Below are 114,128 nucleotides of genomic sequence, written 5' to 3' on the forward strand. Positions count from 1 at the left end.
TAGGTTGCTGTCAATTTGTATGGGCCATTCAATTATACAGAAGTGATGAGGGCTCTGTTTAGGACCCCACTCTAAGCAAAAGCACCTTAGCTCTGAAATACTGGGGTAATACTTCTGAATCCAGCCAACAGCAATGGCTGGAATGTGGATTTTCCTCCAGCATTTGAAATAACTGAATAATAATTAATCTTCTATTAAGACCCACAGGGAGCAAATCCGACATCTGCAAACGCTATGCACAGTAAGCATATACTGTTGTTGTGTAAGAAGGAGAAATTAAGAAATAAAAGAGAACATAAAAAGTGACATGATAAATTATAAATAGTAACAAGCGCACCCGAGCTGCAAAGCTACGGAATTTGGTGGGTTTGGCACCCAAAACCCCCAAAGCCAAACAGGGGGAAAAGTACCAAACTGATTGATTGCAAGTCCTCTGTTGGCATGGCTGCTATTGACCAGGCAGGAGAGGTTGCTGCAGTTCATAGGGTCAGTCAGATAAGCAGGGATTTAAGTACCAATGATTGCCCTTTTCAGGGTACTTTTTTTAAAAAGAAAGTGTCGCTGGACACACGCTTACCTGCACCCAGCAATGAATCGTGAACTCCGGCGGACCTCGGCTGACTTCAGCGCAGCGGCGACACCTGGTGGATGTCGGAGGAATTACCTTAGTGAATCGCCGGAAGACCCGAATCCACCGCAGAGAACGCGCCGCTGGATCGCGAATGGACCGAGTAAGTAAATCTGCACCAATGTGTTTTGATTAAATAACTGGTGGTGCCGGCCCAACACTGACTGGGTGTGGAGGTAGGAGAAGAGGAAGCAGAGGAGGAGGAGGCAGCTGGAGGAAGGGAGTTATGTTCTGCAATAGTTGCTGGTGGAAGTATATGCGCAATAGCGATTTCTGCCTTGGATCCTCCATCAACTACATTAACCCATGCTTGTCCACTTATCAGTTGTTATATGCACCTTGCGAGTAATGGCATCCCACAATGTACACCGTATTTTCTCCACAACCTTTTGATGCTCTGCGGGGATGGCCTACCCAGAAAATGGCATTGTCACTTGAGAGGCTGTTGTAGAGGTTTAGACAGCCGAAGCAGCAGGTAGCCTCTAGTGTTTCTTTGTTGTTTTTGATGTGACCACCACCTCTTCTCCTGAAATATCATTGTCTTTAAACCATTTTGGGTCCAGGACATCGTCATTCCCCCTCAGATCTTCTTTGACAAAGCCCTTACTGCTCCCTTTCAATCTATACATTGCAGAAAGCCACAGCAGTTGTTACTTGGGTTTCATCCCCATCATGGTAAATGTCCTGTAGTAGTCTGCTCATCCTGTATCCTAAATTGTTGTGCATCTGGAAACTCTATGGCCCAAATTTAGAAAAAACAGTGTAAACTGTACTAGGTGCAGTTTGCCCGTGGAGTGTGTAGGGTGCACCAGATTCATGAATTGTGGCGCATGTTCTACATAATTATGGCACCCCTGCACTGTAGTGCACAAACTTTTTTTTGGTAAATATGGTGCACAGTCACTCAGAATCATTGAATCACAAATAGAAGAGTTTTCATAGAGTATTAGTGACCGCTCCTTGACCTGTGGCTAAGAAATCCTTATTTTGAACAGGAGTGAGCTGGAATGCATAAAAAAGGCATCAACCCTCTACCCCCATTTTACAGCCATTTATGGGTGTTAAGAATCTGGTCCTAATTGATTTCAATGCAGGTCTGTGTTCAGGCTTATGTTCATATAATTCCCGGTAATTGGACAAACCCATCAAACACGAATTTCACCCAACCCGCTCATCATTAACAATAAGCCATAGTTGAAATCCACACCCCAAACTTCATAGTGTCACCAGGTAAGTATAGAGCACCATGAAGCCAATAACTTTTTCATACTTTGGTGTAAGGAGCTGTGTAAAGTGTATACTCTTTTAGGATGAGCTGCTGTTTTCATAGTTACGGTATAATAATCATGACTATACACCCTTTTAATCACTTTTTAGAGACATTTGCATGTGTTGCAAGTTGGGTATTTTGTGGTATGGGTTGCCTAACCTGCTTATTGGGTTTATTTTTTCATCCATATTTTGTTCTAAGCAAAGGGGAGAGGGATGATTTGAACTTTTAAATTTTTTTCTACTTGAACTCTAGGGGGTCTTATTACTAATACAATATAATGCAATACGCTGGCATATGGGAATTTGATAAATCCTGCCATATATTTCCATACTACAGTACAGCAATATTTGGTGTATTTGCTAATGATCTCTTACAATGTTCCACCAACACTTTGTACCAGATCTTCAGAAATGACAATGACTGGAGTTTCGTAGAATGAATGATGTCACTGTGAGCTTTGATCACAGGTAAGATGGCGTCACCCGTTTTCTGGCGGCATGCAAAGGGTTAACACCTGTGATTGGTGCCAGGACTGATCACAGGTGTAAAATTGGGTGTTTGTTGCAATATGGAGAAAACACCCAGTCTGTATTAGCTACTACAGTAACGGTGTGGCTTTTCTGCTAGTAGAGGGAACATCCCTGATTATATTTCTATATATTCCAGGGACTCCTGTTCACTACTCAGCGTGCCGCCTGTGGAACTGTGCCACCATAAGGACCGTTTACCCAGGGGTTCGTGTCAGGGAGCCCTTAGGGCTGGCTTGTACTACCTGTTAGCAGCAATGCTGTGTGATATCAATAGTAAGACCGAGCAAGTGGGCACAAAAATCTGCCATATTTACTTCATCACACCATAAAGCAGTAAAAAGCAATCCTAAGTTCTGAACCAACAGTGATGTAAATGTTCTGTGCAAATACATGTATGAAAATTAACTGTCTTGCTTCAAGTTATGTACCAAACATTAGATTTCTGTTTATTACATGCAGCAAGCAGTGAGCTAGAAAAAAATCAAAAGCCAAAAAAAAAAACAAGAGCCCTCTGCGTCTGGAATCCACAGTTTAAGAAATACAGGCAGTCCCCGGGTTACGTACAAGATAGGTTACATAAGGTTGGTTATTAAGTTGAATTGTATGCAAGTCGAAACTGTATATTTTATAATTGTAGAACCAGAATTTTTTTTTTTTTTTTTTTTGCCCAAGTGACAATTGGAGTTTCACATTTTTTTGCTATGATTGGACCAATGATTATCAATAACGCTTCATTACAGACACTTTACAGCTGATCATTGCAGTCAGAAAGCTTCACCAGAGGTCACAGTGGACAGAGGGATCCATCTTTAACTAGGGGTCGTCTGTAAGTCGGGTGTTCTTAAGTAGGGGACTGCCTGTATTGTATATTAAATATAACTTGTCTCTACAGTACACTAAACCTCAGCAGGGAAAGATGTCATTAGTGTTTTCAGATGCTCAAAGCTATTAATGTAACAAGTAACAATTTCCCCATATCTCTGGCTCTAATAACCTATGGTCATGTATAGCCTTCTGCACACATATGTCCCCTTCCTAATTCCATACAGCTGTGCGGCAAACCCTGAAGAAAAGCTGCTCCTACTGCGCCATCTAGAGACCACTGATGTAACAGCAGTCAGATTGAGCCACACCAGGATCTTCTTAGGTTTAGTTTATGTCTCAATTATTTTGAGCTAAAACCAGATGTGTAAAACAACAACCCTGGATGGTCAAGTAAATCCCCACAAATTTGTAGGGCCCACACCATGAAAAACTTGATAACCAAAAAAAAAGTAAGATTGGTGTGTAAAAGATGGCCTCACTGGCATGGCTAGGGTCGTAAAAGATCCAGGGCATAGGTTGATTATAACCCGCATTCTAATAATGCCCACTCAAAGGAGACCACTGCCTAGATAATGTCCCTAAAGTCATGTTCCCACAGCCCACAGTAATGTCCATTCAGCCCCCACAGTAACATACCTCTTTCCTCATACCGACTTTCATAGCAAAGCATTTTTTGCTCCACCCCCACACAGTATAATTTTCCTCGTAGTGCCCTCCACATTCCCAGCTCCCTGTCACATTGTACCCCTCTTATACAGTGCCCCCATCTTTGCCTCTTACTACCCCTGTTATTTTGCTCCTCCTATTTTTCCCTCCCAGAAGCTCCCCCTCTTATTCCTCATATTGTGGGTCCACAGTAAAATAATAAAAGATATTTCCCTTTCCCCATTCCCCTGGCGGCAGCTTCACTCTCCTCCTCTCCTGCTGTATGTAGCAGTGAATCTGGCCTATATCACATACAGCAGAAGCAGAGGCACAGAAATGCAGAGAACTAATCAGCTCTGATGGCGTCCAGAGGATGCAGACAGGGCTCATGTCCCGGCACATACTTCCCACTAGACGGGATGGAGCATGAAAACCAGGACCGTCCTCCTGAATCCATGAACACCACTACTCACCTCCAGATTCTTCTATTCTTTGCAAGATGGGGCTGTACTGAGCTGCATGAAGCAGGAGACTTGATGCAGTCACGTCACTGCATCTCCAGCGCTCTGTAATGGTGCACGGATCTGACGGCACTGTGTGCTCATCTATATCTACATCAGAGGAGACATAGCTCCCAACCATCCCGGATTTGGAGGGACACTCCTGGTTTTTAGACGCTGTCCAAAGCATTTGAGAATGTCCCATAGTATCCCGCACTGTCCCATCTCTTGGTCCCACTATAGCAGCTGAGAAGGCAAGGCATCGGGACCAGTCATGATCAGCTTCTGCTGCCTCCCGAGACTGATTCTGCTCTTTAGCTGACACTTGTAGCGGTAGTTCATCTCCTGGTTGGCCTGCTCTCTCCTCCAAGTCAACCATCAGAGCACCGGGAAAAGAGGAAGTAGGACTGCTCCGGTGGAAGGATGGAAAGGTAAGTAAAGTTTTTTTTAACACCCATCAACAGGGGGAAGACAGGGGGCCGTAATATGAGGGATGATGGAGGACAGGAGGCCACAATATGAGGGAGGATGGTGGACAGAGGCCACAATTTGAGGGCGGACAAGGGCAATGGGCATCAATATTATGGGTTTAGGGGAAAAGCGGAGGGACTTTTTGTCTAATCTAATCCAAAAGTTGGGATGTATGGAAAAAGGTGCACATAGGTGCAGCAATTAGGGAAAACTACACAGTCGTCCCCCCGACCTAGAGCTGGGGACATCCAGGGTTATTCCAAAAGCTCTGTGGTCGTGCCTGGATGGCCCCAGTAAGAAATGAGATAAAATCACATCATACATAAAGATTTTATTGGGCACGCCTCAAAAACTAGTTTAAACATATCAGAAGCAATGTAGAGCAACTAGATTACAGTTTCAATAAACCAAAAAATCTGAGATTATATAAAATAGAAAGTTTAGGATTATTTTCTTTTCATGTTGTGAACCTTAAATTGCAGAGTTGCTCCCTATTCCAGGTTTTGCTGGTTTTGTGTGGCTCTACCCATTAGGACGGGTGCAATAGCAATTCTCTGCCCCCAATTGAAGCTTCCTTTCATGTACTTTCTACAATCTAGTTGGTTGTCAATGGATAATAAAAGCTTCACATCAGTTTGAGATCTGTAGTTTGAAGACCACTGCTCTATATTTATTCCATGAAAAGAATTTCCAGGATCCGGCACATAATAAAAATCCAGCTTTTAATACTTCACATTAAAAAAGGAACATAGTATTCAGTATTCCTCCATAACAAGCAACATGTTTCGAGTGTGTCTACTCTTCATCAAAGCTCTGCTTGTTATGGGGGAAGACTGAACACTCTGTACCCTTTTTAATATGAAAAAATAAAGGCCTGATTTTTATTATGTGCAAAATTGTAGAAACAGTTTTTATGGAATAGTTTGCCTGCTACCAGAAGGTGATCCTGTGCACTGAAAGGAATAGAGAACCCACTTCACTGGGTGTAACACGGATACTAAGGGGCAATTTATCACTGCTTCTACGTAAGCCAGTTTTGTAGCTTAGAAGCAGAGATATCATCGCAAATTCTTGCGCACTGCAAGATTTTGCAATTATTATGCGACTAAGCCACCTCCATGCCATGTGGGTAAATAAGGGTACAAACACCGGTGGAGTGGGTTGGCAGGAGGCGCTCCTGCCCTGTGCCTGAGTACTTTTTGAAAGCACAAAACTACACCAGGTCAGACCTGGCATAGTCTTGGCTGCCGACCACGAATGCTTTAAGAGGACTGAGCCTCTCCATGTATCCGGGGGTGACACGGGTGGTCTGGCCTTTATCTGCCGCCATATTACAAATTCCCCCATGAATGCATTTGCCCCATACTTATGCTTCTGCTTAAAAGTGTCATAACTGTGTCCCTTCCATAGAAGTACGGACAAGACATCCCATCCTTCCACTTACCTGTAACATCAGATCAGGGAGCATTTATTTTTGAAAATGGGATCTTGAAAATCCGCACTATGGGGCGCATTCACTAACAACAGCGCAAACTGCACTAAATAAATCAGACTTTGGTAAATCTGGTGCATGGTTCGACTTAGCACCGGAACGCCTGATAATATGTGTTGCATGATGCCTAGTGCTGCTGCGCCACAAAAGGGTCGCGTGCAACACAAATGTAGCGCAGGCATTTCTTAAATACCTGTGCAACCAGTTTGCACTAAAAATAAAAAAATAAAAAAGTTCGACAGAAAACTGGCGCACGGCCCTTAGTAAATGTGCCCCAGTATGTCCAGACAAGTAGATTTTTGCAGCTACTAAAACAATTTTGTTCTTTCTTTCTTTTTCCCTTCTACATGGGGATGTGCCTTCATAGTGTGGAGCATTGTTTTTGATGCTGGAGAGGAGTCAGGGATTGAGCTTTCTCCACACAGGGCAGGTGTGTGCTGTATTATAAAGAAGACACTTGCAGGTGACAGTCATGAGAAAATGGCACAACTGTATGAGTTGCATTAGTTTGGATTTTTTTACAGATTTCTAGTAGATATTAAATGTAGCTTCTAGCACATACAATTGGTCCTGCAGATAACAAGACCTCATACATCTCTGTAAATGGAAAAATCTAAATGGGACAAGTAAAAAATTGTTGGAGAAAGTAGTCTGTAACTATTAGGGAAAGATTGTACACTTAGCAGCAGGTGGTTTATCAGGAATGTCAGTTTAAGGTTTTTAGGCTAAAAATTCTTTGGGATCAATTTGTTTTTTCAATGAAAAATCTGAATTCTTTATACATGTTTAAAAAGACACAGATCTTGTGGGACTGATGCCATCTACTTAGGAAATTCATAAAATTCTGTCGAAATTTAGGCAGTACATTATAATAACTTAGAATATTATGATGGTGATACAATCCAGGTTTCCTTCATTGCCGTAGCACATAATTACTGTATACAGCATCAAATATATGGTAGCAATACAGTAATAGAAGATTATTCCCCAATATTAGTGGAGAGCTCTACAGTGTGAGAGGCTCCTTATAACTCAGCTTATTGGGACCTGGAGATCATGTTTTAGAAAAATCTAGAAGAAAATAGGTACTTCCAGCAAGAAACTACTTAGCAGGATGGAGAACAGACATCGGGTAATTACATTTTCCTCAGACCAGATAAAAGCAGACTCCATAATCTAATCTCCTTTCCAGGTCCTTTATAAGGATGCTGTGCCCCATGTCTGCCAAACATAGTTGACATTACAACTGCGCAGATTATCCACCTATCAATTCAGAACAAGAACAATACTAATAAGGGATCTTAAAGGGGAACTCCATATTCTGCCAAGTTCCCATAAAGACATGTTGCTTAAATAGCTAGCACACGGTGCCATTTCGTTCTATGGGCTCATGCACATGGCAGTGGTTTCCACATTCCCATGGCTGAGCCGACTGCCTGGGCTGCAAATCATAGAGCAGGTCCTATTCCTGCCTGCCTGCAGCTTGGGATGTCTCTCCTCCTGTGAATGGAGTGCAATCATTCGGGCCCCTTGTTTACGTCCTGAGAGCACACAACTACAGTGTGTATAAGACCTTAGGGATGGATGACCACGGGATGGAAGAATGGTCACGTAAGTTATTGTAGGTCTGTGAGATACAAGCGCTGAAGGTGCAGTGATATCACCGAGTCCAGTTACATCAGTGCGCTGCTGTGTGGACTTCAGTTAAATCAGTATAACTTACATGGTAGAACTCACCAGTTGTGGAAATGTCCTTTATTTCATCCTTTTTAAATGCACTAGGGACAACTCATTTCATGGTAATACAGTACATCTTCCTGCCTTAAGGGGCTAGTTTTCTAATCAGTGGGGGTTTCAGTGATTGGACCCCCACAGATCACGAGAACAGGGGGCCACTGAACTCACATTGCACCCCAAAAGTGTCTGGAACTGACGGAGACAGCCGAGTATGTTGTTCGGCTATCTCCGGACAACCAGCGTAGACTACAGCGGAAATGGTCAGATCTGATCTAAACATCTCCAACCTGGCGGAGATTACGCCCAGATCTGGCTTCTATATGACAGAGGGAGGGGTTTGAGGGGTCTTAATTGCTGCTCACCACATTTCTTGACAGTTTTTAGATTCTTTTGTGACTATATTTTCAGGCATATATAAATTGTCAGCGCAACCTTATACTAGACAGTCTTATACTAGCCCATATGTACCATCTTACACTGATAAATCTGGTGCACTAAGGACTGTTTGGCTGTTCTCTCTAACGTTAGATTCGGAGAAATCTGCCTCATTGTGTTTAATACTGTGCAACATCATTTGTGTGTTTTACACTTCCATTAATAGTAGTGTACTAGTCTACTATTCTTTTTAGTTACTTGAGGGGTTTGCCCAAGGTAATCTAGTCCAAGACTGGTACTGTATATGCAGCTGGGACTAGACATACACAAACCCACAAAACACATAGAAAGACAGTTATTGTCATTTCTGTCAATTTTGAGGGTGCAGATAGACCGATAGCAGACCCGTATTTATGGATAGGCACTTTGGACACCGTGCCTAGGGCGTCCAGCTTGGAGGATGGGGAGGGCAGTGGAGTAGGAAGTGTTTATTTATTATAGAGAAGAAAAAAAAGTGGTCCTGGGACCCCATCAACCAGCTCCCCTGCCCAAGGGGTGGGGTAGGTGTTGGTGGAGCAGGAACTGATCTCACATACAGATAAAGGCTGCATTCACACGACCGGTGCCCGCCGTACCGTAGCACGGCGGGCACACGGCAGCGTGCGGGGAGAGGAGGAGGGGGAGAGCGCTGCTCACCCCCGCCCCTCTCCATAGGGATATATGGCGCACGGCGCCGTATGCCCTGAAAAAATAGGACATGTCCTATTTTTTCACGGGGCACGGAGCAGTACGGTGCCGCACGTGTGCGGCACCGTACCGCTCCCGTAGGGCGCCGCACGCCCATTGCCGTCTATGGGGGACATATATCGGCCGTATATACGTCGGCCGTATATACGTCCCCCTTGCGGTTGTGTGAATGCAGCCAAAAAGAGAATAGTTCACCTGCTCTGAATCAGAGTTGTCGGATATGGACATAGATGAGCTGAGATCCACAGCACAAGGAGTGAGAGAGAGGGGAGGAGAAACATAAGAGAGTGCAGGAGGCTCTGTATGAAGACTAAATATACAGCAGAGCGTGGAAAGTCTAGCCCTAAGCAGCTCTAGAGAACTTACATAGCAGCATGCCGTACATAGAGATAAGTGACATGTTCCCCCCACACCTTAGTCAAATTATAAACTCCTAGTGATGGGCAGGGACTCGCTAAGCAGGCACATTATGATCCGTATGTGTTAGTCAGGATTTATCTAAACTTTCATTTAGCTTCTAAACATTCTACTAGTATCTGACACAGAAAAAGTGAGATGAGAGATGATGAGATTGATATAACACACAATGACACTCTGCTAGTTCAGCTACTCCACATACAATCAGCTCTTCTACATGCTCCCCCTCCCACCACCACTGTAAAGGTCTGATAATATCTGTAGCTTATAGAGCAAGTCTGTGCACATTGCTTGCTGGCAAGAAGTGTCTATGTGTGTCTGTGTATGAGCGCGTCTGTTAATAGAGGGTAGGGACAGAGAACACTGCATCCTGCAGACAGGAGAAGCAATTCATGAGAGGAATCTGTCCAGCCCGACAGAAGAATTACGGTCGAATCTCGAGGCAACCAAGATAGTATACACCAGGACTGATAAAGACAGGTTAAAATGCAGCATTTTTTTTGTTAATAACTGTGAATTAGATAATGTGTTATTTTGTTATCCTGAGTATATTTAGGAATCTTGTCTTCCTGGGAAGACAGTGTTTACACTTTACAAGATGTTTACACAATAAACATAATTTTTACCACCTTACAATTTTACTCAGTTTTTGCAGTTTTTGCTGTTTTAGCTCATATTGGTCAGTGTAAAATCCCAGAGTGTGGTGGGGACTATTTGAACAGACACTTCATGATTCCTCTGTGCTATAAGATGATGTGTGCTGACAATGTGTTTAGATTATCAGGGTACACCTCTGCAACATCCCCTACTGGGGCCTTGCCTTTTCTTAGGGCCTGGAGGCAGCCGGGCCACAGAATACCAGAGTGGCTGACAGTTGCAGCCTAGGGCAAGGTGATGTCACGGTGCATGGTATGGGGACCGGAGGGCTGTGCTACAGCCTGGCAGGTCTCCAGAAGGTGGTGTGTGCATGAAATATGGAGGGAGAGGCTGATGTACTGGTTCTCCCTGGAGCAACCCCTGAGTGTCTGTAAGATAAGTCCCTGGGTAATGGATGGGGAAGCCCATGGTGGTAGACAGAGGAAACGTTGTGCAAAATAACTCACGGTTTTTTATTGAACAACAGCAGGCAACAGGCCTAAATGGTCTCACTGCAAAACTGGTACTGGAGTGGTCATGGAGAGGGTCCTCAGGAATATTGCACCAGCCTGGTAGTAGATGCAGGCTGGGATGGAGTTGTGTCCAGTTATGGAAGCTGCAGCTCTGAGTCTCCTGACTCTGGTCCTGGGATTTGGTTCCGTGTCAGCACTGTTGGTGTACTGACACTGTATCTCTCTTCACTCTGTCTGACTGGAAGGACTATGAGGTCTGGACCCAAAAAGGATGTGCTGGGGCCTTAGAGAACTTGCTGGAAAGACTTCAGGCCCCTCCCTGTCCAGGGGTTTTATTATCCTGGTCAGGTGGTGGCTAACTCTCCAATCGCACTCCAGTGTACATGGTGAAATACAATAGGTTGGAACTCACACCCAATTAACCATTGCCTTTCCAGGCAGGATCTACAGCTGCTAATTACCTTAGACTTACTGCACTATCCCTTAGGCCGTGGTCACACGTACCGCTAGGCGTCCGTTCATAACGTGACGCTAGCGCGCAGGGGGAGGTCCTCGGCCCGAACGCACATGCGTTTCCAGAGAAACGCATGCGATCGGCTTAACAATCGCATGCGTTTCCCTGGAAACGCATGTGCGTTCGGGCCGGGGACCTCCCCCTGTGCGCTAGCATCGCGTTATGAAGGACGCCTAGCGGTACGTGTGACCGTTGCCTTAGGCAAGTTGCGCAGGCTCACCTGCTGGGGAGAGACAGATAGATGGTCCTATTCGCAACTACCCCCGTGCCTATACATTGGTAGGGTTGTTGCACCTCCTTCCCCTGATATAAAGAGCTTATCTTGTCTGTAGCTTGTACATTTAATCTCCTTAGGGTGAAGACACACATGACGTTTTTAGGCCGTTTTTAGTTTTCAGATCGTAAAAAAACGCATGCGTTTTTGACAGGTTTGACCAATTATCTTAATTCAAACTGGTCAAAAAACGCACAAGTTTTTTAACGCATGTGTTTTTTACGATCTGAAAACGCACTAACTAAAAACGGCCTAAAAACGCCACATGTGTCTTCACCCTTAGGCTGTGGCTTGCGTAAAAGTGAAAGTCTGTGTGTAAATCTCCCCTGAGTACCTCACATTGAACCCAGGACTAGTACAACCAGTCAGGTGTTTAGTCACATTTCACTGAACCGAACACTGTCCTGGGGTCGGGAGTTCACAGTTGTATGTTTGGTACAAATACTCCCTGATTCATGTAGAAGTTTGACGCTCAGACTTCAATTGAAATTGTGAGGGAAATATATTAATATTATTAAGTATTAATAATCTCCCCTCCTGCCGGTGCTCTGCAGTCCAGATCTATCAAGAGACTCCGGCTTCTTAGTAGATCCAGAAAGTGCACCGCAAGGCATCTGCACCAGGTCACACCTGGCAGAAACTATAGTAAATACTGCAGTGGGTTGTACGGGCATTTTACACCTAAATGCATGTGATCCAGAATGAACATCACAGGTTCTCATTGCTCAATGAAAGTATTTAGGTGTAAACGCATATACGAATAAGAGTGGCTCTACTTGGGGTTAGTGGGGCTACGTTTAGTCAGGTTACTGTCATTGGACACATTTAAGTTCTCGGTGCTTGAATTGCATTTAGGAACACAATTCATGCACAGTGGACAGGAGTTTATTTTGATTGCATCTAGATTTACACTGAAACACTAGCAAATGGGAACAAGGATCATGTGTTTTGCATGTAGACAATATCAAACACATGGTGCATGTTCCCAATCACCAGCTTTTTAGTGTAAATGTAGATACAATCAGGAGAAACTTCTTCCCAATGGGTTTAGAGTGCAAATGCATTGGGCAAAACACATTTCAAAACAAAATGCAAACACATTATGTGAACACAGCCTGAAGCTGGGGCCTATGGACAGAGTTGACACACTTGACAGCAATCCGAAATGCTGTCAAGTGGCTTTATATCTGTATTCTAGGCATGTAGGACCAGTCTCTGACCGTCAGGAACATGATGCCATGATGCAATTCACCAAGGGAATTGTCAAACTAAAGTCCCGAGCCAGCCCTCAATAGCGATTGGCGCTGTGTGTGTCTAGGACACAATGGAGCAGATTTACTTACCCGGTCCTGTCGCGATCCCGCGGTGCATTGTCTGAGGAAGATTCGGGTCTGCCGCGATTCACTAAGCTTTTGCGCTGAAATCCGCCGGAGATCCTTCACCATGACAGTGCTCATCGCTATCTATGTCCTGAGGATGTAGATAGCGATGAGAGTAGGGAAATTTGTCCAGACACAAATACATTCGGAGCACAGGTCAAAAGATCCGGGGCACGGGCCCCGGATCTTTTGACCTAGCGACGCCCCTGCATCCTTTATGTGACCCAGGTGTCTGGGTCATAGAGATGAGTGGACCCCGGCATCCGCCGCCGCCCTGAAGTATTATATCAGTGAGCAAGAGCCAAACGGGAGTGCAGGTAGGCGAGTATTCTTTTATCCTTTGCAGTTCGTGCCTTCCTGTCTACTGATGAGCATGTGCCAGGGTATACACAGATACTGGGGGCATGTGTCGGGGGATACCTATACTATATATGCATTGTTGATGCTTTTTGCGCTTTTATATCAACACATCCTTAGTTAGTGAATTATGTGCTGTGACTACCTATTTACTAGCGGGAGTGAGCTGTACTACATCCAATATAACAGTTCAGGGGGGTGGGATACTCGCTATAATTAATTACAGTGAACTATGTATAGGAGAAATAATTTATGAAGCACTTATACTGTTATACCACATCACATATAAGAGGGGAACTAAAGTGTGTGTGTACAAAATTACTAGTGGCGGCCCTGCTCAGAAATGTAGAGCGTATGATGGGGGTTATTCTGCTTTCAATTCCATCACATTGTAATGGGAGATAAACACCCATCTTCATAGGAATCCCATGTGGGTGGAGTAAGGGATTCCTTGCCATCAGTTATTTATATAAAAAAGGAAATGACACCAATTTTTCTACTGCTATGACACTCCAGCCCCTGCACACAGGAATGTATTTATTCTCCTGAAGATAATGCCTGTAAAGGAAGTTCAAAGATTCTCATCAGCACAAACCCAGAGGGCTGGCGAGGAATCAAGTATGGAGTAATCGGGGAGAAAAGATTAGTAACTAGACAAATTCTTTTGCTGTGATTCATCTTGCTGGATAAAACTTACACTATGGAAAGTTTTATTGAGACAATAAAAAGTTGAAGCTCTCCAGTGTCATACTGGAAAACATTCCTCATGACCGTACAGGAACTGTATGACATGACTGGGTGTAGTCAATACACATGGTTATTAATCTTACAATTACCATTCTTAAAGGGATTGTGAGACTGGAAGTCTTATTTCAGAGGATTTAAAGGAGCCACCAGTTCTAGATTCTCATCTGTTAGCAATGGCTACTAAACATCTAGTTCTCAAGGGCTCAGTACAACATAACTTCAAAGAGCAAAGTGTATTTCCCTGTGGTAGTGCTACAGGGAAATGTAACTGTACAGGTTCTCCCAAAGATGACAGATTTCAGGGCTCCCAGCTATGATGTCACGTTATTCTAGAGAAACCCTTTAAAGTTGACTATTTTCAGGCTGTACTCTTCTGGGAAGCTGCTAAAATTACATGAAAAAGTAGGTGAAAATAATTCAACAATAATCTCCAACCATATGCATTATAACTACATACCATATGTGGCTCGTTTTCACAGATTTACCACAATAGATTTTAACAATTTGGGAGAACGGCCACCCAAAGATGACTTTGCTATCCATTGGGAAGTACTGGGGTGGTTCTTTAAGGGATTTCCCTACTATGAACACGTAAGGCAGATGTCATTTTTATAGAAAGTTTGTTAATCTCAACTCAAACTATGTCTCAAATCTTACTTGAAATTAATATTGGGTGATAGGGTTGTGCCCCTTGCCTTGAACCATATGAAATATTAAACTTACTACCAATGTACAGAAAAGTCCTCAGTGCCGTTCAAATTAAAGCAAAATTCTAAAGTAAACCTAGCTCCTTGCCAGATAAGTCCTCCTCTTCCATCTTCTTCCTCACTCCTCCCTTTTAGACACATAGATGTGCTATTAAAATTTCATGCATGAGGTAATTCTCCTCACGGTTCCGTAAATGCGTGTTGACTTAAGGTGAAGACTTGTCTTATGCGTGCATGCACAACATTTTGTCAAATTATTACCATTAGATACCTAGGCAGCTTTTTTAATTACTTCTTCGAATGATCAACCCCTTGTAGCTCATCAATGATAACATTGGTGTTGTCCTGTATACTAATTCAACTATGCTTCGGGAAAGTCTTCCTACAGTTTAATCAAAGTCACATAAATAAAGAAAAAAAAAAGTACCGTATATACTCGAGTATAAGCCGAGACCCCTAATTTTACCACCAAAAACTGGGAAAAACTATTGACTCGAGTATAAGCCGAGGGTGGGAAATCCATTGGTCACAGACCCCCCCCCCCAACCAGCCCCCTATAGTATACAGCCAGCCCAGCCTGCCCTTAGTGGTATACAGCCTGCCCCCAGTGGTATACAGCTTTTCCCAGCATTAAAAAAAAAAATAAACTTATATACTCACCCTCCGGTGGCCCCGATGTGCAGCGCTGCTCCCCCATGTCCTCGCCGCTTGTCTTCAGGCTTCCGCGCCCGTATTCTTTCTTCTGCTGGGCGCCGCCATTGCTCTCTCCCGTATCTTTTACTTTTTATAGCTGGATATTGACTCGTGTATAAACCGAGGGGACGTTTTTCAGCACATTTTTTGTACTGAAAAACTCGGCTTATACACGAGTATATACGGTATTATCCGGGTTATCAAAATCCGTTCTTGTTACAATTTCATATCCAATGCAAAGTACATTTTGGTTACACAGGCTCACACTGTGATGAACTGGTAAATTCACCTGTAGGCCACAAACCTGACAATGTTTGTTGGGGACCTCTGTCATTATCAGGGTCCCCTGCCAGTAAATATAACGAATACAGCCAGAGTCCACTGTTTATGTACTATTCCTGAAGCTAACACAATCAATAGCATATGCATCTTTGTATCTTGCTGGCACAGGTAAGTACTCTGTCCAACACTGTGCTTAGGTGTTTCATGGAGCATCTGCCCTTAATTTTAGAAGCATTGCTAAGGCTAAATGCAAAGACTCAATAAAAGGAATGGATTTTGAGGTATACTTCTTAGAACGTCCACCTTATGCATCAGTCCTGATGGTCACACATACTCAGTAGCACAGTCAGACCACACGACTTCTTTTGGGCATTGGAGCAAAGGAGGTTTTAATTCCCCAATACATTGAAATAAAAAACACACACGCAACAGTGTTACAAAACCTTGTATTAATCATCTCCCTTCACTTCCAATAGAATGCTGATATGAAATATAGCAGTGATCTGTAATAACATGGGAGGAAACGAGTAATAAATACATTGTAGCAAGTTGAAATACATGGGCATTTTCACCGTTCACAACATCTGAAAACTGTACACTAGCAAAGAACAGCATTTTTTTTTTCCAAACAATTCAATTTTTTTCTTCTTATATTTTGTAAGATTAAATACATGTAACAAACGTGCTAATTTCATAAAAGACAAAACATTAAAAAATATGCATTGCATGGCAACATTTAACTAGCCAAAAATATTTTTGTGCACTAATTTTATACAAGGAGCAGAGGGGGAGGGGGTAGAGAAGAGACAAAAAAAAAATAAGAGCTTGCATGCATTTACAACAGAGGTATGCCTGGATTTAGCATGCAAAAATATATATCTTATTTTTTCTTTTTAAACTAGGAGGCTTAGAATATACATAAATACACACAATTTATATTAATACGGGAGGAAGAATTTTGCTCAATACTATTAACAATCTTATTTTTCTCATTATTCCTCCCAGAGGAATTTACACTTACATCCGTGAACCCGCAGGCTGTCCATAGAGGCCGCAAATGCGACACCGTGCAGGCCTTTCAGGCAACCAAATGGGTTACGTAAAGAAATACACAAAAATAAAACTCACTTTGCAATCTGTTATGATTTATATAAAATTAACTTTAGTGTTACTACAGCTGTGTGCAAATTTAGAATTTTTGCATGATTATACGTAGGCACAGTCAAAGAAAAAGCCATAGTTGGGTCATCCCTAGCGCACGTATCACACCAGAGAACTCTATCCTCCATGTTGGCAGAGATTGGAGATGGTTGCTGTTGTGTGGCACAATCACATAAGGCTGCAATTGGTCAGTGCTAAAAGGCCGCTGAAGGTCAGGAGGCCATAGCCTATTTTGATGCCAGCTCTGCTGGCTATATTGGCAATTTCATGCTTAAAGTGCGCCTGCTGCCATCATGCATATTATGGCACACGTTAACTGGTGACACTGAAGCCTATAATATTGTTAGGCACCAGTGCCTCACAAATATATATCAATAGGCCAGACCCAAACAACCACCACCTCTTCTAGATCCAGTCACATTCTGTAGACTTGGGCCAAAGGTAGTAAACTAGGTGCTTCCAGAGCGCCCTCTACAGGGCATTTAGGATGTGCAAAAACCATTGGTCACTAAATATGTACTCTGAATAATGGCTGGATTAGAGATTATGGTACCTTGACAGATTATGGTACTTTAGCAATGAAAGGGGTTGTCCAGTAACAACATGTTATCCCTATCCTGCTGATAGGGGATAAACTTAAGAATCGGTGGTGAAGGGACTCCTGAGAAACGGGTATCCATTGCACCCAAAAAGAATGGAACAGCAAGTTGCACATGCGCGCTGCCCTTCCGTTCTCAGTCTATGGGATGAATAGAGAAGCAGGGCACATTTACGACTGGCTGCTCAAGTCATCTTGGGTACCACGGATCACCGTTCGTGGGATTCATGCGAGTCCCTGAGACCCCCCACTGATCAGCAATTTAGTCTTTGCTTTAGATTACGGACAAACTTGCCATCACTGGAAAACCCCTTAAAGACTGCAATAACAGGGTACAGGGCCAGGAGGTATAGCCGTATTTATATTCTGTGCCCAATGGAGCCTTTATGCCAGTCCAGGCCATACAAAGACACATTTGAGGGCACGGATAATAAATTTCTCTCTAATACGGTCTATTCTGGAATGAAATATAGGTGTCAATATTATAGATGTATATATTTGGCATGAATAATGGAACTAAAGCACTTTTTGAAACCCTTCCCAGAACGAAAAATTATGAGGCATTTTAAGGCACACTAACCCCAAAAATAAAGCATCCCCACCAAAGAAAGTTTAATATATAGACTAGATGTATGAAACAAAATATAGTCAAAAGAAAACTAACTGTATTTACCCAAAAATAGAACATAAAGTTTCGGACTAACACAGGGCTATTGTCATTGACTTTACCATAACAGCTTAAGTTGCATATTCTATCCCTCATTCCCTGCTGGCCTGTATGTGGACAGGTTAAAAGGCTGGTCTATGTGGGAATGTTCCTATACTGGATAATAACACGGAGGTTTAGTGGCCCTTTAAATGAACTATTCTGATAGCAATACTAAGCTATAACTTTTATCCAGAGTGCTACATTTACATGTTAGGGGTTCTTCGGGACATACACATACATGGGCTTTCCATGTTACATCTTTGTGACTGTGTAAACATTGATAGAGATGTCATACTCATGAGTGTAGCCGACTAGTGGGCGTCAGACAGTGGCCACCCACTAAATAAAGGGTTTAATGTCCATTAGAACCGGTGTAAGGTTCCCTCAAAAATAAAACTAAATATAAATTAGAACATTTGTGGTCATAGCCCATTATAGGACACAGCAGCTTCTAAGATAGCACTGAAATGAGTAGTAAATTCCTTGGCATTCTGGTGAGGCTATAAATATATTGTTCTACAACATATTTTGAGACCTACAGAGTAAACTAGATGCGTTTTAAACAAAATAAAACACAAAACCAAACACAGTGGAAGAAAGACAATGTTGAAGCCATTGCTGTTAAGGCCACTAGGGGGCAGTTATTTTCATTTTAATATGTGTTCCCTAGCAGCAGAGGAGTCGTGTACGATTATAACAATACTGTAGGTATATAGAGCACTTGTCTAGCCAGTGTCAGAAGAAAAAAAAAACAAAAAAAACACATTTCTTTTTCCTTAAGACCTTTTACAAAGCAAGACAGCAATAGAAGCAGCGACATCAAAAACTATTTTTTTTGGTACATCTGAGAACACTGTTCTTTGTTTTATAAACCACTATGGATATAAGCACCAGAGATAAGGCATCTTTTCCTAAATAGTATGTAAAAATAGCCAGCAGAGATGAGTATATCACTATGCAAAACAGCAAAAAAACCTCACTTGATAGGGACAATAAAGAAAGGCACTGCCACTTTAAATAGAACTCTAAAACCTCCAGAACATTTATATTATAAATAATTCACCTCTTTTTGTCTTTGTAAACCTGCAGTCAATACAGGACCTCTGGGAACCAAAATATAGTCATATAATCACTTTGCTGCTAGCAAAATGAATAGATCAGAAATGACACGTGTAGTTATATAGATAGATCAGTATATAAAATGTTATATGCATTTTACTTAACACTTACTGGAAGAAGAAAAACACAAATATCTCTACAAAATCTATTCATAGATTTTAGATTATAAAAACCAACCATATGGTGAGTCAATATGAAGAAATGTTATGGTTACCAGCCATAGTAAACTAGTAGAAAACTAAAAGGGCCAGGAAAAACATGGAGACTTTGTTCCACGTCTAGCGCCACCCCAGTCCACAGGTAGTTTGTGGTAGACTCAGGCTTATTCACTGAAATACCAGACAGACAGTCCATGGACGGGTATGGTGCCGGTTCTGAAAGAAAGCAGCAATGATCCTGGATATTCTATTGTAGTTGTCTTACCCTGCATGGTCAGAAACACCAACAGTTACTATATATAACTAGGCTCCTATATGGAAGATTTTATAGGCGTTATAACAGTGTACTCCTGACACTGCCCACTGCAGTATATATTTCTTTGTTCGGCACAATATACCTAAAGCAAACGAGCCATGCTAATGACAATGTTAAGGGACAATCTACACAAGGGAGGTCTCAAAGGTCGTGCTCATTCCATTTACCCCAATTTCAGTTTGACAGGTGAGGACTTTCTTTCTTCAGGTTACCACTAACCCCATGGTATGCACAGTGCTGAATTACATCCGGCTCAGAAAATAAGAGCTGCACACTGATATCAATAGGATTTAATGATTAAATGGGATTCTTCAAAAGATATTTTTATGACTTGCCACAATAGGTTTAACTGGTTAAAGTACAACAATTGTGACTCCCACCATCCCACAAACTGTTCTGAATCAAAAGGGGTCCTGTAAAACCCATCATGGTGTACAGGATTGGAAAAACAAGGCTGCTTTCTTACAAAAAGCACACCTTATAGTACCAGTCATTGAAAACAAATGGTTAATAAACAAAAAGTGCCACATATCATGGCATCACATACAAGACTCAAAAGCAAACATATCCCAATTTACAACATCCCTCCACGGAGACTGTGCAGTATGAGCAACTTTCTCTGTGCCACAAAGTTATCACCCCCCCCCCCCCCCTACATGCAGGATACTGGAGAGGGGAATTGGTTTTATTTTTTAGATTTTTTTCCAAAAGTATTTCTCAATATAAAAACCTAACCAAAGCATTAGACTTCTAAAACTAGATACTTTGCCTTAAAACTAGATTTTTTTTAAGGCAAATTAAAAAAAATAAAAAAAATCACAATAAAATAAATACATGTAAATTTGTTGTTACAAACCATTCCTTATTTTGAACAATTAGGATAGGGTGGGCCAAATTAGGTTACATATTGCCATTTGGAATACCAGGGATATGATAAGAGACTGACAACAGCCGATATGAGCATATATCTTCTGATACTACCTATGGAGTCTCTTTTCTACTATATAAGTGCATTTAGTTATTTTCTGGGAGGCTTTTCCTATTTTTATTTAACCTAAGGTTTCAAATGAAACAAACCAAATGTCAAAATATAGATTCAAAACACAGACGGAATATAAGGCCAAACAGAAGAAAGCATGCCAGTATTGTATCATCTATACCAGGTGTCTAATATTAGTCATTAAGATGGTTCCAAAATGAAGCGTTTAGATTTTGTTTTTGTTTGTCTGAACCCCATCTCTAATGCATTTGCAGGAATTGCCACATTAAAATGGCCTCATGTAGGACAGCCATAAAACATGAATCTGCTTATAGCCTACTTTGGGCCCATACTGTACCACCATGGGCCACTAATTTGACCAACGAGCAAGTAGTGTTTTTTTTCCCTTATCAATTTCAGGAATCTATAAAAGTGCCATTACTAGCATATGAGGGGAGAACATACAGCGCCATATGGTGGCATACATGTAATGCTTACCTAAAGCAACTGTGTTGTGTGCATCTCCAAAATAAATCAGCCTTTATAATTGTGACTATTACCCTTAACATGCAGTGTAATCTATAGGCAGAAGATCATATAACTGGATGAGCAGACTCTAACATATATATTATATATAGGTAGGAACGCTCCGTGCCACCCCACTTTGCTGGCGGCCACGTACCTTCCACCACCACATGGTCGCAAGAATTATCACAATTTCTTGCATTGTGCAAGAATTTGCAATTATTTCAGCGCTTCTATGTCAGAAAAATGGCATAGAAGCACTGACAAATCTCCCCCATAGTCTATAGAGAGTGCTGCCCCAAAGCCCTGTATCCCTTCATCCTGCATAGAAACCGCACAGATGTAAAATTGATAATCAATCTGCTCAGCTGCATCTGCTCTATAACTTCCTGCCTTTAGGTTAACACTGCATTTTCATAAGGACACATTCCTAATATGTGTAAGATTTTTCTTTAGAGCACTTTTTTTTGTGTGTGCCCAAGACAACACCCAAGCAGCACTAAAATCATTTAAACTGTATATAAAGTACATAACTGCCTATGTGTGCCTCATTAATTGAAAATATAAGGACTTTGAAATGTGGGGTTTGCCTAATATGGCAGTGGACGAGAAAGCACAGTTTTTCTTTAGAAACCCCCATTTTCCATTCGTTTTCCACCTTCACTTTCCACATACGTTCCATGACTTTCCATAAACATCTTCATTACACCAAGTTTTAACCCATGATTAATGATAGGCATCACAAAGCCGCCCCATAGACATTAGAGTCCGTTCACCAAATATTTTTTTTAATAATTTTCTGGAGTTTTAATAATGAGCCTTTTTTTTTTTTGGATAAATGATCACTGCAAAAAATACAGGCCCAATTTTACCACTGGGACATCGATCTCAACAACCAAGAGCTGCAGACTATAATGTGTATGGTAGCTGAATCCAGGTCTTTCTGACAAACACAGGACCCTTGGGGACCAAGGAGTCAGAATAACAATTCCTTAAGGACACTTTCTATTCCAATAAGACCATTTTGGCTCTTACATTATGCAAACCGGCTGCTATTAAAAATAAAAAAAATCCACAACCTTAAAGATACAGAAGGCATAACCAGAGAAAATGTACCCTCAATAATGTTTATGTAAACATGAGTCATTTTTTGAGACTAAAAAGGGAAAATAAATTCCAAATACTGTAAATGTATCGAAAAAAAAAAAATTCAACATAGAGAAATAACCTTCCCCTTTCTTCTATCCTTTGGTCACATGTACAGCCCCCCGACAGGTCAGACATGTATTGTCCAGTGGCACCAGAAATGTCATGCCAATCACATTTCATGTGTTTCCCGCTCAGAACATGAAGCTTTTCATTCAGGAAACAGAACACTTGGAAAAAGTTCGAATTATCGAATTGTAAAGTAACAAAATAACCATTTTTTTCTCCTTGCAAGCTCAGCTTATGTGTCCATTTCTCCGTTTTCAATTCTTTACACAAAAAAAAAAAAAGGCAAAATTGTGTTTGGCGCATCCAGGGAAGAGAGTCAGCAAATCCCAAGACTGGACCAGCAGTTCCGTGTGCTACGCCCAGCGCTGCCACGAAGTACCGTTTCGCATTAGATAGTGGAGGTTTTGTCTACGCCATCTGCAAGAAAAACACACACAAAACATATTTTCCATTATTAGTGTTATATGCAGATGGATATGTGGGACATGTAAAAAAAAAAAAAGACTTCTAATGGAACTATAGTCATATAGCAGATAAAGATGACAGTAACGGTATGAATTGGGAGCCACTGCCTTCATCTCCATCATTGAGCAATGTCACTACTGTGCGAGGCGAGATCGGCTGGTGCAATGTCATGTCATCATTCCTGTCTGCTTCAGAAAAGAGGAGAGGAATCGGGAGAATGGGTGGGCAAAACCAGATTTCTTTTTTTCCCCTCAAACTGACTGCAAATGAGTGGGGAGAGGCATTGAGAGGGGAGGGTTATAGTAAAGGGGGGGCAACAGAAAAAAGTAGGGGGTCTACATTTATCAAAACTACAGCATTATGTGCAGTTTGCCTGTAGAGGGTGCACCATGAAACAGATTAATGAAATGTGACACAAGTTCCTCATAAATCTGGCCCCTGCGCTGCTCTGGAAGTGCGCACCTTTTTTTTTTCTGGTGCACTTTCTTCATGCTGCAGAATTGTGGTGCAGACATAACTGCGGCTCAGGTCGGACAGAATTGGTGCCCATTTTTGTCTTGTCGGACATAGTGCAGCAGTGACGAAAAAAATGGTGCAAAATAAAAGTTCTTAAACTCAGACAGAACACTGGTGAAAACACTTTAATAAATGTGGGCCAAAGTGTGTGTAGGGGTTGCTTAAGAAGCAGGCTTGAGGGACACTACAGAGAGGAGTGCAGAAGGTGGGGGACTACAGAAAGGGAGGCATGGTGATTGTACAGAATGGGGTGCAGTGACGGCATTGTGCAGGGATGGCTACTGATATTGGGGATATAATGAACAAAGAAAAATGGAGCATTATACTATGTGTGGGACCATTAAAAGATGTTTTAAACGTTTTAGTTGGTGGTCTTAGGGCACTAAATCAACTGTACGTCACGGTGACCTGAAGATTTACATACCACAACATACAGTTAGAGGCACCCCATAGCTAAAGGTTTGCTCTGGGGACTAATCAATATGAAAGAGGTGGAAACACTAAAGTCTATAGCAGATATAGACCGCTGCCATAACACATTGAAGGGAGAGGGTGGTGGGGTACCTAAGGTTAGCCAGATAATGGATGACCCTTTAGACAGATACACAGACAAATAATTATGCTGCTAGGGCTCCAAGAAGGTGGGAGAATCATATGATTGTACACATTTACCATTATGAGGGAAAATCAATGGTGAGCGAGGGATGTAAGAGTCTTTCTTCTATGCTTCTGATATCAATACCTCCATCTGCTTATTAATTGTAAAATCAAAGAACACAACAACTCTTAAAATACTTTCTCAGCAACAGCAATGAATGTGGTGTATCTCCAGCGGCACAGTCACACAGTGTACAGACGTGTCTTGCTGTTACACCAGATTCTGCTTTGCAATAACCTCACATACCTCAGCCCACCACAAAACTGACTTTGGCAGCTGCAGACTGGCATTCTATCACTGGGCTGCCCGAAGCAGAGCTTTCCTGCTACACGGCTCCAAACAGCAGACTCCTCTGTAGTCTAAGTGCTGATTTCATTGGACGCATTTACAAAGCAAAGCCAAAAAATAGACATTTTGTACAAGTATTACGTCTCGCAGACATTCCACTTCCAGGCTGTCTCCTCCTTGGGTATTTTTAGCTGTGCTATATTTGAAATGCTTACCACTCAGAGCATGCTCCGTCATACTTAGACACAGCGATTCCAGACGGTTATTGATATCGGGTTCTGTTGCTGGTACCTGAAAATCTGGGGGGGAAGATGGATGGGGCGTAGTTTAAGAAAAAAAAAAAAAAAAGAACAAGTTAAGAGAGTTTGAATTTTTAGAACCAATCAATCAATCAGATTCTTTCACATGATCGCACCTTTGCGGACAAGAAATTGGTTATTATGAGCCTGTACCAGAGACTTCTAATAATAAAACCAAACAGGTATATTATTAAATCATTAGGACAAGGGCATTAAAGGGGAGGCATACAGAATCAGCAGAGCTAGACTGGTCATTGTAAGCTATTGAAGAGATTGTTGTTAGATCGTATTTGATAACTTGATGTATAAATTATTAAAATATATTATAGATTAATCACATTATTAGTTAAAGGGGTTGAACCATTACAGCACATTAATGTTATTGTTTGTATAATAAAAGGTTATACAAATTTCCAATATACTTTGATACAATTCCTCGCAGTTTTCTAGATCTCTGCTTGCTGATTACTCTCTGTGATATATCGAGCCGTGCACATGTGTGACCATGGTCAGATTTTTATCCACTGGAAGTAAACATAGAAGCTTTCTATAGAATGACAGCAAGCAGTGATCTAGAAAACTAAGGAATTGATACAGAAAGTACATTAGAAAATTGTCTAACTTTTTATCATACTAACAATAACATTAGTTTGCTGTAAAGGGAATATCCCTTAAAGTTTTTAAAATTTCCAGTAGTGGCAGGTGTGTGTGTGGCGTGTGCGTCGGTGTGGGAGTGTGTGTGTTAGTAGCAGGACTTTGAAAATTGCATTTATTTTCCAGGATTGTAGCTGGACTTTGAATCACTGAGCACAGATGAAGGAGCTGTGCTGTGTACAGTGAACAGATCTCCAGCAGAGTGCTCAAACAGAAGCCTGCTGTAGCAGTACAGCAAAGACATCAACTACAATCCTGGAATATCAATGCATTTTTTTCACAGTGCTGCTTCTACTCACAGCACACACACAGAAGGTATGGTTACACATCTCCTGGGCTGCTTCATAAAACTGTCCTTTTCTATGCAAATGTGGCAGAAGTCTTTTTGACAACCCTACCCCGGAGCACTTCTACCATGCCTGCTGCATCATCTGGCGCTGCTCTTTCCTGATGAGGTCACCTGTTTCTTGGGCTACTCATGCATATGTGCCATGTTCTCCAATGTACTGCTGTCTGATACTTGTCTAGTGATTAGCAGACAGCAATGTAGGAGGCTGGAGGAGGCAGAAGATTTGGTAGAAGTGCTATGGGGGTAGTGATGCCGGAGCCCAAAAGGGCCTCTGGTAACACCCCTAAAGCACTTCAGCCACATTTACATAAATAAAAAATTAATTTTAAAAAAGGGAGGAGCCTACTAATGTGGTTAATAGCTGCAGGTAGGATTTTAACCTTAATTCACTGGTGATGCAATATGGGATGCAAACAACAGGCCCAGGGTCAGATGACAATGGAAAAAGATTGCCTGAGCAGTAAACAAACAGCAACAATAGTCCATACGTCATAATCTGTGGCTCGGGCAGTTTGCTCCGGGCTGTGGAAACCACGTCCATGTGTATGAGCCCGCAGAAAGATATGGGGTTTTGTGCTAGCTGTTCAGACAAAATATACTTTTGTGTGAATGTAGCTTAAGGTAGCATCTTCACATATTTTTTCAGTGTATTTTTTAATTCCAAAAGCAAACTAATGTTCATATAGATCTTCGTTCTCAACTCAGTGGGGCGCATGTATCAGTTTTCTGTCTGCCATTTTTTCAAGTTTCCTGAAGTTGGCCTACTTAATCATTGCAGTGTCTCTTTCGTTTTCCCCCTTTTTTTAAACATCTGATGAGTTGCCTATTTAGTGTCACTTTTGCGACTTTTTGTGATGTGAGACTTTTTAGTCCCAAATAGTAGTTAACCAAAAGTGAATTCTGGGTCTAGCATGCTCGGTTTTGCGACTTATAAGGGTCAAGAATGGGACAATTCCAACCCTAAAAGTCACACAAGTTGAACAAACATCTTGGCTACAAAGATAAGTACTGCACACTGCATTCAATCCCTGAGGATGCTCACTTTGATACACTGCTTGATTCTACTACTTGGTACTACTATTCTGGTACATGACTGCTTGAGTGACTTGCAAGACACTCTGTGCCATTTACAGATTGCATGCATTTCAATAGAAAGGTATCTGCGATTGGCCCGTGGCACAACCCTGTGCGCTTTGATTCTGTTCCTAAACACAGTCAAAGCGATATGTGTCACCTCACCCTTAAAGTTTTGCAAAGGTCTGTTTGGAATAGTAGAAGAAATGCTGTTCTAATTACCAATCTATCCTGACAACCGGCACCCCCATTTATCAGCTGAAGCTACTGTTGTGTTCATCACAACAATACAGTTTTTTCCCTGGTTCTGAGTATTTCAGATCAGCACCATGTGCATGAATGGAACGAGCGGCCAACAGGTGATGGAACATCACAGGCTGGTGAAGTGTAAGAGGTTCTAACTGAGTAGCTGATCAGTAAGGGTGCTTGGTGTCATGGAGTTGTGGAGTATCCAAAGTTCTATAAAAGTTAAAACTAAGGAGAATAGTAGCAGAAAACGTACCTGGCTGTTGAAACATAAGCATTGTCTGTGGAGACGTGTGGACAGGCAGTGAGCGGGTTCTCTGTACAGAGCTGTGGGATCGACTTGGCATACTGTTGCTTCCTCCAGGGTTGGCGAACCACAAATTCTAATCAAATAAACCATGAGGGAATCAATTGTACAGTAAGTGATCTAAAACATGCAGCATTGATGTGGCATGTCCTAGCCCTACGCATTTGTGGCACCTTTGAGTCAACCTATTAAAAAGACACTTTAGTCAAATACCCCTTAGTTTAATAGGGCGGATAAAAGAGAACAGCAGACTATAAAGGAGATATAATTGACAAAAGTCATAATATAGAAGAGGGGACTCATTTAAAGGAATATATTATGTGTATAGCAATGCAGAATAAGTGAGATATAGGAATTTGATGGGGAGTTCCTTATCGTTTTCAGTCCCCTTACTTTAAAGCCGCAGTTTTCCAGGCAAGACTTCTGAACCAGCGCCGATCCCAGAAATAGATTTATTATAAGGCCCCTCTTCCTACACATCTGTAGTCATAAGCAATCTTTGAATAAATAGGTCCTCTTAAAGGGCCAGCCTTCGGTTGCTGCACCATTTAGAGATCGATACTGTACTTGCCAGCTAACTATACATTTATAAGCTGGAGCTGGGAGCTACACCTGGCCTGCTCCTGGTTTAACGTCTTAACATCTCCTTGCAGCCCCTTTGGTACCCCTCTGCAGGGAACACAGGAAATGCCTGCAGTCTGTTCTCACTACTAGGTTTTTTTTATTTCTTTAAAAAGATCCAGACATGTGGAAAAAATAGAACATGGTTAAGTAATCATGTGTACTAGAGGGACAGCTCCTTCTTATTTTACTCTGTCACAGGGTTTGTAATTTAGAAACCAAAACAAAATACCAGTTGCCGAAGGCACAAGTCAGGGCCCTGCTACAGCAATCCAAATGCAAATTTATGTACGTACCAAAATATTCTGGAATAGTGTGCAAAATACGAAAAAAGTTATACACCCCCAACAAGACTATTTTATATACCCCAACAAAGCATGGGGAGAGACATAGCTTCCGTAGAGAGCTCTGACAAGAATCGGTTTCATTTTAAACTAAATTCCAATAATTCAGCAGATATAGCCTGTAGGACCAAGGGACCTTATAGTCCAATACCTCTCAAAACCAGTAGTAGAATGCAGAGCTTTAGAAGGGACATCCAGATGGTGCTTTACCTTCAGCTCCATAGTCCCTACTCCATTTTTTGTACTTATAAACATATGGAAGCAATATTACACATCAAATTTCTTGATTCATAAAACATCTAGGTCGACCAACCTGCCTGCCTTGCTTCAACATTGCGGGACTGTTGGACGTTGTTCGCTGTGTGGCCCCCAGGAGATTGCTTGGACCTAGTAAACCAAGCCGCGTGCTGGGTAGGTTCCGAGATGGGATCTGAAACTGTCGAGGGTTTCTTCTTGCTATACCTGCACCTACAGATCCAGCTGTAGGCAAAGAGTTAGACTGTCCAAATCCTCGGCTGCCAATGAAGACATCAACACTTGTCCTGTTAAATGAGACATTCAGAAATGTGATTATTAAAAAAAAAAAAAAAAAACACACACACAATGGAAATAGAAAAATCAACTGAAAATATTATACAGGCGGTCCCCGACTTACAGACGACCCATAGTTAAAGACTGACCCCTCTGCCCACTCTGAAGCTCTCCGGATGCTATTACTATAGTCCCAGACTGTAATAATCAGCTGCAAGGTGTCTGTAACGAAGCTTTATTGATAATCCTTGGTCCCCTTACAGCAAATACTTTTGAATCTCAAATTTTCACTGTGGCAAAAAAAAAAAATTGTCTAAAATATACAGTTTCGACTTGCATACAAATTCAACTTAAGAACAAACCTCCGGACCCTATCATGTACGTAACTCGGGAACTGTCTGTACAACTTTACATAAATTTTCATCTTTAGCTAGGGATACTTTGTATTGTGCCCTGTATTGTTTAGGACTTTTAGCCTTTGATACAACAGCAAGGATTTGAGATGTAGATGCTCTGAAGAGTCTGAAATTTCTTAAGATCCCTTTAAAGGGGTGTTCCAATTTTAGCACATAAAAGGTTATTGTTTGTATACTGAAAAGTTAAACATTTTTCCAATATTCTATCTGAATTAATTCCTTCCGGTTTATCCTAGATCACGGCTTGCTGTAGTTCTATGGAAAGCTTCCATGTTCCAGTGAATTGAAATCTGTCCCTGGTCATGTGATGTCACACAGGTGCACGGCTCGTTATACCATAGATCTGATGACTCTGTAATATAACGAGCCGTGCACCTGTGTGACATCACATGACCAGGGACAGATTTCTATTCACTAGACGCTTTCTATAGAACAACTGCAAGCAGAGAAAAAACCCACTTTCATTAGACATATCATATTTATTTTTCGGAAATGGGAATACTATACTATCTGATAAATAGGTGTATAGGAATCAGCACACATATCCAGAGGTTGTGTGTGGCATTACAGACAATTCCTTTCTACTCCTGTTGTTGTTAATATTATTATTATACCAAACCAAGTGACAGATGGGCTTCTGTTTAGGAAAGAAATCAGATTTTTCGAACCCAGGGTTTTTCTAACCCAGTAAAACTCCTTTTTCGGGCATACATAAAACATAATGTAATTCATTGATATTTATAATATTCGGCACAAGTGTAATTCCCCTTTAAGAGAATGAAGGAAGATTGATATTCCCAATGCCCTTGCTATGCAGCTGAAATTTCAATGGCTTGCTGCTGCAGCTAGAAGACGAGTAAAACCCACATCGCTTGCTAAAATAATACATCAATGTCATAGACAATAATTGAGGTGTTCAAGGCTAAAGTGATGGAGGTTAATCCTGTGCTAAACTTCATAATATCAGATCACTGTCAGTGTGCTAATGTATGCAGAGATTTCACCGCAAAGTAAAAACACAGCCTGCAGACAGTGATGGGTTTCCCAACAAGCTGATGAAATGCAGCTAAGGTAACTAGCACACGGGGGGATCTGAACCCAACCTACTTTCTCTGCTGCCGGTACCCAGCAACATCCAAGAGGGTTTTCCGTGGAAAAGACCTGTATAGCTTCTGTACTTGCTGTTTCCATGACAACAGTCTCTTCTTCTGTGTCTCCGTAAAGGCCTGTGCAAATACATCATTTTATAGAAGACAAGAAGTGCACCAAAATAACACACACTGTGCAAGGAATGCATCCCTGCACCTATCTACAGCCTATTTAACCTCTATTACATGTACATATATGCAATACTTGTAATTATGGCAAGTATGATTCTATACCTGTGAAAATATGTAACCAAATTACTACTATCATGCATGTATAGGATAACCTAATGCAGCAACTATATGCAGTACATGTAATAGGAAGGAGAAAACTACTGGAATTATATGATAATCAGATATAATAATACAACATTTCGTTATTAGGACTTAAAATGCAATAAATATAACCCTTACATGATCACCACACAACAGATTTCTTCCTAGAATTTATCTTACGTGAAAGAGCAACGTATGAAGAACCAAGTACCTCTTAGAATCCCCTTTACCAATCCTCTCTTTATGTAGAGGGTTCTCCCCCTGTTGGACCCATACTTCTTAACAATGCCATAGTTATACTGTAATATACTGTAATACTATAATATTATCTTCATAATATCATAAACATAATATCATATTATAGTTCATAGAGGGTCAGTGAACATTTATGTACAGTTCTCTTAACCCATTAAGGACTAGGACTGAAAATGCTTTAAAGAAAATCTATCATCAGGCATCAAAATCAACTTTTAAAATTAAGCTAATGAGCCTGAAGGGCTCTGGTGGGTGTTTGCACTCCCCAACCTCTCTCACCGTGTGCTGAAACTTCCTACAAAAAAAAAAAAAAAAACGGAGAAGCTCTGGTAGTGCCCCTAAGAGCCCTTCTGGCTCATAAGCAGAATTTTAAAAGTTGATTAAAACAAAGGATGCCATGGATAACCAAGATTACCAAAGTCATGGTGCCTGGATATATAAAGAAGTGTTCCTGTCATGATGGATTTTGATGGTAGATTTCCTTTAACGTTTTTAACTTTTAACTAGCCCTATTTTTGATGGTAGATTTTTCCATTTTTATTAAGAACCATTAATGTATATTTGTGTGAAATATCAGCACTCTAAAAGTTGTTTTAAAAAAATAAAAGTGCCTTTACAGGCGGTCCCCTACTTAAGGACACCCGACTTACAGACAACTCATAGTTACAGACGGACCCCTCTGCCCACTGTGACCTCTGGTGAAGCTCTCTGGAGGCTTTACTATAGTCCCAGACTGCAATGATCAGCTGTAAGGTGCCTGTAATGAAGCTTTATTGATAATCCTTGGTCCAATTACATAAAAAAAAATTTAACTCCAATTGTCACTTGGGCAAAAAAAAAATTGTCTGGAGCTACAATTATAAAATATACAATTCCGACTTACATACAAATTCAACTTAAGAACAAACCTACAGACCCTATCTTGTACGTAACCCGGGGACTGCCTGTATTACCATGTGTCCAGCTACATTTTTGCTCCTAGGGTCTCTGTCTGGGTGCCTTGTACCCCATTTTATATTCGCGTTGCTTGTTTCTTTTTCGCTGGTTGTAATATCCATTTCTATATATTTGTTTATACGTTATGTGTGGTCGCAAGGGTTCTAGGGTGTGTGGTCCAGAAATGATATTCATAATTACAAAGTAATAGCATAGATCACAAATAAGGGAGTTTTTCTTTAGCAAGAATAACATGAATAATACCACTGGTAAATAATGCCCAGGGCCTGGCATACTCAGCATCCAAAATTATTCCCCATCATTGATGTGTCTTCGGAATCACTTACTTCATGAATAAGGCATTTGTCAATCAGCTGCAAATATGAACTGATATTCTCTTCATCAGGTCTGGACACTAGGAGCTGGGTACAGACTGAAAGCACAGAAAAATACAATAAAATCCATCCATAATCCTACATTTTACAGAAGGCTCAGACCATCTTAGCATGGCAGCTCTGGTTATTTAGATTTAAGATGAAATCAACACCAATGCAGTGACCATGTGGACTGACCAAATGGGCATTTCCACGGTCACAGGAGGATATGCACTGCCATGGACATGGCAAAAGTGTATTATGGTGGCTTCCACGGTCATCATACCTTATAATTCTAAGCCACTGTTAGCGAATGCTTTTCAGGATCACAAAAACGTGGATGCTTTTTTACCAAAACAGCAACAAATCTGTCTATACGTTATGTTAGGTATTCAAGTTCAGTTGCATTAAAGTCCCTAATATTATGTGTTTTGGAAGACATTCCCACACAAAAACATTGGAAAGGTGTGACTACATTTTCTGAAAGTTTATTCTAACAAACCTTTCAAAATACCATTAATGATTTATCCTTCTAGGTATCAGGAAAATGTGGGCATGTCTTTAGTGTTCTAAGGGTTTTATACAACATTTCAATACAGAAAGAAGCTCACCTTTACCCATCACCCTAGTAAACTGTCCTGGAAGATCTCCTTCAGGTAAAGGAACACCCCCACTCTCGCCCTCTAGGTTGCCCATATGGTGCTGTTGCATCCCACCAGAGGCAGAGTCTTTGTTGTCTGGTGCTCGACCCTCTGTGCCTAGTAAGGAAGGCTGAGAGTCCGGCTCCCGGTTGTGGTCTTCCACAGAAGTATTTTGTGTGGAAAACGATTTAATGGGTGTTAGAATCATCTGGTGCAGCTCCTGAAGAGGACTCCGCAGGTTCCCTCCTTCGAGAATGTCCTGTCCAATGTGAAATATAAATGCCATTATATTGGATTTTTGTTTCATTCTTTATTTTGGTTTTCAAGATGTGGGTACATATAGTAAAAAGGGAAAGGGGAGATTAATTGTTTGTAATGTCATTACATTTGAACATCTCAGCTACCATCACTTGTACATAAGAATAAAGTCAGTGGTCATGTTTTAGGGAACATGGACCGGTGAGAATTCTTGACCATCATTCAGATAGGAAAACGTACCCTTTCCAATGATTTCAGGAGAATGTGCCGTTCCTTCAGCTTCTGGATACTAATTACTATTTTGTGCCGTGCACCTTTTGTGACATTCTGAAACGTATAAGAAAAGCAAATAAAAACAAACAAAATTAAAAGTAGTATGTAAAAATACAAGTCATTTGGCCATTCTACAAAAACATTAAATTACAGTCACAGCTCTGGTGGGTTGACCACTCCTGGGGAATTGGGGTGTAAGATAGAGAGAGTCCTTGTAGAGGGCCCAACTTATGCATGTACAAGGTTTACAATTGTAATTCCCAAATTTTCCTTATGCTCTTAATAGTTGTCTCAAAACATCAGGAGAGTCATCGGTTAGGACCCACTGCTTTCATTTGGTGCTAAATAATGCTGCATTTACAACAATTGATCAAGTAGATCCCACGGATGCTACCACCCTCTAAAGTCACATCATGAATAAGAGTATGCTTTATAGCAGTGATGGCGAACCTATGGCACTGGTGCCAGAGGTGGCACTCGGAGCCCTTTCTGTGGGCACTCAGGCCATCACCAGAGATGACTCCAGGTATCTTCCTGCAGTCCCAGACAGCCCAGGACTTGCTGTGCACAGAGCTATTTTAAAGTGACAGCTGTACCTGGGACTATTTTCTGCTTTATTGGTGTCCTCAGGTGCTGGTATCAATGAAAACTGGGACAGAGAAGGGAGTATAAATCACAAATAGAATTTCTGTGTTGGCACTTTGCGATAAGTAAGCGGGTCTTTGTTGTAGTTTGGGCACTCGGCCTCTAAAAGGTTCGCCATCACCGCTTTATAGAATGGGTTGTCCTAAGCAGGCTTCAGACTTGCATCATTTTAGGGTTTTGAACAGAGACCTTGCACGCTAGGAAAACTTGTTACACAGAATAAAGCAGCAGCCATACAGTGTGGTTATGACAAAGTCCAGGCCTGATATAATCAGGTTAGTATTACAGTGCTACTATCCAACGGAGCCAAGTCCTGCATCATGCCAGATATTACAACACATGACCCTATAAGAAGTCATCAGATGCGATTCTACACAGTTACAAAGCACATGTCCTCTTCCAAACGCTGAAAAACTACACCTCCCAGCATCCACCCACATTTATTAAATGATGGACATTTCCTACAAATTTCTGCTTTAATAATTGCCAATAATCAATTCTTAAAGCTAGAAGCAGCTAAATTTTGTTAAAAAAGCACCAAAATCACAATGTGAAGATAGAGCTGACGTGTAATTCTCTTATTAGTGAAACTATAAAAACATGAAATCATACCTGTGCCTCCAGCTGACTCTCATTGAGGGACATCATTTCCTCATATGTCATCTGAGAAAACAGAGCCGCATACTTGTGCAAACGAAGACTTTTGAGCCATGCCGGGACATCTGAAAGAGAGATAGGAATTTTATCACAACCACCCGACAGAGATGCTTATTCTCACAGATGTGAACTAGATACATACACACATGTACTTAATGGGGTATTCCAACAAAGACAAAATTCTTAAACTCAGGACGGCAAAATAAGACAAATCTCTTATTCAATGTAATTAATACAAACTCAGCATTTCACAGACTGAATTCTAACATGTTTCTATCAGTACTGCTGACATGCTTTTTGGTTGTCCATGGATCTGACCGTAACCTGAGTCCAGACTATGGTCAGACAGGTCTTTCTGTCTGGTCAGATTCCTCTCCTGTTCTGCAAGAAGAGGAGGAGGGAGGGAGGAGCACTTCCTCTCCAAGAGGAGGCCACATAAGCCTCTTGACCCAACAGGGGGTCACGATCTCATGACTCTGATCGGTCTCATCTAGCATTTTCTACATGTTGGATATTCATGGCATCTTCAGAAGCTAAAAGGAAAGTGTAGCTAGATGTTGTACCATGATAAACTAACCACATTGGGGGAGATATATCTGTCCGTGTACACCAGAATACTGTAGTAATTTGCACCTGATATGGAGTGTACCACACTAATTGAGAGTTTTAGACCATTTTAGGCGGTTTTCCCAACTCGTCTTAAAAGGGGCATTGTCCCTGTAAAAGGGGTGTGTGTGGCCTGGCAGGAAATTGGCCATGTGCTCGAAAATTCAACATTGTGGTACATCAAACTAGACCAACATATAGGAGATACAAGGTACGATTCACCAGTCTTATACTGCACAAGATTAAAAATCCAGCATCAGACACAGTTAATACATCTCCTCCATTATCATCACACAGCAACAGGAGACCTCTCATGCACGAGCATAGCACAGAGGAATCAGGAAGTGTCCACTCATCTTTTGCCCACCCACAGTGCAGAATCTTAGGCTACACTCAAACAACATATATACATATGTACATACGTTCCTCATAGGCCGGCAATGGATCCACAGTGCGTTAGGGTGCAGCATACCAGCGGCACTGTACACGGGGAAAAGATAGTACATGTCCCATCTTTCCCCATGTTACAGTGCCGTGCGTCACTATGGAGAGGGGAGGGGTCACCACTCCTCCTCTCCATCGCGGCGAACACATGCTAAATCAGCAGTAAAACTGAGTAAAATTGCATAGTAATTACGGTAGTTAAAAAGTGATCTTTTTCATGTAAGCATCACTAGGGGATTTAGTTGGGGTGGGGGGTTTCTTACTATCATGGGCAAACATCATCAAACACTTCACTACTACTTTAAGCACAATAAATCCAAGAGTAAGTTTCATATTTTTATGTAGGATATCCCCATTTATTGTATTATCTTGTATTAAATAGCCAAATGTATAACTTGCAGCTCATGGGTTCCAAAGCAATGGGAGAAGAGACAACTTAAGGTTAAGCTCCTGGCCATGTGTAGCCCCTTCTAGTCACACTCCTGTACATAGCCCATATTCCTTTGTTATATTTAATGTATACTTATACACAGAATGAAATGTACATCCAACATGTAAAAAGAAAGAGTCAAGTTTACAGCGTGTCTGATCGAGCAGATTCATGTCTGGAGTCTGGGGAGCGCCCGCAGGAGATGAAAACCTGTGCCTACAGGGTTCAGGCACGTACATTTTGCCTTTTAGAATTCATAGAGGTAGTTTATAGTATGTGGGAAAAGACGCATTTCAGATATAGAGACAAAATCAAGTAATTAAAAGATAAACTTATAAAAAAACGGTGCCATTAATGAAGGATAGTTTTTGCTTTTCAGTATTTATTCAGCAGATATTGTTACGTGCCTTTCCCTGCAGGTGTTAGCTCCCAGCATTGTAGTAACATTCAATAAAGTAAATGCACCACTTGCCGCTAGATGCCATTAGTGTAATTTTCAGATTATATATAATACAACGTCACCCAGCTGCCACACTCCTCCCCGCTATCTTTACCCCGTGCCTACTTCCAGCCCAGGTCATTCAGGGGACATGAAATTTTGCAGCTGTCAATAAAGAATAACTGAGCCCCAACAAGTGTGCCTCATAGATAATAAGCATGGATCAAAGATGCTATATACATCTACAAGTGGAGCTAGACAAATATTCCTGTAGGGGAGGGGAGCCTGGCATGACTTGAGTCGGGGAATGCTAATTTTATGCCATTCAAGTCTTTATGCTTTCTTTGGAAATTGCACATGGCCCTTGAGTCATTTGCCATAGAAGTAGCAAGAAGTATTTTCTGATGAAGTAAGGTCATGAAACAGTTCTGATACAGAGTAATGCAGATCAGCAACAACTTCCTATAACCATAGGCTACGTTCACACATGGAGTTTGAAATGCATTTCAAACACAACAAAGAGGCGTTTGGCCCAGTTGCACATGCGTTTCCACGCAATAACGAGCACTGGATTGGTTTTGTACTGTTTACAGTGAAAACGCATAAGCAAGCGTAAAACAGCTGTCGCTTGTGTTTGTATGCACCATGTCTCCCCGTAAGTTACTTTACTGCCCACTGAATTTAGACGAAAGCGATGGTGTGGAGTCTAAAGACGTTGCTGCAGTTTTCTACTAATCTAATCACCGGAGCAGGATCGGGTCCTGCTAGGGAGAAGGGAGATGTGGTTTATCACCCCTTCTCCGCTCCTCACAGCATCTCACTGAAGTAGCACAACGCAGAAAGGAGCAGACACGGCACTGCCGCCAGCTCCATAGACTCGGCCGTCAAGTGACTGCTGGGTCTAAAGGAGTTAACCAGAGCTGCTGGGTCTAATTAGACCCAGTCCAGCTTTGATTAACATCAGCAATCACAGGTGGTGGTTTCCACCTGTAACTGAGGCTCTGAAGGTGATGCCACACATGGAGTTTTTAGTCAGTTTTTTAAGCAAGAATTTTCAGTCCATTAAATAACGCATTTGTTTTGAAAACCCCTGTGGTTTTGACTCTTGTCAGTTTTGACTGACAAAAACGGATGCGATTTAAAAAACGGCATGGGTTTTCAAATCGCATGCGTTATTTAATGGAATGCTTAAAAACATACTAAAAACTGACTATTTTTACTACTATATGCATCACATAAGCAATTGGGCCATGTCCTTCCCCATATGGTATCTGTACATGATGAGAAATGGCTGCAGGATTTACCCAGCATCAATTTTGCAACTATTCCTCAAGTATTGTAGTGGAAACCAGTTTGTGTGGATAAATCCCATTCAGTACACCGGCACCAATTTTTGGCAAAATATAGGACAGACACTATGACCATGTGCCATATACCTCTATATGCGTGCTGTAATACGGATGCAAATTGTGTAGCTGCTTCACTGACCCTCATACAGTTGTGTGCATGGGGCCTAAGGATATTCCACTTTTAATATTCATTAATTGGGAGTGTAATTAGAGACTTTTTAAAAGTTGGTTAAAGTCTGAATACTTAAGCATTCATAAACCTGCAAATCAGAGACAAAGCATGGGGTCAGTTGTACTTCGTTTTGAACTTAAAAAGTCGTATAACAAAGAAAACCTCTGTCTTGGAAAGATACATTTAGGAACACTACAACAGAAACAACCACTGGCTTACTTCTTAAGCCCCTTGCATAGTCGCAAAAAAGCACCTAAAAAGTCCCAAAACTCAAAAAACCTAAAAAAAAAAACTTGCAAAAAGAAGAGAAAAAACCCCAGATCAAGATAAAGACAAATGTCCCCCATTGACGAGTTCCCACCAATTGCAGACCCAAGATATGCCCATCTCCCATGCTTTACACTGCCCAATTCAGCCACATGGAGCAGGAAGACGTGTTTTTAGTTTCTTTTATGCGGTCCTAAAAAGTAGAGAGTAAGGGAAAGCCCTGACACATGCACGGGACAGATTCTCTCGCTTTACGTACAAAATACATTTCAACAACTTCTACAGACAACCACTTTTAACACTGTACAAGAAGAACACGCCTTTCCCTTTAATGATTCTACAAGACTTACCTTTCATACCACTTCCTTCATCTTGGAATGTATTACGCGCAGAAGAGGGGTCTTCTAAGTGCTCACTCCCACCACTCCCTGAAGAGGCTACGCTGCTTTGTGGAGACAGGGGGGCATGATCAGATGAAACACCTTGTGATCCTCGAGCTCTCAAATCTTCATGTGACATCCACCCATGTCCCAGCGGTTGATTTGGCACATTCATGGGCGGGGTAAGGGACACAGATCTTTTCAAGGGACTATGGTGTGTCTGGCCTGAGAGAACTGAAAAATAAGGAAACTTTATGGATAAAACTCTAGTACAATGACATTCAAAGTTGTGCCAAATTGGTAAACTGTAATTATTTAGTATTCTTTATTCTCTATGCAGTTATTTAAAGCAGAGCCACAATGAAGAGTTGGATGTTGACCTTGGGCCATCACAAAAGCCTATCCTATGCTGCATCTACACATGTATAGTCAGTAGGCCAACAGATTACAATTCCTTAACTCTGGCATCAGCATCAGACTCAATGATATATTTTTCGGTTCTCTTGTGCCACCTTATACTTGGAGAAACTATAGCACAAGGCACTTCTGAGCTCCATGTTCTTAGATGGGACTACTACAGAAATTGGTACTGGACTCTGGTATTCTGTCAATGGCAGCCCCATTAATAATTGAAGCAGCAGCAGCATGTTTGTACGACCAATGCTCCATTTACAACCTTCCCATATTTTGTGAAAAGGGGAGGAGTTACATATGTGGCCAAACTCCTTTATTTGGTTTCATTCCCTTGACACTGAAGTTGCACTTTCAAATCAAAAGTAGAGGTGTAGTGACCCAGAAGGGGGTCCCAACGAAAGCTACAATCAGCTTTGTAACTATGGCCACTGTGTGAGAGAGCCATGTGGAACAACACTGCTACCTACTGATCTGTACAGGTATTTATGTTCACAGTTAACTAATTTACATATTTGAATATTAGTATCTTCTGTGCTTTACTGTTCAGAATCCCCTGGTAGTACGCAGGCCGTTTCATTGGCTGGCTTCCCAGAACTTTCTAGAGAGAGATCCTATAGTTCTGAGGGATGAGAGTTGGAGGTAGAGAGTCATTGCAGATTTGTATGTAGTAGATTGAGTGAACTACGGCAAGAACAAAGGAACTGAAGAAGATTGTTTTAGCCCCAAATTAAGTGGATAATGTGAACCTTACAGCCAGCAGCATGAGCATGCAATCCAGACCATAGCCAGAGCCAGATTTAAAGCAAATACTACTACAGCCTAGCCTGCTGGCAGTGGCAGATCCTACACTGCCATTAACCACTATTCGAAGTTTGGTTTGGACAATAAATAGACAAACAAACTGCTTAACGAGAGAGGAGAGGGAGAGGGACACCATGACCCCCCAGATACTCCTGGCACCTATACCAGTTACTCTCTGGACTGCTATTGCCAGTTCCCTAGTAGGCCCTGGGGGACACATGGGGAGGGCAAAATTTGGAGACCACTGCATGAAGGGGTTTTCCCACCAAACAAGTTAGACTCTATCCACAAGACAGGCTGGTGCCACACGTAGCGCTCAGGGCCCAACTTGCTGATCATCAATGCTGAGATTCCTACAGATCAAGAACAGGGGGGGGGGGTTCGATTGGGTCCTAGGAACCTCTGTCAGACCCCTTGCTACTTGGCAATCTCAGTCAGCTCCTTGGAGAGGAATTTAAACAGGACGGACATGCCCAGCCATCTGCTTCACTCATCTCAGGGAGCGACGAAGGGTCCGATAACGGTACCTCATACCCCATGCACCTCGTGATCTGTTGGGGGGGTGTCATCATGGAGACCCCCACCGATCAGCAAGTAATGGCCTATCCACAGGATAGGGCCTAACTTGTTTGGTGGAAAAACCCCTTCAAGGAAGTTATCTTTGGGGAGGCCAGGGAGGAATTGTATGAATGAAAGATACAGCTCTGCCTGAGTTCGGCAACTGGTTTAGAAAGTGTAATCCCTGGAATAGATCGCAGCAGCATGCTAGCGGCACAAGCCGCTTCTACACATTCACAGCTAGACACATGTTGGATTACTTGCTGAACCTCATCTTTAGCCACAGCAGAAATACAAATATGGTGCATGGTTTGATATATAAGGATTTGCATGATCTATAAGGATTTATAACACACCTGTTGCTCACTTATACTCAATAGTTCTCATTTCTGCAAACCACAAAACAGTTGTATTGTCAAATAGGGTACATTTACACGGACGTCTGGGTGGGGGATGTATGTGCAGGCGCAAATTTGAGGTCGCATACACGTCCCCATAGATGGCAATGGCGGCCCGGTGTTTTCAATGGAGGGGTCATCTCCTCTCCAGCGCACAGCGGTATGCATACGGCTGTATGAATGTACCCAAAAGAAAAAAAAAATCTGCCAAGAAGAGTGGGTTATCATGGGACATTACAATGAATTACTGGGAACATCAAGAACCAGCAGAAGATACCCTGATTTAAAGGGAATGTGTCAGAAGTGTTGACCATAAAAAGCTGCAGATAGTGTTAGGTAGCAGTCCCAGACAATGGATTCATCTCCATGGCTACTACCCAACATTGTCTGTGACATTGTAACAAACAGTGGAGGTGGCAGGTTCTCCCAGACTAGTTACATTGAAAAAAAAAAAAAAAAAAAAAAAACACCCTCAAAAGAAAAAAAAATCTGTTCCAGGAAGCAAAAAGAGGGGGATGCAGAGCCTGCACAATCTACCCAACATCTTTTGAACTGCACTGGCATCCATCATAACTGCGGATAAAGGTTTAGCTATGGTAGGGCAAGTTGGAAGGGGTTTTCTAAAACTAGCACCTGCCCCCATGCATTTCAATGGGCCCATACACACAGCAGTGGTTTCCACAGCCCCATGTGTGAGCTGAACTGCAATTATACAGCAGATTCTATTCATACGAGAGTCAATTATTTTTCCATTGTCATCATTACAACAGAGGACCTCGCACAGTGGTAACACACAGGTCCACCGTATGCAGCCTGCAACTGCACACATTGGTGTACCGGTAGCCTCAGTGATGGAGGGAAGGGGGCAACACAAATATTTTTCTATTCTTTTGCATTGGCAACGCCAGCATACTATGAAAGCCAAACAAGCAAAATTCAACCAGACGGAGGGTATAAAATCCATTGAACAATCCAATACAGTTATCAAGAGCGCAATAAACTGTTCTAGGCGTGCTAATTAAATCTACGCGTGAAATATGGAGCCACAGCGTTGTGTAATTCCAGTTACCGGGGAGGTAAGACACAGTGGAAGCTTCTCAAGAGCTTAATAGAAACCTTTATTTACGATATGTCGCTCCCCTTTATTTCCATCTGTGCACAGTTCACTGAATCTGAAAGCAGAGTTTTTAATGCCAGACCCAAACTGCATCAATCATACTCCAATAGTCACTGAAGCTGGGCTGTCCGTGCAAGCCTGCAGGAAGATTGTACTTGTGTAGTATACACAGTCCTATGTTGTTATCTTTAATTCATTCCATTAGGTCTGCATGTATTAATTGCATCAGTTGCTTTAGTATATGACAGTGGTGGCGAACCTATGGCACTGGTGCCAGAGGCAGCACTCAGAGCCCTTTCTGTGGGCACCCGGGCCATTGCCCCAGCACACCAGACAGAAAGAATCTTCCTGCAGTTCCAAGCAACTTAAAAGACGCTGCTTACAGAAAGAAGCTAACATTTTCCATCTTTCTACTGTGTTGCTGTCCTCAGGAGGCCAATATGATTGAAAGTTGTTGAAGAACAGGGAGCAATAAGTTACTGCTTTAATTTTTGGTTGGCACCTCGCAATAAATAAGGGGGGGTTTGGGTTGCTTTTTGGGCACTCGGCTGCTAAAAGGTTTGCCACCACTGGTATATGAGGCAGCATCAAACTTACTGGATCCACCTTAGTGCCCACTACAGGTTACACAAAGGTACTACACTTCATTTAATAAAATGGTTTCATGAGATTGAGTGGCAGTCTTCAATTTGTGACTTTCCACTTCGAGTTGAGCCAAGATTACATGGAACAACCAAAGTAAATGAGAAACCGTTCGCAAGTTATACAGAACATGTATATTCATAATTGTATCATAATATTTTGTAACTATCGTTTTAAGGGTCTGGTAGAGCTTGCAAATGAGGGCTGTCTTCTGCTAGAACTCATCACTAAGGCAGAGCCATGGCCCACCAGAGGATCCATTGGTGTTCCCATCAACCCAAGCTACAATCCAATCTACAGTTCCAGCATCTCCTGAAATCCATCAGGATGTCCTAGGTTTGTCCGCTTTCAGAAAATAATGATTATGTATTGAAAAGTTATTTTCAACATACTAACTGTATTGTTTTTCTAGATCTCTGCTTTCTTGATGTAACCGGGGCAAATTATGGGGAGGGCACTCAATGCCAGGAGAAGCCAGAGCCTCCACCACTGCCTGTCAGGAGAAGCTGCAGCCAAGGGGAGTCCTGTGACTACAGTTGCTCCAGCCCTACACTGCAGTGTGCAGGAGCAGGGCACCGCCGACAGACAAGCAGGGCCCACAGCCCTGGAGGAGCAGAACGATGAAAAAAGACAGAAGTAGTGGACAGAGCTTAGAAGAAGTAAAACGTAAAAAGAGACAGAACTGGACTGGTGTAGAAGAAAGAAATCAAAGCGAAGTTAGAAGATGTGAGGAGGAGGTGTGAACAGGGGTAAAGAGGTGTGAGAAGAAGGAGGAGTAAGGAGGTGTCAAATGGTGTGGAAGCACTGAGTAGGCAGAGGAGCTATAAGCTTTCAGCCAACATGAGGTATATTTTACACCCAGGTGAACATCTCTTACCGTTTAACAACTTAAGGACACATATATATCACAGTGCCGTTAAGGATGCCTGAAGAAGGCTCTCATAGAGCTCTGTACACAGAAAAGAAAATAGAAAAAAGATGGATTTTTGAAGATGGGAAGCAAAAAAATGGAAAAAGGGCATTGGCAGCAAGGGGTTAAAAATATATATCTTTAAGGGGGTCCTCCACCAACCTTAGGGCTCATTCATGCGGCTGTCGAATCAACTTATATCAGTCCGTGAATTTGCACCTGGATATACGTCCCTCATAGGCGGCTATGCTTGTTGTTCCGAGCTGGGGCCACAAAAAAGATAGAGCCTGCTCCAACCACGGTTGTGAGAACGGCCGTGCAGCATTAGGTTGTATAGAAAGGGGAGGCTCCTCCTCTCCAGGCTACGACCAGGCATACGTCCATGTGAATGAAGCCTTAGGCCCGTTCCACACTTGCGGATTAAGGCCCGCTCCACACTTGCGAGTGTGATGCGATGAACTCGCATCACACTCGCAATGCATGCTGCCGGGAATGCACGGCCCGAACGCTGCACCGCGGGAGTGAACTGAGTTCACTCCCACGGTGCATCGTTTGGGCCGTGCGTTCCCGGCAGCATGCGTTGCGAGTGTGATGCGAGTTCATCGCATCACACTCGCAAGTGTGGAGCGGGCCTTAATCCGGCCCTGGATGTTGCACAGCTCATTAGTATCTCAGCGAGTAATCAGAGCTGGTTGATGTAACGAGCCGTACACCTGGGGGACATCACATGACCAGGGAGAGTTTTCTATCCACTGGAAGTAAACAAGGAAACTTACTGTTGAAATGACAGAAAACAGAAAGTATATTGGAAATAACTTTTCATTGCACAAGTTTGCTGAAAGTGGACAACCCCCTTAACTACTAGATTTATGAGCTCATAAGAATCCTTAAATAAGTTTTAGACATGCAAAAATATTGTTATTGTTTCAACCTAAATGTAGATAAATTTAAAATATATCTTATCACATCTATCCAATGCAGATCAGTGTGTTAATTGTTTTTCGTAGGTTTTGATTTTTTTTTTTTTTTTTTATAGGTGCCTTCAAAACTTACTTGTGCTTGTGTTTGTTCCAATAGCATTGATGGTGGTAGGGACAGAGGAAGAGGGGTACAAGGGCAAGTGTCCATTCTCACAGCTCACGTTCTTGTCCTGCCAACTGGAGGAACTGACACAGATCCCAGAGTCACGAGAATTCGGCCAGCCGTTCAGTTTATCATCCGAGTTCTGTCTTTGGTGGTAATAATGCATTTGCCCATAATCCAAAGAGTCTGAGCGACACCGCCCCAGGGTACCAAAATTCCCTGATGTACGATCCTCCAAGTGATTCAGCCACATTGCCAAAGCACTCCTGTCGTCCAGTGACGTGGCCGGGTGTATCAAGGCGTATGACAACAATTGACGGCTTTCTTCTATGTGCTGGTTATGTTCTATTGAGTGAGCCAACAGTTTCGGCAGTAACTTCATGTACTCTACCTTTGCGTCCATGTTCCCAGGCTTTAGTAAAGGCAGGTGGGTTAAAAGCTGAGAGATCACTGTGTCCTTGGATTCTTGTTGCCACTGGTTAATGATTGCTAAAAGAAAACAGGAAAATTTTATTTAGACAACTTTATCGCTTTCAATATTTTAAAATATGTCAATCCGCATTTCATTTTTTTAGAGGCATGGTCAAGTCTAAAATATATTATAACATATACATTCATCAAGAATTTTAGTTCTTATAGTTATACAATAAATCTTACAAAATGTATAAAATATTTTATGCTGTAACAGATGACCCCTGGATGTTGGTAATTTACTGTACCTTAGCCCTAGTCCCATAATAACAGCTATAACAGTTATTAAACGTGTCTGCAGTTAAGCTTTATTGTTAATCCTGGTTCTTATGACAATCCAACATTTTTAAAATCCAATTGTCCAAAGAGACAGAGACAAAAAAAAAAAAATTGTCTGGAGTTACAATTGTAAAATATACAGTTCCGACTTGCATACAAATTCAACTTAAGAACAAACCTACAGAACCTATCTTGTAAGTAACCCGGGGACTGCCTGTATATAGAAGTTGTAGATACACATTATGGGGCACATTTAATAAGCGTCCGACGGACACATTTTCCCCAGGGTTCCTGAATATTTCCTATTTGCCCTGAATTGCACAGCGGTTTTTGCCGCACGTGATCGGACTTTGGCGCATTTCGCTTTCATGCGACACAAATCGGGGGTGTGGCCGTCGGACAACCCGACTGATTCGGACAAGCCGCGGAATTTAAAATTCAAAATTGTGTCGTAAGATCAACACTCACATACACCGGGAAGAAGGTGAACTCCAGCGGACCTGAGCAGGGAAGCGACACATTCAAGAAATAGAAAAACAGAGGGGGCGGGACTAGCACTCCTTGATAAGTGTAGTGAGGGTCAAAGACATACATATAAGACCAATAATAAACTCACAAGAAAAAAAGAAGTTTGCTATGTTTTTGGGTTTTTTTGTGTCGTGGTGTATTATAGTACAAATAAAATTTGTTTACATCTTATTTTGGGTCTTATAGCATACTTCTTTTTTTCTTGTGAGTTTATTAACATTCGAGAAATAGGGCGCACGCTGTAAGTGAATCGTGGAAGCTCCGAATCCTTGTAAGGACGGGTAAGTAAATGTGCTCCTATATCATTTAGCAAAGCTTCAAAAGTCTTGGATCTTTTCTGACATTAAAAGGAACTTATCGTTTTATGTAGGTCTAGATCATTAAACAAACTGTGGCTAAGTAGAAATAATTTAGGGTGGTGTTTTGGCACGGGGTTAAGGAGAATTTTTTCTTTCAGTCGAAAGTCTGACCATACCTTAACATTACTGTGCTGGCCATGGAATTTATGGTATAGTTTTAGTATCCAAGAACAGCAGTGAAGTGTTATTTTGTCATAGTGTAATTTGACTGGTATATGTTCACTATATGTAAAATGTAGGCATTGTAATGGTACGACAGACTAGGACTGCATGTGTTACATTCCTTATTTGTGTATAATGTGACCCGATTCATATTTCATATATCCGCTCATCCCTTCTATAAGGGATTAAAAACTGGCATAAGGCTCCCATCACTTCTTGCCTATTGACGTAGATCTTATACAAAGATCTACTGCAAAGTGGTAGAGCAAGGATTTTTTTGTGGTGATCCAGAGATTTACCAAAAATGTGTGGATGTGATCACAACAGACATCTTCAGGGATAAATATTGACGTATTATACAAATACAACATGTCAAGTGAACACCCACAATGTTGGCTCCAAAATAGCTGAACGGACAGATGGTAATATAATCAACAAAGACTGGCGAAAAGTACAGACAAATCTGGAACGCTAAAAAGATGCAACAACCAGGAGAAGGAGGAGGAATGCAACATTTTCAAGACCTGAGCAATCTGCCTGTAAACAGCTTGTAAGAGACAAGATTCTTTGTATGCAAACCTAACAACAGAGGAATAATGTAAAACTGCTCAGCCCCCAATGCAAAAATCTGTACCAGACCTTCTCCAATGCTAGTATACTCTCTATGGGGAAGAGATGCCTTATGGGCCCCTAAGGCTCCTTGGCCCAGGTGCAATCCACTGCATCCACTCAAGTTATGCCCCCAAACAATCGAAAGAGGGCAGCTTTACCCTAGAATACACAGGCACATCTGGCCTAAAAATATGGGTCAATAAATGCATCAATAAAACATAAATATGTGTCTTTTGCATTATCAGCGGAAGGGCACTTTATCCAAAAATACAACCTTTCACGTGTGTCCATGTGACCAGCCTATCAATGTCTCAGCCATATGACTGAGCTCTCAGTTTAGTAAGGGCCTGCTCTCCACAAACTCCAATAACCCCTTCTAAATTAGATTCGTCAATTTGACTTGGCTGCCGGGTGCCCGAGCTAAATGAAGGATTTTTTTTATAGCATAATAGTTCTCTTTTAACCTGCCAATTCAAATCTCGGCTAAAAACGCAGCTTCCAGATTTTCTCTGTTTTTCTGGTGAGCTCAGGATGGAAAAACACCCACAGACGACAACAAAAACAAGGAAAAGTAGACAAAACTGAGTGACATTCAGTGGAAAACCTCAGTGAGTCACTGGTGAACAAGGCTGGTTTTAAGACGAGTCAGCTTAATATGGTAGCCACGCAAGTACATCAGGTTTTCATAGGTTCATTGAATTCTGCGAACACATACTTATGTCACAATTATAGGCTTTCCCACAAGCACCAGGCTCCACAGTCATTTCTCCCACTATACAACTGCAGTTAAGAGAAGGGGCTCTGAATGGGTACCACTTAAAAATGTACATATTACACTCATATTTACACACACGTGTATATACCTCTATACATAAACAGTTCTTTACTCATACACACATTTCTACACTCGCACACATATAGAGCATATACACATCACATACAGTATATATACACACACACCATATTTACATATATCATATACAGCATGTATACATCACATATGTTATATGCATATATGAGTTATGAAAGAATGCAGGATATGTACCATTCTGTACATATTATCCGGTACATTATATGTCAGTCGGATAAAGGGGACCCCCAACACTGGCTGCGATGGCTGCTACCACTGTAGTTACGCCCCTGGCAAGTACAAGACCCTAAGGGTTTTCCATATTGTACTTATCCATTGTATATAACTCGCCATTAGTCCACACTCTGTACTTTCGGTGACTTCCCGTGTTCTGCTGGCTTCCGATGGATGGAGGGAGGGGAGGGTGTGCCGTCTGTGTGCATACCCTATCCATGATAACCACTCCCATATCCATGGTTCGGAGGGCTTGTAGGGGGTCTTTGGTATGCCCTTCCAACCACTGATATGAGAGAGGTCATTGTAGAGTGGATGTGCATATAGTAATGACAGCATGGCATCCATCTGAAGCCAGCAGGACATGAGACGTCCCAGGTACTACTGATGGCCAGTCTTGTGACCCTCCCAGTGACTACAGGCAAAGTGCAATATGAGAGATACTTGAGTATTGTACTTCCTTGGGTAATGTTCTTTATTATCAGTGGACCACCACTTTAAAGTGGATTGATTTATTTATTGTACTTATTGTATTAGTATCTATTGTTCTTGTTATTCTGAGATCAGTGACAGAGGCCACATGCACACAGTGCACTTGGGTTGGGTTTTGAAACGGAATATATGCATTGGATGAAACTCCTGCCCAAACAGAGATTTATTTTGACAGCAAAGAGTAACAGGTTTTTTTTAAACACCTTCAAGATCCCATGGTCCATCATTGGATTTGCCTTGGAGTTTGCAGGAGAATCCTTTGCAGAACCAGGACATGGTATAACAGGGTCATCATAACCAGGATAAATCTTCATCACTGCATAAATTACCAACATATCTGCATGCTTCAGTGTATTACGGCATATATGTTTACATTCAGACATTTAAAGGCGATGTCCGCTTAGAGGAAGCTAACAGAATGTATAAGAGCATGATGCAGCAGGACACCGGACATTACAATAAGTCCCAAGTCCCGCATAGGTCACATGACCTGCAGATGACCAGAAAATGGGAAACTTTATCACGGTAACTATAATATGGTTGTTATACTTCCCCTGTTAAAATGTCCTATAAGTGCCCACCTCCTTTAAATAAAACACTTATTAGAAGAGGGCAGAGGACCAAATTCAGTGGCCTAGTTCAACTCTTACCTCATCCGTCTTACAATATAGAACTTTAATATCCCACTGGCTAAAGGCCTACATTTACACCAATAAGAAGTCAAACTTACAGGACATTTCTAGATCTCAACTTCCCTATGACTCCCTCAAGGAAGGGAAAGAGTTTGTACAGAGTTGTAAGTGTGCCTTGTTGTAACACTGAGCCGCCTCCAAGCTTTCTACATGTCAGACATAGTGAGGATCCGCACATTCCTCTCCTTCAAATCTTTGGACCTGATCCTACTGAGAAGATATTTTTGGTACACCAATCATGCGCCTGCTAAATCAAGAGGAACAGCCATGCTTCCCTCATCCAATAAGAGGGATATGCTTTCCTGTGTAAAATGTAGTTCAATAAAAAGAGATTTGCATCGGGATGGAGCAGTCAGATATTTGGCAATTTAAAAACAAAAAAGAAGGAAAAGAAGAAACTTTCCCACAGCAGACAACAGTAGTCAGGGGTCAGTACTTACTCCTCTGCCCAGCTGTCTCCCTGTACAGGGAGAAAAAAATAGGATATATATTTCAATGGTCCAGGATTTTTTTTACATTTTCCAAAAATGTTAAACATGGACACAACAATCTCCTACCCATCACATTCTGTATTGAATCTAGTATAAAGCTAAGAGAAGGAGAAAGTAAGGGCTCTGCTTTAGTCCCAAGCCTGACAAAACAACTGCTAAAAATGGCTGCCATCTTCAGGAGCAAGAATTGTAGATCAGTAGAAGATACAGGCTGCGAAAAAATACATACATACCATGATAAAGGGTGATAATACCATCTGAAACGCATAGACCTAGGATGTTTTTACTGGATATGCAAGTTTGAAAAAGCAGTTTTTCTCAGCCTTTCCATTTGGTTTGGCCAGTAAGGCCTGAGCCACATATGATAAAGATTACTGTAGGTTAGCGCTTGCAGGTTTGCAGCATTTTATACTTGCAGTAAAGTTGATGAACACACATACTTCTACCAGAGACTTGAGCTACAGGTTGTTAACTTGAAGCATATCCATTTATGCTGCCAATTTTCCTAATCGATTTCAACCTTGACAATGAATTTTGCAGTTTAGAAAATGCGGGATGTTTACAAAATAAACCCCTTTTTAACCCCTTACTTTACAAATGTACTCAGTTTTATTGCTATTTTAGCTCAGTGATGGTCAGTGTAAAATTCCGGAGTGTGGGCAGAGAATCTTTAAGCAGACACTGGGTAATTCCTCTAGTGCTGTTTGCTGACAATGTGCCAAGATTATCATGGTTCAGGGTTTACCTACACTTTTTAGCTTTTCAACATTCTACTAGTATCTGACACAGAAAAAGAAATGAGAGAGCAGAGAAAGTGATCCAGGAGATGGATATAAAACACAATGATTCTCTCAGCTCTGCTAACTCACCTATAACACACAGTCAGGTCTGCTACATGCCGGGTAAAGACCTTATTTCTCCTGTACCTAGTACAGCAAGTCTCTGCACGCTGCTGGCAGGAAGTCCCTGTTTCTGGGCTGGTCTTATAAAGCAGGGGGAGGAGCAGGAGGCAGAGGGCACTGCAGTGTGCATTCAAGATAAGTTATTTATGAGAATTATCTGACCATAGTCAGGGGATTTACGGTAGGATCCAGGGGCAACGAAAATTGTACACACCAGGACTGAGAGGGACAGGTTGGAATTATAATCTATGAAATGCTATATTTTTGTCAATAACAGAGAACATGTTATTTTGCTATACCGATTCAATTTATAAATCTTGTCTTCATGGGAATACCCTTCTTAATTTTCTAAATTGACAATGCAAGCATAGAATACACTACACAATTTACCTGCAAACATTTTGTAAAGTTTTGCTGTAGGTGGCCCTGGCCTTAAGATCGAGCTTGACCACTTGAAGGATACATTACCACTTGAAGGATACATACATTACGTGTTACACAGGAACAAACTTTAGTTAAAGGAAATATTGAGCTTGGTAAAAACAGAAAAAACGAATCAAAATACAAAACAAAAAACAATAAGGCCTAGTTATCCTGATGCAGCTTGCAGTTACTACACTGATTATTGGGCCTGAGCAACACAGGAAGAGAAGTCACCAGGAAAACAGAAAGTGACCCATGGTCCGAAAAGGTGACTTATTTGCTGAAGGTTATGGAATTACAGGCACAGGTCTGAAAAGCAGAAGTACCAGAGCAACGTGAAAACCGGGAACTAAAGCGTTTTTTTTTTTAACGAAACGAGTCTGCAAACACCTGAAACACTTCAGCAGATTCCATTTATGTGTTGGATATTTCATTTTAAACTTATATTGAATAAAACTAGAGAATTTTAACCTCAGTACCAATAAATCCTTTTTAATGTTCGTGATTTTTTTTTCCTTTCCCATCCAAGGTCCCCTGGGAGTTTTTCATTTTTCTTTAAAACCCCTTTATGTCCTAAAATAATAGATGTAAAATGAAACCAAAATTTTTTTACATGTTAAATGTAATCTAAAATTAAGCATTACGAACCAGCGACTAATATCAAGTTTAAAAATATGAGCCTAAAATGCTATGAGGGGGTATTACCAGAGCCCCTCTGTGCTCTAGCTTCACAGGCTTTTACACCCTCCTCCCTCTCCCTTCGTTTGCTGTAATCTCAGACAGTGGTAGGTGCTCCTGCACACTAAAAGCCTGCAAAGCTACATCAGGATGGGGCTCTGGTAATACCCCCAAAGCACTTTAAGCTCATGAGCATAAATTTTAAAAGTTGAAGGAGGGAGGCCATGGATACCATATGTAAGAAGAAGATATTATTATTATAAATAATAATAATATATTATAGGGTCTGGATCTATCAGTAAGTGCCCCTGGTTTATCATGCCCAATTTTGATGGTAGATTTGCTTTAACGAATAATTTCTGTTAAAAAAAAAAAAAAAAAAGACATAAAAGTAAATGTTGGCTGCTAGTTTGTTACAACTTCTTAATAAAAAATTTCAAAAATTATTATTTTTTTTAAACCTTGCCTATTTTAGTTGTGTACAGGGTACAGGTCCCGAGTCTTAAGGGACAAGTAATAAGCTTCATGCCCACTAGGCTTCAAGCCATTTTTAGTATGAAAATACTAGAAATATTATTTTAACATAATTTTGGGGCCTATTTACACCTCTTATTTACAATGAAATACTGTATGTCCTTCTGTCCTCCCAGCACTTTCAACTTGTAGATTCCTTCCCCCACTAGGCAAAGCTATGATTATCTTCAATTTTAGAGAATGATCAACATTTGGAAAACCTCAATTGTTACTTGTTTTTCACATCCATTCTTTCCTCAGAACAAATAAATGTTTGAAGCAACATTTTCCACGGAAAAGGCGGTATGAAAGTTGAAATGGTAATTTATTTTCAGCCTCTATTCTCTAGTGTATTACATCCAAATCACCGCCTCTAGTATCTCACAGCGTAAGAATGTGCTGGCACACCACACACGCAGGACTTAAGAATGCAGAGTTTCCGTACAGCCTCGCAGGATCCCAAATGACGCTGGTCAGCCACATTCTTTTAATTTTAGATCACAATTCCACTTATAATTGAGATACAACGGAAATGGATTAGTAAGGTCAGCATTCTGGGAGAGGCTGTGTCAAGTGCAGGCAACATTAGTTGATTTTACACATTTTTAGACAGTGCGGTCTTGTAATCGAAATAAGAATTTGTAAAGTATAATCTGGCAGAAATAATATCCATAATGTAAAAACAGTTGTTCAAGTTTAATATCAATTTCTGACTCCATAATCATTTAAGTAGGGCTCAGCGCCATATTCTTGTACATGACCGATTCTGTAACTAAGAGATGATCGTGTACTTTGATGGCTTGATCTGGAAATATTGCTAAGCAACATCCTATAGCAACGCTTAATAGGGAAAGCTGCGTTGTTATAGCAACCAAATGCTACTTCTTCTGCAGGAGAGTCCACTGGTCCCTCGTCAGACAGCGACCCACAAACAGAAAATGACACGTCCCGATCGCTTGCAACGGAATGCATAAAAGCAAAAAAAAAAAAAAAGACGCAATAAAAAAAGAAAGTGGGAAAAAAATACACACACACAAAATGCAATGACATTCCGGTCTTTGGATACAGACATAGTGGATAATCTAATGATTCACTAATGAATTGCAACCCAAAAAACAAGAGCTATGTGTTGCAGATGACTGTACCTCCTAAAGCTCCCCAAAGGGACGGCAGAAGTGCTCACGGGCTCCCCAAAGGGGCGGCAACATGGCACAAATGCTCAAAATAAGATAAATGGTATGAAAACTTTACACCGAACCCCAGAAGCTTTATTTAGCATGCTCCTAAAACAAAAATAGAGGTTTCTGTAGTGCCTTTGTATGGCCAACATTTTTCCAAACCATGATGTAAGAAGGAAGGAAAAGTATAGAACTAGGAAGAAATTCTTCACAAGAGCAATTCCATTTTTATCCATAAAGCAGGGATGGGTTGCAGCTGTTAATGAAATATATTTCCCATGATTCATAAGAACATTTGTAGTCCTGCAATGTCAGCGGCAGCCTGGACTGGAAGAAGTCTATTGGGAGATTCTTTTAAAATAGACCCATACAAAAACAGGAGCGTAGCTATAGAGGATTCAGTGCCAGAAGTTACACCCTCATAAGAGGGTACCAGGATTATGACTGGCACGTGGTAGGTGAGGGCACATTGTTGAAGAATGGCAAGAATATTTAAGTTAACCATCAACAGATATCTGGAAATACTATACAAATACTAATTAACCCTATAGTGCTGTTACATCCTATCCAGAGTTCCAGAATCACATTGCAAGATGCTAAGGAAAGACAATATTCCCTGCCAATGCCAAGATTTGAACCATAGTGTCATTCATATAAAGCCATATTTTCAAAGTGTAATTTCATACATTGTTAAGAAACTGTGGTCACATGTGGAAAAACTAGGGCCCCATCATCATCTCCATCTCTGAAGTCCTTCAGAGATAGGGCTGGTAAGATCCCTATTTGCTTAAATTCCTTCATAAAAACAGACAGTTAACCAATGTCACTGATGAGGGTTGTGCACAAGTCAAAATACATGATGTGCATCATGTGACAGTGCCGCTCCTAACCATGGGCTGGATTTGGTATTGCAGCAGGCTTAATTAATTAGCTGCCTTACTACACCCGAGACAAGCGTGACCATTTGCTAATCCTGTACAACCTTTTTGACACATTCATGTACACGAGGCCCAAGACCCAGCAAACTTTTTCTACTAAGGCACATTTTCCTTGCTACCAACTGAGACACTTCATACCTAGTTTTAAAAATAAACTGAGTTGACTAGCTTAAGTACATAGCAACTATTTATAGTACATTCATTCAGGTTACGGATTGCCTACCAACGCATTTCTACACAGCTGTGGAAATTAGATTTAGGATCAACCTAAAGATGGATTTCGAGTCAATTTCACCATTGGGTATATAAAAAAGATTATATGCACTCAGTAACATTTGCCTTTTGAGGTTAAGCAGACCATAATGTGTGCACAGCCCCCTTCATCCCAAGAATCCAACGGGACATCACAGGAAGTCCAGAGTCTTGCTGTTATGCAGTCACATGACCCATGAAAGTTCATCAGGGCAAGTATTATATGGGTGACCCTTAAAGTTCCAATAAGTGGCTACCCCTTTAAAAGTAGGGTAGCGGTATAGGAGTGCTTAAAAGGGAACCTGTAATCAGGAGACATTTTTAGCACTCCCCCAGTCCTCACAGAGCATAGTACATACACTGCCAAAGTGTTTTTGTTTAAAAAAAAAAGGTTTTACAGAAAAAAAAGATATGTTATATTGTACCTTTCATTAGCATCTGCTGTGTGATTAGGCAGTTGCCAATTGGGAGTGGCTGGAAAGGAGCAGTCCCCCCCCCCCCACCCTTGGGATTCTGCTTCTCCATGTGTCCTTTACAAATACATGAAAACATCCATCACTTGGCTTAGCGACGCCCCCAGCTCCTCTACAGCCAATCCCGAGTGAGGGGAGTTATTCATATATTTGAAAAGGTCACATGTTTCCCAAGGGTGGGCGGGAACTGCTCCTTTCCAGCCCCTCCCAATTGGCAACTGCCTAGTCACACAGCAGATGCTAATGAAAGGTACAATATAACATCTTTTTTTCTGTAAAACCTATTTTTTTATACAAAAACACTTTGGCAGTGTATGTACTATGCTCTGTGGGGACTGGGGGAGTGCTAAAAATGGGTCTCCTGGTGACAGGTTCCCTTTAAAGAATGATCCAGGTACAGACAGCATACAAAGAAATCAACAACTCATTCTTATAGAGCTTACCATAATACAGGCGGTCCCCTACTTAAGAACACCTGACTTGCATAAGACCCCTAGTTACAAACGGACCTCTGGATGTTGGTAATTTACTGTACTTTAGTCCTAGGCTACAATATACAGCTGTAACAGTTATCACAGGTGTCTGAAATTAAGCTTTATTGTTAATCCTGGTTCTTATGACAAGGGGTTACAATGATAAAATATACATTGTAATCCCCGCCTGAACTTTTTTGGTCTCTGTGACAATTGGATTTTAAAAATGTTGGACTGCCATAAGAATCAGGATTAACAATAAATCTTAATTACAGACACCTCGTAACTGTTACAGGTGATTATTGTAGCCTAGGACTAAAGTACAATAAATTAGCAATATCCAGTGGTCCGTTTGTAACTAGGGGTCGTATGTAAGTCGAGTGTTCTTAAGTAGGGGACTGCCTGTATTATAAACAGACAATTAACCTGTAGACCAATTAGTACCAAAACACTTGTAGAGGCTCAGAAAAACAACCAGGTCCTGGCCCTAAATTTGGACACCTAGGACAAGGCACAGTGGCTTGTTGATGCTACACTTTATTTATGTGCATCACTAGGCATGGAGAAGTTGGTATCACACAAGACCAATGCTAATCTACAAGATAGGAGGCTGGCAATACCATAAGGGGTCATGGAAGTTGTATGTATGTATTGTGCAAATCTTCTTCGGTCATACCAAATTAGCATCAAAGCTGTGAAACGAATTCATTTGGGTTAAGCTGATATGTACCCCGCTTTCTGCATATATTTTTGAAAACCCAAAGTGTTGCACAACAGTCATATTTGGACCATGGAATACTACTTTCTCACTAGTAGCAGGAGCATGGACCAAGTTCAAGTTTTACAAACTATTGTTTCAACCAGGCAGAGAGTAATAAATAAGACAGTCATAAATTATGATTTCCTGATAGGTTTTCCTTGTTCTCCAAGAGGAGTTTACACTCCTGTTCCTGGATATCCAATTCTAAAGTAGCCTTCCTGTTCCAGCCAGTTTGCTCTCAGTTTAGACTTTCACATATCATGAAGGTTATGTCTAGTAATAGTAGAATATCTTATAGCAGATCTTTCAAACAAATTTTCACTTGAACCCACAGGGGTCTTGTAGTTCCCGAATTTATTAGTATTACTTTATGAACGTATACACTTCTTTACAGTTAATCGAGCTGGCTAATAGTTACATTTTACAATATTACTATTATAATCAGCCTTTGGAGGGTAACCACAAAGAATGTATTGTCCAATAAGGTAAGACACCAGCATGGCCAATATGTGAATCCACAGCAGCCAACAGTCACAGTGCATGCCCCCACGCAGTAGCCTCACAGTCTTTTCTGAAGCCCACTCATTATTAGGGGCTATTTTACAGTGGATTACTGAAAAAAAGGCATGAGCCCTCTCACTTACAATGGCCCCTGTCTGTGGTCGCCATCTTTAAGCAGAATGGAAAAGAAAAACAAACTTATGGCCTATTCAGACAGGTGTGCTCATTGAGTTGATGCAAAAAAATGTGGACATGAGATATCTGTATGTAGACCATATTGTGTCTGCATCAGTGTTTCTTTTTTTTCATCTATTTTCTTCCCTGCCCAGTTGGTTGCCTAGCACTATCTGAGAAAAAGTGAACCACATACTGAGGTGGATGGCACACAAATTACTTTTATGCAGATAGCATACTGATAAAAAATAAAAAAAATAATAAAAAAGGGGCCCTCTGAATGAGCCTTTACTTACCTTTCCGTGCTCCCTTGAAGCTTGAGCAGCAGTCTTCTTCTCCTCTCTGCAGTGTCTGCATGCAACTCGGATGTCATCACGTAGCATCTGCTGTCTTAAGAACCGCATACAGAACCCGCATAGAAGAGAAGAGGACTACTGCAGAAGCTTTGGTGGAGCAGGGAAAGGCACGTATCAGAGGAGGATAGGCCAGATAACACAAGGTTACAGTACAATAAGGAATGAAAAGTACAATGGTTACAATAAGTAAATTACAACAAGTGACTGGTAACACCAAGACATCAGAGAAGTACCTATGTGCAACAGTATGACATAGTAAAAGATTTAGCATCGGATTCATGTTCAAATGACAGGGGAAATATATCTCAAAGGAAAGGTAATTCAATGTTCCGATTAGGGCCTTTCCAAAAACTACACCATGGAACCCACAGCTTTGGAAATTGGGCGCAGCACCTTTTCTGCCCAGCTCTAGACTTGCTAGACATCATTTGGAGGATTTCCACGTTGCATTTGGCTAACAGTTTGACACCTGTAACCGATAGGAAACAAGTTCACTGTAAAACCCACTCTACCAATTGTACAATTGCCCGACTATGGCAAACTGCTTCAATGCAGCAAAAAGTTTGATAATTAATACAAGATTGATGGGGTTCTGACATCCATGCTTCCCGCCTATAAGCCAGTTCCAGTCTCTGGCTGGAGAGCAGTTCATCAGTTAGGAGTAGGATATCCAGTTTATAGACACCTGAGATGAAAATGTCCTTTTACACCAAGGAAGCCCCACTCTCAACACCCAGTCTTAACCAACTCTACTGCTGATTGATAGATTTCAGTTTGGGGTCCTGGTGAATCATTGTACCAGTGTACAACACATAGTCATGGATATCTACAGGAGTTGTGGCTCAGCTCTCACAGAAATATTTGTTGTGACCCTTATGATAGTAATAGCTCCTTCTTCCTGCACTTTATATGTGCCATGTCTTTTTTTTCTCAGAGTAACAGCAAAACAGGAGCTGATGTGATATATCGTACACTTTTCTAATATACATGATTTTAAAAGATTTGGCACTCACGTCTTTATGACATCAGTGTAGCAGTGAGTCTCCATAGGGTAAGTTGTTTTATGCTTAGTATGTAGCGGTCTATTGTGTAGTCATCTCTACCAATATAACAAAAGGTATGCGTGTAGATTTCTAGATTCCATTCTATAAACACAATTTTTTTTAAAAATCAACCAAAAAACAGCTACGTCCTGATTGTCTCATAGGCAGAAGACAATAATTGACAAAATGGCCCGATAACCCCAGCTCTCTCTTATCCTTACCCATTCCCATGTATTCATTTTCCCCTTGGCATTATAATAAACAGTTCTACGGTCTATAAGTACAGATGATACACTAGGACTCAGAGTATAAACACCAATGTTGTAAGGAGTCCTGCAAAAGTAATCACTCCCTAATAGCATCATAGCAAATTAGGTTAGAAAAAGACATCAGTCCATCAAGCCCAATCTATTAAAGGATACAGTGTTAATCGAGAGGTAGTCAAAAAAAAAAAAATCCTTCCTGATTGCAATATGGCAGACTGAATAACTCCCTTGACCAAAAGAAATTACTTACAAAAAGTTCACTTCCCATAAGATGTGATTTTGCAATCCAGAAAGGCATCTGGCACCCATGTTTAAATTATCAGCCTTTACAATATCTTGTGGCAGAGAGTTCCACAGTCTCACTGCTATCACCGTAAAGAATCAGTCTTTCCCTTTACGAACTGTATATCTTCTTTAGATTATGTATTCCTCTACGCCTCATATCCCTACATCAAGTAGAACATTTTTTAGTAGCTACTATTTTAGCTTTATATGTATCACTGCTTTCATTTGAACAGATATCAGAGTAAATTTTGGAAGGAAATGAGGAATTCCTGCACTTAGAGGTACCTTTGGACTTGGTACAACATCCACAGAGCATACCCATGTACCAGTAAAAGTCATAAGAACAGTCAGTGTCTGCCTGCTACCTGGAACAGTCACCTATGAAGTGATGAACTTGTTTTTCCAGAGAGGAAGGGGAGATGGATTTCCGCTGTTTTTCATCCTCAAAAGGAGCACAGTTTTCCTGATTCCTCAAATGGAAAAACAACTTTTACCAGCAGTGGAACCAGCTCCTTACACTTTCCACCAGCAAAATGTAATACTGTAAACCACTGTATGGTATTGCAACATTCCTGATTCATATAGCTATTTAAAAGGGGTATTCCCACAAAGACTAGTTTCTTATATATACTCAAGATAACAAAATAACACATAATTCACTGTTATTAGCAAAGAATACAGCATATCACAGCTAAAAGGCAAACCTGTCTCTAGCAGTGCTGGTGTACACAACTTCAGTTGCCCCTAGACATGAACCTGTAACTTGTCTTTAGGGTTGGGGACCCTATCTTGGATTCCTGTGCGACTCCGTGCTGCTGAGATTACGGTCTCTCTGCTCGGTGCCTTTAGCCACACCCCCTGCAGTCTAGCCTGGAGCTCACACGGACACTCACGGATTCACTTCCTGCCAGCACATTGTGAGGAAAGAGAAGCTGCAAGCTACAAACTCCAGGCAGATAAGAGTTTGGCTCCCCCCGGATAACTTACCTGTGAGAACATATATAGCAGTGCTGACAGTGTAAAAGTCTCCCTCTGTCATGCCTTTGTGTAACAGGTATCTTATCTCTGATCTTTCCCATCTCTTTCTATGTGTCAGTGTCAATGTCAGAAGCCAGATGGGATTTTACACTGACCATCCTAGGAAGTGATAGGAGCTAAACAGCAATAAAGTAACATTGTAAAGTAAGGGGTTAAAATTATCTGTGTGTTAGCATCACTAGGGGGTCGAGATGTGAAAATTTTCTTTCGTGAGAAAATCCCTTTACTTAGAACTTAAAGGGTGGGCATTTCCTTACAAAATAGTTTTTACAACTCCAATGACTACAAAATGAAAAAATTAAGAAACATCATAAAAAGTCTTAATTAAAAATCCAGGCAAGCCCAAATATCCCCATGTTAACAGACAACAACCAACCATGTTTTGTGTCATCCTGACATCAAAAATACTCCCTATACTAATCTCACAAATTGGCGGAAAAACAGGATTGAGTCACACTAACAAATGAAAACCACATGCCTAGTCTGCAGTCAAACACCCAAGACCTGATAACTAAAGTATTTGTCTGGGTCTATTAACTTATGATCCATTGTTGGCTTTCAATACAGTCTCTTCATTCTGTTGATCAATGGTGGTCCCAAGTGGTAAAGGTTTAAATGGATCCCGCAAAGATGAGATACTATTGACTCTTGTCCAACAACTTATCAAAGATCAACTTAAAGGACATCTACCAGCAGGTTCACTGATTGTAGATGTCCAAACTTATCTGTCGTTCTTTATTCTAGGGGATGACAACATCTTTATTCTTTTCAGGGACATGCGGATTGAGGTAGAAAAACATGTAGATGAGCCGCAGGTGATCCAGCTATGTCACCGGACCATAACCCCCCACTCTGTACTTTGCAGCCTGATCTTGGCAGTCACTCAAGCCAAAGTCACGATCACCAGGCGGCACCCGGCGGTGATTTATATGCTACATATTGTTATGGTTCAATCAAGGCTTATTAGATAAAAGATAAAATATACAAACATTTATAGAAACACACACATCTAATAGTACAATTAAAGAAAACAATTAGAATAAGGACACTAAGGTCAAACAAGCATTTGCCTACAAAATTTTGCTAAGGGCCAAGTAACCAAGTAAGCATATGAAAGCTGTTACCTCAAAAGGCCTATTCATGCAAGAATGAGACATGGCAAAAACGAGAAGTAAATGGCTGGGGAAAGATAAACGTGGAATAGTACATTTTCAACCCCAATCTGGATGTTCCTGAAGATAATTAAGACATTTCCATCCCCTTAGAATAAAGAATAAGCAGAAGAGTTAGGATATCTATCATCAGTAAAGCGGATGGCAGATTTCTTTTTAAAAAGAAAAAGCTACTGTAGTTAAAAAACACAGAGATAAAAAGTTACATGGATGAACATGTCCACCTGTTATCAACGCACTTTATAAAAGAAACCAGGACAAAAGTCCAGGTTCAAGGAAGAGGTCAAGGGAGACATCTATGGCTGGTCTATTTTTAATGATATTACAAATGTGTCGCCAGTCATGTGCATTGGCCACACAGTTCTACTTTCCTATCAAGTTCAACAACAAAAATGTCCATGTAGCAAGGACACGTGAATGTCTCTCCATGACATAGCCAAAAATACCGCTGGGGATCTAATTATGAATGACAGAATAAAACCTTTGTTTATACAGCTCAGCCTTGCTAGTTTTTTAGAATAGCTTTCACAAAGTACATTTTTCCCTTAGAAGAAAAGTTCACTTTCAAAGAATTTTTTATTTTACTATTCAACCCAATTTTACTTTAAAAGTTACACCCGTTCTAAACATGAAGTCTGCATATGTGCATTCTGAATCTATATAATAATGGGATCATTTTACTGTAGAAGGTCCCAGGTGTAGGTTGGTGGAGCATAACATGCTTCAGAAGAGACGTGCGCAAGTTCAGAAAGTTCTGGAGGGGGATATGCCCTGGGTACAATAAGGACATGGGATCATGGGTTCCCAACAACAGGCAACAAGAGGAGCAGCCATGTTACCATGCAAACAGCTGCTGCCTGATACACAGAGCACCTCTGTCAGAAGCAATCAGCCACCTTATTCATCTGGTAGGGGTTCTCCGAATGTTGGGCGAGGGTGATCGCTTTCTGTGCTTGGCAGCTGCCCAACACAAGTCCTGACATACACAGCACTATTGTCAGATAAATAGTCCTGATAGAGGATCAATATCAGATTGGCAGCGGTTTAAAAAGAAATGTGCTGCGCTCTCTTCCCTGCTTACCAAGCACTGGCCCATACAATGCACAGTAGATTCAGTCATTTATTTGGAGGAGACCAAAAGTCATGTGATGAATGACTTACATCAGTGGCATCGGCAATTTAAAGGAAAAAAACCTGTAAATAAAAACATTAATATAACTGGATGAAAATAGCTGCTCCATTCTAGAAGAGCGAATGTGTGACTGCAAAGGTTGCTATGAAATCCCTTTAACTATGACACTTCTTCACATCAAATTACACTGTATTTAAAAAGGGGATATACAGAATCAGAAAAACATGGCTTCCTTAATTCCGTTATTTATATAGCGCCAACATTTTAAGAAACACTACACAGAGCTTGCCAAATCGGCCTTGTTACTCTGGGGTTGTTTCATACTTGTGCTGCATCTGACCACACCATCAGCTTTAGAGAAGCAATTCCAACATCAATTCTAGAAAGTCGCTTCAAACCGGAACCGGATCAAATACATGAGCGCACACACATACGAAAGTCCCTGCAGACTGCCGCATCACCCGCATGGTTGCTCTGGATTTTAACTTGTGCAGTTCCCTCATAGAGGAAGGGTGTGCTTGTTTTTGTATTTTCTTTGCTGAGTAAAGCGTTCCTTCAGAACTCGCCAGACACTGGATACAAAGCTGTCCTGTTCTCTTCATGCACCTTGCTACATGAATATTCCTTTTCACCAGTTCTGGTGAGCACCGGAATAACTACAGTAGACAAGATAAAATCCTTGCTGAAGAAACGGCACATTAAAGATTTCCAAATCACAGATACATTAGTACACAGCTATTTTCCCCATCTTCCCACCAGTAATGGCATGGAAGAATAGGATATTTTGCTTTAGTTTATTTAGGCCATTCAGTAAGGCCTAACAAATAAGGATAAAAAGAGAAAGGGTATAACGGAAAGCTCAGCATCTCTTCTGTGTTTTTCACCAACTCTTGGTTTCCTCTTACAAATACTGATACAAAATACTGACCGTGTGAAGGATGGGATAGAGCTCTCTATACTAACAATGCTATTCTTGATATCCCTCAGGGCTAAAGTGTGTGTGGCTCCTTGTGGTTGCTTTTCCCTCTCTCATCTTCATGTATAAGAGGGACATGTGCAGGGGTCGGGCTAGTAACATGGGTGGTACAAGTGGTGAGCACATGCTTTAATACCGTGCACAGCAGTGACTCAACCTCTTCATCGGTTTTCCCTCCCTCCCTCCATTTTTTTTTTTTTTTAACCTTTTATTAGTTTACTTTTGGTACAGCGGGCGGTTTTTAAGGGGTAACACTGCTTCACATGCCCTTAGATAAGGCAGGCACAACAGGGTGTTATCAGATGGTATTTAATGTGGAATGGTTAAAACTGTGTGCATATTCAAATAAAGAAATTATTTATGGTTTCGATAAAGCTGTGTCCGACCTAGAGTTAACCCACAATTTAAAATGGTTAAGCAATGGTTTTCTGTGTGGTTATTTATATTCAAACTATGCCTTATTAAAGGGGCTAATCCTGCTCTGTGTTAAAGAGCATTTATTATTTGAGGAGTCATAGAAAACTAAGGGTGATGCAAAATAAGGCCCCACTTTTTATAAAGTGATGGCATATCTTATCAAAGTAACAGCATTTTAGAAGGTGGGAAGCCTTTGGATCCCTCTATAAAGGGATGCTAGAATAAATGGCAACAATTTGGGTTTGAATAGAGTTTTCAAAAGAAAAGGTTAAAATTGGCGCCATTTAGAGATAGGTTTCCGTCACCACAAAAGTAAGACATGCACCAATATCCCATTGGGTTAAAAAGCCACTTGCCTAAAAATTTTGAAAAACGCAAAATGCTTGAGACAAAAGGAAAATTTACTATAATGCATCCAAACCAACTGTGTGTGGCCCTAGTGACACCATTATGGAATGCTAGTCAAGTAGGCAGCTGCTAAAATAATAGCCGGTTTAGGGGAGGGGACCAGGGGAGAGTTGGCCAACATCCTCTGTCCACCCTTTGATGAGATTCCTACCATTGATATCGTTTCGAGAAGAATAGAGAGCAGGTTCAGTCAATGCTATACTATTGTTGGATACCCAAAATACCAAATCCATCCCTGGCTGGAAAGAACAGTTTGAAGCAATACAATCGGGATCTCTACAGGCCGCAAGTCTAGTTGGACATGCCTATGGTAGAGTAGTAGACACGCTCAACTGCAAAATATATGGTTTGCATTTCAATACTCAAAAGGATATAGCTACATGGATATAAAGTATAAATAGATGAGAAAATGCCACATCTTCCTCAGGAGAAAGTATCAAAAACAACAGTGCCTAAATATTGTTTACCATTGTGTCCACTCCAGGTTTCAGTAGGCCCCTGGGTGACTAAGCCACAGTGAACTCACATGGCAGCATTAAAAATTCAGAAATTAAAAAACAAAGTCTCCTTAAAATATTCACTAGTTTATCATCCCAAACAGCCCCCTTATGAGTCATTAGATACAGCTTCCTTCACCCCCATGGATTCCTTATGCACAGCCTCAAGTGGGCTCCCCCAGCAGCTCTAGACCTGACACTTGCCTAGGTACGCCCAGTGTTGGCGCCGGCCCTACCCTGAGCCATAAAGACGTGGACTGCACAAAGCTTCATAAGATGTGAACTAGTATTTAGGACAAAAACATTGAAAGCTGATGTTTAAATGCTCCATAGTTAAGGAAAACCTACAGACCGGCATTAATGAAAATGGGAGTAACTGGGCAATTCCATCCACAAAGGAGACCCGTGCTGGTATAACGAGTGTAATAAGTTCATATACAAATGTGTATATACTGTGGAAGTTATAGAAAAAATTGCATTAAAAAAGGTTCCAATTTTGAGTAATGAATGGCCCACGTTTACTAAAGGCTGTGCGCCAGTTTTCTGGGGTGCTTTGTACATTCTCTTATGTGAAAACTGAATCTGGCGCACTCTGCACACTATACACGTTGTGCAGTTTGCACAGTTTTTAGTAAATGTTGGCCAATGTATGCTACTTTGTCCACCACCAAATAGTGGAATGCAGACATCTGCTATTTTTAATATAGTACTTGAAGGTTTTTTTGGTCACAGTGCGGCTTTCACTTCTGTTTATAACACTATATTTAGATGTTGATCTAACAACAAAGATTTTTTTAAAATGTTTATTTTTATATGGGATTTTCAAAGAAACATTTTTTATGACAACACCAACAAATATGGAATTGCAGACCCATTAACACCCCAAAACCCCTACTTTAACATAACAAATCTCCTGCAGAAGCATACATTCCAGAAGTATATCACAGATCTACAGACTATGCATCATGCATGATAGATAAGGTTTGATGAGAAGAGGAACCACCCCTAGAGCGACACCCACAAGCCCAGTGTACCCCCCAAACTTTCCACTCTGTTAGGGTAAAAAGTGCCATCAATTGTGCTTGTTCCTCCAATCAAGCAAGGGGTTATAAAAGCCCACCATTTTGTAAAGAATTTTTAGGCTAGTTTACTTTTATCCCCCTCCCAAAAGTATCCCAAGCTTGCTAATAATGAACTGAGGTGTTGGGAGTATAGATTGTAACAAGTGTTGTAGAAGGCTCCGTTTGGTCACCAAGCAAAGTACATGAAAAAGATTAGGCAAGTATCGGGGACTACTTCCTAACAATTTCTCCTCATGATGGAAAATGTAGGTCCACTGTTGCAGCGGTAAGTTTCACCACTGGAGTGACATGCAAAGTCATCTTATGTTTTCCCATTATCCCACTGCTCACGGTGAGAGGCATAGGCCATAAGGTCTTGGGTGCCCTGCACTTCAGGCAATGAGCGAGTCTGTCCAGGTGTGGTGGAGAGGGCGGTAAATTGAAAGCATGAATAACTTTGTGGATTATGCGAAAATGGGTGCCTCACCATAACTCATTGAGTAATGCTACCCTCAGAGTCAGCCATCCAGTAATTTTTACCCACCTCTATAACTCCCAACACCATGGACCAAGAGTAAAATGCCTTTTCTGCCATGTATTTTTGTCCATGCATTTCTCAACCTTCCATATAACCGAGAAATGTTCGGATAAACTGTACCGACAAAAAATGTTCCGTCAAAATCATTGCGAGTTACCTCTTTTCCAATGTCCCCAAGTTTGGACATATTCGATTTCCGCACATGTGCATACTGTACAAAGTCTGAGGGGCTCCAAGGCCAGATTCACACGACCGTATGGAGGACCCCATAGTGCCCCATAGATGGCAATGGCCACAAAAAGCAATACGTTCGAAGCGAGAGGTACCATGACTCATACGTGACCAAGCTGTCATGTACATAACGAAGCTGTTTTGGTAAACCCACCCACTACTGTAATGGCCACCTTTGGGTAGGGTCAACCTAACCTCTACCCTTTTTGTGCCAAAACAAACCAAATTTAGTAGGGACAGTCTCAAAACTGTCAAGTATCGCTGCAGACAGCAATGTAATATTTGTTATGGTGTCTCTTACGGCTTGTATGAATTGTAAAACTGAAACTTCAACAGCCCTTCTGTTATCCTGTACTGATTTTTTGGGGTGTTATAGGCAGCAGGTTATTTTACCAGTTTGAAAAATCGAAATAGGATACAAAACAAAAGTGCGGATGAGCACCAACAGAACAACAAGCACAGTGGAAAACAATGTCTATGGGAAGCACAAACAATAAAAGACAAGACCGAAAAGAAATGCACTTTCAACCATCCACAAGTTGCAGCTACCATGTGCAGTGCCCTACACCACAACTGTCCCCTGCAGTCATTATACCAAGTGACATAACCCAATAGACTCACACAGAACAAATAATAACCACCCTATTGTGCCAGCTGGCAGAGGGGTTGCAGAAAATATGAACAAGCCCATAAGAATTGGAAGACTGGCATAGGAATGGATCATATTAGAAATTGCTATTTATTCATCAATTTAGACAAATCAAAAAAAAATGTTTAGACTGGTCCGATCTGATGTCACAACTAAAGCAGAGTTCAAACATGAACATTACTATCGCCTTCTACTGTACATTTCACTTTAGTGACTTTAGCAGTGGGGGAGGGGGATGTCATTGAAAAGCTGATCTCATTTATACTACAGTGCTTTTTGTGTGCTTGAGAAAGTCAAGCGGGAAAGTGCTGGAGCTGGACTCATACAGTGAATCATTTCCGCTTGGACATAGGAACTGTGCTTTACTAAAACAAACTACAGATTAAGCCCTTGTTTGGTTTATGAATGAGCTCGCCGAAATTACAAACCTGCGCACGGATCCACCACGACAAATACAAAACCCTGAAGTTTTTCTTTTGCTTCTTTCTTAAGACCCTCCCATTAAATTGCTGCCTTCATTCAGGAAAACTAAATCTAAAGAACAGTTGTCTGCTATAGAAATGAATATGTTAAACAATAGTTTCCTTTATAACTGTGCTTCCTCCCAGGAGAAAGAAGCGCACAATGTAATCTTCAGCTGTTGTGACATGTTGGGTGAAGGTTCAACATCCAAACTGAAAGTGCTTCTAGGTTCGTACCATTATGTATAAAAAGTCTGTCCTTTTATACATAATATCTTATGTCATACTGATGAGGAGGGAAATCACTAAATTAAAGGAGACCCATGTGTAAGTAAAAGCTACTCCATTGCGGTATCAGAGTACAAAAACCCATCACAGTTCTGCTCCCCTGACAAGTGCAGGTTTTGGATTTTCTATATGCCAAATCACTGCCAAAATGGTTGGAGATGGAGGGTCATGTGATAACATTTCTGAACCAGGGGGCTTTACATTACTTATCAAGAAAGTGATGCAGAACTTTAAAAAGATCTTTATTGGTATATTACCTAATACCTGTGCCCCACACACTTTACAAAAAAACATCAGGTAAATTGGCCAACCCCCATGACAGGTGTGAGAGGACGCTCACTCCCTTGATCCAACAAAGCCTAGATGTGACTGCACACTCTGTACCACCTATAGGAATGGCCTATAGATCATGTCAATGTGGCACATAAAAGGTCTAAGTATTGCCAGGTTTCTCCGCATTATTCTTCAATGGGTGAGCCTTAGAAATTGGCATTTGAAGGTACTTGCTTGGTTGACCAATTAAGGATTGCCAGGTCATCACAGCTGACTAGATGAAAAGTAGATTTTTTTAATTAAAGAGGAAAAAAAAAAGGATGTAGAGAATCTCTTTTTTTTCCTTTCACGTTAGGTGTGTCAGTTTTGACATTCCTTTTCAGGAATTCCCCCAAAGCCTCTATTGCAAGTATTTAGATTGAAGAACATTTGGGTTGCAGATTCCATAAAATTATAAGGTTACCTTGCAATAAGTGATCAGAAGTCTGTGGAATAGACTGGAATGTTGAATTCTCAAAAAGGTTCCACAAGATTGAGGCAGTATTTCAATGTGCCAACCAAAAAGTATATGATCCACAGAGGACAACTCATGTGTCATCTTACAATAGTTGCCAACATTTGGAAAGCTTTCTCACCAAGCTGGGGGGGTGTGGTGTGCAAATTGTTTTGTTATGGATGACAAAATCTTTACTACAGATGGGAACCTCCTGCAGTCAAATCCCCTTAACAACATGTAATTGCATCATGCCACCATGAACACAAGGTCAGTGCTGCTTTTTGACATTATAGTTACACTATCCTCCTTGGAGCTCCTAGGACAGTGGTGGCACTTTGAGCCCTTTCTGTGGGCACCCACGCCATCACCCAGGTCATCATTTAGGATGCAGTCACAGGCAGACCAGTACGTGTCTCGTTCACACTATTTTAATGTGACAGAAGTGCAGGAGGTGCTGACAGAGCTAGATTATCATTGTAGACCCTTCTCGGGACCTGTGATTCATCCTGTTTAAGGACATTGTTGTGAAACTACAATAATCCGAATTTCTTTCTTTCTACTGTATTGGTGTCCTCATGATGCCAATACGTTTGAAACCTGTGAGTTACTTTAAATTGGCATTTGGCACAATGTGAAAAATATGTGGCTTTTGCTTGTTGTTCCGGCACTCAGTTCCCAAAAGAATCGCCATCACTGTCGTAGGAGATCTGCAATGGGTATTCCCACGCAGACAAGATCCTTAAATATACTCAAGATAACAAAATAACACAATCCCTAATTCACTGTTATTAACAAAAATACAGCCTTTCACAGACATAATTCCAACCCGTCTCCATCAGTCCTGGTGTACACAATTTTGGTTGCCTCTAGATATTCTGACTTTAGCGTCAGCACGCATCTTAATCTTCTGTCTGACGCTGTGCTCCTCTCTAGCCCCAACGTTGCATTCCAGGACGAGCTCACACAGACACACACACTGACTCAACAACAGCATCAAGAGGAGATTAAAGCTACAGGCAGATGAGATCTTTATCCAGGAGAGAGGGAGGGAGGTATATAGCAGAACTGACAGTATGTAATGACTGATAGCAGATCTGAGGGCGTCATGTCTAATATGCATTTCATGGATCTGATCATCTCTCATCGGTCTCATCTCTTCCCAAGTGTCAGATACTAGTAGAATGTTCAGAAATTAAATGAAAGTGTATATAAACCTGTACCCTGATAACCTAACCACATTGTCTGCACAGAGCACAAGAGGAACCATGAAGTGTCTGGTTAGAGTCACATATCCATAAACGAAGGGACGGCACAGCAGTAGATAATTAAAGATTTATGCCACATTGCATCAAAATAGCAATGAATTAACAACAAGGAAAAGCGATGCAATTATGAGGCAACAATTACATTTTTTTAAACCAAATATGAAAATACACACACGAAGAGATACAAAATCAGATAAAAACACTTAAGAATATTGCTACCAAGAGCACAGCTGTCCCCCAAAAGGGTCAGGGAACAAAGTCCCAGACCCAAGGGTAAACCACAGCTGACGAATACCCTCCCTAAGTAGACCCCCAATCCTGCATAGATAAAACAGCAGTAACCCAGACAATGCTAGTGTAAACAATCTACAACCTCAATAAAAAAAAAAAGTGCAAATGTAGTGAATAAACCTGAGTAGGTATGAGGCAGAGCAGACGGGGGAAGGAGGGTAGGTCGGCTGTGGGAAGAGGAACCCCATGCGTTGCGTCACGTCCTCGTGACTTCCTGTTATATGTGTCCCTCTTATATGCCCGTTAACAACCCCCAAAGAATTACCTCTCAACCAGGTGAAGAGGCGGTGGCAATACAATGTTTGCACATGTGTCCGGGCCGGAATCCGGAAGTGACATTAAGCGCATGCGCTATGCAAAGATACAAATCCCATTACGGCGAATTATGGCGCATGCGCCAAGCTGACCGCTAGTGGGATATAGTGCACTATTCCCGAGAACATCAGTATGCGCATGCGCATAAACAGATTATGCGCACACGTCAATGTTGCTATGGTGACCAAGAAGGAGGCACTGATGGAAGGTACAGCGCAAGTTGTTATGCGCAAAAGACGCCCTGTGTGCAAACAACAATGTATGCCTGTAGCGCCAAATAGAAAGATCAAAAAAACATATGTAAAAAGATCCAAATAATACAATATTAAATATAAGCCGCAATAATTAATTTGAGGGTAAAGGCTGGAGGGATAGGGGGCGGGGGGTGGCAAAAAAACGGGGAAATAGACATAATATGCACAAAACAGTATCTCTTAGCATAAGGTGAATAAGTCATCACATATTAATAGTCCGGTAACCCAGTGGAACCAGCAACCTGAAAAAATGCATGTAAGTATGTACAAAAATAACAACAAAACAATAAATACTAATTGGTCCAAAAAATGTGAAGTTATGAAAATTTGCGGGGAAGGAGCCCCGAAAGTCATGGAGGGGATGATAATTCCAAAATGGAGAAGTTTCTTCACTTGAGGGTAGCGTGACATCCATGAAGAGCCAGACCGACGGGACATGAAAGGATCAGGGATCAAGACAAGGGGAGCAGGAGGCAGAAGCACAGGTAAGCACAAGGATGGTTAATCAGCTGTAATGTATTAAACGTATGATTAGTAATAAAATAAATAAATGTGAAAAACACTAAGCCAAGACAAAAACAGAGACAACTGAAGAGGGAAGGGTAAAATGGGGAAGACAGAGGAGTGCATGTGATGAGGGAGAGGAGACTGGTTAGAGTCCCCGCCAAAAATCTGGAATCTTACGCTGACCATCACTGAGTGATAGGAGCTAAAACATCACCAGGGGATTGAAATTTGAGAATTTACTTCTATGGCAACCCCCTTTAAGGGAGTCAGAACCTTTTAGAATTTAAATTTGCTGCCCGATTCTCAAGAATCACAGCTGATGCAAGGGGATCAGTTTTTCTCCCCATTAGAGAATCCTTGTAAAAAATGGTATTGTCCAAAATAATAAAAAAAAATAAATGAAAACATAGTAATTGTTGAAGATCTACCAAGCAAAAGCACTAATAAGCAAAATGTAAATGAACTGAATTCTTATTGGACACATTCATAAAACATAAATGAGCACTACAGTCACTTATTTTCAGACATCAGCTGTGCTTACAGACTTACAAGACAGCGTCCATATGTAGATGTAAATCTGCCAATCTGAAAAGGGAAAGCATTCCCAAAGACATAAATGTGACTCCAAGTAGTTCACCATAACACAAAGAAGAACAATGAGAGGATCCTGCTCATCATGACAACTGCGTCATACAAAGAGGACTGGTGTTTGCACAATAAAATATTTTGACACAAAACTACATGGTTGGACAAAATTACTTCTGTCAATAATATATATTATTTAAATAATATAAGATTGCTGGGGGACTGACATTCAGCATTCCCATCAGATTTTTGCCTAATTAGACTGCTTGTTTAGTACAGGTGGTCCCCTACTTAAAGAGGACCTGTCAACCAAAATTTCGGCACTAGGAGCTACTTACTAAAACTACTTTAGTAAGCAGCTCCTAGTGGCAAAATTTTGGGTGGCAGGTCCTCTTTAAGAACACCTGACTTACAGATGACCCCTAGTTACAAACGGACCTCTGGATGTTGGCGATTTCCTGTACTTTAGTCCCAGGCTACAATAATCAGCTGTAACAGTTATCAAAAGTAATTAAGATTTATCGTTAATCCTGGTTCTTATGACAACCCAACATTTTTAAAATCCAATAGTCATAGAGACCCAAAAAATTTTGCCTGGAGCTACAATTATTAAGTATACAGATCCGACTTGCATACAAATCCAACTTAAGAACAAACCTGTAGAATCTATCTTGTGCGTAACCCGGGGACCGCCTGTATAGGGGGATGGGAAAACCATTTTTAACATGCTTTCTGGCATCTATTAATGAAATGCAAAACAGGCGGAGGTTCTCATGTTGACGGTGCCTGAGCGCCTCTCGGCTTTTAATTTATTCACGCCCCCCTTCCCAAATAAGGCTCCTCCAGCTCCAGGCCAGGTTATTACCATCCGGCTGGAACCATCCTAGTTTTCCGGCTAGAACCAGAATGCGGCTTGCAGCAGCCGGGGGGGGGGGAGAGGGAGCGGAGAGGCGCTCAGGCTCATTTATGTTTTATGAATGTGTCCAGTAAGGATTCAGTTCATTTACATTTTGCTTATTAGTGCTTTTTCTTGGTAGATCTTCAAAAATTATATGTTCCAATTTATTTTTTTATTATTTTGGACAATCCCATCTTTTACAAGGATTCCCTAATGGGGAGAAAAACCGATCCCCTGCATCAGCTGTGATTCTTGGGAATTGGGCAGCAAATTTAAATTCTAAAAAGGTTCTGACTGCCCATGGAAGTAAATTCTCAAAATTTCAATCCCCTAGAGATGTTTACACAATAAAGATTTTTTTTTTTTTAATCCCCTTACTTTACAATTTTATAGCTGTTTTAGCTCCTATCACTCAGTGATGGTCAGTATAAGATTGTAGAGTGTGGGCGGGGACTCTAACCAGACACTTCATGGTTCCTCTAGTGCTTCATGCAGACAATGTGGTTAGATTATCAGGGTACAGGTTTATATACATTTTCATTTAGCTTCTGAACATTCTACTAGTATCAACACCTCCGGCTGTTTTGCAAAGTTCATATTTTATTAATACAGATGGCAGAAAACCTGTTAAATACGGTCCCCCCATCCCCTAAGTTTCACAGACGTGACATTATGTCCATTTGTCACATGGATCTTTGCAGCCCAGCCCCATTCAATGCATTCAGTAAATAGAGCTAAGCTGCAAGACTAAGTGCAGTCGCTGTACTATGTATGTCTCGGTCTGTGCTTGGTAGAATATGAAGACATTGTAAAACTCCATTCATCTTTGTAATTGTAATGGGCTTGGCAGCTATACCCCAATAAGCATCCAAGACCATCCGGACCAGCTCACAGATCCTTAGTTGAAAATATTCCAGTCAAGGTGAGGAACCAAATACCACATTTAGTCACACCATCCCCCCAAAAGCCCCAGATCTGCTACAGCATAGGAAGCAGTGTGCGATGAAGGCATCATGAAAAAGTTTACTTAGCTTGACCAAGTTTATAAAGCTGTGTATATCAACAATTATTTTTGCATTATTGCTGTTAGTACTGTGGCGCCAGCGGGTGCATATCATGTACTGGGACATCACCACAATGATCATCTCTGTACGCCGACATCCTCAGGCATTATCTATACCTTTTGCGCTGCTGTGAGCCCACACAGAGCTCTGACCTTATCTCCATCAAACACCGCTGAGATGAACTAGAATAGAACATCCTAAAAACTCCTGTAGGGGGATTACAAGGAAGCTCATATACTTACCGTAGTTTAATAGAAATTTAGCTAAAAGGAACGGTCTGATAGTGCTTAAAATGGAAAAACGAAAAAAGTAACTTTTGGATTGGTTGCAGTTGACAAGAGAAGGGTGCGCCAGCCATGAGAGGAGTTGAACCTGTTGCCTCAGGCATCACCACCTGCAGAAATCTGGATGAGATTACAGCATGAGAGGCACGGTTATCTACAAAGCAGGACCTGCCTCTTAAAAATAATGTCTCTTCACACCTGGTGTCACAAGGGTGTGAGACACTGCATGGAGAGCACCAAAAAATAAGTGATACATTATCATTGAATGGGGCAGAAGGTGCCTTTCTATTGCTCACTTCAGGCAGCAGGAAGTTTAGCTTTACCCCTGACTATAGAGAATTTCATATTTGACCATGAAGAGGATAAGTGAAGATTACATGGCACTGAGGCGTCACCTTCACCTCTGCAAAAGGTTAAGGTAATTGAGCCAACACTTTATGTTCTTTCAATTCAACAGTATAGGGATTCATGTCTATGGATCTTTATAGGTAACCAAGACCTCAGTTATGTGCAAGAGAATCTGAAACAGTGCACCAACACGTTTACACCAGACATGTCATGGGGCAGGGCTTCATTCATGAGAATAGTACAGATAAGGGAGAAAAAAAATAAAATAAAATATATATAGTACAGGGTGTATATGTAACAATCGGCAGAAACTGATAATTCTATGTGAAAACCACAGCCGTCACCAGGATCAAGGGCCTAGCACAGCAACGACAAAAATAGCTTTATTCCATTGTGACACGCAAGGCATGGCATACAGAAGCAACAGATTATAAAACGCTAAAACAATGTCTGCAATGCAGAAGGCCTAGGAAAAGCAGCTCTAATAGACCAAACAATGCAACGGGAAGGAAGGATGATCAAAAGCCTAAATAGAAGCCTCAGCTTTAAATGGAAACAGATAAATTACCAGCCTACCCAAAACTATTTATAGAAACGTGACCTTGACACGCTTTTAAAGGATGCTATTACCGACAATTTTTCATAAACGGGTCCATGTCCATCTCTTGAAAAAAAAAAAAAGCAGGGGGGTGGGGGCAGATAAATGGAGAAGGTAACAAAAACTAGTAATTAAAATTTTCTAAATAAAAAGCTAAATGTGTTGTATCACAGAGCAAGATCTGAGGTGTGGAACATTACAAAGCAATTTAAAAGGAAATTTGCCATCAAAATCCAGAACGATAAACCAGTGACTGTGATAATCTTCTTATATTGGTTATACATGACCTTTTCCTCCTGAAATCAACTTTTAATATTATGCTTATCCAGCCACGAGTGCTCTGGGGTGTTACTAGAGACCCTGCAAGTTGTAGCCTTACAGGCTTTTAAACTGTGCAGAGCACATCCGCTCTCCAAATGTGTGAGATTACAGCTGGCAGAAGGTGTGGAACGTGCTAAGGGAGGAAGGAGGGAATGGGAGACAGGGCCGCATCTGCCAAGAGGCGAGATGAAAATCTCGCCTCAGGCGGCAGAATGCGGATCCATGTAAAGGGCGGCGAAATTCGCAGCTCTAAAGTGGGCGATCCGGGCACCCGTTAACGCCCGAATCGCCCACCAGCTAAAAAAAAATCTCGCCTGTCTCTTTAAGACACAGGCGCGATTTATATGCGGAGCAACACAGCGCCTTTCCGGCTGCTGCGTCGCTCCGTTCTAAGCAGTGACACAGGTGAAGATGGGACCCGCACGCCGAGGGAGCAGGTGCCTGCAGGCGAGTATGATTTTTAGTATTTTTAATGCACTTTCATTAATTCTATTTGCCTAATAAGGGGGAGTGGGGAGGTGTCATGTTATCGTGGGAGGGGGGGGAAGTACTGTATATTTTATATGGGGCCATAATTGTTTTATACTGGGGGGGGGGTGCAGTATATATTATATGGGGCCAGAGTCATTTATACTGGGGCGCTCTATATATTATATGGGGCCAGAATAATTTTATACTGGGGGGCTATATATACACACTCACCGGCCACTTTATTAGGTACACCTGTCCAACTGCTCGTTAACACTTAATTTCTAATCGGCCAATCACATGGCGACAACTCAGTGCATTTAGGCATGTAGACATGGTCAAGACAATCTCCTGCAGTTCAAACCGAGCATCAGTATGGGGAAGAAAGGTGATTTGAGTGCCTTTGAACGTGGCATGGATGTTGGTACCAGAAGGGCTGGTCTGAGTATTTCAGAAACTGCTGATCTACTGGGATTTTCACGCACAACCATCTCTAGGGTTTACAGAGAATGGTCCGAAAAAGAAAAAACATCCAGTGAGCGGCAGTTCTGTGGGCGGAAATGCCTTGTTGATGCCAGAGGTCAGAGGAGAATGGGCAGACTGGTTCGAGCTGATGGAAAGGCAACAGTGACTCAAATCACCACCCGTTACAACCAAGGTAGGCAGAAGAGCAAGACAGTACATCGAACTTTGAGGCAGATGGGCTACAGCAGCAGAAGACCACACCGGGTGCCACTCCTTTCAGCTAAGAACAGGAAACTGAGGCTACAATTTGCACAAGCTCATCGAAATTGGACAGTAAAAGATTGGGAAAACGTTGCCTGGTCTGATGAGTCTTGATTTCTGCTGCGACATTCTGATGGTAGGGTCAGAATTTGGCGTCAACAACATGAAAGCATGGATCCATCCTGCCTTGTATCAACGGTTCAGGCTGGTGGTGGTGGTGTCATGGTGTGGGGAATATTTTCTTGGCACTCTTTGGGCCCCTTGGTACCAATTGAGCATCGTTGCAACGCCACAGCCTACCTGAGTATTGTTGCTGACCATGTCCATCCCTTTATGACCACAATGTACCCAACATCTGATGGCTACTTTCAGCAGGATAATGCGCCATGTCATAAAGCTGGAATCATCTCAGACTGGTTTCTTGAACATGACAATGAGTTCACTGTACTCAAATGGCCTCCACAGTCACCAGATCTCAATCCAATAGAGCATCTTTGGGATGTGGTGGAACGGGAGATTCGCATCATGGATGTGCAGCCGACAAATCTGCGGCAACTGTGTGATGCCATCAAGTCAATATGGACCAAAATCTCTGAGGAATGCTTCCAGCACCTTGTTGAATCTATGCCGAGAATTGAGGCAGTTCTGAGGGCAAAAGGGGGTCCAACCCCTTACCAGCATGGTGTACCTAATAAAGTGGCCGGTGAGTGTATATTATGAGGCCAGATTCTTCTTTTCCTGGGGGGGGGGGGGGGGTTTATAAATTTATATGGGAACTCAGCTGTGATACTTCATGGATTGGAGAACCCGGGAATAAAGTCCTCCTAATGGAAGAGATTGTCATCTATAAGGTACTAGATGCCACTAATGACTCCCACAACCTGTAGTCAGTCACACAGTGTCAGGGAGCTGCCTGTGGGGATGTTAATTGTTAGTAAGGTTTTCAGCATTTACTTAACAGGTAGCGGGGGGGGGGGGGGGGGGACGGCAGCATTTTTATATTCGCCTCAGGCAGCAAATATGCTAGAAGCGGCCCTGATGGGAGACATTTTCCAATGCAGTGTAACAGCCTGTGAAGCAAGAGCACAGAGCCCATATTGCTCAATAGAATAATTTTAAAAGTTGATTTTAGAAGGGAGAAGGCCGTGGATAACAAAAATTAGATTTAACAGTAAGTCTAGGATCTAGGATTAAGTGTCATCGGCATATCATGCTCGATTTCGATGGCAAATTTCCTTTTAAAGAAATATCTTTTAATGGCTGGCTGGGGGAGGCATCATTTAAATATATATATCCATGCATCTACGTGAGGGCAAGTTCACACGCCTGCGTGAGATTTCTAACAAGATTTTTGACGATAGTGAAGGGACTTCAAAGAAAGCATAGGACTAGCCACATAAAACGTAACTTTTAATATTATATATGATAAAAAAAAAAAAAAAAAAAAAAATCACTTCATAAGTATAGACACAATAATAAACACAATAATTTAAAAAATGGAGCAGTCTTACCAGTTCAGGCGACGGGCTCCGAGATATGTATCCCTATAAGGGACCTAGGAGGGAGATACCTGTATATACTTGCCCTCAATACTTATACGGTCCCCAACGCCCCAGTTGCTCCCGTAGTGATAGTGAAGGGAGAAGAACTGCGGCCGACGGGAGGGGTGAATATTTATAAACCGAGGCCTTTGCAACAACCCTGCCAATACATAGGCAGGCTGGTAGTTGCGAATAGTGCCCTCTCCAGGTCAGGAGCTGTTAGGGGGAATCGCGAAGTTGTTTGACCGTTTAGGCCTGTTGCCTGCTACCTGTTGTTCAATAAAGAACTGTAAGTTGATTTGCACAATGTTGCCCCCGTCTGATCCCTGGATATGGCTGCTTACCACCCAGGGATTCATTCTACAGCCAGTCAGGGGTTGCCCCAGGGAGAAACCATTGCATCAGCCTCTCCCTCCAAATTTCTTGCACACACCACCCGCTGGAGACCTGCCAGGCTGTGGGACAGCCCTCCGGTCCCCATACCAAGCACCGTGACATCAGCATGCCTAGGTCGCAACCCCCAGCCACTCTGGTATTCTGGGCCTCGGCTGCCTCCAGGCCCACAAGAAAAGGCAGGGCCCCGGTGGGAGATGTTGCACATGCATAAATTACTCAGTGGAGGAGCCAGGAGTTATTTTATTCTATTTCCTTAGAGAAAAATTGGCAGGACCATTATAAAAGCTCTTATAACTCATGTCACCTCCTCCTCTTTGTAGTCTGTAATCTCTTGTGAGCAGGACCCTCACTCCTATTGTTCCATATGACTGTTTGTACTCTAATGTAGCATTTTATTTTTATATGTCCCCTATGATTTGTAAAGCTCCATGGAATATGACGGCGCTATATAAATAAAAAATTATTATTGTACATGTATGGCCACTTTCCCCATAGGCACCTCACAAGGTCATTAGTGGATACAGCCTAACCAATCTGTCCTGCGGCACACACCACTTTTTCCAAGCTTACAACCTTATGTGAAGGCAATTTAAGGCTGCAATGGAGTCCAACCCTACCTGGTCACATCCCCAACCTGGGTTTTTAAGGTGACAGCCTCACCTCCTCTGGGAAGTAAACAACAGGCATGGGAAAGGTCCAACAGGCAAGCCGGAAGAAGCACATGCCACGCGAAACAGCCGTTGCGTTTTTTTTTCTGAGCACTGCGTGCATCACTCCCTCTCCCCTGATATGTAACATTTTGGTTATCTAATAAAGGAAAATGTGCCTGAAGAAAAAAAAACAGAAACTGCATCATGGCGAGTGCCATCCCGTTGGCTTTATCTCTATATGTTGCTAGCTGCTTACTGGGAAGATTGAGCACCCTTAAATAGGGTCCACGACGCAGACAGTGTTGACTCCAGAGTGTATAACAGTGTAATCCTATGGATGACAAAAAGCTGCAGTTGCATATGATGAAATAGGGGATAGTTGCCATCCTATGCTTCTAAACATTAATAACATGGGTATACTCCTTTAAATCATTATTTTATTCCTTTTCTAAATCTGCATGCAAAACTGCACCTACAGATCAATGTATGCATGACTCAGCCTATCCCCATAGATTATGACTCAACAGATGAAAATAAAATTCACCATCAAAAATCTAACGCAACAGTAGAAGAGCCAGTGGCGGCTTACATTATCATGTTGTGATCTTTTCTAATGACGCCTTTAGCAACTTAACTATTTGAAGATCGATCGTCACCAGGTCTTTTAAGAATGGGAAAATAAAGAATACTGAAAATGTATAGTATATGCGTGTCTAACCTGAATGCTAGAAAAGATATACAGTACTAAGAAACTGATATATGGGATGTTGTTTTGAGGGTCTTCACACTGCCCAAGAGCAAACTTTTCAGCAACTCCATAACCGTTAAGTTGTAGGGAACACAAGAATGCACTAAAAATGTCAAAGTCACCAATCCTCTAACATAAAACAATGACATATTTAATTTTTTCTTCTAATAACCGTTAAAGAGCAATGACTGCTCCATACTTGCTTTAATAATGTATACGTCATGGTCCATAAAGACAGTGGAATCTCCGGGGTTAAACATCTGAGAGCCAAGTCGCCCATGAGCCCAGCTTCTGCTATGAAAGGAGGGCGATATTGTGGGTGCATATTCTGGGCAGGCACTATCACTATGCCATACATTTATTGCATTGGTATTTGACAAATCTCATGCTCAACTTCCATGAAAAACCTACAGTAGATTAACTCTTGTTGTGTCCTATGAGCGAGTGGCTCAAACATGGTCAGCTCTGCTTCTGGCTGTAACAAGGGGCCAAAATGTGACAGGGAGCTGGGGGAATTATACTGTGTGGGGGTGGTGTGCATATTTTTACAGTTTGCCTCCTATGTAAGCTATATCTAAAACTGAAATTTTTCTCTATAACCTGTCCGCAGTGCACAGCTTTCCTACTCCTCCAAAGACTTCTTGGAGTAGGAATGGAACATACAGCGGAGGAGAAGCTTAGTCGAGAAAGAAGCCTTTCTGCTTTACACAATTTCTTATACTTGCATAATTGACTGAAATATAAAGCTGCAGATCCTCAACATTAAGATGCATCTCTATCATTGGTAAAATTGTGATGAAATAGGACAGTTATACTAGGCCCGTTCCACACTTGCGAGTGTGATGCGATGAACTCGCAACGCATGCTGCCAAGATCTCCGGGCCTAGACTCAGTATATAATATAAAAATCTCCTGTGGTTAAAACCCACCTGAAGTAAAAAACTAAAACACATTATAGTGATAACTCATGTAAAGGTCACAACAGCAACATTAGCTGTGTGTCAGATTGGTTTCAACAGGTTACAGTACAAATACAGTGATGCAATAAAGAATAAACATGTTATTTTGCCTATACATTCTCATTTTAGACACAACATAGATAAAGGGCACACAAACATCACAGTCACCTATTGTAGAAAACTTGACAGACACGTATATAAATATATATGTGTTTTTCTGGCGTCAGAATAAGGCAAAGAAAGACTAAAGACTAAAATAATAATAATGCACAAATATTTTTCATTTTAATAGAGCTGCTCCAAGTTTTTTCCATGAAATCATTACCCAGTTCCCCCACTTTGGTTTTTGATGTCCGCCAAAAAGCCGTAGCTGTAAATCACAATGAGGCCAAGTCTACACCCCTATTATTAGTTCTTCTGTCATGGAGAAACAGAAGCCATTTGCAACATCCCCCATCGGGGCCTAGCCTTTCCTGGCCTGGAGGCAGCCGGTGGCCAGAATACCGGCGTGACCTAAAGCCTGGCAGGTCTCCAGCAGGTGGTGTGTGCAAGAAATATGGAAGGAGAGGCTGATGCATTGGTTTCTCCCTGAGCTGTCTGTAGGATGAATCCCTGGGTGATCAGCAGGCTGTATCCAGGGGTTACACGGAGGCAACGTTGTACAAACTTACGGTTCTTTATTCAATGGTAGGCAACGGCCAAACAATTAACAGCAGATTTCAGCAAGCTGGCGGGAGAGAGTTGGTCTGCAGGAAGGTTAATCTCAGCCTGGTAGGAACTGCAGGCTGGGCTGCTAGCAGTGGAGAGGAGTCCAGATGGGGAACACTTCTCTGGGGCTTAAGTTTGCTGACTTGCCCTCAAGTATCAGGCAGCAGCCTGAGGTACCTAGCTTCCTGTTAGTGGGTCTGGAGAGCAGCTCTGCAGGGAGCTGCACACTGGACCTGCTCCTCTAGCTACTGACTGGAATCCAAGATCTTGTGATCCCGCCCACCAGGGGTTTATTTACCGCTGTGGTCAGGTGGTAGCACTCTCCAATCAGCTTCCAGATTTCCCCACAGTATCACAAGAAACATCATTGGACCAGAACATTCCACCGTCTTAAAGGGATTATCCGGGTGCTAAAAAAATACTGAGGGCCGGGCTGGGGTGGGCTAGTTAAACATAATAAACATGTACTTACCTCGTCCGGTGCTGCCGATGTCCCGCGCCGCGGTCCGTTTCCTCTGTGCGCCAGCCGGAAGCTACCATCCGACACCATCTCCCAGCGCTTACAACGCTGAGAGATAGGGACGGATGGGAGGAGCTGGCCACATCGCGGACTGGAAGCTCCCTGTGCACGGCTTCTGTGCCCCTATAAACAAACAGGGGAACAAATCAAACGGACCGCGGCGCACCGGCGGCGCCGGAGGAGGTAAGTACATGTTTAACTAGCTCACCCCAGCCCGGCCCTCAGTAATTTTTAACAGCCGGATAACCCCTTTAATTCTGGTCTTACCAGGAAGTGGCTACAGCTGCAATCACCAAGTTCTCCAGTACTTACAGCCTTCCTAGGGAGGTGATCAATCTCCCTAACAGCTCCTAACATGGAGAGGGTGCTATTTGCAATTACCACCTTGCCTATGCTTTGGCTGGGGTGTTGCACATTCCACCAGTAACGAATGACCCGCATGCATGAATGGGTCACTTCTGTCATATGTCCGTTATTATAACAGAAAAAACACAGGCTACGGTGTTATTTGTCCAACAAATAGAAGTGTATGGAGGCCGTATATACGTTCATGTGAATGTAGCCTAAGGACGGATATTATGCATACGTGTATGTGGGACAATGGTCACTAATAATAAACGGAATGGTCAGCAGTATTCAGTGTGTGAACAATAATGGACTATGATAAAACAGGAAAAAGTACTACAGGTGAGCCTCGCGCTCACACCTGCCTGGGTCTTCTTACAGTTTGCTATAAATAGTGAAAAAAAAAAAAATGGTTACTTTCTGTTACTGTGGATTGATGAACTATCATCGAGGTCTATGGAGTATAGAAGGTGCAGGAAAGACCTTCCAATCACTTTGTTTCTCATTTCAGCTCTCCTAAATGGGAGATTGTATCAGAAATCCCAAAAAGCAGTTGTCAACTGGGTCTTATTTACAGCAACCAATCCAAATCAAGCTGAAGTAGGAATAATCTTTGTATGCGCATCCAATCAGGACTGTATAACGTTTTATTACATATGGATTTTGACACGTGCCACCCATGTGTGACACAGAAGGTCAACACTTTTCTTTATTCACTTCCACTGATTAAAACTTTCCCTTGACCTCAATGGAATGTAAGATATTTTTAATGACTTCAACTATATGCAAATTTCCTGAAAGTAATAACCTATAAGCCCTTGAACCTAAAATGTACGTGGTATATCATTGTTCTCTTTATGCCTCTTAATGAGGTTAGAGGATTGCAATTCGTTAGCATAAATTAACAAAGACAATTACAATAAATACCCCCTAACAAAGTCTTTAAGACATCTTATCATTAGTGGTTAAGCAGATTTATTCAGCTTTTTAGCAGTGATATCAGTCTCTAAGAGCTTGGTAAAACAGGACATAGTCATAACTGGGAAAGCTGGGCTTTACAGCAGTTTTTGGATCCTGAACCCTAAACAGATACATAATAAAACTGAGCTCAACTTAGTTTTTGACTTCCTTTGAAAGTATATGTAGGGAGGATTCCTGACAAAGGCCTGCAACATATTCCATACAGTGGGATACATCCACCTGTTCAGCCCCTCCCCCTGAACGTAGGAGGAGGAGTAAACATAAGCAGCAGGCAGCAATTTGCTGATGGCGATTTTTCGGGCATCTCCCTTTTGATGTAACAGTCTATATGCAGTTAGTTACAGAGGCACAGCCGAAATTTTGGCTGGGAATTGATGCCATAAAATGGCATCCATCTCCCATGGGCTATTATGACCTCCTCTAAACAAATATCTTTCTTACAGCAGTCAGCAGGGTGAAATATCGTAGTCTACAACTATTTCATCCTGCTCTATTATACTGACATTAAATGACAGGGGGGGCAAAACTATGTTATTTTGCCCTCTGCCTATGGACCCAATTAGCATTTATGTTGGGAGCGGTCATGTTGTACATTGAATGTGTTTAAACAATGAAATGTGAACAGATTTTGTGCCGTTCAATGTGAAACATACAAAACATTCTACATGGGACAGGATTATCAAATATGTAGCTTATAGAGTAACTTTGAAGCTTACATCTGGGGTGTAACTACACTCACTCCTTTTGTTTCCATGTGACTAGGTTTTTCCTTTCCTTTTTTTGTATATACCTCTATATGGGTTATTATATTATTATTACTACTATCATTGTCAAAGGGTGATGTGGCGTTTACGCTGAGGTTTCATTGCATATAAAGGGGTATCCTATCTTACACTTAAATATAGCATGCCCACACAATACGATATAAAATGTCTACTACTACTATTATTACTACAGTTTTATTTATTTTTTTACGATAAGGCAATATGAAAAACAAAAAGACATGGGGGGGGGTAGCTACAGAGCACCCCCTCTAAACGAGCTGCTGCCATCATGGGTGTTCTAAAACTGGGCCTCAGTCTTTAACTATTCTCATATGGGGCAAAATTGGCAGCTCTCCGTCAATGACTATGTCCCCCATTGTCACAGAGATCCATTAAAGTCTGTACAAAAATCAATGGTAAAAACTATGGTGTAGCTACAGAAACTGAGCATGCACTGCCATCAGGGAAGCCAAAATGTGAGCCAAAGTAACCGCATCAGCTAACAGAATAGTATAGCATACTTGTTAATATAACACTTCTTTGAAGAAGCTCCACACTTTCTATCTCTGCACCCTAAACCTATACTTCATTCTATAGTATAATTGTGATACTTTTTACTTTCTCATCCAGTTGGCTATCAATCCCATTGTGCCTCAGCACAGCATCAGGCCAAACAAGAGAATCAATACAGCAAGTGCCAGAGAAAATGCAATTTTCTGCCCCATTAATATTCTCCTAAATAATTTTGTGTAAGGAACCTGTATTTTTTTTTTATTAGCAACCGTGACAAGTATCTGTACCCTATGGAGAGCTGGTTGGTACAGTCTAAAGATCGGATACCTGTGAAGGGTAACACACATATCTCCGTAGACTCAAATATAAGACATGTGTCACAAGAGGTCAATTCATACTGATGTGATATACAGTAAAAAAAAAAAAAAAGAAAAGAATAATTGAGCGACTGACATGTTATTAGTAAATTGTATTCAAGTCTTATCCATTATATAATAATATTTTTTTTTATATCTAAAAGACCTCAATATCATTCACATGCAGTATCATCCATGTCTTGCTTGGTATTACACCTCATACTTTGGACCCTCCTCATGCCCAGAACTGCTGGCCTTTTTAAAGTGGCCAAAAATGCAGCTGCCAATTCTTGCAGCCCCTAATACAAAACAGCTGGAATAAGCCCCTGCATTCTTCTCAGCGCACACACTGGGAGCTGCACTCAATGTGGTGCTGCAGCCGGGCCTGAGGAATTTTACCTATTACAGAAGAACACAAACCCACCCTTGTGCACACAGAGTTTCCTAAGGTGTGGTAAAAATATAGGCCACAATGCAAATCCTTTCACTTTTCCTCTAAATTATGTATTTAAATCCATAAAGAGTGAAAAAATAATAATAATTCTAAATCCGTGAAACTGTTTGGTTTCAATCAAAATAAGAGGAAAAAAAACCCGACATTGTAGCCACATTATTAGAGCTGAGCAGCGACCAGGTTAAACACATGGCAGAAAATAAACTGCACAGAAAATTAATTATCCGCTCCTGCTGCATGTTACTTAAAATGAAACCAGCTACCTTGCCAAAAAAGCCTACAAAATCCAGACTCTACGTGATCTGACTTGGTTATTCTAGAAGAAACTGCAAGGCAGCAGGAAAAAAAGCCAATCATTCATTCTGCCAAGGAACAAGGGCACACACGGGTAGAGGACCCTCATGACTTCACATAGACACAGTGGCAGCATCTTTTTGGTTGCCGCTGGTGACTGCACTATTTTTTGGCTTTCTGTAGAGATCTCAAACTGATTATTTTGAGGTAAAACTAACAAGTCACATTTGTTATATATTGGTAAATAATGGAGCTTGTTACATTAAACATGTAGTGTTTGCAGTATGTTATAGAGCATATGTTCTATAGATGTGTAGGAAAATATTTAGCACAACTTGTTGATTGAAATCCCTGTTTTTTTGACTTGAGTCCAGTGGGCAGCAACTCTATAACTAGTCAGAGCCGCCTATTGGACTCCTATGCATGGAAAGGACAAACGATTTTCATCAAGTTACAAGTTTACTGAATATTTTAGCTTAAAATATATATTTCTCAATGTGCTCAACTCCTCCTGCTCTATAACAATCTATATCAAATGATTCTGCATGTTCAATGTGAATCAGAAACTGTGATGACAGGTTATGATGTCCGCAATTTTATCAGAGAGAGATGCCAATCGTGACACATGAAGTGACTTAAACTAACGTAAAGGAAGTAAATGAAGAATCTGTGCATTAAACTGCTCTGATATTCCTGATAGATATAGAGATGTCCATTTCTATATCCATATCTATATCTATATATTAATGCCAATAGAATGGAAACCCTTGGATATATTTTACAATTGGCAAAATAATATGCTTGTTTGCCACATAAAGCCATGCTTCCTTCTTAAATCAATAATTAAAATTATGCTAATGAGTATTGAAATTGTTGATTGAAATCCCTGTTTTTTTTACTTGAGTCCAGTGGGCAGCAACTCTATAACTAGTCAGAGCCGCCTATTGGACTCCTATGAATTTCTCAATGTGCTCAACTCCTCCTGCTCTATAACAATCTATATCAAATGATTCTGCATGTTCAATGTGAATCAGAAACTGTGATGACAGGTTATGATGTCCGCAATTTTATCAGAGAGAGATGCCAATTGTGACACATAACACATGATTTTGCAATAGGCCATTGCAGACCAAGTGCCTTCATGGGCATGACAAGTCTACTGTCAAAATCAAGCATGATAATAAACCAGGGACACCTATTATACATCCAGGCACCGCAACAGTAGTAATCTTCATATATTTGTTACCCATGGCCTCTTCCTTCTTAAATCAATAGTTAAAATGATGCTAATGAGTCTAATAGCTCTGAGGTAGTGTTACCAGAGCCCCTCAGTGCTGAAGATTCTCTGGCTGCAACAATGAGCAGAACAAGTCTTCCCAAACCACCTGCTCTCTCCCTCCTCCATCTGCCTGTGTAATTTATTACCAAACAGGAAGTGCCGGGTGAGAAGAGACCTGCTCTGCTCATTATTACAGCTTGTGAATCAATTTAAAATTATGCAAATGAGCCGGAGGGGTGATGGTGGGTGTTTCCAGAGCCCCTCAGGCTAGTTAACATAATTTTAAAAGTTTATTTTAGAAAGAAGGAGGCCACAGATAAAAATATAAGAAGATGACCACAGTCACAGTGCCTGTGACTATAAATAAGTGTCCCCAATTTATCATGCTTGTGATGGTAGATTTTCTTTAATGAGCCAGTCAGAATAATTCCCAAAGACTTTAACAGCAGTCAAAGCAAAAAGCTCCAGAATCAAATTTCCAGATACATTTGCTACTTGGCTCATACCCCACCACATAACTGGGAAGAGCCACCCCTGTTTTGAGTCATACCAAGTGGCTGCAATTTTGCCAGGTGACATTGGCTGTGCTGCAGAAAAAAGTTGTTTAGCCTTGGCATCTCATTTTTCATCCTTATGAGAATTTGGGATGGGCTTGGATAAGAATGATCTTCACCTCTACCATCTTGTAGTACCTTACTGTAAAAAGAATGGTCAAATTGTACAACATTATACTCCATATATTTCTGGAATAAAAACTTACCAGGATTGTTGGCTTCCCCTTCAAGTATGTGCAGTTCTGTACAGTCTATCAAGGAATGCTCCAAGCAGATCTGTAAGAACCGGGCTTGGGTCCTGCTAACCCTTTTCAGAAGGGAAAGCAGTGCAACAGTTTGTTCGCATTCATTCCAGCCTTTAAACCAACCAGATAGCATTCCAACTTGATCTCGAAACATCATGATGAGAGGAAGAATTACAGGATCCACAGAGAAATTTGGAGATGTAAAAATTAATAATGGAGAATCTTAAAAAAAAATGCAATAATTCTTATACAAGGACGGTTCTAACACTATAAGCAAATAGTGTTGGTTCAAATTAATCTATAATTGTATTATCCGCTTCAGGCATACTGGTCTTGGGGTTCTGCTCGTGTCTTGGTAGTGTTTTTCCAGATCTGACGTTCCTTTGGGTCCTCTCTCGGACTCTTCCACACCCGCATTCCAAGTCTATGTTCACAACTGTGAAAATAAGACACTGATGTGACATATACTCTGCAGGAAAATATGTGACTCCACGCAATCCAAATCTCGCTACCCTACAATCGACCTGAAGATCAGCCCGGGGAATGCTGCAAGTTAAAGACTGGATTCATTTTTGTTCCTCAACAGTTAACATCTGCAGTCCAATAAACGCTACTTTATGCTATTTTCAAAGAACCAAGTCTCTACAGTTTACAGTAAATGTAGACAATGGTTTGGGAGACCTCGAAAATAACACTGAAATCTTTCGTTTTCCATTTGGTGCAGTGATTAAATAAAATTTAACCATTTAGTCACCAAGGCAGATTAATCAGCAGCATCTGCATGTACCATCATCGGAGATTTCACACTAACCAACCAAATTCCCTCCAACGACAGGTCTGCTAAGCTTCCTGTACCCATCCACCAGCACATAATGTAATGTAACCAACTGTTGTATGGGAATCAGACTAAGGGTTTATGTAGAAATCACCAGTGACTTATCTATGGTTAGTTATAATCTGGCTAATATTATGCGACTGCCCCTGGATGACTACAAAAAGGGGGGGAAAAGTTGATTTCCTGTGACAGAGGAGCCCTGCATGTATTCATAGATGTCGTTCAATGAGGTATCAGACAGCAGCGCAACAGATTATACTACAGAATGAAATCTAGACACCTGGTGACATGTGCTGAATGGATATAGACACATAGGGCTATATACACACTGGTATATTCTCCATTCACACACTAGAACTATAGTGGAAGCACAGAAGATACAATGTTGCAGTTTTGTATAAAGTCTACCCATCCTATAGAGCAGGAGGGGCAGTGCTGCATCCCCCCCTCCCTCGGCTATGTGACAGCAGCACCTACCTGCACCACAGCTAGAGCTGCTGCTGCTGCTGCTCTCCCTCCATGGGCTTTGCCATGTTGACTTGCAGGCTCTGTGCTCCCTCCCTCACTTGCAGAGACTGAGGCTGGGAAGCGCCAGCCCAGGCTTCCCACATGCTAATAATTAACATAAACCATTACGTCATGGGCTCGGCACTGAGGAGGGGGGAGGAGGGGAGAGGCACCAAAATAGAGAAGGGATCACTTGGGAGGAGCGGGCGCATTCCTTGTGCAGCCGCCGCTGCTGCTGCTGCTGTCAGGCTTTTGGGAGGGGAGACCGCAGAGGACAGTGGGTGGGGTGGGCTGAGGGCAAGCTGAGTGTGAGTGCGAATGTCTCCCCCTCTACATCACTCACACTCCATGCTTCATGTATGGATCCCCTAGTGGTGCCCTGCAATTGCTTAGCTTGCAGTTTTTAGTCATTGAGGCTTTATAAATCATTGTAAATAATGATCTCCTCTGGAGTAACATATGGCTGAGGTGACCCATCACTAGCCCATGGCCATAATTACAAGGACAGTTCTTATATGATGGCACCGCTTGTCAAATCCTACTTATAAGCCTATGTGGCTGTGAGGCTGCCCATTTGTGAGAATTATAGCCATAAAGATTTTTTTGCAGTGTAGGTCTAGTGTTGTGATGGGCACAAAGAGCCGTCTCATTCGTGTGAATAACGTGAGCTCACTAAACCACGCCCCTAAATGGATCACCACTCGCCCTTTAAAATCGGGTTAAAAGTGGTGTGGTTTGGGGTGACTGAATGGCCCGCGGCTCCCTATAGTATATTTAATAGGGAGCCTTCAGGAGCCAGAAGAGCCGGCTCTTCTTAGTGAGCAGAGTCTAATGAGCCAGCTCACTAAGAAGAGCTGGAATTCCCATCACTAGTCTAGTGGGCTGATGTGCCATGCCCTTCAAATGGGTAGTCTCATATGGACATTCAATTAAATTCATTTGACATATGCAAACATTTCTTTATTTGAATATTGTTAATAAAAATACACTTGTGTGAATATAATTTCCCAAAAATGTGGCCACAGTGTCCCTTAAAAACAAGATAGCAGTCCTTGGATACGACCACATTTGAACTATAGCAGTGCTGGCCGGACAGGTGAATATTGAGGAGCCCGACCATCTGGATTCAGGGTTCATTACCACAGGATAACAAATAACTCCCAGCCATTTCATATGCGGAAACTTTTTGTTAGTTTGTGCAATCCCTGAAGCAGCAGTGGTCGTATCCAAGGACAACTGTCCTCTGTTTCTAAGGGACAACATGGCTACATTTATAGGAAATTATCCTTGCAGAGGTAAGTATTTTTTTAATAACATCCAATTGAAGAAATGTTTTAAGAAATCAAGAAGCCTGTTTTCAGCTAAATACATAGCCTTACTAATGGTCTGCTGACACATTGGGGCACATTTACTAACTTGGTCCCTGCGCGATCCCCGATCTGGAATGTCCGACATGGATGAACTCTGCGGCGATTCATGAAGATCGCGCGCCTGATATCCTGCATGTGTCGCTTCCCCGATCAGGTCCGCCGAAGTTCACCTTCTTCTTGGTGTATGTAAGTGCATTGGCTTGCGACACAATTTTGAAGATAAACCCCGTGGTTTGTCCAAATCTGTCGGACCAGCCCCCCGATTTGTGTCGTAAGCCGGCACGATTGCGCCAAGATCCTATCGCATGCGCTAAAACCCCCGTTTAAATCCCTGTCCCACAGGTGCAAAATGGAAATTGTCGGGATGTCCCATTGAGCCCCATTGTAACAGTTGTGGGAGTACAGTTTTGTGGGGATGGGTTTTCATCAATGGCAACAAACAGCGAATATGGCAAGTTCTGGAGTTTAAAATACAGTAGTTTAAAATGTGTTGTTTCCCTTTCGCAGCAAAAAATGATTACGAAATAGGAATGAATCCAGAAATGTTGATTAAAGGAAGTAAATTGAGAAAACCAAATACAGGATATCATCACATGACTGAATTCTATAATGTCAACAGCACTGTATTTCACAAGGTACATCAGGGCTGCACTAAATATAGAGTGAATTTCATTTACATTTTTCTTAAAGGGAAACACTATAAAAGTTGTGATTATTGATAATGAAGACTTGCTTAGACCGGGAGATACACTAACAAATCCCTGCAGGTTAGCCATAGCGGTGTACAGTCACAGCATATACCACTATAGTACCACTAGTACCACTATAACCTGCATAATTAAGACTGTGGGTTTAGTATCTGCACAGGGTCTTTTATTGCTGCGGATTGTAGGTGTAGAAGTAAATCTTTGAAATGCAAAGCTTAAACTCTAATCCACTGCCGCTGCAAGCACAAACCAAGCATCATCACCTGGTTTCTGCCATAGTTGGGATCACACAAACTTTAGGGAGATTTATATCAGTCTCTATAGATGCCTATGGAGCCTGGCTACGATACGGTGGACACACATGTTTGTCACCGTACCGTCGCAGCAGACCCCCATTCTCCCAATAACATAGGGTCCAAGATGTATGATCAACACCTTTTGGGCATTGTGGAATTTCCTGTGGATATAAAATAAATCGTTAAAATAAGATTACCCCTGTAAGGACTGTGCAAAGCTATCCACCCTGGATAATCAAGTGGGAGCCTTGTCTATAAATAGAATATTATGTAATATTATATTTTTACGGTCAATTAGATGATGCAACTTTGTCTATTCTCGGCTTCATGGAAGCAACCAAAACTTTTCCAAAGTGTAAGCCATTTGGGAACAGAATGTGCCTATGCTGGGTGCCGTTGTGGTTCATTAAGACAGAGGAGCCAAAAGGCAGCGCGAGGTCTCAGGTTTGTGTCTAAATATAGAGTGTAACAGTGGCGACTGGACATTTAGAGAGGAAAGAGGGACCATGAATAGACTGGCCACACAGCCTCACCAAGAAATACAAGGCTTCACAATTTTCTCTCCTATCTTAGTATTTAGCTTTTTCCTGTAGCATTTGTAACCCATCTTTCCCAGACCTCTGAATGACAAATCTACCTAGTTATGCAGCAGTGTAGGAACAATGAACTGTGTAGATAAAGAAGCTATTAATAACGTTCACAGATGGATGAAAAATTCCCAACCCTTGAGGCATTTCACATTGGATTAACATCTTGGGTGCATGTGTGCTCTGCACAGTTGCAGAAATGTATGTCACATTTCCCTGTGTAAAATCAAAGGTGTTTTCTGGGATTAAAAGAAAACATTTGATATGTGGTGCCTGGGGGATGTAGAGGTTAATGATAAAGAGCTGGTACTCACCTCCTCCTGGACTCCCATCAGCCTCTTCCAATCTCGGTCAGTGGTGACATCAAGTCAAAGGCACATGACTGCTACATCCTGAAACTCCTGCTGTAGCATTGGCTGAATGGGAGCACCGGAGAATGTGATTATCGGCTATTCCTGATACATCACTATTCTTCGTGACCTTCTCATATAAACGCACACCTGACTAGTTCAGTAGATTAAGGAATCCTTACCTAAACATCCAATTATTTTTATAAACATTTACATTTCTGTATAGGAATAGGAAACTGTGCAGCTGAAATTCAATTTACTCTTTTTTTCCAAGAGGACCCACAATAACCTTTATAGGGTTGGGGGCTATGATATTTCATGCTGTCATAGCAGGTTGTGACTTGTAGTTCTTACTGTGAGTCACATTGTATTTCGTGCTTCATGTGATTATTATTACACAAGGCAAACAAATGTAGAACTTTCCAGCAAATGAATTGCTGGATTAAACAAACAATATAAAAATGTGACTCAGGGGATCCCGGACGGGGGGAAGAGACAGCTGGCCACTTCCTCGCTGCTGCACTGATCACAACCTATGACGTCAGTGGAACAGGCTCTTGGAACCATTCTGCATTCCGAATACCAACCTGTTCCACTGGTGTGTTCCTCAATCAGACTTTTCCACAAGCCATATATTGCAGAAAAAGGAAATCCATGTTATTCCTGATGACACAATTGATTTAGACCTATAAAAGGAGTGAAGTCTGTTTGGAAAACAGCAATGATCTTACTACGTTGTAGGAAAAAAATGCTGAGTCTTATAAATGCAATTGTGATCAATCTATTTGTTTATGATGGTACATGCTACTTTTCTCTGGTATCAGCTAGTTCAGATTAGTTTAAGGTACTGTATATATGTTTTATTATGTTTAGGTGATCCCATATCCTGATACTGATACAGGATAAAATACCTGTATAAGATTTCTGGGGTTCTACCAGCAGGACACCACACTGATCATGACAGACATAATGAGGGGCATTTATCAATTATGGCAGCGATGGCGAACCTATGGCACGGGTGCCAGAGGCGGCACTCAGAGCCCTTTCTGTGGGCACCCGGGCCATCGCCCCAGCACAACAGACAGGACTCAAAGAATCTTCATGCAGTTCCAAGCCACTTAAAAGATGCTACTTTCAGACATATTTTGATACTTACTTCTCTACTTAGAACTGTAGGAAGAGGGATAGATGAGTAGACAGGGCCGAATTATCTTTGGAGGACCTCCTGCTGGACCCACGTTTCTCTGTGTACAGAGGGACACTAGATAGAAGCTAAAATTAAGCAAATTTTTCATCTTTCTACTGTGTTGGTGTCCTCAGGAGGCCAATAAGATTGAAAGTTGTTGAAGAACAGGGAGCAACAACTTACTGCTTTAACTTTTGGTTGGCACCTCACAATAAATAAGGTTGTAATTTGGGCACTCGGTCGCTAAAAGGTACGCCATCACTGAATTATGGCATAGGGTCCTTGTTTTTGGTGCACAAAATGTGCTATAATTTTCACTGGGATGTTAGATTGTGGTGAAAGGGGTTAATGAATTGGCGCAGGACTAAAAGTCTTTAGTACTGTCTCCACATTCATGAAGCTCCATAGAACAGCTTTCCGCAGCTCTAAGTGTGATCCTAAAATTGCGCCAAAAAACGTGTTGGGAAACTAGAAGTGCAGGAAATGTGTCAGATTCCCAAGCTGCAGCCGAATTAAGAACACCAGTGTTGTGGCGCTGACACTTCATAAATAAGGCGCAGCAAGGGGAAAAAAAACAACAGTTTTCTGTCGGAAAGTCAACAATGGAAGCCCCCCAATGACAATTACAGCTCTACAGTGTCAAGCCAGAGACACACAACCCTGCTGTGATTCATGACAAAAGTTCAGTGTTGGTGTTCTGTTGGGTAGCAGGGACTCCTTGTATCATTATGATACTTGAAGTCCATGTGGTCATTTTGTGAAATCCGTCTGGCACAGGTGGTCCGTAATTCCATATCAGTTGCTACTTAACATTATCTGTGACCCTTCACAGGGTTGGCACAAGCCCCAAAAACGGATAACATGTGGATCGATTTTGCTGACATACGGCTCAGAAAAGGATTACACACTGAAGACACATGTATCACATAAACGGACACAGATCTGTTGTTTGTGGGCAGAGAACACCACAAATTTAAGGTCAGGTATCCTAAGAGGTAACAATTCTATTTGAAAGGGAAAAAAAACAAGCCTGCACTTTAAGGACAGGTTCATGCAGTATTTCTGCAGAGGATTTTGAGGGTCCAAAACTGCCCCTTTGTATAATTGTTTTTTTTATGCTAGTTTCACTCATGTAAAACCCATACTATAGGGCTTATCTGTGTACAGATACCCTCTGCAGTTTAGGTTTTATTCCGATGAAAGAAGACCATGGCACAATAGGGGATGGCACTTTTTTTGCTACATCTGTCTACCATTGAAAACATGAAAAGGACGGCTTCAATAAAATGTTCTTAAGAGCTTCTGCGGTCAAGGAAAATATTATGATTGTTGTTATTGACAACTAAGAAAAGATACAAAGTCTTGAAAAATGTTAGAAGAAATAGTCATAGTTTCCTCGGAATGTCACGCATTCATAGCATTTTAGCAAAAGGAACTCCGTCCTTTTAACTTGTCGGCACACAAGCATTGTAGATTAGACCCTACTTGGGCACAGTGTGCCCTGTGTGGCAGCTCTGGAGTATCTGGCCACGTGATGCTTGGATGACTCACTGCAAGTTCATTCAAAAGAAAAAAAAAAGCATGAATGGATTTTGCGGCTTTATAGACAATGTAACAAGTGCCAGCAGCAGAACAGAGTCAGGATCGTAGAGTTAGATTACATGTTACATTAGCAGCTATAAAAACACCAAATATACCTAGACTTTATTTATTTTAGAGAGTCTGCATTTGATTTTTTTTTTTGTCAGAAGGGTCTTCTGTACATAATGGGTCGTCAAGTATCAGTTATATTCTGTCATTGAACTCTATACATCTTGGATCAATTCTCCTGTGGTGTCTCAACAGGTGAAATGAAGCATTACACAGTTCCTTTAAAATCAATGAGCTATGTAGTGAATGCATGAGCTACATTCTCCAGCTTGCAGGGGCGTAACTACAGTGGTAGAAGCCATATGCAACACCCTCGCCGATGCAAGGCGGAGGAGTGGTTGCGAATACGTCCCACCATGTAGCTTGCCGCCTGTTTAGGGTCTAGTCAGCCCCACAGCATGTCACTACATCACACTACATAGTCCTTATAGGACACAGGGGAACATTGCAGTGGTAGATCCTGCTTGGTAAGGCAGGAGTTAATTGTTTTATGTGATGTCATATGTGTCAGCCAATCACATGTATTGCATCCTGTCTCTGTGAGCTGAGAGGTAATTGGAGGAGCAGCCACCACCTGACCAAGGGGGGGAGATAATAAAACCCCTGGCCAGTAATGTTCTAGAGAAGACTCTTAGAGGAGTTCCAGTCAGACCAGAGAGTCTGAACAAGTTAGACAGAGAGAGAGAGGAAAGGGGTATCATCCTACCTTCAAGGGTGATACCTGAAGCACTCCAGGACAAGCTGAAGCTTCCTATTAGGACACAGCTACCTCCCAGCCTGCCCTCTGCATCCAGGCTGGCGATCTACCTCCTGTGGCTTCCTCCAACTGCATCTCAGTACTCCACCATCTTGTTAAAGGCACGTTGCTGATGTTCCTGTCGGTTCCAATAACGAACTGTAACTGTTTCTGTTCAACCTCTGCCTCCGTCTGGTCCCTGCTACTCCGGCTGTCACCATCACGGGCACCCTGTCCACCACACAGAGACTCATACTCTAGACACCAAAGGGTTGCCCCAGGGAGATCCGCTATAGCAGTCTCTCCCTCATCATTTCTTGCCAACACCACCCTGCTGGAGACCTGCCAGGCTGTAGGACAGCCCTCCGGTTCCCCATACCAAGCACCGTGACACTAGCGTGCTTAGGCCGCAACCGCCAGCCACTCAGGTACTGCGGGCTCAGGCTGTCTCCAGGCCCCAAGAAAAGGCTAGGCCCCGGTGGGGGATGTTGCACATAGCAGCTGCCATGGGGTGTCAAGGGTGCCTCTGCAACCAATATTGCGGGTCACAGGCACACCCATGTACCTCCGTATGACGCATCCAGGAACTTACCTTTCCCGGTTCCAGCGGCGGTTTCCAACGGTTGCCACTTAGATTCTGGTCCCAGGTGTCGGCCTACGTCATCCACGGTGGTCCAGAGGATCAGTGGTAGTGGATCCTTTGGACCACCACGGCTGATGACATAAGCCGACACCTGGGACTGAAGTCAAAGTGGCACCTGTTTTTCACCAGAGCCCGTTGCAAAGCGGGTTGGATTTGCTGCGGCATGGTACCACAAGGTCGTTCCACAGGTGCGACTTTATCTGCGGTGGAGGCCAAGGTGAAGTACAGAATCGTTAGGCAGAAGCATGGTCGGGGACAGGCAGGAGGTGGAGACAGGCAGCACAGGATCAGAGTCAGGGATAAAAAAAGAAAAAATTGTGCGGCACTCACCGGTACTTGTAACAGGTAACGCTTTATTCTGGGGGAACAATCATAGCAGGGAGGATGCACGCCACGCCAGGATGACGGGCCGTTTCGCGCAGTGTGCGCTTTCTCAAACCTCGGGCAACGCGAGACTTCCGTGGACAGCTGATATACCTGTCTCCGGATCGCGTTGCCTAGGGAACAGTATACAAACAACGGTATTAACACAGCAAACAACTTTTAAAAACAGCATTTGACAATATTCAAATGTAATACCTATTCACTACCACTTAGTGAATGTAGTAGCAGCCGGGTTTTCTTAGTGTGTGGGAGTTTCTTATGTGTTTGAGGACTTATTGAAAGACTGTGCGTTATATTTTGATTTTTTAATCATTCAATGCGGTTATCATCACTCGGTAGATAGAGAGACATAGGGAGTATATGGGCGATGTTGGTAGCGCAATACTACTTTTTGGCATATATAATAATAATAACACGTGGTGTCTTCGTGAGGCACAGGTAATGTAGACGCAGTGTCTATAGACTAAATCCTGGTGCAAGAGTTGCATCATGACTATCTATGGGTCTAGAGGAATACACTCAAATCATTTCTATCGTTCAGCCCCATAGGACCCAAAGCGTTATATTTTAAGATGAGTTTTGCCTCTTGTCTCAACAGATTTTTGGGGCGATCGCCTCCCCGAGAATCTACTTCTACCTTTTCTAAGCCTGCAAATTTAAGCACTTCAGGGTTACTCCCATGTTTTTCTCTAATATGATTAATCAGGCGAGGACACCCTTTTCCTGTGCCGATTGAATGGTAGTGTTCTCGGAATCTAGTAAATAGGTTCCTAATGGTTTTGCCAATATAGTAGTATTCGCAGGGACAGGTGATTACATAGACTACGAATGTGGATCTACAATTAAAGAATGACTTCACCCTATGCAGTCTACCACCTAATTTGATGGACTTTGTTTTAAGGATATGTTGACAAAAATTACAAGACCCACATCGATAATTCCCTATCGGGGTAAATTTCGATAACCAAGTAATGTCAACCGACGAAAAAGAGCTGGACGTGAGTTGTGTCTTCAAGGAGGGACAGCGTCTGAATGTGATTAATGGTTTTCTATGTGTGGCGCCAGACAGTTGATCGTCTGCTTCCAGGATTTTCCAATTTTTATTGATGGCGGACCGTATGGCTCGCTCGCAGGGACTATAGTCAAACGAGAAGGCCACACGTCCTCCATCAGACTCATCCTGGTTATCTCTCATATTTTTATCTCCCTGTGTACGATGCCGTATAGGCGTTTTACAGGCTTTTGTGAGTGCCTTGTCCAGTACCGAGATAGGATATCCTCGTTGGATCAATCTCTTATGTAACTCGGCAGCTTGGGCCTCAAAACCATTCGGTTCACTATTGAGTCTTTTTAGTCGTAAAAACTGACTAAAAGGTACACTTTCCTTGGTGTGTTCTGGATGGAAACTATTAAAATGTAATATTGAGTTAGTGGCAGTAGGTTTTCTAAATGCTGTAGTAGTGATACAATTCTCAACAATCTGTACCTTCACATCCAGGAAATCGAGTTCGTGTCCTCCAAACACTGACGTAAATTTCATATTCATGGTGTTGGAGTCATTAAGGAATGACACAAAATTGTCAAATTCAGCTTCCGTGCCCTCCCACACCATGAATATGTCATCCACATACCGAAGAAAAATGGCAATATTCTTGACGAAAGGATTGTTAATAGAGAATATATATTCACGTTCAAAAACCGCTAGAAACAGGTTAGCAAAGGTGCAGGCTACCGGGGTACCCATGGCCGTCCCGGTTTTTTGACAATACCATTTTCCATCAAACAGGAAAGCATTATGCGCTAAGACAAAATTTAAACCTCCACATACAAATTGTACATACTCTTCATCATGTGATGCACCAGAAAGGACAGTACGAATGCTGTCGACACCCAGATCTTGAGGGATCCGGGTGTAGAGGCTTTCGACGTCTATGGATGCTAATTTATAATTCTCCTGCCAGGTTATCGATTTTATGGCTGCGAGAAAAGCGTTGGTGTCCTTCAAATAGGACGGGATACTGGTGAGTAATGGGCGTAACAGCCAGTCTAAGTACTTGGACAGAGGTTCTGTGAGTGACCCTATTCCTGCCACTATAGGGCGTCCCGGAGGATTCACCATGGTTTTGTGTACTTTAGGAAGGAAATACCATACGGGATGGCGGGGGTGGGAGGGAAAGAGTTTATCTGCAGTTTTCTTAGTAAGGATTTTCCTCTCTATGCTCCATCTCAAAAATGTACGCAACTTGTCCAAGTATCTTTGTGTGGGGTTATTCTGTAATCTGCTATATGTATTGTCATCGTTCAATTGTCTCATAGCTTCCTGCATGTAGTAGCTCTTGGTTAGGAGTACTATATTTCCCCCCTTGTCCGCAGGTTTTACTATAATCTCCCCCTGGGACTTAAGCCATTTTAATGCTCTAGTTTCACCTATGGTGAGATTGGGGAGAGCTTTTTGATATACTAAGGCTTTAACATCCTCCAACACACGTTGGTGGAAGATGTCCAGGGGGGAGCCTGCGGGCAAGGGGGGACAAAACGTGGATGGAACTCCACCCCTGAACCTCTCTATTTCTATCGTCTCCACAGTTTGTTGTGGTTCGGTAATTTCTAATAATGTTAATACATTTTGGAGATCATTGGGGTCTTGGAGGGAGGGTGGAAAAAAGCCTAAAGGACCTATTGTACATGGAGTTTCACCCATACCGTCCATAGTCACATTACTGTTCTTATCTTGAAAAAATTTTTTCAGGTTAAGTTTCCTGGTTGCTTTGAACAGATCTATCTCGAATTGTACAGGATCAAAATTGTTAGTCAAGGCAAAGTTAAGTCCTTTTGTTAGCAGGGAAATACAATCAGAATCAAGCTGTAGGTTAGTAAGATTAATAACGTTAGTGTCTTTTTTTCCGTCACCTGTATCTTCTACCGCCACGATACTTGTTTTCGTTTGCGGGTTGACCAACGACCCCTTATTCCTCCTCCTCTTTCCACCCCGCCTGGTGTTTCTTCTAAAGGGGTGGCTTCCGATATGGGGGGGCTTTGGTCTCTAGAGGTACTTGTCCCTGGTAACTCCATTCTTTTGCTATTTTCGTCTGAAGTACTCGAATCTGACTCTGTTGTCCAGAAGTCCGTCCTGCGTGGTTTGTTTCTTGGTTGTTTTTTCTTAAAATGTTGTCTCCTCTGGGAGTGCCATCCAAACACCACTCCATTGTCGAAATCCGTTCTATCTCGGAGAAATGTATCTCTTTTCTTTTCTTTGGTTTCTGCCTGAATAATGATCAGTCTCTTTTCCACCCGAAGTAGTCACCATTGTGACATATGAGTGTGAATTGGGTGGTGCCGGTAACCTGCTTTTCTTTTTTTTTTTTTTTTTCTCTTTCAGAGTCAGGGATGTAGCGGAAGGTCAGGACGGGTAGCACAGAAGCGAGGTCAGGAACGGAATCAAGGTCACAACGGGAATTCAAAACAATTACACAGGGCATCAGGAACAAGCTTTCTCTAAAGCTATGAAGCACAAAGATCCGGCAGGGAACACAGGAAGAGGCTGGCTATTTAACAGAATTGGCATCCGGCCAGCGCCAATTATGGACGCACTGGCCCATTTCACAGAGGTTGATGCGCGTACCAGAGTGCGGGCATTGTGGAGACCACCGCTGGAGCTGGGAAAGGTAAGTTCCTGGCTGGGGCACACGGAGGTACATGGGTGTGCCTGTGACCCGCGATATGGGTTGCAGGGGCACTCGTGACATGGGGCCCACAGTATCAAGGGGTCCTGTCATCTGACCTGACACTAAATAATGTACACTTGAATTTTGCGCTCTTCTCCTACCCTAAGTTCGCTGCCCAAAGTGGTCGTGTTCCATATATGACACCTCCCTTCCTCTCCAGTGGTGCCTGTATACCTCTATAAATTAAGAATATTATAAATACAAATGTTGCATATTACACGCACATTTTCCGTGCGGTACATCCACAGTGTAATACAGAAGCAGTGTAGTGTATGGGACTTATGAAAATCCCAATTGAAAGCAGCAGCTGACTTCAACTGGGTTCTGATTCCTGCGGAATAGCAAAGGAATAAACACTGTGTAAATTCTACTGCCAATCCACTAAGTGTAGAGATAGCTTTCTGAAAGTAATTCTGATTTACTGGGGGGCATTTATCATGTCTTTTGCACTAGTTTTCTGGCGTACAAGGCATGAAAGAGTCTCCTCTATGCCACTTTCACACCAAATGGATCTGGGGAATAGAGTGGGCCAGGGACCTGGTGTGCTGCATATACAGAGAGGTGATAAATGCCAACCATCGAGTGGAAATACAGACATGGGGGGATATTTATCATACGCTGGCGCTCGTGCGCCAGCGTATGATCGCCCCGCCGCTGCAAATTCGCAGCCCGATACATGAAGAGGCTTCTGCCTCTTCATGTATCGGGCTGCCAGTTGCGCAGCGTTTATCCTACGCCAGCCCCTGCCTGGCGTAGAAAAAAACACAACCGGCGACTTTTCACGTATGAAAAGTCGCCGGCAGCAGCGAGTGCGCAGGCGCGGGGACAGTAACGCCCCGCGCCGGCCCACTCCCGTCCAGCCGCGCCCCCCGCTCGGCCGGCCGCGCCCCCCCTTCACGCCCCTTCACGCCCCACTGGCGTGAAGGTGGCGGATTGGGGAAAATAATCGCAAAAGCTAGCAATAAGATAGCATTTGCGATTATTTCAGGGCCTCTGCGCCAGTGGCGGTGCGCAGAGGTCCTGATAAATATGCCCCCATGGAGTGTAACACAAACAAATATTTTAAAAAAGTATCTCATTCTGGCAGAAAGTAACTTAATCCTCGAATAAAAGATTAATTGGCTTTTATAAGGGGTCATCAATAAACAGCAAGACAGTACTTATTTTTTCCCTGTAAAGTTTAGGAATTTTCCCTTGATGTCTAAACACTGAACTTGAAATAGATATACGTACTTGTTAACAGAGAAAATGCTGGTCAAAACAGTATGGGACTGGAGCAGAACAAATAATGGCCAAAGTTACACAAGTCAATAGTTTTGGACTGTTACAGAATTTATGCTGGTCAAGTATCATAACTATTGTTATAGAATTCTACAGCAGGACAATCCCAGCTTTTATCTCTACAAAAATATGGATTTTTTTTTTCTATTTCAAGGTTGTTTGTAATTAGAAACAGAAAGAAATTCCACGTAGCAGATTTGCATGGTGGAATTTCCGTGTGTCAAATCTGCAGCATAAAACAGTAGTGTTGTAGTGGATAAAATCTATAAGAATCCCATACATACAGTGTGAAAGCACTGACTCTGATCACTGCAGTTTACCTATTAGGTGCCGCAGTTGAACTTGACCATGGCACCTATGCCTATGCTGTCATCAACCCATCTATATTACAGTCTGTCTGAGACAGACTACAATATATAAACATTATATCCACAATATACTGCAGCACAGTTGTATTGCAGTATATTATATGAGGCAACAGACCCTAGGGTTAAAGTACCCTAGGGGGCCTGAAATAATGGTAAAAAATGTAAAAAATATAAAAATTCTGGCGTGAAGGTGGCGGATTGGGGAAAATAATCGCAAAAGCTAGCAATAAGATAGCATTTGCGATTATTTTAGGGCCTCTGCGCCAGTGGCGGTGCGCAGAGGTCCTGATAAATATGCCCCCATGGAGTGTAACACAAACAAATATTTTAAAAAAGTATCTCATTCTGGCAGAAAGTAACTTAATCCTCGAATAAAAGATTAATTGGCTTTTATAAGGGGTCATCAATAAACAGCAAGACAGTACTTATTTTTTCCCTGTAAAGTTTAGGAATTTTCCCTTGATGTCTAAACACTGAACTTGAAATAGATATACGTACTTGTTAACAGAGAAAATGCTGGTCAAAACAGTATGGGACTGGAGCAGAACAAATAATGGCCAAAGTTACACAAGTCAATAGTTTTGGACTGTTACAGAATTTATGCTGGTCAAGTATCATAACTATTGTTATAGAATTCTACAGCAGGACAATCCCAGCTTTTATCTCTACAAAAATATGGATTTTTTTTTTCTATTTCAAGGTTGTTTGTAATTAGAAACAGAAAGAAATTCCACGTAGCAGATTTGCATGGTGGAATTTCCGTGTGTCAAATCTGCAGCATAAAACAGTAGTGTTGTAGTGGATAAAATCTATAAGAATCCCATACATACAGTGTGAAAGCACTGACTCTGATCACTGCAGTTTACCTATTAGGTGCCGCAGTTGAACTTGACCATGGCACCTATGCCTATGCTGTCATCAACCCATCTATATTACAGTCTGTCTGAGACAGACTACAATATATAAACATTATATCCACAATATACTGCAGCACAGTTGTATTGCAGTATATTATATGAGGCAACAGACCCTAGGGTTAAAGTACCCTAGGGGGCCTGAAATAATGGTAAAAAATGTAAAAAATATAAAAATTCTAATCATCCCCTTCCCTTAGAAAACATAGAAAAACAAATAAACAAGTAAAATCATAAACATGTTAGGTATCTCTGTGTAAAATGTATAATCGACCAAAATATAAAAGCAATTATTCCGAGCGGTGAACCAAATAATGGAAAACAGCGACCAAAAGTACAAATTTCTACTTTTTCACCAAGAGGTCAAAAGATTATAAAAAATATTTTAGAATTGAAACATAATAAAACCTATACAAATGTTGGTATCCCTGATCATACCGACCCAGTGAATCAAGTGGAGGTGTTACTTGGTGTGCACAGGAAAAGATGTAATAACAAAGCAGGTAGGAATATTACCCAACTGTTTTTGGCAATTCTGCCACATTTAGACATTTTTTTCAGCTTCCTTGTTCAGTGAAAAAAAATGGAAAAGGATCCAGAAAGGAAAGGGTTAACTGATCACAATGCATAAATCAACTTTTAGAGAGATTTTATGATCATGTTCACATTGCAGCAAATGCTCTGCATAGTCAGACATACTGGGATGTCTGTGTGTATAGTGACTCTTAGTTGCAGCTGAACTAGCACAAAGTATCTACACCCAAAGGCAACCAGCGGGCAGTGGCCCTTTCAGCAGCCAAATAGTTACTGAGCAGAGACTGTAGGAATGTGGTGTCTGTAATCTGAACCCAAGATTTCAACTGGGAACACTTCCTTTGTTTCTTCCCCTTTCTCTTTGCATGTACGCCTAGAAATGAATGAAAGCCTTTATGTACTACGTATTTACTCCTCTTATCAACTCCATAGCAAAATATTAGGGCATCTCTTATAAGATTTTATGCAATGGTAGTTTGGTTTAGCAATCGACTTGATCTTGACATGTAAATAACAATTATTTTGGCATAATACATTGGGGCACATTTTGTGGAGAAATTTGCATATTCTTTTAGGTGCAAACCGCTTGCGCCACATTTGTTTCACACGTGACTTTTTTGTGTTGCGGCTGCACTGTTCTTCATGCGACACAAAATTCTGCACTGTCGGCCCATGCGCCACATTTATCAGGCAAAGTCGCAAGCCCCATGTTAAAGGTGCACCAAAAAAAAAGGTGCAGTCGTAACAGTGCAGGGAGTGCCAGATTCATGAAGAACGTGCGCCAGAAATCCTGAATCTGGTGCCATTTGCACACTACATCGGCTGCACATGGGGCAGTTTGCACTGTTTTTATTAAATCTGCTTCAATATGTGAAAAATCTGATTAATAAAGCAGGCTAAGACCAAGGAGACATCAGGCAACTGATTGGCAGGCTAGTTGCACTATTTTACATTATACAAATCTAAAAATAAAATAAAGGCCACGGGCACTGAACCATTGAAAAGCTGCATTTAGCAGCAGGTTAGCTGTCGTGGTTTCCATTGGCAGTGTAATGGATAGTATTACTACAAAAGCTACCCACACCATGCTGTGATTTATGCTGCTATAAGTCACTAATAGCTGTGGAGTCTAAGTGCAGAATCCAACATTTGCTGTGGGAGGCTTCTGCCACTGTCGTAATCGCTGTGGACATCCTGCACAACTTGTGAAAGGGGTTTTCCCTGATAAGTTTTTTGATAAATGGGAAAAAAATCTATATTTACCTACCTAGAGAGTGCACAAGGACTCTAGCATCAGCACTTGGTGTTGTGGAAGGCAATTAGTGACTTCAGATGAAGACAGTGATGTCACCATACACAGCAAAATGTCACATACGGGGCAAAAAGACAAATTCTCTAGTTTGCCCTCAAATGACCAGAAACTATCTCTCTGGCTGGATGAAGAAGACATCAGCATGTGGGTGTAGGTGTAACTAGCTGACTCAAAAATAAGGAGGATTATTTGGTTTACACATTGGCAAAAAAGAAACCACTTGCATACCTGGGCATTCAGCAATTATGTAAGATGACCACACGGAAGGCTCCATGGTGGCAGGCCGGACGTTCCAGCCTATGTGGGTGGCGGATCAGACATATTTATATCATCAGAAATATATCTAAATATTTATTATATTCATTATTGGCAGAACAATAATACATACAAACAGGCACTGCCTCTAAAGGTTATTGGCAGTGAATGTTATTTCCATAGTGTGATTCATGTTTATGTCCTTCATTGATTTGTCACATGGCCTTAGGTCAGGAACTTGTATCACCCTGTGGGTGGCGATATATATTTGGAATAATTGTTGATAAAATAACTATGAAACAATGAAACACTAGCGAGTGTGATGTCTGACACCGGCAGCATGTTCTTGCTGGAACGGCCAGCCTCAATGCTGAGCATCTCCGCATGTCACTTTAGTTCCGGTGGCTCAGCATTTGGGCTGGACGTTACGACTGGACCACAATTCGATTGTGGTACGAGTTGGATGCCTCACACTTGTTAGTGTGTAAGGGGATTTCATAAACATTATCATACTTGGTATGGAAAGGTATCACTGTACTACCTAATTCAGCAGGCTTGAAGTTGTAGTTCTGCAGTAGGGTCACAAGTTGAGGAACACTGCACTTTAGAGTGTAAAGTTGGCAGATGTCGAGATGTTATTGAATTAGTTATATATGAAAACTTTTAGGTCGGTGACACGTGTGGCGTTTCCGTGGTATTTTTATATTGCGTTTTTGATTCATATCAAAACACAACAGTTTTGCTTCTTGGGTCTTAAAATCAGATTCTTAATTTATACCCCTTTCACACAAACGTATGATTTCTCCAGTCCTGTATTTCTGTGCTGTATGAATCATATATATATATATATATATATATATATATATATATATTTTTTTTTTTCATCCGTATGTGCACATATGTCACTGTAGTCGTACCATATCTGTATAAAATACGGTGGGCTGGCTAATGATGGCTAGCTTACAGAATTCAGTTCAGTTAGCTCCTATTACTCCCTAGGCTGCTCAGTGCAAAATCCAAGGGTATGGGCGGGAACTCTCTAGGCAGACACATTGGGGCACATTTCATTACCCGGTCCCTGGGCGATCCCCAATCTGGACTGTCCGACGTGGATGAACTTTGCCGCGATTCATGAAGATCATGCGTTCGATATCCTGCATGTGTCGCTTCCCCGATCAGGTCCGCCGGAGTTCACCTTCTTCCCGATGCATATAAGTGATTGGCTTGCATCACAATTTTGAAGTTAAATGCCGCAGTTAGTCCAAACCTGTCGGATCGTCCAACGGCCCGGTCGCTTGAAAGCCAGTGCGATTGCGCCAAATCCGATCTCGAGCCCCAATATGTGGGGGTGACAGTGTGGTTACATTATCAGGGTACAGGTCTATCTGCACTTTCTTCTGGCTTCTGACATTGCACTAACACACTGACAGATAGAAAGAAATGGGACAGATCAGAGATGCATGAGATGCCTATTAGGCTGCATTCACACGACCCTCAAGGAGACGTGTATACGACTGCAAGCTTGCGGCCGTACATACGCCCCCCATACATGGCAATGGGAGAGATACGGTGCCGCACATGTCATATCTTTCCCTGTGTTACCACGCTGTACGCCATGCATCGCTATGGAGAGGGGAGGAGTCACGTTCGTGTGAATGCAGCCTTACACAGAGACATGACAGACAGAGGCTGACAGACTTTTACACTAATATGTGCCTGCCTCCCCCTTCCCCCAGATCACTTATCTCCTTGTAGTTTGCAGCTCCTCTCTGCTCACTTTGTCCTGGCAGGAAGTGATCAGTGTGAGCTTCGTGCAGGGGGCGGAGCTACAGGCACACAGTGACACAGAAACTCAGCAAGCATGGCAAAATCCAAGATGGCCACCACCCGACCCTAAAGTCAGAAGTTACAGGGTCATGTCTAGGGGCAACTAAAATTGTGTACAGCAGGACTGATAGACAGGTTGGACTTACATCTGTGAAATGCTCCATTTTTGTGTATAACAGTGAATTATGTGTTATTTTGTTATCCTGAGTACATACAAGAAACTTGTCTTTGTGGGAATAGCCCTTTAAAAAGTAAAAAAAAAAAACACTAATAAAGAGGTGCAGCTAATGTGAGTACTTTCTATGGATGAGTAAAAGAATTCTTAATGTCCATTTCTACACAGAAAGCCTCACACTGCATCTGCTGTGTACAGAGGAGTTGCTTTGCAGAGAAGAATTATTTGTTAAAATTCTAGATTCTTCTTTTTCAATATTAGGAAGAATATCCGTCTTTGTTCTGATGCCACCAGCAGGGGTAGAGGTGACAGTTACACATTACTCGGCAATGTTCCTACTCTTCTCATCTGCATAGTAATGAATGAATACATTGATTACAGTTGAGACATCTCTGGTTGATGCTAAACACACTACTGTGCATTTTACATACTCCCTCTAGTGGCCTATAAGAGAACTATTTTTCTGATGCCCAGGTCTTTTAATGTATTAGTCTCTCAATTTTGGAGCAGCTTTTTCTCCCAACACTTTTCCTGAACTTCTAGTTTTCTGGCCCAAATTGTGTCAAACACTTAGGTCCCTTTCACATGCAAGTTCTGTGCATGTTTTTGACATTCATAACTAGCATTGCCCTCTGACCCATTGGGGGGTATTTATCAGGGCCTCTGCAACACGTCAGTGGCGTAGAAGCCCTGAAATAATCGCAAATGCAAGCTTATTGCTAGCACTTGCGAGTATTCTACCCAATCTGCCACCTTCTCGCCATTGGGGCGTGAAGGGGGGGACGGGGACCGGTCCAGAGTGGGGTGTCACTGTCCCCACACCTGCGCACTTGCTGCAGTCGGCGAATTTACACATGTAAAAATTTACCAGCTGCATTTATTTGTATGCCAGACAGGGCCTGCCGTAGAAATAAATGCTGCACGGTACCCGCCGGATACATCAAGAGGCCAGGCAGCGAAAAAGCAGAGGCAGAGCTATCAAATGCCAGTGCACGAGTGCCGGCATACGATAAATAACCCCCATTGTGTTCAATGGGTTTTGTCAGACTTGCAGTTTTTTTTAACATCTAGGCATGCTCTACTTTTGCAAGCCACACACGTGAAAAACGCATCATACAAGTCTATGGAAACACATCAAAAACACTTTAGCCTGAGACACATGCAAGTGCAATGCATTTTTCAATGCTCATATGCCATAGAAAAAATAGACCACCATGTGAAAAGCGCAACTCAAGTGTTATAGAGTCCTTTGACCAGCAAAAGCAAGTCTACCAAGTTCGATAACACCTTTATGATTGTGGAGTCACACTTCCCTGCTGAGCGCCAAATTATTAAGCCCTTGCAACACAATCTAAAATCACAGTCTAAGAAACCACACAATTTGTGCGCCAAAAAAACGATCTTGCAACACAAATTATAAATGTGTCCCAATGTTATGGACTTTGGGGGAGATTCATCACTGTTTCCACGCCAGTTTTTCTAGGGAAAAAAATTGCGGTGGGTGGGCATGGAGGGAACGTAGAGGGGAACGGTGGCCAGCGGGTCTAAGCCTCTTGATGTATCCGGCGGTGCTCGGGGTGTGGCGTATGACTAATCTCCTTCTCTATGTATAGCTTTTTGTCTACCACCTCCCTGTGCTATATACAGCTGTCAACATTGTAAGAGAAATGCTGCAGCACTCATCCCGAACATGCACCTGCCACAACAGGGGGAGAGTGCTTCTCCCATTGTACTACAGTACACAGCTGCCATGCACTGGACCTTGTTTTCTTCTACATTTCTCAAACCCTTGATTCATAAAGCACTGGTTTCTGCTAAAGACCACGTAATCGTTACTCCATGGAGAAAGATAAATAAAAACTTTTCAGCACAAATCAAAAAGTGTGTGGATTTCCATGTGATACGACAAGCCTTGCTGGTTCTGCTCCCTTACAGGACATCATATCATTTGTGTTGTCTTTGCAACATATAAAGAAATCATTTAAAGGAGCCAACCATAATAAAACAAAAAAAGAAGAAGGAAAGCAATTGATATGCTGTGGATAAGGGTTTACTAAGGGTTACTAAGGGATTACAATTTATGTAACCAGAGTGGGGTTCCACTTTAAACTTACCCCTTATAAGGTGTCATAGCTGAATAAACAATAGTTATAATTCTTTATTTATATAGTGCACACAGATTACGTAGCGCTGCACAGAGCTTGCCAAATCAGTCCCTGTCCCCAATGGGGCTCACTATCTAATCAACCTACCAGTATGTTTTGGAATGTGGGAGGAAACCGGAGGACTTGGAGGAAACCCACGCAAACACAGAGAGAACATACAAACTCTTTGCAGATGTTGACAGTAGCAGAGGTCATTATTATAAAGCAGAATTGCAATGGATGAACCAAAATGTAAAATATACATTAGTGTAAATTATATGCATGGAGCTGGATTGCGATTGCACAGCTGTTCCATTTCTTCTCTCTGGAGCCAGCACAAGTGTGTACCAAATGCTGCCATGGTAGGGAACCCTCTGCAGTATAAAGACCCCTATTCATCCCTGTGGTTCACAGAGGAATTAGGAAGTCAGATCATACAAAGAAGTAACTGGGGTCAGCTAGTATTTTACCCTCAGCCTAGTCCTCCTACTACACCACATTACATACAGTGATCATGAGCAGAGCCAGCAGTCTGAGTCACCCAGAATTCTTGTAGGAAGATATTCAAAACCACTTAAAAACTGGTGATTTTTCTGCATCCATTAACCAATCCTAATAAACTAATTTCAAAGTTTTGTTTTATATAAGTCAATTAAATAGGCCTAATATCCCCATAGCTTACAACAATTTTTGATTTCTACAGAATATGATACAAGATAAAACAATTCTAATTTTACCTGCAGTGACGCAAACATTTGAAACAGATTTGCTGCTGATATATTGGGCTCACAGAGCATTGTCTGAACTAGAGCATACATGATACCTGGTCTCCCAGGTCTACTGCATGCACAGGGCCTGATCTTTGGTGGAGCTCCTGATTGGCAGGGTTAGTGTGTGCATGTTCCTGTGGAAAGAAGAATGTTACTGCCACAGAGGGGATAGTGTGTGCATGTGACTGCGGAGAAGAGAATGTTACCATGACAGAGGGGATAGTGTGTGCATGTGACTGCGAAGAAGAGAATGTTACTGCTGTAGAGGGGATAGTACGTGCATGTGTCTGTGGATGGGAGAATGTTACTGACACAGAAAGGATAGTTTGTGCATGTGACTGCGGAGAAGAGAATGCTACCAAAGAGGGGATAGTGGGTGCATGTGTCTGTAGAGAGGAGAATGCTACCAAAGAGGGGATAGTGGGTGCATGTGTCTGCAGAGAGGAGAATGTTACTACCACAGAGGGGATAGTGTGTGCATGTGTCTGTGAAAAGGAGAATGTTACTACCACAGAGAGGATAGTGTGTGCATGTGTCTGTGGAAAGGAGAATTTTACTGACACAGAAAGGATAGTGTGTGCATGTGTCTGTAGAGAGGAGAATGCTACCAAAGAGGGGATAGTGTGTGCATGTGTCTGTGGAAAGGAGAATGCTACTACCACAGAGAGGATAGTGTGTGCATGCGTCTGTGGATAGGAGAATGTTACTGCCACTGAGGGCACAGTGTGCTTGTGTTTGTGGAGAGGAGAATATTACCGTGACAGAGTGGATAGTGTGTGCATGTGACTGAGGACAGAAAAATAATGCTCATAGAGTTATAATGTTTTGTTTTGTAAGTGTAAACTTCATAAGGCAGTGGTAATACTTGCTCACCTTCTTAGGTTACGCATAATCAGGCACAACTCTAAGTGAAGCGTTTTTCAATAGTCGGGAGCAGCCTTCTTCCTCTTGTATTGCACTAGCTTCACCGCTTCTGATCACTGGAATTAGGATAAAAATGTGGGAGGAAATGAGAGCGCACACCTATAGTAGTTGTCTTATGCGGAATGAATTTTATTCAGTTATCTCTGGATACAGGACTCGAGGGTCCTTATGTCAAGTAAAAATGGAGGCTCGTTCTAGCGTCCCTTGTAACCACAGTTCATCACTGATATAGAAATGACAGACGCTGAAATCTATAAATTATACTGAAACCCATCCCAAAAAACTATATATGAATCTGCTTAGTGTCTACCACATGCTGCCGGTAGATCAGACTGCACTTTCTAGGAGACAGAATCCCTTTAAGGTTTAATGTAATGTTTAATAGAGACAACTCTGGCTAAATGATTCCTGCAACATTCCCCTGACCCTGGTGACATATATAGAAGAGCACAACACAAAGCAGTGTTCTAAGAGAAAAACAAATTACTGCATTAATTTAAGATAATTTCACAATTAAATAGTTTCACTGAGCGCATAAAGAAACTCAATATCTTCCAAGACAGCTGAGTGGAAAATCCCAGTGGGCTGAGACAAAGTGCGCTGTTCGATCATCTGCTTATAAGTATATTTAATTACCTTCAATAAGTTCTGGTCAATCATCTGAAACATCAAGGCTCAATGGGGATTAGACAAGAGTGATAAGTTATGAGCACACTGGGGGTATTATCTATGATGACCGGTAACATGGAAGCGGTCAGGAGACTACTGTAACCTCTGGTAGGTTTGGAAAGAAAGGGGGGAGCTTTGTTCATTGAGGTCAGAACTATAGCCACGTACTCGGAAAGAATAGGACCTCTTCTAAAATGTGCGAGAGCCAAAGTCAGCTCACCCGAAACATTGTGGAAACTACAGCCGTGTGTATGAGCCTATAGAAATATATGGGCACATGTGCTACGGACATGTGCTCACACAGCTATGGACGGGCTGGCACACATCGGGTGCGCTGGAGAAGGAGGAGAAGCGAGCGCTGCTCACCCCTCCCATCTCCATAGAGAATAGTGGCGCATGGCCAAAAGATAGAGCACGTTCTTTCTTTTTTTGCGGCCACGGCACGGTACAGTGAGCATACATTGTGCTCACCATAACGAGCCTGGGCGCCATAGACAACAAGGGGTATGAAAATGCGGCCGTAAATTTGCAGATGTATATATGTCACCCATACGTTTGTGTGCATGCGCCCTAATACAAAGTCCAAAAATAATGTAAGGGTGCGTGTAGCCCAAGTCCGTGGAAAAATTATCCTATAGATATGAAGAAGCATGTGCATTGCCATCGAGCAGTGGTTTTGAAAACAGAGAGGAAATGAAACATAACTAAAGTCATATTAAAAATTTACTTAGATTTTTACATTGATAAAATAAAAGGTAAAAGTAAACATAAACAATAAACGACAATACATTCATAAATAAGCTGTTACTTTGTTTTCTCTTTCACGTGTGAAGGGTAAGAAATTAACAATATAGAGATAAGGAATTATTAAGGAACTATTGCTGGATGGAATGTGCTCGCTTCAGACCAACAGGTAAAACTCTGGTTTAGAAGAAACTAGAGTAAAGAAGTTTTCCCACGAAGACAAGTTAGGCCCTATCAACTGGATGGGGATCAGTGATGAGACCTCCACAGATCATGAGAACGAGGGGTCCGGTGGGGTCCCATGTACCTTCGTCGGATCCCTTGTGGCTCCCCAAGAGTAATGGAGCAGACGGCCGCGCATGGAACTGGAATCTTGGCAATCTCCGTCAGCTTCCGTCGAATGGAGCAGAACAGTCATGCGAGGGACCCCATCAGACCCCTCATTCTCGTGATCTGTGAAGGTCTCATCACTGAGACCCTCACCAATCAGCAGGTTCCCTTTGAAGGAAATCTACCATTGAAATCAACCTTGATAAACCGTGGACACTTACTCTTATAATTCAGACACAGTGGGAGTCATTTACTAAGGGCCTGATTCGCGGTTTCCCGACGTGTTACCCGAATATTTCCGATTTGCGCCAAGATTTCCCCTGAATTGCCCCGGGATTTTGGCGCACGCGATCAGATTGTGGCGCATCGGCGCTGGCATGCACGCGACGGAAATCGAGGGGCGTGTCCGAACGAAAACCCGACGGATTTGGAAAAACCGCCGCATTTTTTTTTAAAAAAAATGTGTCGTGGAGCTTGCACTTACCTTCACTCAGCCCGTCTCGGTGTATTCCAGTGTGTTCCGGGGAACTTCAGCGCAGCAGCGCCACCTGGTGGACATCGGAGGAACTGCCTTAAAAATCCCGGCCGGACCCGAATCCAGCGCAGAGAACGCGCCGCTGGATCGCGAATGGACCGGGTAAGTAAATCTGCCCCAGTGACTGGCAATCTTCTTATATATGTTATTAATGGCCTCCTTCCTTTTAAAATTATGCTAATGTCCCAGAAGGGCGTTACCAGAGCCCCTCTGTGCTGTAGATTCACAAGCAATTCTTGTGAACGGTAATTTCTGCAAAAAAAGAATTGTCTAAGGTCCAGTTCACACCTGCACCAGAGGTTTGAATTATGCATAATGGACACTAAATATCTGGGCTCTACTTTGAACTATAAAGGCGAGGGCTTAATAGACACTGCCAAGAGCAAATGTGAACTTA

At 41.8% G+C, this 114,128-nt stretch overlaps 1 protein-coding gene across 2 annotated transcripts; it reads right to left on the reverse strand.

The window, feature by feature from the left end:
- Positions 1-16,132: 16,132 nt before the first annotated feature.
- SAMD4A (sterile alpha motif domain containing 4A) lies at positions 16,133-89,444 on the reverse strand. Of its 2 annotated transcripts, XM_072116125.1 has the most exons (13): positions 89,286-89,444; positions 87,935-88,409; positions 44,691-45,209; positions 38,768-39,031; positions 34,666-34,775; positions 33,376-33,462; positions 32,848-33,136; positions 32,210-32,295; positions 30,358-30,476; positions 28,617-28,845; positions 27,288-27,414; positions 24,625-24,708; positions 16,133-22,899 (listed from the first exon to the last, which is right to left on the reverse strand). In XM_072116125.1, exons 2-13 carry the CDS (start codon positions 88,128-88,130, stop codon positions 22,871-22,873), a joined length of 2,139 nt encoding a protein of 712 aa, XP_071972226.1. In that variant the 5' UTR covers positions 88,131-88,409; positions 89,286-89,444; the 3' UTR covers positions 16,133-22,870. The 2 variants fall into 2 exon arrangements, with proteins under 2 accessions (XP_071972226.1, XP_071972227.1); XM_072116126.1 differs by lacking the exon at positions 38,768-39,031.
- Positions 89,445-114,128: the final 24,684 nt, after the last annotated feature.

Source organism: Engystomops pustulosus, chromosome 7, assembly GCF_040894005.1.
Source record: "Engystomops pustulosus chromosome 7, aEngPut4.maternal, whole genome shotgun sequence".
Lineage (NCBI taxonomy): Eukaryota > Metazoa > Chordata > Amphibia > Anura > Leptodactylidae > Engystomops > Engystomops pustulosus.

Coding starts and splice junctions, on each gene's coding strand:
- SAMD4A (XM_072116125.1), bottom strand. CDS start 88,130: ATGATGTTTCGAGATCAAGTTGGAATGCTATCTGGTTGGTTTAAAGGC. Junction 32,296..32,847: donor TACTAGGGTGATGGGTAAAG/GTGAGCTTCTTT, acceptor CTGTGCTTTCAG/TCTGTACCCAGCTCCTAGTG. Junction 22,900..24,624: donor GACGGAGCATGCTCTGAGTG/GTAAGCATTTCA, acceptor TTTTTCTTGCAG/ATGGCGTAGACAAAACCTCC.